The sequence below is a fragment of the Chelonia mydas genome, chromosome 11 (genome assembly GCF_015237465.2).
Source record: "Chelonia mydas isolate rCheMyd1 chromosome 11, rCheMyd1.pri.v2, whole genome shotgun sequence".
Taxonomy (NCBI): Eukaryota; Metazoa; Chordata; order Testudines; family Cheloniidae; genus Chelonia; species Chelonia mydas.
The window spans coordinates 72,013,290-72,157,468 of NC_051251.2; the positions used below are offsets into that span (position 1 = coordinate 72,013,290).

At 45.0% G+C, this 144,179-nt stretch overlaps 1 protein-coding gene across 4 annotated transcripts; it reads left to right on the forward strand.

Annotated features, from left to right (window-relative positions):
- The first annotated feature begins 5,297 nt into the window (after window positions 1-5,297).
- Window positions 5,298-91,871, forward strand: NDUFA10 (NADH:ubiquinone oxidoreductase subunit A10). 4 transcript variants are annotated; one of them, XM_037912422.2, is made up of 11 exons: window positions 5,435-5,785; window positions 7,005-7,067; window positions 9,043-9,211; window positions 9,863-10,078; window positions 11,422-11,508; window positions 20,533-20,654; window positions 25,745-25,824; window positions 39,197-39,251; window positions 49,228-49,313; window positions 67,696-67,804; window positions 91,425-91,871. In XM_037912422.2, exons 1-11 carry the CDS (start codon window positions 5,705-5,707, stop codon window positions 91,491-91,493), a joined length of 1,137 nt encoding a protein of 378 aa, XP_037768350.1. In that variant the 5' UTR covers window positions 5,435-5,704; the 3' UTR covers window positions 91,494-91,871. The 4 variants fall into 4 exon arrangements, with proteins under 4 accessions (XP_037768351.1, XP_037768350.1, XP_043381142.1 ...); XM_043525207.1 differs by having other exon boundaries at window positions 5,514-5,612; XM_037912423.2 differs by lacking the exon at window positions 7,005-7,067 and having other exon boundaries at window positions 5,298-5,785.
- Window positions 91,872-144,179: the final 52,308 nt, after the last annotated feature.

Below are 144,179 nucleotides of genomic sequence, written 5' to 3' on the forward strand. Positions count from 1 at the left end.
TGGGCAAGATTTTGCTCAATACATACAAAGAAATGAAAGAATTCTCACCACCTGGGTGGAAGTGACTTGGAATTGTTAGTGGACACAAATGAGTTTTACAACTCATCTGAAAAAAATACTCAAAAGGCACAAATAACAGTGCTTACAAAACTGGGACCACACGCTGCCCTTAGATCGTATAGGTAGGGGCATTGCCAGCAGATCGAGGGACGTGATCGTTCCCCTCTATTCGACATTGGTGAGGCCTCATCTGGAGTACTGTGTCCAGTTTTGGGCCCCACACTACAAGAAGGATGTGGAAAAATTGGAAAGAGTCCAGCGGAGGGCAACAAAAGTGATTAGGGGACTGGAACACATGACTTATGAGGAGAGGCTGAGGGAACTGGGATTATTTAGTCTGCAGAAGAGAAGAATGAGGGGGGATTTGATAGCTGCTTTCACCTACCTGAAAGGGGGTTCCAAAGAGGATGGATCTAGACTGTTCTCAGTGGTAGCTGATGACAGAACAAGGAGTAATGGTCTCAAGTTGTAGTGGGGGAGGTTTAGGTTGGATATTAGGAAAAACTTTTTCACTAGGAGGGTGGTGAAACACTGGAATGCGTTACCTAGGGAGGTGGTGGAATCTCCTTCCTTAGATATTTTTAAGGTCAGGCTTGACAAAGCCCTGGCTGGGATGATTTAGTTGGGGATTGGTCCTGCTTTGAGCAGGGGGTTGGACTAGATGACCTCCTGAGGTCCCTTCCAACCCTGATATTCTATGAGTCTATGATTCTATGATCTATTCATACAATTCCTACTGAAGACGGATGTTGCACCTGTTTAACAGTAAGCATGACTCAAAATGATGAAAACCAGAATGTGTGGCAAGAAAAGTTTATACCAGGAGAGGGAGCAAATTCCTGACTACAAGAGGTGCTTTTAACAGCTGGAAAACAGGCAGGGTTGAATTTAAGCCTTTCTTCCCTAGAAAAACTTGAGGAACGTACAGGTTTGGAGATCTTGACACCACCTGCACTGGCACAGTACACTGTCTAAACTGGATCCTAACTGTTTTGAAGGTCCCATGTTATTCTTAGCTAATCTTTTCATGGATAATAGCGATTTTCAGAGCCACTGAAATCTGACATTTCTTTGATCTTTCCAGACCATCCAGCTGATCCCTGGCGATGGGAGGCAGCAGCAGCACAGTGACTGCATCCTTCACATCTCATCACATGTGGGCTAATGTAAAGAGAGACGACAGACACAACATGCTCTGTGTTAGGGTACATCACATCACAGAAGATGAAACAGGAACAGACAGTTAATCTACAGTGAAAGATCCGAGTTTCCAGAAAACTAATGACTCTAAAGCATTTAGCAACTGCTGCAGAGCCCCTAGAAGTCAATTCTCCCATTGACTTCAATGGGCTGAAGAGCCAGTTCTTGGAAACTAAAGTGATGGGGAAATTAGAAGGGTTATACAGTTGCAACCATGCATCCTTTGGTGGGACACAACTGAGAGTATCAATTCAGGACAAATTGCTTAGAGCAGGGCAGTCACAGCCCCAGGTTGGTGGTTCTCCACCTCTAAGGCACACCAAACCAGCCAAACAGAGATGACTTTAGTTTTATCCCCCTGGCTAACCATAAGTCATACAAGCAATTCCCTTAGACGCTCCAGTTTGCCAGTATCACCACAAGTGCCACTCGTTACAGGGACGAATGGTTATGAAAACCAATACCCCAGTAAAAGAAAAAAGGATCTCTCGATCCCAAAGGACCAAGCCCCAGACCCAGGTCAATATACAAGTCAGATCTTACCCACAAATCACACTGTTGCCAATCCTTTAGAATCTAAAATCTAAAGGTTTATTCATAAAAGGAAAAAGATACAGATGAGAGCTAGAATTGGTTACGTGGAATCAATTACATACAGTAATGGCGAAGTTCTTGGTTCAGGCTTGTAGCAGTGGTGGAATAAACTGCAGGTTCAAATTAAGTCTCTGGAGTACATCCACAGCTGTGATGGGTCATTCAGTCCTTTGTTCAGCGCTTCAGTTTGTAGCAAGGTTCCTCCAAAAATAAGAAGCAGGATTGAAGACAAGATGGAGGGGTTTCCAGCACAGGTGCCAACTTTTCAGCTTGCGCCCTCTGCCCCTGCCCTGACTCCGCCTCCTCCCTGCCCCTATTGGACCCCTCCCCAAATCCCTGCCCCAGCCCCAAGCGTGCTGCATTCCTCCTCCTCCCCCCTCCCTCTCAGCGCTTGCCATATGAAACGGCTGTTTCCCGGCGCAAGTGCTGGGAGGGAGGGGGGAGAAGCAGGACGCAGCGGCACACTCAGGGGAGGTGGCGGAGGTGGAGCGGAGGCAGAGGTGAGCTGGGGCAGGTTGGGGAGCTGCTGGTGCATGCAGAGCACCCACCAATTTTTCCCCGTGGGTGCTCCAGCCCCAGAGCACCCAAGGAGTCGGCACCTATGGTTTCCAGGGCCTTTTATATTCTCTGCCCATGGAAGGACACCCCTTTGTTCTTCCTGTGGAAAATCACAGCGGCAAGATGGAGTCTGGAGTTACAGGGCCAAGTCACATGTCCATGCATGACTCAGTTTGCAGGCCGACAGCCTGACGCCATTGTTTACATGTTAGTTTGAATGTTCCCAGGAAAGCTCAGATGTGGATTGGGATTTCCCAAAGTTCATTGTCAGTTAAGTGTTTCTTGACTGGGCACTTACTTTGCAAATTCCTTTCTCAAGAAGCTGACCAAATGCTTCACTAATGCTATTTAGAATCAAACACATTGAGATACAAGTACATAGCCAATATTCATAACTTCAACTACAAAAATGGTACACACATACAGATAGCACAATTATAATCAACAAATCATAACCTCTTCATAGACACCTTACATGACAACCTTTGTACAATATTCTCTGAAAATATATAACAGTGGTTGCAACAATGATCTATACGGTCAGAGTTCATGTCAATAATGTCACAACAATACATAATATTACCAAGATTTACATTATCTCTGATAGAGACAAGGAAGGTGAGGCCCAACAGAAGTTGGTCCAGTAAAATATATTACCTCACCTACCTTGTCTCTCATATTCTGGGACCAACATGGCTATGTCAGCACTGCAAACATTAGCATTGATAGACCTGTTCATGCAAAGCCCAGTGTCCAGGGCATAGTACCATATACATAATAAGAAAAGCAGTACTTGTGGCACCTTATAAGCTTACGCTCAAATAAATTGGTTAGTCTCTAAGGTGCCACAAGTACTCCTTTTCTTTTTTGCGAATACAGACTAACACGGCTGTTACTCTGAAACCTGTCATATACATAATATTATATCATTATAATTTCTCTTCCTGAAGCTCCATTATACAGCAACACTTGCAAATATAGGTATTTCTAAGTTGGGGAGAAAGTCAAAATCCAACAAAAGTCATTGGAACACAATAGTTACAGCAGGCCCTTTTGCTTCTCACACTGCTCCACTGCTGAGCCCTGTCATCTGGCTCCAACTCCTCTTATTTATAAACTCCCCACTCCCCTTGAGTTCCCATTTAGTTCCATTTTCAGAGAGTGTGACAGGGTTTGGAGGGCAATCCAGAACAGCGAAGGGTTGTGTCACCACTTGCCCTGCAAACCTGAGTGCCTCACGATGCTTTGCTGCTATAGCTCCCAACCTGTGATGCTCCCAACCAGCCTACAAACATGCAAGTCACACCTTAAAGTGTCTGAGGGCTTAGATGGCCCTGGTTCAGCAGCTCTGACCAAAGCAACCTGTCTACAGCCCCACTCTGGCTTCCTCCCGCCTTGGTTACAACCAGCAAGGTGAGCCCAACACAGTCCCAATCTCAGATTTTCCCAAAACCATGTGCTCTGTAATGTCCAGCCCTTTCCTGGATAGTTCACAGCTGTTTGTGCCTCTAAAGACAAAAAAGGACTCTGGCAAGTGTGAATGCAGACAGGGGTGTGCGCAAGCAAGTCAAACAAGTGTACAGGCCTCGCCAATCAGTGGGGGCACAGAACTCTTCTGGGGCGAGCAAGAGCCTCAGGGGCCGGGCTGGGGGATGACAGTTCCTAGGCCTGGGGAGAACCATGTTCTCTAGTTGCGGGGGGGGGGGGGGGTGAGCCAGGTCTTCTGGGAAGGGGGGGGGAGACAGGAGAGAGGAGAACCAGCTCCTCCAGAAGTGGGGGGCCCAGAAAGTGCTCCTCCAAAAGTGGCCAAATTTTTATTCCTGTGCATGCCCCCGCATGCAGAGTCCCCCCAGAAAAGATAAGAACTATGTATCCTTTCCACTGTATCTTCCCTTATTTACAACACTAAATGCTACAATACAAGTATGTGGGTACACAACCAGTCCACACCTTGGTGGGAAAACCTGTGCCTAATCCTAGGAAACAGGAGATACATGGCAAAGATGGCATCACACTGTGCAGAAACTTGCCACTGGAACAGGAATGGACAGTAATGATAAAGAAATGGGCACGTAGCTCTGTCCTGTGTTGATTGTATCTACCTCTGACAGATAACCTGACATTTCTTTTTACTGTCTGGCAATCCTTGTGTAGCTTATCACACCAAAAAAAAAAACCCCAGTGAGTTGAATGTATTAAGTATGGTGTCAGACTTGAATATTTAACCTATGGTGATTGCCATAGCTTTATTTTTCTTTAATACTGTATGCAAGGTGTCTGCGTTGTTTGGGGTAGCCTGTCTGCACCTTAAGTGTTAAACAGTGAAGATAGTTTGCGAATTAACATTGGTTACAGCTGCCTAGAGCAATGGGCAGGCAGACACCTGTACTCATGCAGAGCACCACTTATTTCAAACGGTAACTGGGTGGGTCCGGGGGGGGGGCAGAGGGGCTCCCCTATGGAGCTGATTGCAGGACATTGGCGATAGCAAGTAAGCTCTCTGAAGACATGGCAGGGCCCTTGTCTGCCCTTTGTTATGTGCAGAGCCATGCATGTCCTCAGGGCTAACAAATAACGGGTGGCCCTACAGCTGAGCTACCCCTCGCTGGCAAGTGAAGTGGATTGCTCATCTCCCCTGGGGTGACCTAGGGAGTGCATGGCGATCATTACACCCCGTCCCACAGGTGCTTTATCCAGCCCCCATCAGCGTAGCAGCTGAGCCCTCCCTGCTCTGGAATCACTCCCTCCCCCGCATGAGGCAGGGCAGCAATGCCGCTGTCCCCACGGGGCACTTGGGGAAACTGAGACACAGAAAAAAGGAGTACTTATGGCACCTTAAAGACTAACCAATTTATTTGAGCATAGAGAGACTGGTGCTTTGGCCAAGGTCACAGGGGGAGTCTGTGGCAGAGCAGGGACTTGAACCTGGGCCTCCGGGGGCCTGGGTCACCCTTCCAGCCCGCAGAGAGGGGCCATGCTCGGGCACGGGCTCCCGGGTGACGCCGTGGGGCCCGGAGCTCCCCACGCCCGGCCGAACGGGGCACTCCCCGTGGCGGCGAGGGGCCGCTAAGGAGAGAGGAACCAAACAGAGGAGGGACTGGGAGCAGGCGCCTCGCATGCGACTCCCCCTCTCCACTCAGGCGCTCGCCGCAGTTACCTATGCACCGGGTCCTCTGACGTCATGTGCGCGCGGGCAGCCGGTTAGGCCCCCCCCCCTTGAGGGTCCTTCCGCTGGTGGCGTCGTGTCGGTCGCAGCGGAAGAGCGTCCTCCCGCTGCTGTGCTGGGTCCGCGATGTCCTTGCGGCTGGGGAAGCTCGCCCGCCCGGGGGCTGCGGCCGTTCGGGGCCGCCCGGGGCTCGGCGCCCTGCGAGTGGTGAGGCGGCCTCCCGCTGGCCGAACGGAGCGGGGGGCTTGTGGCCTTCCGCGCCCTAGGGCGGACCCTGGCCGGGGGGCTGGGCGCTGTGCAGCGCCTGGCAGGCCGGGGCCAGCTCCCGTGCTTAGGGTCTGACCGGTCCCCCTGCGGGGCGGGGGGAGTTTCCCCCAGGAGAGACTGGCAGAGGCCTTGGCGGGTTCCCACCTTCCGCTGCAGCGTGGGATGTGGGTCGCTTGCCAGGATCATCTGGGGAGAAATTCCTGCCATTGAGGGGGGCCTCGGGCACTGGTGCAGCTTGGTCCCTGCTGCGCTCCACCTGTGGCACGTAATAGTCTAAGTCTAGTGTAGTCTGTAATGCTTAGGTCTCATTTTGGTGGCTGGGTTTAATGTGCAGGGGCTGGGTCATGGTGGTGATCTGTGATCTACAGGAAGTGGGACTAGTCCGTTCGGCCTTAAATTCTATGACTTCTTGTAGCCTTCAAATGTTACCTCAAGCTGTGTTTAGTAATAATCCTGGGGAGAAGTACTGGATCGGTATTGCATCTTGCTGTCACAAGTGATGGGGTACCACAGAAGTGATGCAACTCGACCTTTTGCAAGGGTTCAGAGTGAAAAACGTGACATGAAGATCCTTTATAAAATTCATGTTTGGCAGCCACATTTTATTTATGTATATATATCTATGCACGCACACATCTAGGTGAACTTAATTCATATTCTAACCTGGAATTCATTACAAATCTGAAGACATTCCTTGTGTTTTCTAACAGTTTGGCTACATGTTACACGTAATCATTAGCAGATCACTTGGACAGGAAGAATGGTTTTGTTATTAAGGCACAGGGCTGGGAGTCAGAAAATCAGCATTCTGCTCTTTGCTCTGACACAGGTTTCCTTTCACAAGTTATTTCAGCACTCCAGCACATTTTTTTTTCTGTACAATGGAGTCCCTGATACACTACTACAGTACTCTTCCAAAGACTTGAGGCTTGATTCAGCTATATTTGGAAGGCACTTAGAAAGCTTTGGGTGGAGGGTACTATAGATTAGCAAAGCGCTGTTTATTTTCTTTATTGTTCGAGAGTAGCCTGAACTCTACATTTAAGAGCTCAGTCTTGCAAAAATGTTGTTCATTTTTACCAGTCTAAATACACAATCTTCTTGCCTATTCTTTTTGATGATGATGAAAAAACTAGTGATGTTTTACTTACCTCTATAGGGGGAAAAAGCTGTTCGGAATGGACGTTATGAGACTGTACAGGCTGATCCCTTCAGTTTAATTGTAAATCTCTAAAAGTGGACATGCTGTTGCATAGAATATGATCACTTACATAGCACTAGCATAGCAATGTAGCTCATGTTACGTGGATTGGAAATTGGTTAACTGACCAATCACAAAATAATTGTATGTGGGGAATCATCATCCAGTGGGGGTATTTTTAGCAGGTCCCGCTGAAGCTTTTGTTAGTGGCCTGGGAGAAATTTAAAATCATTGTTGGTAAAGTTTGCAGATGTTGTTCTTATTGGTCGAGTGGTAAATAATGATGGGGTCTGAGTCAGTTATACAGAGTAATCTAGATTCATTGGAAAAGGGACCAATTGAAGAACACATGTTTTTGACCACTAGAAACAAAAAGTATAAGTCACACTTACAAGATAAAGGGTACTGTATCCTGGAATGCATTGATTCTGAAAAGTACTTATGGGTCATGGTAGATAACCAATTGAACAAGAGCTCCCAGTGATGTTCTGTAGCTCGGTAAAGATGATCCTTTGATATATAAACAGGGGAATAGCAAGTGGGAATATAGAGTTGATATTACTAGAGCCCTGCGCGGATACACAAATGTGTATCCACATCCAATCTGCTGTCCGCAAAAATTATTTGCTGATATCTGCGGATTTGCAGGGCTCAACACTGGGGGCTGGGCTGAGGCTCCCAGGCATCCCCCAGCCGGAGCCCGGTCGGGGAGAGCTGCGGGCAGCTGTAGGGAGCCCACGCAGAGTAGCAGACCCTCCGCCACCCAATGTCCCTGCCCCCCATCTCCTCCACCCAGGGCAGGTGGAGGAACCCAGATTCCCCACAGCTGCTAGCACAGCTCTCCCTGCTCCGGCGGTGGGGAGGGGAGAGACTGAGTCGCAGCCCAGCCACAGTAATTGCCGGGCGGGGAGCTGTGGGGACCCACGGCGGACCGCTCCACCTGCCCTGGGCATGGGGCTCAAGCAGCCCCCCCGACTAGTGTCCCTTTGCCGCAGTTCCTCCTAACTGCCTGCCCGGCTCTTACCGTCAGAGCCCTGCGCGGATACAAAATTTGTATTCACATCCGTGCTGTTATCCACAGAAATGGTCCACAGATATAAAGTGGATACCCATAGATTTCCATGGCTCTGGGTATTACCTCTGTATGAAGTACCGATGAGAGCATTACTAGAATGCTGTGTCCAGTCTTGATGTCCACGCTTCAAAAGGGAATTGGAAAGATTGGAATGGGTTCAGACAAGAACTCCAAGAATCATTAGAGATCTGGAACCCTGCCTTAGATTGAATTTCCTTAGTCTCTCATTGTATTTAGTTTAGCCAAAGGAAGGTCAAGAGGTGACTTGATCATTTTCTGCTGGTATGAACACGGAGAAGCAATTTTTGTTAATAGATGGCCCTTTAATCTAGCAGAAAAAGGCACATAAGGTGATCCAATGGTTGGAAGTTGGAGCTTGACAATTTCGGAGTAGAAATTGTGAGCAAATTGACTATTAGAACAGCTTATCTAAGGATGTGGTGGTTTCTCTGTTCTCTGTGACAATTCTCTGTTGTATAAAATTATTAGTGAATTAATTGTCCCTTAAAATAAGTCATTAAAGATCTTTGGCACTTTTCAGACCAGTTATATCAATCCTTCTGGCCAAGTTCTATTTTGTGATAACATATTGAATCACTTTAAATCATTCGTGATTTCTATTAAATACTATTTTCTTCACTTCCTGGGTTACGCGACAGTTAAACAAATTTAATCATTTCATAGATCCTGATTCTACAATCAGGTCTGCAGGGCACATGGTTGTACTCTCATTGATCTGATTACAAGGTCAGGTCCTAAAACTGTAAACTCTCCAATGATGCCTTTAATTGTGTTAGGTGCTATACGCACTAATGTAGGCATTGATCCTGATTGGGGCCTCTGGGTCATTGTATTAATATAAATATTATGTTAAAATCAACAACTTGAATTCATTAGTTTGGTGGTTGTGTTTTCTTGCAGGCAAAAATTCACGTGAGCTCTCAGCAGAAGTTGCGGTATGGCTGGTTGGCTTATATGCTGGGAGAGAGATCTACTAAAAAGTTCAATAAATACAGCAAAATCTTTACTGTGGATGGCAACTTATCTTCTGGGAAGGGCAAACTTGCACAACAAATAGCAGAAAAGCTAGGTATGGCTGATTCTTTTTCTGTCCTCTACAATATTTTATGGAACATAACACATTATTGCAATCCTTGTACAAGCAAAGGCACTGATTCATCAAGTATCAGTGATTTGGGGTGGCTCAAATAGTTCTTTGCTGCTATAGTTAATATAGTGGTTTGACCAGCAACGAGAATACCAAATATATAGCAAACTGGGATTTCTGGATGTCACGTTTTCCAAATGTGTGGGCAGTTGTAGGGGTGTTGATGGAAGAAATCCTGGCCCTAAGGAAGTTAGTGGGAGTTTTCTCAGTAGGTTGTCTTAGGTTACACTGCAGTAAGAATGTTCTTGCAGCAACAGAGTGGGGTTATAAGAACTGTGGAGAGGGAAATGGCTGCTCAGAACAACAGTTTAGAGGCCATTTTGAAGAAGGAAGAAGAAATTGAAAGATATAGTTTTTAACTTGGTTGTGCATCTCTAATCATGATGGCATGGTGAAATTCATTGGAGAACATTGTGTAGTAATATTTTGCTCAGAACTTGTGGAGATGAGTTATGCATGCTTGTAAATAAAATAATTTCACTTTAAACTACAGTTTTAAGAATAACTAAAATGAATAGGAAATGTCCAGTTTAAACCAAACAATTTTATGATCTTGATTCCTCTTTGTCTCAGGTATGCAGTATTTCCCAGAAGCAGATGTCCATTATTTGGACAGGGTCACAGGAGATGGAACACTACTGGATGAGAAATTTAATGGCCATTGTAGTCTAGAGAAATTTTACAATGATCCTAAATGTCCTGATGGAAATTCATATCGCCTACAAGCCTGGTTGTACAGTAACCGTGTTTTACAGTATTCTGACGCACTGGAGCTCCTCCTGTCTACAGGTTAAGTTTGGTTTCAAAATTAATTGGTGAATTTGGGTTCTAGAGTTGTTAAAATGATTAAGCTGCCTTTAACAGTTTGGCTGCCCCCCATAGCTGTATTTTAAAATATAAAATCTCGTTATTCCATTAGTTTTTTGAATAGTCCTTTTTATAAAGTAGTGTTTAAAAATGAGAAACCTTCCGAATTATTAAAAAACAAAATAACAGTTCTATTGTTAATTTATATTCTGAATAATGTTTTTCTATGTTGTTTTTCATTATACCTGTCTAAAAGGCATCACACTGTGATGGTGAGCTTCATTAGTTCTTTCAGAGGGAGGGCAGAGTTACATTGGTAGTCTGTCAGGTCAGCTTGGCAGAATTTTCCAGAGGAAACTGCACTTAGAAATGTTAATGTGGCTTCTTCAATATAATAATTAAGGTGGCACAGTTAAAATCAAAGTCGAAAAATACATAACTCAAATTGTATAGTCATCTTGCAGGATAAAAATGCACATTGCCTTGTAAGGCCCCATACCTGTGGCCACTCTGTGACTAAGCAGAATTGATCTGGAAGCTTAGGGGGCAAAAAGTGATTTTTCTAACATCCAGTCCTGCAAGCTTGACCTGGAACCTGAAAGTTAAGCTGTGGTGTTTCTGGCTCACACATCACCAAGAATACAGATTCTGTGATGATGTGTAAGCCAGAAAAAAAATCTGTCTCCCTTTTCAGTAGCTGTATCAGATTTGCCTCATTAACATAGATAAAAATTAACAATCTTACTGTAATCAGTGTAAAGTAAGCAAATGAGAGGAACAGATTGGTTAGGTAAGAAGTTGCTATTTCTATAGCCACTTTTGTACCCTAACTATACTTTAAGGTTCCAGCAGCAGCATTAACTCAGCCATCTTTCACCTGCTAAATAGATATATCTAAGTGCCCTTTGCGTATTTGAGATACGAGAGCACTTTGCTATAAGGAGGAACAATAATATCCTTGCCTTCACTTTAACAAACTGCATTTCAGATGGGGGTCTCCTCATGATGTATTGCTTATTGCATCACTGGAAGGCATTTGGATATCATGGTGATAGGTGCGGTATAAAAACCTTAATAGAATCGATCAATACGTATGTTCAGTAGTGTTAGAGATGTATGTTCGTTTGAACTATGCCTGGTATTATGTTGAGGGGTGAAATCTTTACTCTTTTGGTATGTTAACTTGGTTAGAGAAGAGTGTGTTCCAAGATGATGTAATCACAAGAGCCTGACTATTGCTTATTATCTAATAGATATGACTTGACATGTTGTTGCAGCGTAGTTTTATTGAGCCTTTCATGATTAGAACCTGTTTGTAATCATAGGACAAGGTGTAGTGATGGAACGCTCCGTCTACAGCGACTTTGTGTTCATGGAGGCGATGTTTCAACAAGGCTATATCCACAAAAGGTGTAAGTCCCTATCTGCAAAAAGAAACTTAATTCGTAACACTGTCTGTGAGGAATGTGAACAGGTGGAAAGGCAGCAAGTCTGAATCCTTAATGTCTGAAGGTGTCATTTAGCCAGTGGGCCATGCTACTGACCTGTATGCCAAGGAACTCTCTAGCTGCAGGATTCCAGTCCCTTTTGTTCAGTGCTTCAATTTTATTTCTTTAACATTAAAATTGTTGAACACAAGTTCCTCCTATCAATTATGTTCTTTTCCCTGATTCGGGAACATCTGCAGAAGCTCTCCTGTTCCTTGCAACTCTCCCCCTAATTGTGCTTTTGCTGCCTCTTATGAGGACCAGGTGATCTTCAAGCTATTTACCTGATCTCTGGCCACATAACACCAGCTGGGAGACAGCTGATTCGGGCTATGCCCAATTCCACTTAAAGGGCAAGCCATCTTGTGAGAGTGTTTAAAGGTATTCTTAACAAATCAAATGAAGTTGCTTCTACAGTCTTTTAATGATTACCCAAGCCTCTTAATCTGTGGTGTGATGTTCTTCTACATTTCCTTTCACACTTCTTATCACAACATCTGAGTGCATATAGGGGACAGTTTTGCTATGGTTGTTCCCTTAGCCTTGCCTGGAATCAGTGATACCCTACTTTTTTTTTCTTTCTTTCATGAAATCATAACCTATTGCTATGGAAATAGTCCCTGAGTAAATCTGAAAGGGAAAGGGGTAGATTAGGAGAAAGAGCTAACTTGGTGATCAGCAGGCAGGAGAAAGATACAATGCAATATTATTAAATCCACACTGTCGCACAGCTGGGAATAAAACTCAGGAGTTCCTGGCTCCCAGCTCTCTGCTCAGTGCACTTGACCATGCTGCATTTGGTGTCTGCCTTCCCTGCTCCTGATGGAATTATTGAGATGCTTCAACTCAGAAATTGAACTAACAAGAAGAATTTTTGCTATAAAATGGGGATTTATCAGTTGGAAGTGACAGAAGAGGAGAGAGACCTGGATGTATTGGTTGATCACAGGGTGACTATGAGCCACCAATGTGATTCAGCTGTGAAAAAGGCTAATGCAGTGCTAGGATACATCAGGTGTGGTATTACCAGTAGAGACAGGGAACTATCAATAACGTTATACGAGACACTAGTGAGACTTCAGCTGGAATAGCGTGTGTAAGAAAGATGAATTCAGACTGGAACAGGTACAGAAAAGGCTACTAGGATGATCTGAGGACTGGAAAACCTGCCTTATTAGAGGAGACTTAAAGCTTGATTTGTTTAGCCTAACCAAACGAAGGCTGAGGGGAGATATGATTGCTCTCTGTAAATATATCAGAGAGATAAAAACTAGGGAGGGAGAGGAGTTATTTAAGTTAAGCACCAATGTGGACGCAAGAACAAATGGCTATAAACTGGCCATTAACAAGTTTAGTCTTGAAATTAGATGGTTTCTCAACATCAGAGGAGTGAAGTTCTGGAACAGTCTTTCAAGGGGAGCAGTGAGGGCAAAAAACCTAACTGGTGTCAAGACTGAGCTTGATCAGTGTATGGAGGGGATGGTATGATGAAACTGCATACATGCTCATTGTAGGCAATCTGTGACTGCTAACAGTAAATATCTCCAGCAGCTGGTGATGGGACACTAGATGGGGAGGGCTCTGAGTTACTACAGAGAATTCTTTCCCAGATGTGTGTGGTGGGTTTATCCCACATGCTCAGGGTCTAACTGATTGCCATGTTTTGGGTCGGGAAGGAATTTTCCCGTGGGTCAGATTGGCAGAGACCCTGAGGGGTTTTTGCCTTCCTATGGAGCATGGGTCACTTGGAGGTAATGTAAATGGTGAATTCTCTGTCACTTGAAGTCTTTAAATCATGATTTGAGGACTTCAGTAACTCAGCCAGAGGTTAGGGGTCTATTACAGGAGTGGGTGGGTGAGGTTCCGTGGCCTACAATGTGCAGGAGGTCAGACTAGATGATCATGATGGTCCCTTCTGGTTTTCAAGTTTGTTTGAGTCTATGAGAAGTGAGGCAGCTTCTTGAGCCATGTAGGAGTATTTCATACTAGCTGAGAATGGTCCTTAGAAGCTCCAAGGCGGAGCTCCTGGACTACTGAAAGATTCAGAAGTCTGTAAAAATGACTCTGAAATGAAGCATCAAACCTTCCCCCAAATCAGTTCTTATTGCATGGTTGTTTTTATCGAGTACAGTTTGGAATTTGTTTAAACCAGTGTGGAATTTGTTTCTGAAGTGATGTTTCAGAAAGTGAAAACCCCTTGTCTCTTACCCTGTATGTTTCAAATATCTTGTCTCATTCATGTCGGATTTAGTTAAAAACAAAATCACCTGTTGCAAGAGACCACTGTCATATTGTGGGGTGCAGTCCAGACCAGTGCAGAGTTGTCACCTCTTACCTATAATGTTGAGTGCCTCACAATATTTTGCTATCATAGTTCTCATGCGTGCAGGTCAGACCCCAAAGTGTCTGTGTGCTAGACCAGAGGCACTCAAATGGGGAGGCACGGAATGTATTCTGGCGTGTGTGTATGTGAGAAACTTTCGAGGGGGGGAAACTTACTGTGAATGTTTTACCCACAGCAATGAATAACTCTTCAAGTTTGAGGGGGACAGAGCATCCATCGTAGACCCTGGCAGCTGTTCAATATGCCGCCTTTACTTCTGCACTGCTGCTGGTGGCAGCACTGCCTTCAGAGTTGGGTGTCTGGCCAGCAGCAGCTACTCCCTGGCCGTCCAGCTCTGAAGGCAGAGTGGAGAGTGGTATTGATATGGTATTGCCACCCTTCTGCTCTGCTGCTGGCGGCGGCACTGCCTTCAGAGCTGGGTGCCCAGCCAGCAGCCACCGCTCTCTGGCCGCCCACCTCTGAAGGTAGCACAGAAGTAAGGGTGGCAACAAGTGACCCCCCACAATAGGCTGGCAATCCCCTTTTTGGTCAGGAACCCCTGTTTGAGAAACGCTGCTCTATATGCCTAAATAGCTCTCTTTGAATCAGTGCCTTACTGTTTTTAATATTTAGTGAGAGTTGAAAGACCCATCTTTCTCAGCTTGTAAGAAGTATATTTCCTTCTATCTGTCTAGTGATGGATGCCAAAGATGGCTTCAGTCGTTGCTTATATCACCAAACATTCAATGACTTTGTTTCAAGAGGCATGATAATACTCAGGGTTCTTTTCCCATCCGATGAAGTGAGCTGTAGCTCACGAAAGCTTATGCTCAAATAAATTTGTTAGTCTCTAAGGTGCCACAAGTCCTCCTTTTCTTTTTCCCATCCTATGAGTGTCCTATCTCCCTGCTGATCTCTATGTAAATGCAGCTTCCATTGTTTCTGGGCAGACTTGACTTAATTTAAATAGCTGTAACATTCCCTCCTGTCCGGGTGGGAACTGTTGCTTCCTTTGTTCAACAATGCTTTAAAACATAATATTAATGAGTGTCCATAATTCCTTCTGTAGTGTTAATATATAAATTTAACAGCCCTGGTCTACACTACGGGATTAGGTCAAATTTAGCCGCATTAGGTCGATTTTAAAAATGGCTGCATCCACACAACCAACCCCGTTCCGTCGACCTAAAGGGCTCTTAAAATCGACTCCTGTACTCCTCCCTGATGAGGGGAGTAGAAATAAAATCGACCTTGCTGGGTTGAATTTGGGGTAGTGCAGACACAAATCAACGGTATTGGCCTCCAGGAGCTATCCCAGAGTGCTCCATTGTGACTACCCTGGACAGCACTTTGAACTCCGATGCACTAACCAGGTACACAGGAAAAGCCCCGGGAACTTTTGAATTTAATTTCCTGTTTGGTCAGCGTGGCGAACTCAGTAGCACAGGTGACCATGCAGTCCCCCCAGAATTGTAGAGCGTAGAATGTTTCTATGCTCCCCCTATCATCTCCATCCCTGAGGTTATCGCAGATTAGAAGGTGAAAAAAAACGCATTCACGATGACATGTTTTCCGAGCTCATGCAGTCCTCCCGCACTGATAGGGCACAGCTTAATGCATGGAGGCATTCAGTGGCAGAGGCCAGGAAAGAATTAAGTGAGCGCGAAGAGAGGAGGCAGGATGCGATGCTGAGGCTAATGGGGAAGCAAACGGACATGATGAAGCGTCTGTTGAGGGAGCAAATGGACATGATGAAGTGTCTGTTGGAGCTGCAGGAAAGCCAACAAGAGCACAGACCCCCACTGCATCCACTGTATAACCGCCTACCCTCCTCCCCATGTTCCATAGTCTCCTCACTCAGACGCCCAAGAACATGGGGGGTGGAGGCTCTGGGTACCCAGCCACGCCACTCCACTCCAGAGGATGGCCCAAGCAACAGATGGCTTTCATTTAAACAGTTTGATTTTCAGTGTGGCTACAGTAAGCAATGTGGCCTTGTCCTTCCCTCCTTCCAAGCCCCACCCGGGCTACCTTGTCCGTTATCTCATTTTTTTTTAAGTAATAAAGAAAGAATGCATGGTTTCAAAACAATAGTTACTTTATTTCGAAGCCGGGAGCGTGGTTGGCTTACAGGGAATTAAAATCAACAAAGGGGGCAGGTTTGTATCAAGGAGAAACACACACAGCTGTCACACCGAAGCCTGGCCCGTCATGAAACTGGTTTTCAACGTCTCTCTGATGTGCAGTGCACCTTGCTGTGCTCTTCTAATCCCCCTGTGTCTGGCTGCACGTATTCAGCAGGCAGGCGAATTGCCTCAACCTCCCACCCCACCATAAATGTTTCCCCCTTACTCTCACAGATATTATGGAGCACACAGCAAGCAGCAATAACAATGGGAATGTTGATTGTGCTGAGGTCTGACCAACAGCACCAGCGAGCTTTTAAACGTCCAAAGGCACATTCTACCACCATTCTGCACTTGCTCAGCCTACAGTTGAACTGCTCCTTACTACTGTCCAGGCTTCATGAGCCATGGGAGCAAGGGGTAGGCTGGGGTAGGTGCGACTGCTCGGTGCTGCTAGCTGGGAGAGCAGCCTGAGGCAGAAGCCTCCAGCTCCCAGGAGAGTAGAGTTGCAGCGGAAGCGATGGAGCCATATGCCATGCCCTGGAGGTTGCTAGGAGCCGGGCAGGGAAGACGTTCCCAGAACCCCCGGCCAAGCTACATGTCCAACGAGGATGGCTACCAGTCCTACTGCACCATCTGCTGCAGAGTTGCAGGAGAGCGGAGTTCCAGCAGAAGCGGTGGAGCCGTACACCATGGACGAGGACGGCTAGCAGTCCTACTGCACCGTCTGCTGCAAAGGCACCCAGGAGCTGCTGCTATGTAGCAATGCCAGCTGCTGCAGGTGCTTCTGTGTCGAATGCTTGGAGGTCCTGGAAGGGCAAGGTACCTCGGACAAGGCAAAAGAGCAAGAGCCCTGGAGCTGTTACATGTGTCAACCACAGAAGTGCTATGTGGTATTACAGCCCTGACGGGACTGGAATGTATGGCTGCAAGACGTCTTCACCAGTGACAAAGGACAGGAATATGATGCACCTACAATCTAAAAAGGCCCACACATTTCCCAGAGTCATTACCCTTGATAACAGAACGTCAATGATTGCATTGGCTTCTCGGATCACAGCAGCCCCCACAGTAGACTTGCCCACAACAGCAGTGGTGACGGTGAGCTGAGTGAGCTCCATGCTTGCCGTGGAATGGCATCTGCATGGGTAAACCAGGAAAAAAGGCACGAAACGATTGTCTGCCGTTGCTTTCATGGAGGGAGGGGGCGACCGACGACATGTACCCAAAACCACCAGCAACAATGTTTTTGCCCCATCAGGTATTGGGAGCTTAACCCAGAATTCCAGTGGGTGACACAGACTGGGGGAACTGTGGGATAGCTACCAACAGTGCACCGCTCTGTAAGTCGATGCTAGCCACAGTAGTGAGGATGCACTCCGCCGACTTAATGCGCTTAGTGTGGACATATGCAATCGACTGTATAAAATGGAATTCTAAAAATCGACTGCTTTAAAATCGACCTAATTTCGTAGTGTAGACATACCCACAGTGATATTAATCACTAGTGTGGCATTTGCTTTGAGGGAAGACCTCACTTTGTACACTTACACTACAGTAATGTTGCATGCAATCAGTTGACTTAGTTGCTTACCACTTGAGATTCAGCCCCCCGTCTTTATAGACCAGTAAATCTTTGAAATGACTTCTTTGATACCAAGCTTCTCTCTCCTGCTGGGTGTAGATGCCATGTTGTCTTCTCCCCCACTTGCTAGTGTGAGGTTTGCTTCCATCCGTCATTAGTTTGATGTCTGTTTGCTGCTTATACGTAAAATTGAGGAGGAACACATGTTCCTTTGCTTAGGATTGACCCGTTTAACAATTCCCCTTACATACCTGTCTTAAAAATATTTTAGTTATCCTTCCTGCATGTGTCCATATCTCTTAATACCCCCCATGTACATACATGATACAAGGCATATTATGTACAAAGGGATATTACACAAGGTATATTATGTACAAAGGGATATTACACAAGGCATATTATGTACAAAGATTATTACAATAGCGTGTAGGGTGTGAATAAAGTAGTGCTTAGTGTCACAACCATAGAGGAGAAATTTCATGCTGAATGGATTTGTTTGGAGGAATTTTGTGAAGAAAGATGTGTGTCAAAATAAGGCTTATAATAGAAAGTTAGTTACAACCCACTGTGTTGTTCTAATGACTCATGTTGATCATGCTCAGGAACCTTAGAACAATAACATCTTGTTTAGGAACACACCCTTGTGCATAAATCTTCTTTTATAGGAAGCAACTAATCTGTTCTGAAACATCCAGCAATACTGATCTCCTCAAACAAGAAATACTGTACTAACCATAAATATGGACATCCCAGTAAAGACAGGTATCAATGGTGCTAAAGATCATCTTGCAAAACTGGAAATATCTCCAACTATTTGGTTTAGAACACAATAAAGTATATGTAGCCAAATTCACCCTTAATTTCCACTGACTTTAATGGAACGGCACTAAAGATGAATTTAACGGAGGCATTCTGGGCTACAGTTGAAAAATCTACAGAAGAAAAGATTGGCATAGAAATCTGTTCATGGATGGTTATTTCTGGTTGTGCCCAAAGACCTCGGTCATGGTTTGAGTGAAGGGAGAGGGTCCCAGAGCCCAGACTCCAGCCCGAGCCTGAACATCTGCAGTGCAGTTAAACTGCGCTGTAGCCTGAGCCCCATAAGCCCGAGTCAGCTGACCCAGGCCAGCCGCGGGCGTTTAACTGCAGAGTACACATACCCAGAGGGTCTTTCTTTACTGCAGGCTGAATCTGGGTTTTAACTAGTCATCCTCCACCCCACCATCCACGCAGGAAAAAAACCAGGTTTGGAGGTGCTTTAAGCCCAGGCTAATTTTCTTGACTGGGGCTGTGCGTTAGAGCCCAGGTTCCACTTTAACTCTGGCTGGAATCCACCAATTTTGCTGTGAGGATGCAGGCAAGATCATTCAAGTGTAGATAGTTCTCCCGTGCCTTCCCACAGTTCTTTGCAAAGTACAGATTCTCCCACAATGGCCTGGGGAAGAACCCTAAAGCTTCTCTGCACAAAGAACCCTGGGCTATGCCCCCAGACCTGCACGGGCAAGTGTAGAAAGTCTGAGGGCATAGTATGGCTTCATTGTGGGAATGCTTACACCTGGACTAAGCTAGATCAGGTGCTAAACCTGGGTAATCACCACCCGGTCTAACTTCTTTCCCAATGAGAGAGCACAGAGCTGTTGGGAAAGTAGCAGTAGAGCAGCAGTTCTCAACCCGCTGCCCGTGGACTGCATGCCGCCCAATTAGCTCAAAGTTGTGGCCCAGCTCAGGTGTGTGCTGAAGGCCGGCCCGCGTGCTGGGGTCTGCCAGGTTCCCGGCTGCCTGGCGCAGAGTGGGCCGGGCTGTCCCACTGCCCAGCACAGCTGGGTTGGGGTTGAGGCAGCTGCCCGGCCCTGCAAGCTCCAGGGTCCAGGGTAGCCAGCTGGCCCCTGCGGCCTGAGTAACAAATTGTGGGCTGCATCTGCAGCCAACAATGTGTAATAAGTTGAGAACCACTGCAGTAGAGAGTCTGGGGGCTCCACGGACTGTAGTGGGAGGGAACACTGAGCTCACAGTCAGTGCACTCAGATGTTGGGCACCCTGACAACATTTCCCTTCCTCCAAGACGTCCCTTTTGGGGTGTGTGTGGGGGGGGTGTTGTGGGAGGGCAGATGTGCCTCTCACGCTTCCCCTCAGATTTCTTTAAGATGGGATAGGATGGGGTTTTTGTGAAGTGACGTGACGTGGTTATTCCTCCGTTTCTTCCCTAGACTCCCTAGAACCCGCTTTGCCCCGCTGCCATGTTCTCAGTGGGTGCAGCTTTCGTCATACTGTGGCTATTGGAAGTAGCAGCCTGCAGCCTTCAGGCAGTCTCTACAGCTGCCTCTGCCAGTGCCCTCTGCTGTTTATATAAGAACCTACCTGTGCAGTTGGGGGAAGGGTCACCTTTCTGCAAGTTCATGAAAGGAGGGAGGGTTAGGGGGCAAAATGGCTAATGCAAAATAATTAAAGGGAACTGGGATTTGTGGCTTGTTGGGCTGAGACTCTTCCTGTTAATAACATTGACCTCAGTGAATCTGGCAACATTTAAGTCAGAAGTAAACTACCCTATAATGTTGTTTGTTGCTTATTTTCTATTTCTATAAGGCTATTTCAGCTTTAAATTTGCTAAATCCCCTTGCCTGGGATAAAAACCCAACCTGAACTGTGTATTCCAGCTGAAATCTTTGCAGAGAGGTAAGACTTCATAAACACTTCTGCTGGGCAGACAGACTTTTCTGAAAATGAAATGCAGTTACAAAGCTGACAGAATCCTTTCAAGAGGCTGTGTTGATCATTTACCTGGTGGATGGGATGATGATGATCAAAATCAAATTGTTTCTTTTCTGTATGTTCTTGAGCTTCATTACATACATGGAAAATACAGATGGTTATGTATTTCTATTTAAGGAATTCCCTGCTCTATTTTTGTTTTTTAGGTGTTGATCATTATAATGAAGTCAAGGGCATCAGTATCTGTGAATTTCTGCCACCTCATTTGGTGATCTATGTTGATGTACCAGTCTCAGAGGTACAGAAAAGGATCCAAGAGAAAGGAAAGGTAATTCTAGCTGTTAGCTTGCATTGTTAGCATTTATGTTAAAATGTCATGATCAGGGCCTTGTGCATGAATCATGCGGCTGAGGAACTTGCTACCTAGTCTGTCCCTCTGCTGCAGAATTGTGCTCCAGAATCTTAAGTTTTTTTTTTTTTAATTATGTTTCTTCCTCTTGTGAAGAAAACCTTCAGAAATGTTCAGAGTCCCATCAGTGAGGTTCTGTCTTCCTGGGCATACAATTAGAATAAAAGAATAGCAGGGTTGGAAGGGACCTCAGGAGGTCATCTAGTCCAACCCCCTGCTCAAAGCAGGACCAATCCCCAACTAAATCATCCCAGCCAAGGCTTTGTCAAGCCTGACCTTAAAAACTTCTAAGGAAGGAGATTCCACTATCTCCCTAGGTAACACATTCCAGTGTTTCACTACTCTCCTAGTGAAAAAGTTTTTCCTAATATCCAACCTAAACCTCCCCCACTACAACTTGAGACCATTACTCCTCGTTCTGTCCTCTGCTACCACTGAGAACAGTCTAGATCCATCCTCTTTGGAACCCCCTTTCAGGTAGTTGAAAGCAGCTATCAAATCCCTCCCTCATTCTTCTCTTCCGCAGACAAAACAATCCCAGTTCCCTCAGCCTCTCCTCATAAGTCATGTGTTCTAGTCCCCTAGTCATTTTTGTTGCCCTCCGTTGGATGTTTTCCAATTTTTCCGCATCCTTCTTGTGGTGTGGGGCCCAAAACTGGACACAGTACTCCAGATGAGGCCTCACCAATGTCAAATAGAGGGGAACGATCACGTCCCTTGATCTGCTGGCAATGTCCCGACTTATACATCCCAAAATGCCATTGGCCTTGGCAACAAAGGCGCACTGTTGACTCATATCCAGCTTCTCATCCACTGTAACCCCTCGGTCCTTTTCTGCAGAACTACTGCCGAGCCATTCGGTCCCTAGTCTGTAGCAATGCATGGGATTCTTCTGTCCTAAGTGCAGGACTCTGCACTTGTCCTTGTTGAACCTCATCAGATTTCTTTTGGCCCAATCCTCCAATTTGTCTAGGTCCCTCTGTATCCTATCCCTCCCTCCAGCCTGTCTAGCTCTCCTCCCAGTTTAGTGTCATCTGCAAACTTGCTGAGGGTGCAATCCACACCATCCTCCAGATCATTTATGAAGATACTGAACAAAACCGGCCCCAGGACCGACCCTTGGGGCACTCCACTTGATACCGGCTGCCAACTAGACATGGAGCCATTGATCACTACCCGTTGAGCCCGACAATCTAGCCAACTTTCTATCCATCTTATAGTCCATTCATCCAGCCCATACTTCTTTAAATTGCTGGCAAGAATACTGTGGGAGACCGTCTCAAAAGCTTTGCTAAAGTCAAGGAACAACACGTCCACCGCTTTCCCCTCACCCACAGAGCCAGTTATCTCGTCATAGAAGGCAATTAGATTAGTCAGGCTTGACTTGCCCTTGGTGAATCCATGCTGACTGTTCCTGATCGCTTTCCTCTCCTCTAAGTGTTTCAGAATTGATTCCTTGAGGACCTGCTGCATGATTTTTCCAGGGACGGAGGTGAGGCTGACTGGCCTGTAGTTCCCAGGATCCTCCTCCTTCCCTTTTTTAAAGCTGGGCACTACATTAGCCTTTTTCCAGTCGTCCAGGACTTCCCCGGATCGCCATGAGTTTTCAAAGATAATGGCCAATGGCTCTGCAATCACATCTGCCAACTCCTTTAGCACTCTCGGATGCAGCGCATCCTGCTCCATGGACTTGTGCTCGTCCAGCTTTACTAAATAGTGCCGAACCACTTCTTTCTCCACAGAGGGCTCGTCACCTACTCCCCATGCTGTGCTGCCCAGTGTAGTAGTCTGAGAGCTGACCTTGTTCGTGAAGACAGAGGGGAAAAAAAGCATTGAGTACATTAGCTTTTTCCACATCCTCTGTCACTAGATTGCCTCCCTCATTCAGTAAGGGGCCCATACTTTCCTTGACTTTCTTCTTGTTGCTAACATACCTGAAGAAACCCTTCTTGTTACTCTTAACATCTCTTGCTATCTGCAACTCCAGGTGTGATTTGGCTTTCCTGATTTCACTCCTGCATGCCCGAGCAATATTTTTATACTCTTCCCTGGTCATTTGTCCAGTCTTCCACTTCTTGTAAGCTTCTTTTTTGTATTTAAGATCAGCAAGGATTTCACTGTTAAGCCAAGCTGGTCGCCTGCCGTATTTACTATTCTTTCTACACATCGGGATGGTTTGTCCCTGTAACGTCAATAAGGATTCTTTAAAATACAACCAGTTCTCCTGGCATGTCAGCTCTGACAGGTGAATTGCCCTGACTGTCTCCGTGGGGCATTAGTGCTGCCACAGAAAGTTCAGTGACTGTTAAAAAGTGTGCATTGCAAACTCTTTTGGCTAGAATTAGAGCCTGGGAGAATTAGATGCCTAACTTCTATTGGAAATTGTGGCCTTCACTGCTAATCATTTTAGTACAGACACCCTACTCTGACTGGGCTTATCCCAAAAGCCTTAGCAACCTCCCCACTCAGCTGCAGCCTCCCCTTCTGACAACCTTTTGGGTACAGTTGTATATCGTCAGCATGTGGTCAGTGTAAAATGAATAAAACTTGGTATTCAGATAAATAACATGAGGGCTACTATTCTGATTGCTATTAACTTTCATCTTTGATTCAGTAAAAATCTTTTTTTATATTTAAATCAAATTGCCATAGAGGTTTCCACATGCTGCAGAAACCAGAGGGCCTTGCTGCTGGCTCTTAAGTCCAGCTCATTGCAGAGCACACAGAGACTTGGCTATTATTTCAGTTATTCATTGTAACATAGAAATGATTTCTCTTCCTAGTCTGAAATTCTGGTACTTGAACTCTCCTGAGACTGGGGTATTCTGTGAAACTCAAGGGTGTTCTCCCTTTTGTTTTCAAAGTCTTCTAAAAGCAGGATAGTTTCTGTGGGAGAACAGAGAGAACCTGCCTTTTGTTAACATATGGTACTGAAAGAAGAATAACAGTTTTGTTGAATGCTTTGACTTCTAGTATTCTGAAGCAACGTGTTTTAAAATTACCCCTCTAAGGGTTCCAGAAAATTTGGGTCAGTAACACAGTCTGAGAGCAGGAGAGCTGTGGAGTGTTTTCATTTAACAGATAATCTGAGCTAGTTCTCCCCCCCATGGTATTGAACCATGTATCAGTAACTGTTCCCAGATGTGCTACAAGAGCCAAATGATGTTTACCCTGCACCTTGTTCAAAGGTTACAGGAAATTGGATCTGAGTGAGGAATTTAACCATGAGAAGTCTAATTTTTTTTTTTTTAAAAGCCTTTTATTGAGATCTCTACAAACATTTGACCACATCTGTTTTCCAAAGCCCTTTGTGTATATGGTATATGGGAGGGCAGCTTTGGCGACAGGCTTGGAAATTGCTGTACTCGTGTCAAACAAAGTTGACCATTGTCAAGGAAAGGTGTATATGGTAGTGTTTGGTAACTTCACTATGATAACATTCTGCTAAGATAGGTTTGTCACTGGCCTGAGTGGCGTTGTCTATCAGTCTTGCACTTCTTTAATATAATAAAATGCCCGACAGATATTCAAACCATGACTGAACGTTACCCTTTTGTTTAAAGAACAGGATGTTACTTTATGCAACAGTAATAATGGGCCGTTTCTTTACTAGAGGAGAGCGTCTCTGTTTAAATTAAGCTGCTTTTTTGAGTGATACCTTATGAAGCGCCATGAGAGGTTTCTAATTTTTATCTCCCTCTGCTCATCTTGGGGAAAACAGAACTGGTCTCCTTGACCCTGCAGTCCTTTTTATTCTGGCACAAACTGCTCCTACAATAACATTTCTCAGGGGTAGAGGCTTTGAAGGGTGAATGTATTTATTAATATATCAGTTTGTTAGCAGCAGCCCCTGGATCTCTTCTGTCTGTTTACATTAATGGCTTGTAGTTGGCATTGACTGAACAGTAATTAGAGGCTTGGAATAGAAAATACTTCTGTATGCTCAACTAACGGAGGAGCCTAATTCTCCAAGGTGCTGCACACCATCTCTGACATACAGGTGTGGGCATTCTGTACCTCACAGGCAGGATCAGGCTGTAAATGGGTAGGGAAAGAGCAGAACAGATCTGCTCTTAAGGGAAGAAGGAAATCATGATGAACCGTGCACTCAGGAAATGTGATGAAAGCTGTATAGAGTAACTGATGCCTGCCATTGATGGGTAACCCCTTGACAGTAGAATTGCAGTCCACTTAATTTATAAGAAAAAGTTGTTAGGCTTTGTATTGAGTGCACTGTTGCTCATCTGTCTGCCTAAAAATTAGGGAGGATTATATTTGGGGTGCACGCTGTAATCATGCATGTCCTAATCAATCCTCAAGAGAAGAAATGATGGTTAGTTGGCCCATTTGGTTTAACTTGCTGAAAGGGTCGATGTGGGCAATCCTTTTTTCTTTTTTTTTAACCAGCTGACTATACGTAACTTCCTTAAATGTGCAGATGGGTAGGATTAGTCATTTGTTTAGAAATTAATCTGTCTGGAGCCTGTTCTTGGTTGGTAATTCTGTTTGTGTAAGCTTAGAAAAATTGAGATTCTTCCACCGTTCATCTCAGCCTGGTAGAGAAGTGTCTCTTTGTGCATTCTTCAGTAGTACTTGCCTTTTTCTGTCTTTCTAGACTCTTTTATACCAAGGGAATCCTATTAATCCGCATCATTATTAAAGGAATTGCAAAACAAATACGTTCAACTTTATGGAGAACATACAAAAAAGTACAGTGAACAGCTATGATTCTACAGCAGCTGCAGTTTATTCTGTTTGCCACATATGTAGTGTTCTATATGTTAATACAATATTCTGTAATCCCAAATACTCCATATGTTAGTCATAATTTTGAAGTCTTCATAAATGCATGTGGATGTAAATGACTGTTTGGCTGTTTAATGCAGGAGCTATGTTTCAACAGATGGTGTGGGAGTCGTGGCTTCTACTTGGGATCTCTGGAATCTGTACCAGTGTAAAAAGAAAACAAACACACACATTTCACAGTGTTTTGTTTTCTTTGTGTTTAGCCCCATGAGAAAAAGGTGTCTCCTGCATACCTCCAGAGCATTGAAGATGTCTACAAGAAATCTTTCCTGCCAGAGATCAGGTTAGCAGCTTAAGCCTTTTTGTGTGACAAATATTTATGCAAAACTATTTGTGCGTGTAGAGCTAGAATCGTCACACATACACTTGATTCAAACTGCTTGTATGTAAAAGTCCTCCTTGTGTTTTGTTACCATATTAAACTCTGGATGTAATAAGTTACGCACCTACACAGTTGGATCCCTACGCTAGTGCTGAAATTTACCCTTTGAAATTATTCATTGCAGTTACCCTTCATGTCAGGGAACATCATAGAATATTAGGACTGGAATGGACCTCGAGAGGTCATCTAGTCCAGTCCCCTGCACTCATGGCAGGCCTAAATATTAACTACATCACCCCTGACAGGTGTTTGTCTAACTTGCTCTTAAAAATCTCCAGTAACGGAGATTCCACAACCTCCCTGGGCTATTTATTCCAGCGCTTTACTACCCTGACAGTAAGGGCTTGTCTATACTGGTACTTTACAGCGCTGCAAATACCTTGCTCAGGGGTATGAACCCCCCCCCCTCCCCCCCCCCCCCGAGCACTGCAAGTTTCAGCGCTGTAAAGTGCCGCACTTCCAGTGCTGGTAGCTACTCCCCTCGTGGAGGTGGGGTTTTTTACAGAAGCCACGTTAAACTTTTTTCTGAGTTTCAGATCACTGAAGATCTCATGGTCTCTTGCCATATTTCCTATCTTTCCTACGCAGTGGGATAGTTCGCTCTTGTGCCCTTAATAATGTCTCTTTGAAAAACTGCCAACTCCGTTGAACTGTTTTTCCCCTTAGACTTGTTTCAATGGGCTTAAGAAAGATAAAAGATTTTATTTGAACTTTTAGGTTTCAATAGCTTTCTAAAAGCATAAATTTATTTTTGGGGGGCGGAGTAGTTGCTAATGGTCACTTGGATTGTATCTCAACTGGATTTCAAGACTGAACTCAAATTCCTATGTGGCAGAAGCATTGAATGTTTTACAAGGTTTATGGACCCAAATCCATAATTCAGTGCTTTTTGTCCTAGTATCTCTGAGCACATTATAAACAGCCTCACAACTCCACAGTCAGGTGGGGAAGTACTATTGCATTTTACAGAAGGGTGCACAATAGTGCAAAGAGTTTCTGGCTTGCTCACAACCACACAGTGAGTCAGGGATAAAGCAAGTAATAAATCCCAGGATCGGAGATTGCTGTCCCCTTTACACCAACTATGAGAGATTCATAGATATTAAGGTCAGAAGGGACCATTATGATCATCTAGTCTGACCTCCTGCACAATGCAGGCTACAGAATCTCACCGATCCACTCCTGCAATAAACCTCTCACCTATGTCTGAGCTATTGAAGTCTTTAAACCGTGATTTGAGGACTTCAAGGAGCAGAGAATCTTCTAGCAAGTGACTGTGCTCCATGCTTCAGAGGAAGGCGAAAAACCTCCAGGGCCTCTTCCAATCTGCCCTGGAGGAAGATTCCTTCCCGACCCCAAATATGGCGATCAGCTGAACCCTGAGCATATGGGCAAGATTCACCAGCCAGATACCCAGGAAAGAATTTTCTGTAGTAACTCAGATCCCACCCCATCTAACATCCCATCACAGGCTATTGGGCCTATTTATCATGAATAGTTAAAGATCAATTAATTGCAAAATCATGTTATCCCATCATACCATCTCCTCCATAAACTTATCGAGTTTAATCTTAAAGCCAGATAGGTCTTTTGCCCCCACTGCTTCCCTTGGAAGGCTATTCCAAAACTTCACTCCTCTGATGGTTAGAAACCTTTGTCTAATTTCAAGTCTAAACTTCCCGATGACCAGTTTATATCCATTTGTTCTTGTGTCCCCATTGGTACTGAGCTTAAATAATTCCTCTCCCTCTCCGATATTTATCCCTCTGATATATTTATAGAGAGCAATCATATCTCCCCTCAACCTTCTTTTGGTTAGGCTAAACAAGCCAAGCTCCTTGAGTCTCCTTTCATAAGACAGGTTTTCCATTCCTCGAATCATCCCAGTAGCCCTTCTCTGTACCTGTTCCAGTTTGAATTCATCCTTCTTAAACACGGGAGACCAGAACTGCACACAGTATTCCAGGTGAGGTCTCAGCAGTGCCTTGTATAACGGTACTAAAACCTCCTTATCTCTACTGGAAATACCTCGCCAAATGCATCCCAAGACTGCATTAGCTTTTTTCACAGCCATATCACATTGGCGGCTCATAGTCATCCTGTGATCAACCAATACTCCAAGGTCCTTCTCCTCCTCTGTTACTTCTAATTGATGCGTCCCCAGCTTATAACTAAAATTCTTGTTATTAATCCCTAAATGCATGAATTTACACTTCTCACTATTAAATTTCATCCTACTACTCCAGTTTACAAGGTCATCCAGATCTTCCTGTATGATATCCCTGTCCCTCTCTAAATTGGTAATACCTCCTAGCTTTGTATCATCTGCAAACTTTATTAGCACACTCCCACTTTTTGTGCCGAGGTCAGTAATAAAAAGATTGGTCCCAAAACCGATCCCTGAGGAATTCCACTGGTAACTTCCCTCCAGCCTGACAGTTCACCTTTCAGAATGACCTGCTGTAGTCTCCCTGTTAACCAATTCCTTATCCACCTTTCAATTTTCATATTTATCCCCATCTTTTCCAATTTAACTAATCATTCCCCATGTGGCACAGTATCAAACACCTTACTGAAATCTAGGTAAATTAGATCCACTGCTTTTCCTTTGTCTAAAAAAATCTGTTACTTTCTCAAAGAAGGAGATCAGGTTGGTTTGGCACGATCTACCTTTTGTAAAACCATGTTGTATTTTGTCCCATTTACCATTGACCTCAATGTCCTTAACTACTTTCTCCTTCAAAATTTTTTCCAAGACCTTGCATAATACAGATGTCAAACTAACAGGCCTGTAGTTACCCGGATCACTTTTTTTTCCTTTCTTAAAAATAGGAACTATGTTAGCAATTCTCCAATCATATGGTAGAACCCCTGAGTTTACAGATTTATTACAAATTTTTGCTAATGGGCTCTCAATTTCATGTGCCAATTTCTTTAATATTCTTGGATGAATTATCTGGACCCCCCCGATTTAGTCCCATTAAACTGTTCGAGTTTCGCTTCTACCTCAGATATGGTAATATCTACCTCCATATCCTCATTCCCATTTGTCATGCTACCATTATCCCTAAGATCCTCATTAGCCTTATAAAAGACTGAGACAAAGTATTTGTTTAGATATTGGGCCATGCCTAGATTATCCTTAACCTCCACTCCATCCTCAGTGTTTAGCGGTCCCACTTCTTCTTTCTTTGTTTTCTTCTTATTTATATGGCTATAGAACCTTTTACTATTGGTTTTAATTCCCTTTGCAAGGTTCAACTCTACTTGACTTTTAGCCTGTCTCACTTTATCCCTACATATTCTGACCTCAATAAGGTAGCTTTCCTTGCTGATCCCTCCCATCTTCCACTCCCTGTATGCTTTCTGCTTTTTCTTAATCACCTCTCTGAGATGCTTGCTCATCCAGCTTGGTCTACAACTCCTGCCTATGAATTTTTTCCCCTTTCTTGGGATGCAGGCTTCTGATAGCTTCTGCAGCTTTGACTTAAAGTAATCCCAGGCCTCCTCTGCCTTTAGATCCATAAATTCTTCAGTCCAATCCACTTCCCTAACTAATTTCTTTAATTTTTGAAAGTCAGCCCTTTTGAAATCAAAAACCCTTGTCGCAGATTTATTTTTGTTTATCCTTCCGTTCACTTTGAACTGAATTAGCTCATGATCACTTGAACCAAGATTATCCCCTACAACCATTTCTTCTATGAGGTCCTAACTACTCACCAAAACCAAATCTAAAATGGCATCCCCTCTAGTTGGTTCAGCAGCGACTTGATGAAGGAATCCATCAGCTATCGCATCTAGGAAAATCTGAGCCCTATTATTATTACTAGCACTGGTCCTCCAGTCTATATCTGGGAAGTTAGTCTCCCATGATCACGCAGTTTCCATTAGTATTTACTTCATTAAAAACATTAAAGAGGGCTTTATCCATATCCAAATTAGATCCCGGCGGTCTATAGCACACCCCAAGCACTATCACAGGGGAGGCTCTAGTAGTTTTCTTCCCCAAAGTGATTTTTGCCCAGACGGACTCTGTCTTATCCATTCCATCGCTTCTTATTTCTTTACATTCTACCTCATCCTTGATATACAATGCTACTCCACCACCTTTACCTTTATTCTGTCTTTCCTAAACAGCACATACCCTTCAATACTTGTACTCCAGTCATGACTACTATTCCACCATGTTTCTGTTATCCCTATAATATCTGGTTTCACTTCCTGCACCAGTAGCTCTAGTTCCTCCGTTTTGTTACCTAGGCTCCTCGCATTGGTGTACAAACATCTTAATTTTTGCTGTTTGGCCTTGCTCGCATTCTGTACCTGATTAGGCACAGTCATTCTACAGCCAGTATGACCTATTGGACTGGTATCCACACTGCCCTTCGTCCTGATGTCCGTTCTCCTACCCACGGCTGTATCCTTTCTTGCTTTGTTTTCTTCCCTCCCAATGCTAAAATCCGGCATGGAGATTACCTGGACATCTCCCAGCCATCTCCCCCAAATTCCTAGTTTAAAGCTCTCTTAATCAGTTGTGCCAGCCTCCATCCTAGAAGTCTATTTCCTTCCTTACTCACTCAGATGAAGTCCACCCCAAGAGAACTGTCCTCCGTCCATGAATGCCTTCCAGTGGCCATACATCCCAAAGCCCTCCTTATAGCACCACTGCCTAAGCCATCTGTTGATAGTCATAATCTTGTCACACCTTTGTTGCCCTTCTCTAGGAACAGGCAGAATCCCACTAAAGATCACCTGAGCCTCGATTTCCTTAAGCGTCTTCCCCAGCCTAGCATAGTCTCCCTTGATACGTTCCAGCGAGAATCTACCGGTATCATTTGTTCCCACATGAAGGATAATTAGGGGATTCTTTCCCGCTCCCTTTAGGATCCTTTTCAACCTCAGTTCTACATCCTGTATCTTAGCACCTGGAAGACAGCACACTGTTGCCAGCACCCAGTGCCTAGAGGCAAAACAACAGCAGGGGTTCATTACACGGTGTGTTTCACTCAATAATCACAACGGGGTGGAGAAGCAGAAAAGTTTATTTTGCAGCTGCAAATAAGGTACAGGGAGAATAGAATCTCAAATCCTGCACACCAGAGCAGATCATTACACACGCTTTTATATTCCTTAATGCTACTGCACTACATATCAGCCAATTAAAACTTTGCACAAATACTCTGCCTTCCTTATATGGGTTACAACAATGTTTATTTCCTGCAAACTCTAACAAGCATTCCTAGCAACTTAAACAACCAGCACATTCTGTCTGGCCTTGTAACTATCTCCTATTATCTTTAGCTTGGCGTCAGCAAACCTTACACTATGAGGCATTATCTGCGGCTGCAACATTGTTTTAAGAGCAAAAGAGCTTACTCAAACCAGCCAGGCCTGAATTCTATTAAGGGGGGTTGAGAAGAAGCCCTTAGGCCTTCAGCAGGGAGACTTCCTTGACCCTTATGGCCTTCCATCCCCTCAACTTAACTAGTGGCCATGCCCTGAGGTCTCCAACAACACCCTTCTATTCTCTGGATCAGCTCTGGTTACAGGCCTGTCTATTCTGTAAGGGAGCAGTATGACTGCTCAGAGCTCCGGTACGAAACTGTGGAAAAACCTGAGTGTCTCTGGATTAAGTTTAGAAGTGTGTGCAACAAGAGTGATGTAGTGGTGGGAGTCTGCTATAGACCACCGGACCAGGGGGATGAGGTGGATGAGGCTTTCTTCCGGCAACTCACGGAAGCTACTAGATCGCATGCCCTGATTCTCATGGGTGACTTTAATTTTCCTGATATCTGCTGGGAGAGCAATACAGCGGTGCATAGACAATCCAGGAAGTTTTTGGAAAGCGTAGGGGACAATTTCCTGGCGCAAGTGCTAGGGGAGCCAACTAGGGGGGGCGCTTTTCTTGACCTGCTGCTCACAAACCGGGTAGAATTAGTGGGGGAAGCAAAAGTGGATGGGAATCTGGGAGGCAGTGACCATGAGTTGGTTGAGTTCAGGATCCTGACGCAGGGAAGAAAGGTAAGCAGCAGGATACGGACCCTGGACTTCAGGAAAGCAGACTTCGACTCCCTCAGGGAACAGATGGCCAGGATCCCCTGGGGGACTAACATGAAGGGGAAGGGAGTCCAGGAGAGCTGGCTGTATTTCAAGGAATCTCTGTTGAGGTTACAGGGACAAACCATCCCGATGAGTCGAAAGAATAGTAAATATGGCAGGCGACCAGCTTGGCTTAATGGTGAAATCCTAGCGGATCTTAAACATAAAAAAGAAGCTTACAAGAAGTGGAAGGTTGGACATATGACCAGGGAAGAGTATAAAAATATTGCTCGGGCATGTAGGAAAGATATCAGGAGGGCCAAATCGCACCTGGAGCTGCAGCTAGCAAGAGATGTCAAGAGTAACAAGAAGGGTTTCTTCAGGTATGTTGGCAACAAGAAGAAAGCCAAGGAAAGTGTGGGCCCCTTACTGAATGAGGGAGGCAACCTAGTGACAGAGGATGTGGAAAAAGCTAATGTACTCAATGCTTTTTTTGCCTGTGTTTTCACTAACAAGGTCAGCTCCCAGACTGCTGCGCTGGGCATCACAAAATGGGGAAGACATGGCCAGCCCTCTGTGGAGATAGAGGTGGTTAGGGACTATTTAGAAAAGCTGGACGTGCACAAGTCCATGGGGCCGGACGAGTTGCATCCGAGAGTGCTGAAGGAATTGCCGGCTGTGATTGCAGAGCCCTTGGCCATTATCTTTGAAAACTCGTGGCGAACGGGGGAAGTCCCGGATGACTGGAAAAAGGCTAATGTAGTGCCAATCTTTAAAAAAGGGAAGAAGGAGGATCCTGGGAACTACAGGCCAGTCAGCCTCACCTCAGTCCCTGGAAAAATCATGGAGCAGGTCCTCAAAGAATCAATCCTGAAGCACTTACATGAGAGGAAAGTGATCAGGAACAGTCAGCATGGATTCACCAAGGGAAGGTCATGCCTGACTAATCTAATCGCCTTTTATGATGAGATTACTGGTTCTGTGGATGAAGGGAAAGCAGTGGATGTATTGTTTCTTGACTTTAGCAAAGCTTTTGACACGGTCTCCCACAGTATTCTTGTCAGCAAGTTAAGGAAGTATGGGCTGGATGAATGCACTATAAGGTGTGTAGAAAGCTGGCTAGATTGTCGGGCTCAACGGGTAGTGATCAATGGCTCCATGTCTAGTTGGCAGCCGGTGTCAAGTGGAGTGCCCCAGGGGTCGGTCCTGGGGCCAGTTTTGTTCAATATCTTCATAAATGATCTGGAGGATGGTGTGGATTGCACTCTCAGCAAATTTGCGGATGATACTAAACTGGGAGGAGTGGTAGATACGCTGGAGGGGAGGGATAGGATACAGAAGGACCTAGACAAATTGGAGGATTGGGCCAAAAGAAATCTGATGAGGTTCAATAAGGACAAGTGCAGGGTCCTGCACTTAGGACGGAAGAATCCAATGCACCGCTACAGACTAGGGACCGAATGGCTAGGCAGCAGTTCTGCGGAAAAGGACCTAGGGGTGACAGTGGACGAGAAGCTGGATATGAGTCAGCAGTGTGCCCTTGTTGCCAAGAAGGCCAATGGCATTTTGGGATGTATAAGTAGGGGCATAGCGAGCAGATCGAGGGACGTGATCGTTCCCCTCTATTCAACACTGGTGAGGCCTCATCTGGAGTACTGTGTCCAGTTTTGGGCCCCACACTATAAGAAGGATGTGGATAAATTGGAGAGAGTCCAGCGAAGGGCAACAAAAATGATTAGGGGTCTAGAGCACATGACTTATGAGGAGAGGCTGAGGGAGCTGGGATTGTTTAGTCTGCAGAAGAGAAGAATGAGGGGGGATTTGATAGCTGCTTTCAGCTACCTGAAAGGGGGTTCCAAAGAGGATGGCTCTAGACTGTTCTCAATGGTAACAGATGACAGAACGAGGAGTAATGGTCTCAAGTTGCAATGGGGGAGGTTTAGATTGGATATTAGGAAAAACTTTTTCACTAAGAGGGTGGTGAAACACTGGAATGCGTTACCTAGGGAGGTGGTAGAATCTCCTTCCTTAGAGGTTTTTAAGGTCAGGCTTGACAAAGCCCTGGCTGGGATGATTTAACTGGGAATTGGTCCTGCTTCGAGCAGGGGGTTGGACTAGATGACCTTCTGGGGTCCCTTCCAACCCTGATATTCTATGATTCTATGATTCTTCTCAGTAAAGAGTCCCCGATCACGTAGACCTGCCTTTTCCTGGTGACGGTGCTATTCTCCAGTCTATTCCCTGTTCCCTCTGGCTGCAAGTTCTTTCTATTCCTATTCTCCCTTGTACTCCTCTTCAACCCATCCTGTATCCTCCTGGGGCTCATATTTGGTGTAGTTTCCATTAAGTCTTCCCCTTTTCCTATAGGACTAGCCGCTCTTCTCTTTTTCCTTGCCCTTCCACCTTCAGTGACCACCTGCTGAGCCCCTTCTTCATTTTCCAACTCTGCAAACCTATTCTTGAGCTCTGTTTCTCCTTTCCTCTCTTCTGGTGATGTACCGTGGGCGTTTGGCATTAGCATCCTGGCTGCTTATCCAGTTGAAAGGTATTGTGGACAACCTATAGAGGTGAAGAGAGCACTTTCCTAGAGTGGGGTCTAGTGGCTTTAGCTCTTTATTGTTGTGTGTGTTTGTGGGGGAGAGGGCATTGCAAGGTGAGGAGGAGCGGAGGTGTCCTAATATGATCACCTGTCCGATTTTGTTTGGAGAGAATACTTGCGGCCCCCCCCCAAGAATCTTCTCATGTGGTAGCTCTGTAGTAGTCTTTTTTTAAATTTTTTTTTTTTTAATTTGGGCAACTGATGATAAAAAAAAAAAAATTGAGGGGGATTTTCACATCCTTTTCTTGCTTTAACTCTCTAGCCTCATATCCCATGTGGCAACCACTTTCTGAGCATACTTCTGTGGCCAGAAAGGACTCCTTAGTTGATTTTGTGGAGCTTCTGTTAAATGACACTTACTCCTCCCTAACCTGTTAGACTGGAGGTGCTCTTCTCCACAACACTCCTAGCTCTGTCCACGTAGGAAGGACGGACCTAGGAACTGAATTTGAGTATGGCAGCTCTGAGCAGTACCGTGGAGACAGTTTCAGTTTGTCCCCTATCCTAGTTCTTATGTGAGAGACTCATTAAAATCAGAACTATCTTGTGAGCTAAATTTGCATGAGAGTAAGTGTCTTTGGGGCAATTAACATAGGCCATTTCTACACTACAGTGTAGAAACCGTAGTGGCAGTTATGACTCTGTAGTGTTGACGCTTCCTACATTGAAGGGAGGGGTTTTTCCATCACTGTAGCTAATCTGTGTCTCTGAACAGCAGTAGCTAGTTTGACGGAAAAATTCTTCTGTTGACCTAGACACATCTACTTAAGTAAGCTTAACTGTGGTGATCTGGGGGATGAATTTTTCACACCCCTGAACACAGTACCTGTATTATCTAACTTTTAAGTGTAGACCAGGTCATTATCACGGCGTGTCGTGGTGTGATGACTCTGGTCAGGAAGGGTAACTTTCAAAGGTCACAAAGCTAATCCTACTTTGAATTAAAACAAGGTAAATATAATCAAGCTGGGGTTGGCTTCTAAGTTCCCGCTAAGCTGCGTGGCCGCCTATTAAGCCCCATGCAGGCTCTGAGGGCTGCGGGGGGAGAGATGCCTCTCCCCCAGCATGGACCTGCTGCGGCGGGGAGAGGCACCCCTCCCCCAACCCAGCCCTGGCATGGACCTGCTGCGGCGGGGAGAGGCGCCCCTCCCCCAACCCAGCCCTGGCACGGACCTGCCACGGCCAGGAGAGAGGCGCTTCCCTACCCAATCCAGGTGCTGCTGCGGGGAGAGAGAGCTGGGGGGAGTCCTCTCCCCACCGTAGGCCCTGAGAAACCTCCACCCCAAACCCCTCATCCCTGGTCATACCCCAGAGCCCGCACCCCTAGCCAGAGCCCTCACCCCAATCCTCTGCCCCAGCCCTGAGCCCCTCTCCCACATGCGTGGGAAAAATTAGAGGGAACACTGGTTGGCTTGTGTATGCATCTGGTTATCTAGTCTCATTGATGTAAGTCAGAACAAACCTTAAAGTGTGTCGTCCATCTCCTCTTGTTTTCTTGCTGCAACTCCCAAGATAAATCAGGGTAACTGTGCTGCCAGCTATTGAAATGAATAATTTCATGCCGTCATCCTAAAGCCTGTCTGTCATCTGGGGCATGAGATGTTGATGCAGCTAAGGTCAGCTGCCTCCCTTGGTGAGTTCACCCCCCATTGATTAGCAGCTAGTGCACAGCTGTAAGAACAAAGCTGGAACTAAAGGCTGAAGAGAGAGGGTGGGAAACCTTAGAACTCCCATCCCTGAGGGCAGAATTGTTTTAATTGACCAGTGAGGAGAAAAATGTTGTTGTTTATTCTTTGGATCAAATCGAGCCCCTGAAACATACCATTGTTACTTCATTCAGGTTACATCCTGATCTAGCTGGTCCTCCTGTGATTTCAACTCTTCATCTGTATGTGGCTTAATACACTTTTTAAGCAGTCACTCTGCTTGGCATCTCCAGTGTATGGGTTTATAACAACCTGTCAAATGAAGTTTGTACTCAGTTTCGAAGGAGGACACATCTGCCCCTATGATGTTAAAAGTTTTAACATGTATGACACTTAAGTTTCACACAACGATGGAATTCATCAGTAGTTTATGTATTAGACGAAAACAGGAGGTTGATGTCATACTGGAGATACCAGAACCTTTCCGTGCGTCATCTGATAGTCTCATAAATGACTAATGCTGGGATAGGTGCTCCTCTTCATCATATTGAACAGATCACTTCAGTCTTTTTGGTGGTCTTTTCCTGGCCAGAAGCCTAAAATTGCAAATCTGTTCTTTTAGAGTAACAGTCGTGTTAGTCTGTATTCGCAAAAAGAAAAGGAGTACTTGTGGCACCTTAGAGACTAACCAATTTATTTGAGCATAAGCTTTCGTGAGCTACAGCTCACTTCATCGGATGCATACTGTGGAAAGTATAGAAGATCTTTTTATACACACAAAGCATGAAAAAATGTGTGTTTACCACTACAAAAGGTTTTCTCTCCCCCCACCCCGCTCTCCTGCTGGTAATAGCTTATCAAAAGTGATCATTTTGTGCTGGAAATGGCCCAACTTGATTATCATACACATTGTAAGGAGAGTGATCACTTTAGATAAGCTATTACCAGCAGGAGAGTGGGGTGGGGGGAGAGAAAACCTTTTGTAGTGGTAAACACCCATTTTTTTTCATGCTTTGTGTGTATAAAAAGATCTTCTATACTTTCCACAGTGTGCATCAGATGAAGTGAGCTGTAGCTCACGAAAGCTTATGCTCAAATAAATTGGTTAGTCTCTAAGGTGCCACAAGTACTCCTTTTCTTTTTGCAAATCTGTTCTTAATCTTCATATCCAATTCTGCTACCACTGAGCAGCTGCTGCTTCTTTGTGAAAGCCTGCAAAGTATCAAGAGGCTTGATCCACTCTATAATGTAATTGCCAGTTTAGAACTCTGTATTTGATCAAAACCCACTATCCTTTGTTTAGTGAAACTTGAAACTGAAAATGCAAAAGTCTGTGCTGCATTGTGATGACAGTCCCCTTTGGGGGAAAAAAGTAAGACAGTTTTGTTCCTCTGCCAGTTGACTGTAGGGCGATGAATGTTGGAGTTGAGAATTTCAAGAATCCTGCAGCTTCTTTGAGTAGCGTCCCTATGGGTGCTCCATTGTAGGTGTGCTTGTGTCCTTGCGCTGCTGATCAGAGAACTTTGGTAGCAGTGTCCGTTCGGCCTGCATGTGCTCTGTCTCCCCTCGTGCCCCGCCATGAGATTAACCAGCACATGTGAGCGAACTCCTTTAGTTCCTTCTTAACCACAGAATCCTTGATAACATCTCTGAAGTAGAGGGGGTAGAGGGTGGGTTGTGGAGCACCCATAAGGACACACTTCTCAAAGAGCCATAATTATTGCGCAAGATGAGTAAAAAGAACAAAATAATGAAATCTCCTCTTGTAACCAGGAAACTTTTTAAACATTAAAGTGCCATGTGCAGTGGCTTGCTAGCCAGAAACTGACCGTGTATCAGTAGTGCAGTGAAGTGCTTTGGGATCCTTTGGAATAAAGGGCATATGTTTTTTATTAACAAAGCTGTCCTGATGGACCACTAATAACTCAGGCTTCAGACTGGTTTTGGCCTCCATGCTGCTGCTGTCCTGAATTGTCACTTGCTGGTAACGTGACTGCTGCCAGCGGTAGGCTTCAGATTGCCAGGTTTTACTTCTGCTTTGGACTTGCAGGTTGTTCTGCTAAGCAAAAGGTGATTTTTCTCAGAACTTTTTTTCAGCTGCAAATTAAATAAAATGCTGTACTTAAAATTGCTGGGGCTGTGAACTTCCATCTTTAAAAAACCTAGAAGGAACATAAAAGGGTCCAAGATTGCTATTTGCTCCTGTAAAAAGTAAATGGATGTCTCTTGAATTCATAGTGGTTTACTTGGCAGGAACTGTGGGGGGACAAGCATGCAGTTACAGCACTGCAAAAAGTGTTTGTGAATCACAGGAGTGAATGCAATGAAGTTTGTTACTCATATTGCGGTAGTGCCTAGAAGCTCCAGTTAGGCCCCAGACCCGATTGTGCTAGGTTCTGTACAAACACAAAGATGGTCCTTGTGCCAGGGTGTTTACAGTCTGTTTTGTGGGCGTTTTTCCATCCATAACTATGGACCCCGGTTTAATGTCATATTGTTTGTTACCTTCTAGCCTGGTAAATAAAGATAAACAATTTAATCCTCTCCCGAAATAATCCACAAATGTAATGGTTATAGTAAAATGCAAGACTCTCACTGAATTTTTGGGTCAAACAACTGCTAATAGTTTGGAGAGTGGTTGTCTGAATTGAATAGGAGCAGAAGTGCATAATTAGGACAAGTCTCATACTAGCAAACTCTTAGATTCAGCTGTACTTAGATAGTTTTCAGTTAATTCTGACATTGGGAATTTTAAACACTTTCATTGCAGGGAAGAAACATTGAGCAATACAGGGAGTGTTCTACTGCAACAACTTCTCCAAATAACTCCTCCACAAAAAAAAAAAAAATCTTAATTTGAAATTATTCCATTTATCTTGGTGTATTACATCTTAATTTCATTTCAGCATGAATAATTGGGGTCTTTTTTTTTTCTGGGAGGCAAGGTAGCTATATCCAGTAACTTTAATATTATTTATTTTCTTTGCAGTGAGACCTCTGAGGTTTTGCAGTACACAGCGAGTGCGGCACAGGATGTAGAGAAGGTAAAAGAGCTTGCTGCATGGAGTTGATATCGTTAAGCTTTAATTAGGGAAATCTGTTTTTTGAAATGCATTGTTCTGGCCATCTTTTGTACTTAATCTTGGATTTGCAATTTAGTCATGTCTTTTAGAGTAACAGCAACATAAAATAATCCACTCTTAAAAGAAACTAGTTCCAAGACTAGTTAAAGGGAATATCAAGTTATTTTATTACTTTGCTAGACAACTACTAGTGGATCTGAAGTTTGACTCCTTTTACAATCCCACGGATTCTTTGATCTGAGAAAAATGTCTGTGATAACTGTAAGGGCCAACTTGCTGGAAGGTAGTCATGCAACCACAAATGTTGAGACTGCTAAAAGGCCAGTCACTTGATCTGTATTGACAGTTGCATATGGTATCTGTGAATTGCAGTTCTTCTCTCCAAATGGATTGGTGCAGACCAGTGTGGACGTGGGGAAAATCAACCAAACTGCAGGGTAATAGGCCAGTTTATAGTATCCAGTTCGATTAGCCTGGGATTGATTCTGTATGTGTCTTTATTCTGGAAAAATGCAATCCACTTGGTCACAGTGTGGGGAGAATTCAGAGAAGATTGTAGAGGATTGATAATGGGATAATTAAGGCCTTTCACCTCTTGTTTGTTGTTTTGTTTCTACAGTTGCGGCTAATTTCTAATGCCTGCTTACTGTCTTATATAGCTTTGGACCAGTTTGTAGTAGATTTGATCCCTCATCAAATGATGATCTTTCATTTTCAGTACACAGCCTGTTAAAGTACTATCAAATTTTATACAAGTGATAAGGTTCTGCACAGCTCCTAAGAGCTACATCACCCATATTTTTTTTTTTCCAATTTATTGAACCCCATTCTCCCCACGCGTCTTGCTTTGAAGGCCTGATATTATGGGGACCTTCCTTGTTACTTCATCAGGAGCTTGTCTAACTTAACTCTTTTCATCTGCTAGAGAAAGAGAGAGGTGCAAAGAATCGTTCCCAGGGCTGATTGCATAGCCCAAGAGATGAGACCCAGACCCCTGCATGGTAGCATGTTGCTTATTGCTGAAGGAGGAGGTGTGACGGGTTGGATCACAGAAACCCCCTTGGGGTTGCTAGCTGTTGTGCCAAGACTACTTCTGCCCCTGTTTTCCCTGCCAGCATGGGACGCCAGCACCCTGTCTTGCTGGGCCAGACACGCCAGTCTGCTCCAACACAGACCCAGGGTCTGAACCGCGTGCCCCAAAGCTGCAGACTTAACTGAAAGCAACTTACGTAGTGTTCCGGTCTTAAACACTCAGATGCTCAACTCCCAAAGGGGTCTAAACCCCAAATAAATCTGTTTTACCCTGTATAAAGCTTATACAGGGTAAACTCATAAATTGTTCGCCCTCTGTAACACTGATAGAGAGATATGCATAGCTGTTTGCCCCCCCTGCCCAGGTATTTATATATACCCTGGGTTAATTAATAAGTAAAAAGTGATTTTATTAAATACAGAAAGTAGTATTTTAAGTGGTTCCAAGTAGTAACAGACAGAACAAAGTGAATTACCAAGCAAAATAAAAAACACACAAGTCTGTCTAAGAAAACTGAATACAGATAAAAACCTCACCCAGTAAGCTTCCTTTTACAGACTAGTCTCCTTCTAGTCTGGGTCCAGCAATCACTCACACCCCCCGTAGTTACTGTCCTTTGCTCCAGTTTCTTTCAGGTATCATTGGGGGTGGAGAGGCTATCTCTTGAGCAAGCTGAAGACAAAATGGAGGGGTTTTCCACAGGCTTAAATAGACTTTCTCTTGTGGGTGGAGACCCCCTTCTCTTTCCTATGCAAAGTCCAGCTCCAAGATGGAATTTTGGAGTCACATGGACAAGTCACATGTCCATGCATGACTCAGTTTTTTCAGGCAGCAGCCATTGCTTACCTTGAATGTCCTCAGGTAGACTTCTTATGTGGATTGGAGCATTACAAGTTTCATTGTCATTTAAGTGTTTCTTGATTGGGCACTTAATTTGCACATTCCTTTCTCAAGAAGCTGACCAAATGCTCTACTAAGGCTACTTAGAAATCAAGCAAGTATACAGCCAATATTCATGACTTCAAGTACAAAAATGATATGTGCATACAAATGGGATTAACAGATTCAGTAGATCATAACCTTTACAGAGATATGTTACATGGCATATGTAGCATAAAACATATTCTAGTTATGTCATATATACATTCATAAGCATATTTCCATAAAGCCTTATGGGGTGCACTATCAGAGGAGGGTTGGGAAGAGAGGATTTACAGAGGGAGATGGGGACCTAATTGGTTCAGGGATCTACTAGCAAAGTAGTAAACCCAGACTTTGCTATGGATGAAACTTTCTCAGGAACAGCTCAGTTGATGCATGGGCATGGAGAATGTTCTATCCAGATTTCCATGGCAAGTGTGGAGTGGGAGGTTTTTATTAACATTTGATAAATTAGACACAGGGATGTATATTGGTCTTAGAAAATGTGCTTAAATTTCTGTTGGCAACAGCTGTGCATAAACATACACGTTAATAATACAGTTTCTGCCATCATGTGAAAAGGATCTTGCTCCTTCACCCTTAGGGTATGTCTGTGCAGCACCTGAGGTTGTGTTTCCCAACATGGGTAGACAGACACTCACCAGCTCCGCTTGAGCTAGTTCGCTAAGAATAGCTGTGTGGCCACAGTGGATTGTGCCAACTACCTGAGTACAAACCCGCCTGACTCCCTACATGTGTATTTGGGTGGTGAACCCGAGCTGCTGTGGCCACATTCCTATTTTTAGCACTCTAGCTCAAATAGAGCTCGCATATTTCTGTCTACCCATGCTGGGAAGTGCCATCCCAGGTGCAATATAGACACACCCCTAAAAGTCGAAGAATTCAGACATCTCATAACTATCATGAATTTCCTGCTGCTGTGGAAAGCCCACTTTCCATTTGATGATCAATGTGTAAATAAACACATTTGAGGACCAGTCCAGAAATGCTTAAACAAAAGGGTTAAGTAGTTAACATGGGCAGGTTCAGCCATAATATTCCATTATGCTAGGTCTTGTTCTGATCAGAAACGAAGCCTCATAAGAGATTGGAGACTTTCTAATGGTGACAGCGTACTTCAAAGATGTGCGGGAGATGTGAATTTCAGCTTTACGTGGTTGCTGAGCAATCAGACAGCAGAGCAAAGTTGTAGCTTTGTAATTTTCAGAGTTCTGCCTCTTGATAAGGCTGAAAACATGAACAGAAATTTAACACTGTGAATTCATGTTGGAGCAGTTCATTACTCTGATTTTATTTTTAATGAGAAGTGATGCATTTTTGTAGGGAGTGGGCTATAAGAGCCTGGATATAATGGGATGTACATTTGAATTCAGTGCAGCACTCAGATCCAAGTATACCTCTATTTTCCACCTCTATACAACTGGGGGGATGCCAAACTGATTTTGTTTTAGCTATGAAAATAGCTTATCCACAAGTCTTTTACATAACTTTGCAGACTGTGTAATCTTAACTGTAATAAAAACATTGTTTTTCAGTGCTGTGTGGTAATTTCAGAGTGCTTTTCTATGAAGGGCAGCACACCTAAATTTGCCTTGGGAGTGATTTTTATAGCATTCAGGTTGGTATACTAATACCATGCTGCTGGTTCTTTCTTCCGCATACAATGATCTTGAGTTCCTCTTCTCCACCTGGTCTGCAACGAGATGCTTAACTGAAGATATTTAAATGTAGATCGGCAGTTAATAGTAAAAGAGGCTCCTGACCTTGCTACCTTACTGCTACCTTTGTGAAGTTGTTATACTAGGATTTTTGCTTTTCAGCGTTAAACAGCTTTAAAATCTCTGTTGAAGATCACCTGCTGTCACTGTGCCTTGCTCATTGATAATGACATAATGCCGCATCAGGGTACAAATGAACCATGGAAATCCTGAAATCAATTGCTTTTGGAGTCTCTAGAGAAAACAAATTGTGAACTGGAGCCAAATAGCCTCTGTCAGGCAGCAGGAAAGTCTTTGTGCCACCCAATTTCTGTTGGAATCATCTCTGTAATTCCTATTAAATCAAGTTAGTTAATAATTTTATAAATTCCACTTTCTGAATTGCAGAATGAGATGGGTCTGTGTTTTGACCAGGGGCAGTACAAGGCAGAGAATGGGAGGAATGTGATGTAACACCTACTTCCAATTGGTAGATCTCTCTAATTTGCAGGTATTGCAGCCTATGTTTAAGCTGCATCTCATGAAAAAAGTGTAAAATGAAACCTCATCCCAGGTGATGTGTGTTTAACTGTTTAATCCAGATGGTAAAGTCTAATAATTTGGTCCAATCTCCCCTTTCTTATTGATTAGTTTTGATGGGATGAGCAAACTGGCATTATTTATGTCCTGTCAACTCTATTAAAATCTTGGGTTGGGGAACCTAGTTACCTCTGTGGTCATGCTCAACACAGTTGGGTGTAGAGCAGTGGTTCTCAACCTATTTATCATTGTGGGCCACAGGTTGAGAACCACAGCGTCCCCCTCAAAACTCCACACACTCCCCTATGCCCAGCATCCCCCGCCCAGAGACCCCTCCACAGAGAGACCAAGAGCAGAGCCGTGGGGCTGAGCAGCCTAAAACCTGGGAGTGCTGCAGCACCACCACAAACCCCTGGTTCTCAGTACCTCCCACCCCCTCCCCCAGATCTTCCCAGAGACCCACACTCCTGCACCCTACCCCCCTGATGCACTCACCAACCCCCTGGTGGCAGGTGTGCTCCAGCAGGCTGCCAGATGCTGTCTTCCCCTCAACCGGCCCTGCCCTCTTTCAGATCAAAGTGGCAAATTTTGAATTTTTTTTAGCATACAGCTATGTGCTAATTGAGAACCGCTGGTGTAGAGGAGTTCGGACTGTTCAACTGGATTACTGAGTTGTGTGAAAACCTTGGGCTTAATTATCCCTGTTACTACACTTCGCTGCACATTTTAATCCATTTTGTGTTGGATACTACTGTATTGTAACCAGATTCCCTATCACTGTAGGTTTTGGTACCATAAATGAGGTCTTAGTGTCTCCTTGAATCCCTTTTGAATAAGCAAAGACTAATTAAGAAAATCTCATTTAAGTGGTTGGTTGAGGGACTTGTCAGGCAGCTTGATTTCAAAATTACAAACAGGGCTGGTTGTTCCAGTGTGCATATGATAATGGAGCGTGTTAACCATTTCCCCAGAACACACATTTATAAGCAATGATTTGCGTCTCATGTCGGTGGTTATTAAATGATTGTCAAAATAATTATTGTAGAGATAAAGATGTGTAATAGCTGTCATTGAAAGCTTGTTGAACTTGTGCATAAATTGTTTTTTTTAAAAAAAAGAAAATTCTTTGCATACCTTCTAAGATCCAATCTTATTTATGTATCTGATTACTGAGAGTCTTTACAATTGGCAGTCTGACATTGTGGTGTAAGAAATAGTTCTTAAGAGTTAACATTATCCTCTACCTAATTTAAGAAAATAAATACTCAAATTTTGGTTTTTTAACTTTTGAATGATATATCCAAACTGCAGGCCTCAATCCTGCAGACACTCACAAGTGAGCAGTCTCTGGTCTCCATTTGACTCCTTCGGTGCATAAAAAAAGTTACGCACCTGTTTAAGTGTTTGCAGGATTGGGGTCCTTAATTTGTGCATTTCTAGATGGATACATAATCTGTGCAGCACCTCTGATCTGTATTCCACTGTATTATGTTCAGATACTACAGCTGCCACACTCATTGTGGCGGTATTGGTGTGAAACATCCAGTTTAAGTACTGCCTGCGGATTTAGGACTTGTAGTCCCTTCTTTTCTATTCTAGTCTTGATGCTATTCCTAGATTTGCTACTGTCTTGCTGTTTGTTGAGTTACAAGTCTGTATAGTGCCCAAATTAGATGTTTCATGAGCTCTCCTGCCGACAAAGCGCTGTTCACACTGCTGCTTTTCGTCGACAAAACTTTTGTCGTTCGGGGTATTAAACCACCCCCAAATGACAAAAGTTTTACTGACGAATTGCCAGTGTAGACAAACCCTTAGTGAGCCACGATGGGGAGAGCACCCATCGAGCAGTATAAAAAAGGTAGCATTGAGATTAATAGGGTAACAAGGTAGATGTCATTGATGGAGGTGGGGCTGGAGAATATGAAAGGAGGTCAGATGCAGGAGCAGATTTGTGTATGACCTTTAAAGGCAAAAGAAAAAGGTCTTAAATCTGAATTGTTGGACAATGTGGTGCAAGTGAAGTGATTCAAGAAGTCTTGTGATGCAGTCAGATCAACAGGCAAGGAATAACATGTTCAGTACTTCATTTTGGGTGCACTAAGGAGAGATGTTATGGGTGTCAGATATGCAAGGGAGGATGAGGCTTCAAGAAACAAGAGGAAATAAATAATCATGGTGTTGATGAAAGGAACAGTTGGATTTTCAGTATGTTGCAGAGGAAGATACCGCAAGATTTGGCAGGACCTGCATGTGTGGGAATGGGTGGGAGGAATCAAAAGATGATCCCAGGTTGTACGGCTACGGATGGGGATAGTCACAGGCTCAATAGGGAAATGGAGAGGCTTTAGGAGAAAAAAATTACATCCCTTCTACTCCTTCCTGGTAACAGTTAGCAAATCCCATTGCTGACAATTTTATTTTAATCCTGTAAATTAGGGTTTAAAGTAGTCTAAAGCTCTTATTGCTCAAGCAGATATTCCTCCGGGCCAGCAATATTACATCATCACAGTACATGGCCCTGGAGTGTATTGATGACCCATGTCAAATTTGGGTTTGAGCAGATTTGGAGTAGAGTAGGAATTTATTATTTGCAGTCATTATTTGCAAGAATAGCATACAATTTTGCAAGTTAGATGCCAAGTGGGAACCATAAACATGGGTATTAATTCTGCTTAGAAGGAACTTGTACTATATTTTCTCTTTTGAGGTTGTTTCCCATTAAAGTGAAATTTTCCTTAAAAGCTGTTGGAAGACTGACAAAATCATTTGCAGTCTATAGATTCTGTAGACAAAAATACATGCACATGCACACTGTCACCCACCCACAGTAATACAATGATGTGATCTGGATAAGAAGCTGCTGAAAAGATGCTCTTTCCTACAGTCACTTGAATAAAAGCAACTGATTAGAATACTGATTGATTTCACACATGCTGATTCATGATGTTTTTAGAAGTTAATGCGCGGGCTCTTTCTCCAGCCATTAAATGGCAGTGATTAAAGGGTTACCTCAGCATGAAAAATAACTGCTTTCTCATTTGTCAAGTGGAACATATGGTATCTAATTTGAGTATTTGGAATCTAAAATTAAGAATAAGGAAGGGGCATTTAAGATAATTTAGCCCCTTATCTTGCCAATGTTGCACTTAGTCACAGATCAACAGTGGGCATAGAGAATTCAGGGTTTTCTTTAGATTCTGTCAGGTTTTGAGACTATCACACATCAACCATCTGTTTATAAGTTTACATCAGCTAAATGGTCTTAAGAGAAATGTACACTGCAATGCTCAAAGTAAAATGATGATCAAAGGTTAGTAATACCTGTGTAAATCAACTCTTGTTCCTACTTAACATGAGGAACAAAGCAGAATTATTTAGGTAATATAGAGCCTTTTGTAACGTAAACAATGGATACCTTTGCCACCCCTTTCTGCCAAGAAGCATTTATTGCTCTGTGAGGTACAGGGAAGTGATTGCTATACTATGTAGCATAGAATAGAAATGTGTGTGTGTCAGTGTCAGTAAATAGATAAATAAGAGTGGGCTGGAACCTCTGCTGCTGTAGATTATTGCTCCCTTGAAGTCAATGGAGCTATAACAATTACACCTGCTCAGGTTCTGGCCTTGTAGATATATTACTAACTGTTTCATCTAAAGCAGTGGTTCTCAGTCAGGGGTGCATGTGCCCTTGGGGGTACACAGAGGTCTTCCAGGGGGGTACATCAGCTCATCTAGATATTTGCCTTGTTTTATAACAGGCTACATAAAAAGCACTAGCAAAGTCAGTACAAACTAAAATTTCATACAGACAATGACTTGTTTATACTGCTCTATATACTACACACTGAAATTGAAGTCCAATATTTACATTCCAAGTGATTTATTTAATAATTATATGGTAAAAATGAGAAAGCAAGCCATTTTTCAGTAATAGTGTACTGTGACACTTTTGTATTTTTGTGTCTGATTTTATAAGCAAGTAGTTTTTAATTGAGGTGAAACTTGGGGGTACGCAAGACAAATCAGATTCCTAAAAGGGGTACATTAATCTAGAAAGTTGAGAGCCACTGATCTAAAGGGTCTTCCTGGAAGACCTGTTAGGAACTACCCTCTTCACTACATCCTCCCAAATTTTCCCCAGCTGTTAATCCCTACCTCATAAGAATATAAGAATGGCCATACTGTGTCAGACTAAAGGTCCATCTAGCCCAGTATCCTGTCTTCCGACACTGGCCAATGTCAGGTGCACCAGAGGGATTAAACAGAACAGGTAATCATCATGTGATCCATCCCTGGTCGCCCATTCCCAGCTTCTGGCAAACACAGGCTAGGGACGCCAACCCTGCCCATCCTGGCTAATTGCCATTGATGGACCTATCCTCAATGAATGTATCTAGTTCTTTTTTGAATCCTATTATAGTTTTGTCCTTCACAACATCCTCTGTTTAACTAACTTCCTCATTTTTGTGTAGTCCCCCTTTTTGAAATTAAGTGCTACAGTGTTGGGCTGCTGTGGTGTTTTCCCTGCCACAGGGATGTTACATTTGATTATATTATGGTCACTATTACCAAGTGGTACAGCAATATTCACTTCTTGGACCAGATCCTGTGCTCCCCTTAACACTAGATCAAGAATTGCCTTTCCTCTTGTGGGTTCCAGGACTAGCTGCTCCATTTAAGGTGTCAAGAAACTTTATCTCTGCATCCCATCCTGAGGGGACATGTACCCACTCTGTGTGGGGATAGTTGAAATCCCCCATTATTACTGAGTTCTTTATTTTTATAGCCTCTCTAATCTCCCTGAGCATTTCACCATCACTATCACCATCCTGGTCAGGTGGTCAGTAATATATCCCTACTGCTATGCTCTTCTTATTCGAGCATGGAATTACTATCCATAGAGATTCTATGGTACAGTTTGGTTCAGCTAAGATTTTTACTTCATTTGATTCTATACTTTTTTCCACATATAGTGCCACTCCCCCATCAGCACAACCTGTTTTGTCCTTCTGATACAGTAATACCAGGGTACAAAATATATCCCATTGATTATTCTCATTCCGCCAAGTTTCTGTGATGCCTATGATATCAATATCTCATTTAATATGAGGCACACTATTTCCCCATCTTATTATTCAGACTTCCGGCATTGGTATATAAGCACTTTAAAAACTTGTCACTTTTTAGCTGTCTGCCATTACATAATGTAATTGAATGGGCCTCTTTTTCATTTGGCTGTTTCTCATCAGATCCTACCTGTATTTTATAATCTTCCATCTTCTCCTTCTTACTGGGATGTAGAGAATCTCCATTAATAGATCCTCCCCTAAGGGATGCCTCTGTATAAGAGCTGCAGTCTGGACTATGTGTGCATCTAGTCAACATCATAGCCAGTCACTTTGGAGTGTTTTGAGAGTAGCACAAACAAAGTCCCTACCAGCACCTTAAGTATTCCCCACCTATCCCTCCATGGGGATGTAAAGCATCAGTAAGTGAACTCAGCAAGAGTTCCTCAAGGACTCTAGTCACTGCCTGTGGGGTGTTCTGAACATGTAATTGTTACTAATGTTTTGCATTACTGTTGGAAGGTAATAGCAAATCACCTATTGGGATGGCTTTGTTGTTTAATTGCATGTATTGTTTGCTTGACTGACTTTTATTTTTCTTGACTGAGGATATACATTTTGATAAACTCTTGTAATTATAACGTATGCCTCTCTTTCAGGTAGTTGAAGATATTGAGTATCTGAAGTTTGATAAGGGACCTTGGCTGGAACAAGATGATGTTAGTTTCCATCACTTGAGGCTTTAGTAAGTAAACCTAATCCTATTCAATGTTGCCAGTAAGGAGAAACTTTTATTGTCTTTTACTTTAAAAAAGAAATTGCATATTTGCACCAAGACTTAGTTTTATACATCCTCTGTCAGAGGTAAACAATGAGAGGATGGTTGCCACTAATCTGGTCTGGGACCACCAACTTTTAGTAAGCCAGATATCAGATGGTGGTGGCTTTTTGGTTACTACCAACTTGAGCTAGATTCAGCCAGAGACCCACAGATAAAGGCTCCATATCCAATTAATCAATCCCCAAACCACAGAATTCTATGCTTATTTCATAATATAAGAGTTTTGCCATGAACTGTGGCTTTTTGAGCTGTAGGAAATTGTGTTTGATGTGCAAGTTATATCAGTGGAATTACTCTTGTCCCCAAACAATTACTGTACCAAGATGAGAGCGTAAAGACTTAAAAAAACAAATGCTGCAATGTGCCAGGAGCACATCAAATTTGGAGCAATCAAATTTTTGAATTGCTCTACTCCAGCACCAATAGTGACTGCTCCAGCTCCGTTCCAACTCAAATTAATTTTTAACTAAATAAAAAAGTGCAAACTGAAATTTTGAAAAAAACATTTTTATCCAGACTTTTAAAACAATTTAAATGTCATCAACAATGATACAAACTAGAATCATTCATAATTCATTCTGTAAAAAATTATTGCAGCAATCAAGTCGTCTTTCATAGCCTGCCGCAAATCATTTAAAATGAACTTTAAAGCCAAAAACAGTCGCTCTATACTAGCTTGAGTTGTTGGCATGCTCGAAGCAATTCTACAGGCAGCCTGAATGCAGTGTGGGTAGCTGTGAATGGCTTCAAAAACAGACTTAACTTTTAGCCTACCAATAGACTCCATCGCCTCACAATCTTCCCGAAAGTTTCTCTCGAATAATGCTTCATTACAATTATGAATGACAGAAACTTGCTGGCTTCTTTCTTGTTTATCCAATTCCTTTTTGAAGGCATCATCTTCTGAAGAATTGGTGCATGAATTATCTCCATTTCCCTGTGATGGTTGAATCAGGGATGGCTGCTCGAACAAGTTCAGAGTGGAGACAGAAGTTTGAGAACAGCCTGTTATTTCTGAAGGATGTGAACTTTCCGAAACCGCAGATTCGATTGTTGATGACTCCTTTTGTTGTGTTTCATTTTCTTCAACTTCTTTCGCTGAGTTCAAATGTAGCAATAGATTTTGTTTTTTGAGTTGTCGAGCAATATCAAGGAGCCCTTCCTTTGCCTTTGGTATTTTCCTTGAGGTAAGAAGAATCCGATACCGTGGGTCAACATAAACTCCAGCAAGGAAATGAATATTGTCAAAAAGCTTCTCATCGCGCTTCTGCATGGAGGATAGAATTCCTTCTGCAATTTGTCCACCATTTTCTTGCAAGAATTTTGACAGTTTTCGCCATTCCTTCATTAAAACTCCCAGGGTTTCATCAACAGCTTGAAGATTCACGATTGTTTTGGTTTGGCTTTGCCAAGAGGTCTCACAGATTCTTTACTTTGGCCCATTCAGCTTTTTTTAACTTGAGTTCTCTTGTTCCAGCAGCAGCCACTTGTTCAAGTAAGACTGAAAAATGAGAAGCTGATCAATCATCACAAATGTTGAACCCCAGTGAGTCACAGTATCCAATGATTGTTACCCCATGTAGATCAAGCAGAACACTTCGAATACTTGGGGTTCGTATTTTGACAACGACTTGTCGAATTTTTGCCAGGAATTTCTTCGCATGTTCAGTCTGGATTGCCAACTGAAGAGTGTGAATACCACTCTTCAGTTGGACTTTTGAGTTGTCCTCATGAAGCCATGTTGGAAGTATGAGGCTAGGTTCATTAACCCATTGCGCAGCAGCATCCATGTTGAGTTCGATTTCATCCATTCCTTTAGTTCCTTCATCAGGTAAAATAGCTTCAGTTCTGTCCACATCCTTGTTCTCAGAGGTAGAAATGATTTCATTGTCCTCGCTGAAATTTTTGATGGCACATGTCATGTTTGCTGCATTGTCATGCAGATGCTCAGCACTTGCATTTCACTGATCCCAAATTTTGTAAAACAGCTTTTACTTGACTTTTCACGTACAAAGAATTGTGATGCCCTTCAGTGTCGATTATGTCCAAGGTTTTTACCACTGCTTTATCTTTTCCTTCTTCGTAGTACTGAGAATTGATTGCAAGGAAATTTCTGTTTTCACGGGTTGCTGAATCCATTTTCAGGTAGCACAATTTTTGCTCCAAAGCTTTCTTGAGCTCTTCGCGACCAAACTCAGCTGTGCTGACAACTAAATGACGAACCACATCGTGCTCCATTGAAACGCCAAGCTGCTGACCCATTAGACGCGCAATTTTTTGGAATTCTTTGTTCTTTAGCCTGAAGGTAGTGATCAGTGTTGAACTCAAGCAAACCATTTCCATCAGCCCTTCATGGAAAGTATTGGCATCCATGGTGACTGTAACCTTTGAGGACTTCAAATATTTTTTTCAAAGTTTTGTTTGCGCAATTTTGGGTTTCTTTTCAGATGAAGCTCCGCAAAAAATCTTTTCTCCAAGAGTTTTCAAAGAGCCAGATGAACATTGTTTAGCCACGTCAGCTTTCTGTTTTGCCTCATCTTCCTGGTCCTTTTTTGTAACCAGAGCCACATAGTTTTCAGGATGGTTATGTTTTACATGCCACCAAAGGTTGAAACTTTTCACGGCACTTGCCTCACTTGTCTTGGAGCTACATGGTTTGAGCTCACCATTCACTTCCTTTTCCACCTTGCACGTTGCCAATTTCTTCTTTGCTTTTCCCAAAAGCCCAAATTGGGGTTTTTCAAATTCAGAAGTAAAGACGTCATTGAGATCTTTTTCCATAAATCGGCTATCAATCCTGGGGGGCAGATTTGATTTTTTTGTTGAAGCCATGGCCAAATCTTCTTGTGCTGCTACCGCATCCAAATGTTTCTTGTTATGATCTTCGAAAAGCAATGAGTAAAAGCATTACATTTTTTTATAATGTACCTGCTTGTGATATCTTAACCTCTTAAGGTACTTGGAATTTATTTTGGATTTTCTGGACAAAAATGATCGCATTTTCTTTTTACACAGAATTATTATTAAAGTATATTTTAATATTTTAACATGTTTCTTGCAGTTTTAATGAAGTAAGTATTTTTAATATACATAATATAAATTTGTATTTATAAATTGCAAGTTCATTTTTCTTATGAAATTTTGTGGTAAAAATATTAGAAATATTTTCCAAGTTTTTGATTAATATCTCAAAAACGCTTTAATATAGATATCTCAATGAAATTTGGTATGTGCCGAAGCGTTAATACGTGCTATTGCTGTTCTACAACGTTGTTGGGAAGTAACGAGGCTACACGTTACAAGGTTAAAAATAAACTTTAACGGGAAAGCGGATTCAAATTGCAAGCACAGTCCTTTTAGTAAAGAGTGCAAATTTTTGGAAATATGTTTTTGCTTCATCAGCCTGAATAGATTATACAAGATAGAACCTGTTAATTGCTCTATCTTGTATAATGTTTCCAGCCTGATGAAAGAAAAACATATTTCCAAAAATTTGCTCTCTTTACTAAAAGGACTGTGCTTTCAATTTGAATCCGCTTTCCCGTTAAACTTTTATTTCCAACGTTCTATCGTATAACATCATTCAAATAAAATTATTTAAACTGCAGGCGTCGTGAACTGGGGGGACTGGGCCAATTTTATTTAATATTTTTTAACTCTTCGACTATTTAACAGATGCGACCCTGGAATATGATTTAATGCTAAAACTTGCATCTTAATTCATTTTGTATAATTAACCGTTTCCGAGAAAACTGTTCAAAAATTTTAATCTGCTTAGATGCTTATGATGATGATGATACTTATTACTTATTTTTCAACTTTAGAACCATAAATTTTAAACGTAATAATAAATAACCAAAAATTAACAACTTATTATGGAACATAATAAGTCGACGACAAGCCTTTCTTGAAATATGAAATAAAAATGACCAACCGCCAGTTCGGGATGCTTATGGTTTAAATAATTTTGGATAATGTAATATGGTAGCACATACTAACGCTAAGACACGGACATACTTTCATTACTTTATCTTAAAACGTTTTTGAGATATTAATCAGAAATTAACTTTTCATCACCTCCTTGAAGGGACTGTAGCTCCCTTAGGAAGAATTTTAGGACACGTGTTCACAGAAACGTTTTTTCTTAAAATGACCTAAGGATTCACCCTCAAAGTTGTGTTGGACATTTTCCAATCACTCTGGATATATCACAGAAATCACTCCTAATTTATGCAAAAATGTTTACTGTGTATTTATATGCCTGCTGCACGCGACTTTTTCAGTAAATTTAAAATTACAAACAAAGCTACCAAAAGACTGTTGAACAGACGACATATAAAATAAGTCCGTCAGAGTGATACGGCAGCATGTACAAATGAACAAATGTATCAGTAACTGGAGCTTGAGTGAGAAATGAGCTTAAGTGGTTGATATCTTTTGCGATATCTTAATACATCAATAAACAAAAACATTATTTTTTTTTGCAATATACCTGTTTGTGATATATTAAATGTTGCGTCTTGCTTCACACTTTTCCGTAATCGCAGTACTCAGCGCGTCTCGTTGATCAACCCTTACAAAAGAAGTATCAACACATACTAATTTAACTATCTAACTAATCTACGCGAGTACGTACTCGTCTAACCTTGGCACAAGGGTGGGAGCAGTCTGCAGTGTTGCCTGATGTCTGATAATTATCTGATTCTTTAATAAAACATATCTCCAAAAACTTCGTAATTTTGTATCTGTACATTAAATCTTGACGGACGAAGTGAGAAGAACTGTGACATATTACGTAAAGTGGTAAAGTAGACGTTAATATCAATTGTTATGCAATCTGAAACTTTTTGGCACCTTTAGGACTTTCTTGCTAAATATCATTCATTTTGGATTGAAAATGGAAAAAAAACAAAATTGGAGCAGTGGAGCAGTCAAGATTTTCTGTGCACCGGCTCCGCTCCAGCTCCTGGCAAAAACCTGCAGCTCCACTGCTCTGTGCTCCAGCTCTGGGTTTTACTCCAAAGCCCTGCAATGTGCAGTTAGCTACCCTGTGTCTTTCACTGTCCCCTTTGTGGGGAGGTGATGGCAAACTAAAACTTGCTGAAATGTGTTGCTGTTAAATTATAATGCAGCCAATCTTAAAGATTTGGGGGGAGGAGGCCCTTGCGTGCTGCACTTCCATTTCTGTTTTCAGATCTCTGCTGTTCAGGGAGAGCAACCAACAAGGAGGCTAAAGGGAATGTAGGGGAAGAAATGCAATTTATGCCAACTTGGATGGATGACAGGAACACAGTCACTCAATCAATACTGTTTTTCCAATAAATAATCCTAGATAAAGAGCCTTAATTAATCCTAATCTAGGTTTTAGAGTATTGCCAGTTTTGTGTCTTTCACACTCAATTATTCAAAGATTTTAGAAGATTGCTGTTTCAGGACATTTTTAAAAAGGTTTCTGTTTAATTGGATCAATAGAGATAGAATCAGAAGAGAGAAGACCTTACTGAAATAATCTGTCAATGTGATCCTTCTTTCTTAGGCTAGATTGTCAGTGAATATCTACATTAAGCTCTTCAGTAGTGTGGTAGGTATTGATACTAGTGGAAAGAGTACCTGACATCCAATTAACTGCCTGGACGTTCCATTTGTTCAAAGAGAGATCCAGTGCGCACATGCTGAGATAGGAGCAGGGGATTGGCTGCTTTGCTGACTAACTTTGATCCTCTTGGTGCCCTTGCTACTCTGGCAGTGCTCTCACTGACTTCAGTGGGAGTTCTGCCTGAGTGTGGAGGGCCGGTTCCAAGCTCTGTCAGTTGTCGGAAAGGGAGATACAGCACTACTTACTCCAAGCGTGGTGGGATCATATCTTTTGGTGCAAGAGAGTTGAGGGAAGAGAACAGCATTGGAACACTTGCATGATAAAGAGCAGGGGCTGCAGTGTTGTGACTCTCTGAATGCACATGCTGGCAAACACAACCCACGCCAGGGAACTTGCCCCTAATTCAGTTAAGCGTGGGCAGAAATTTCGTTTAATACCTCAGTTTATTTTTGAAATTACATTGGCCATTTGCACTGATTTTGCTACCTGTGAACCAACTCTAGAGCTGGAAACACTCTAACAGATCAGCTAGTCCCTCTCCTTTCATGTGCAGGATTGCCCTTGGGTAAATTTACTAGTGTTTTCTGCAAGTCTAGATTTAAATGGTGAATTGGTCCAGTTCCCTTGGGAGACTATTCCATAGGCAAGTAGATCCATGGGCAAATTTTTCTTGATATTTTTCCTTTCTGAATTTCATCCTCTTATTCATAGTGTCATAGATTCCAAGATCAGGCGGGACCATTGTGATCATCCAGTCTGACTTCCTATATAACACAGGCCAGAGAACTGCCCTAAAATAATCTGTAGAGCAGATCTTTGCATTTTTTTCTAAATATTGATTTAAAATGGTCAGTGATCAATAATACCCTCTCAAGGGATTATATCCTTTAAGCGTTGTAGATTGTCTGCCCTTAATCTTGTGCCCTTAGTTCAAATGCTTACCGATGTTGGAGAATACTATTTCATTATGAGGAGCATGACTTTTTGCCTTTTCATGTAGTTATATGATGAAAGTCCTTTGTTCTCAATGTTTAGATTATCCTTTTAAAAACAAAAATTTGCTGTTTCATCACTAAAAATTCTCCTCCCTCAAGTTACTGGTTTTGTAGCTCTTACATAAGCACACAGCATAGTGTTCTCCCTATGCTGGCTGCAGCAGTTAACGAATTACCACTGTAGATTCACAAAGGCACATGTTCGGGTGGATGAAGGTGCTCTTTAAAGAAAATTGCTGCTTCAGTGTCATCTGCCTGTAAATTGAAAGAGACAATCATTTTAAAGGGAAAAATGTTCAAACTTCATTGTTTATAAACCTATTGTAGAAGAGTAAAAGACCAAATCTAAAAACTAAAAATGATTTGAGTAGCCTTTATACTTCTAATAAGGATTTTCACTCAGTATTTCAAGACAAAATCAGCTGGCCACTTGCACCCAGGGCAGCTTTCAAAAGCAAGTTTTGTTTTGTTTTGAAAGTCAAAAAATACCATAATGTTAGTTTTTGTTAATGGAAAGCACTAAATCTATTCCTTCATACTAAAAGTGATAACAAAGGGTAATTGTTATTGCACAAAGTATAGGAGGAAATTAAAGGTAAGCATTCAAATGAAACGGGTAATGTTTAAGTTTTATTGTGAGGACCACCATGAGTAAGCCATACTTCACAATATGAAAGGCAGCAAATTACATTGCTAAATAGTTCTTTATTGAAGGTAGGAAAGAACGAGTTTCCTTTTATATGTCAGTGCTTTCATTCAGGGTACTTGATTTGTTCTTAATTGTTCATGGCAAACAACTTTGGCTGTACACTTATGATATCACAACCAGTTACTAACAGAAATATTCTGTATATGGGTTTTACTGTCGTTTGTGGCTTACTAAAAATCAAACTGTCTACCTTCATGAAGACAGTTTTGTGTTTTTAAATTCCATTTACAAGAGTGTTCAGTGTTTGTACAACATGTTGCCTCTCAAGATTGTCTACTCTTACAATGCTACAGTGGCACAGTTGCAGTGCTGATGCTGACGAGAGAGGTTCTCCCGTCGGCATAGTTAATCTAGCTCCCGGAGAGGTGGTAGCTCAGTCAATTGAAGAATTCTTCCATTGACCTAGTGCTGTCTATGCAGGGGATTTGGTCAGTATAGCTACATCTCTTAGCAATGTGAAAAATCCACACTCCTGAGAGACCTAGCTATACTAAAGTAGATTCCTAGCGTAGACCAGGCCTAAGTAAAAAGTCAAAGGTAATGTGCTAATTTACGAATGATCAAGCTGACACTTTCCCGGGAGCTTCCCCTTTGTCTTTTTAAACTGCTTTTCCTTTAAGTCACCCACATAAAGATTGTTTGTGGTAGAATCTAGGCTGATGGACTGTTTGAAACTGTGGCTGTGTCTACACTAGAAATGCTACAGTGGTACAGCTACAGCTGTGCCACTGTAGTATTGTAAAAGACACTACAGTGACGGACCAGGTTCTTCTATTGCTGTAGTAAATCCACTTCTCCAAGAGGCAGTAGCTAGGAAGATTTCTTCTAGTCTATGGTAGAGCTATGGTTGGCTTAAGTATGTCTTTCAGGGAGTGAATTTTTCACACCGCTGAGCAATGTGGTTTATTCCTGTGGAAATTCTGTGCCAAAAAAATTAAAAATTCTGTACACAATATTATAAAATTCTGCATTTTTTTTGTCAAAATAACAATGTAATCACACCAGTTTCAATTATTTTGGTAATTTAGTTCAAAATATCTGTCAGCAAGTATGTCTGGAACAATACAGACAACAAAAAAGATTCAGGAAATACTTTTTGACAAATAGATTCCTTACTAGGCATATTAATACACATCTCTGAGTAGTAATTCATTTAAACTACAATACAGAAACATATTTCCTGCACCCCTCTGAAGCAGTGCAAAGGCTTGGGGGAGTCCATTACCCCCAATGGAGGACCTGAGAGAGAAGGAAGTAATTGCTGGGCAGGAGCCTGGGTGTGAACTTGGAGGGTTGTTGTCTGTGGGTGGGAGAACTATAGAACAGGTTTTTTTGGTGGCAGGGAGGGATTGTTAGGGAGCTGACCCTGGCTGACCTCTAGCCTCTCTCATTCAGTCAAGCACATCTGCCCCTGTCCCCACGTGTCCCTGCACCCACCACTCAGCCACCTCTTCCTCCCCGTCCTCATGTGACCCTGCGCCCCCACTCAGCCACCCCCTCCCCTCATCCCCATGTGACCATGCATACTCTAAGCATTTAAAATTGGCAATAACTAAAGTGTGATCAATATTTAAAATATAATATATAATAAACCAATTAATAATACAGCTGTTTATATAGCTCTAGCCACCAATGATATTAATAAATCCTTTACATCCTGTTATCTATAGCAAGCTCCTTTCCTGAATGCCCAGAGTTAAAAAACTATGGAGAATTTTCCTCAGCAGAACTCAAGGAGCCTGCCCTGGGCGCACAAGCCCTATTTATGTGTGACTTATCAAGTGTTAAACGCTTTTATTTGTTATGGAAGGATCTATTTTTTTTTTTTTTTACTTATATATTTCTCGTGTGCTGGGTGAGCTGCTGTCAATGTTTGTGCACATGCTGCCCCCGTGTGGACATTAAAAGGGATAAGCTGTTAACTTAAAGCCTCATTCTGTGGTGGAGTTACATAGGTTAAAGGACTCTAAGGGACCTCTTGGATCACCAAGTCCAGTCCCCTTCTATTGCAGACAACACCATAGAATCATAGAATATCAGGGTTGGAAGGGACCTCAGGAGGCCGTCTAGTCCAACCCCCTTCTCAAAGCAGGACCAGTCCCCAACTAAATCATCCCAGCCAGGGCTTTGTCAAGCCTGACCTTAAAAACTTCTAAGGAAGGAGATTCCACCACCTCCCTAGGTAACGCATTCCAGTGCTTCACCACCCTCCTAGTAAAAAAGTTTTTCCTAATATCCAACCTAAACCTCCCCCACTGCAGCTTGAAACCATTACTCCTTGTTCTGTCATCAGCTACCACTGAGAACAGTCTAGATCCATCCTCTTTGGAACCCCCTTTCAGGTAGTTGAAAGCAGCTATCAAATCCCTCCCTCATTCTTCTCTTCCGCAGACAAAACAATCCCAGTTCCCTCAGCCTCTCCTCATAAGTCATGTGTTCCAGTCCCCTAATCATTTTGTTGCCCTCCGCTGGACTCTTTTTCCAATTTTTCCACAACCTTCTTGTAGTGTGGGGCCCAAAACTGCACACAATACTCCAGATGAGGCCTCACCAATGTCGAATAGAGGGGAACGATCACGTCCCTCGATCTGCTGGCAATGCCCCTACATATACATCCCCAAATGCCATTGGCCTCCTTGGCAACAAGGGCACACTGTTGACTCATATCCAGCTTCTCGTCCACTGTAACCCGTAGGTCCTTTTCTGCAGAAGTGCTGCTTAGCCATTCGGTCCCTAGTCTGTAGCAGTGCATGGGATTCCTCCATCCTAAGTGCAGGACTCTGCACTTGTCCTTGTTGAACCTCATCAGATTTCTTTTGGCCCAATCTTCTAATTTGTCTAGGTCCCTCTGTATCCTATCCCTACCCTCCAGCGTATCTACCACTCCTCCCAGTTTAGTGTCATCTGCAAACTTGCTGAGAGTGCAATCCACACCATCCTCCAGATCATTTATGAAGATATTGAACAAAACCAGCCCAAGGACCGACCCCTGGGGCACTCCACTTGATACCGGCTGCCAACAAGACGTGGAGCCATTGATCACTACCAGACGATCTAGCCATCTTTCTGTCTACCTTATAGTCCATTCATCCATTCCATACTTCTTTAACTTGCGGGCAAGAATACTGTGGGAGACAGTGCCAAAAGCTTTGCTAAAGTCAAGGAACAACACGTCCACTGCTTTCCCCTCATCCACAGAGCCAGTTATCTCATCATAGAAGGCAATTAGATTAGTCAGGCTTGACTTGCCCTTGGTGAATCCATGCTGACTGTTCCTGATCACTTTCCTCTCCTCTAAGTGCTTCAGCATGGATTCCTTGAGGACCTGCTCCTTGATTTTTCCAGGGACTGAGGTGAGGCTGACTGGCCTGTAGTTCCCAGGATCCTCCTCCTTCCCTTGTTTAAAGATGGGCACTACATTAGCCTTTTTCCAGTCATCCGGGACCTCCCCCAGTTGCCGTGAGTTTTCAAAGATAATGGCCAATGGCTCTGCAATCACATCCGCCAACTCCTTTAGCACCCTTGGATGCAGCGCATCCTGCCCCATGGACTTGTGCTCGTCCAGCTTTTCTCAATAGTCCCGAACCACTTCTTTCTCCAGAGAGGGCTGGTGGTCTCCTCCCCATGCTGTGCTACCCAGTGCAGTAGTCTGGGAGCTGACCTTGTTCGTGAAGACAGAGGCAAAGAAAGCACTGAGTACATTAGCTTTTTCCACATCCTCTGTCACTTGGTTGCCTCCCTCATTCAGTAAAGGGCCCGCACTTTCCTTGACTTTCTTCTTGTTGCTAACATACCTGAAGAAACCCTTCTTGTTACTCTTGACATGTCTTGCTAGCTGCAACTCCAGGTGTGATTTGGCCTTCCTGACTTCACTCCTGCATGCCTGAGCAATATTTTTATACTCTTCCCTGGTCATTTGTCCAATCTTCCACTTCTTGTAAGCTTCTTTTTTGTGTTTGAGATCAGCAAGGATTTCACTGTTAAGCCAAGCTGGTCGCCTGCCATATTTACTATTCTTTCTACACATCGGGATGGTTTGTCCCTGTAACCTCAATAAGGATTCTTTAAAATACAGCCAGCTCTCCTGGACTCCTTTCCCCCTCATATTATTCTCCCAGGGGATCTTGCCCATCAGTTCCCTGAGGTTGTCAAAGTCTGCTTTTCTGAAGTCCAGGGTCCGTATTCTGCTGCTCTCCTTTCTTCCTTGTGTCAGGATCCTGAACTCGACCATCTCATGCCTCCCAGGTTCCCATCCACTTTTGCTTCCCCTATCATAGAGTCCTGTCCATAAAGTTAATTCTCAAATACAGCATGATGCATTTTATAATTTTACATCACGATCATTCACAACAAATTCCTTCCAGTTTGTGTAGAGCAACACTAGCCCCTTAAGTTTGATTTAACGTGAAAGAAGCCTGTTCTAGGTTCCCTGCCATTAACTAAAATACAGATCTGGTGGCTAGGGCACAGGTCTGGGAAACGAGACCTGGGTTCTATTCCCAGCTCTGGTGGTGGCCTGCAGGGACACCTTGAGCAAGTCACTTCCCACCTCTGTGCTTCTATTTCCCCTCTCACCTTTGTCTGACTTGACTTCTTAGATCGTAAGCTCTTTGGGACAGGGACTGTCTTTAACTGAGTTTGTGCAAAGGCCAGCACAACAGGGCTGTTATGCATAAGAATGGCCATACTGGGTCAGATCAAAGGTCCTTTTAGCCCAGTATCCTGTCTTCTGATAGTGGCCAATGGCAGATGCCCCAGAAGGAATGAACAGAATAGGTAATCATCAAGTGATCCATCCCCTGTTGCCCATTCCCACCTTCTGGCAAACAGAGGCTAGGGACACCATCCCTGCCCATCCTGGCTAATAGCCATTGATGGACCTATCCTCCATTAATTTATCTAGTTCTTTTTTTAACTCTGTTATAGTCAACCTGTGGAAATCCTTCCCAGAGGATGTTGTGAAGGCCAAGACTATGTTGTGTGAAAAGATACTTCCTTTTATTTGTTTTAAACCTGCTGCCTATTCATTTTATTTGGTTCCCCCTAATTGTGTTATGAGAAGGAAGAAATAACACTTCCTTATTTACTTTCTCCACACTAGTCATGATTTGATAGACCTCTATCATATCCCCCCTTAGTCGTGTCTTTTCCAAGCTGGAAAAGTCCCAGTCTTATTAATCTCTCCTCATATGGCAGCCGTTCCATACCCCTAATAATTTTTGTTGCCCTTTTCTGAACCTTTTCCAATTCCAATATCTTTTTTTGAGATGGGGTCACCACATCTGCATGCAGTATTCAAGATGTCAGCGTATCATGTATTTATATAAAGGCACTATGATATTTTCTGTTTTATTATCTATCCCTTTCTTAATGATTCCCAACAAATAATATGCAAATAATAAATAAGTTAAACAAAAGGGCAGACCCCCTCCCACACATAACAAACCCTGTGTAATAAAATCTCTTACTTCCCTGTCCTCTTTTCCTTCCCAAAACACTTGTGAGGGGAGGCGGGGGAACGGCCTCTGCACCATAGCCTGAAGGTAAAAGATCATGTTCAATGTGGGGGGGGGAAGAGGGGGTCAGAAGTCCAAGGGCCCTCTCAGAGAATGCTTTACCAGTATCTCCCATACCTATGTTTCAAGACTCCCATTGACTTCAACGGGCTTTGGATCACACCCAAAGGGAAGCCCCAGTGTGATTGCTATCTGAAACAGAGAGATCCCAGGCCATTTAAGGCAGCATTAACACCTTTAAACTCCAAAAACCAATGGGCATGAAGTGCACCTCATGAGTACTGGTGTCATAGGCTCTCAGTGACATACTCACTTAACATGAAAAGAAAAGGAGTACTAGTGGCACCTTAGAGACTAACCAATTTATTTGAGCATAAGCTTTCGTGAGCTACAGCTCACTTCATCGGATGCATTCAGCTCACGAAAGCTTATGCTCAAATAAATTGGTTAGTCTCTAAGGTGCCACTAGTACTCCTTTTCTTTTTGCGAATACAGACTAAAATGGCTGCTACTCTGAAACCTGTCACTTAACATGTGGGCTGCTGGATTCCACTCTAGCTTCAGCTTCTGACTGGAGTTAATTCCTAGTAGCTTATGGAGCATGCGATAACCCAGTCTAGAGCGGACAAAGGAATATCTTCTGTTCCAGGACTCGTGTGTGTGTGTGTAAATAAGTTACAGTTGGAATATTCCCAGACGGAGTGTTGCTTCCCCTGGGAAGCTAATCTGCCAAGCCCAGGATATCTGCTACGGTTTGGCAGAGGGTCAGTGCTGCTGTTAGAATGAGACATGGCTATTGATAAATTGGAGGATGATATAAAGCCAGTGCCTTTAGGCCTCAGGGCAGAAAGATGCTTAAGCACCATGCCTAATGCTAACCATGTGTAAAGTCCTATTGAAGTCGAGCCATAGTTTGATATCTTGAAAACAGCTAGTTTAAGAGGAAATTGCTGTATGAATGGATGGAAGTGCTGGCTGCACAATGAAAATGCAGATTATAACTCATTATTATTTTATTATATGTATTACCATGTATTGCCATAATGCCTCAGAGACCTAATCATGGGTCTCCGAGACCTAATTGTGGTAAGTTCTGTATAAATACAGACCAAAAAGACGGTCCCTGCCACAGAGAGTTTACACTCTATAGTGCTGGCAGACTTTCCTTAAAAGGGGCTGGGTGTAGATGTGAAAAAAATCACTACTTGGAGAGATCCCTTCTGCATGGGAGGAGGCTAAGTTAATTCCACTTGAATGGCACTGTGTGTTCCAGCTTGTCCCTGTTCTACAGAACCTGTATGGACCAGATTTAACATGTGGCAAGGACAGAAATGCTCTTTGCTGAGCCAGTGGAATTCACAATGGGAATTGATGTGATTTTTATAATATTCTTTCAAGCAAAACTTACTCTGCCTTCAGTTCCTGCTTCTCTTGGGGTGGGAGATGAAGGTATGGGAGAGTCATTGGCAGCGTGGCTCCTAAGAGACCCATATTTGTCTTGGCTAGAGGGCCCATCTTCCTGTCCTGTAACTTGTGGATGGTGCTGGCTTTGGAAACCTGGCTTCCTTGTTACACCCAGAACTCCTCTGGTTTTCCTGGTAAACACAATTTTGCAGATAGGGTTATAAATCCCCAAACCTGTTCTTAAAAAAAAAAATTCCCAAAAAACAATACCAGTCCTCTCCTGCCCCGGTATACTAAATTGGAAGGGAAAAAGTTATCTTTGATTAAGGGAAAATCACAGTTTTGTGATAAGTAGTATGAACAATGTTTTTTCAGTTGTAGGAGAATTTCTTTGACATTAGTTCATCCTAACTTTGCCAAATGAGCATTTATTTTTATTCATTTTCTGACCTTGGAATAATATTCAGGTTGTTAGTTCAGTGTTGTTTTTATGTTATCTGTCTGTAATAGAGTGGCACGTAGGTTTATATCTTAACACACAAACCATTTGGGTTTGTATTCAGTTGTGAATTAGCTAGCTAACTACTCATGGGGCAGGGACTGTGTTCTTCTATGTTCTAGACAGCATTGAGCACAGCGAGGTCCTGATTTGAACTCTTGGAGCACTACTGTAATACAAATGATTAACAGTAGTAATTGTAATTGAGTAACCGTTTTCTGCACCATATTACTCCTTTGCATTCTTGTGTAAATGTTTCTAGAGAAATGACAGTCCCTGAAAACCAAAAGCACAGCTGTGTTTGTGTACCTCTGTTTTTGAATTCATTGTCAATTGCAATGCCATGATTGGTGTGATGTCCTCAGACTTTATATAGATGGCACTGTTCCTCTGTATATAATTTCTTCATCTAAATAGTTGTGTGTTTCTAGCAGTTTCTTAAGCTCTTCAAATAAATGTTAGGTTTTTGAATGTGCTTAATGTTGCCACAGAGTATCCCTTTTATGGTGGATTGCTGCTTATATCTGTACTGATCAGAGCTGAACTGCAGCAAAATCCTCATAGCACAGCAAGGTATCTCTAAATGTTTCCATTCTGGTAAAGGGACACTGTTGACTTCAAAATCATGTTTCCAGCTGAAATTCTGTTACTGTTTTGTTACATTAACCCTCAATGTTACAGGCAAATAAAACATTTGGGATAGGAATTTTGGGGAGACAAGCATGAATCTAATATTTTTGTTCTGTTTGGGTCTACTTGGCAATATTTTTTATATAAATCTTATGATGAAATGTCACAAAGTGATGAATTTGGTATAGGAATAAAGCAAGAGAGTACTGTACAATGTGAATTTTCTTTATATGAAATTAATGCAATATATATTTTAAAACTGTTTCAACTTCAAAACTTTTGAAACACTTGGAGCAGATATTGAAAAGTATGGAAATGCAGGGTTATGGTACTCAGTGTTATCTATATCCCCAGGATGCATTGTTTCTGGGCATAGCAATTTTTTTGTGATACTAAGTTCCAAAAGCAGGACCACTTCTACACAAGTCAATAACTTCTCTTGCTTCTGTCTTCTCCTGAGTGTCTTGTCCAGCTAGCACCTCATCTTTCCCCAGTCCTATCCTTCTCCTCAGATGGAAAAGAGGGCTTGTTAGGAGCTCATTAGTATGATATTCCGGGGTGCAATCCTGACGATTGAGGGGCTGTATCACCACCTGCCCTGCAACTTGGGTGCCTCACAATGCTTTGCTGCTGTAGGTCCCACCTGGGCCACTCGCGGACAGTATGCTGGTAACACCCTGAGTGTCTGTAGAGCCACAGTCCCGGTCCAGCAGTTCTGCCCCCTGCAGCCTGTCAGCAACTAACCAACCGCACTCTGGCTTCTAGCAGCCTTGGTTACTGCCTGCAGGGTGACCCCAACACACTGCCAGCCCTGGGTTTTCCCCAAAAAACATGTGTTCTGCACTGTCCAGCCCTCTCCTGGACAGTCCAGATGGTCCCATTGCCCTCTGAGTAGATCCATATACAACAGTTTGCTACTCTAAATGGAGTTACTTACACAATTTTGTTTAAAGACAACACTGGATTTGTTTTAATTAAAGAATAAAACAAGTTTATTTAATTATAAAGAGTTTGTGAGTACCAGTATAAGGCATTTAAGTGAGCAATGGTTACAAGAGAAATAAAGATAAAATGCTTTCTAAACGTAAACTAGATTTGGGTCAAGTTGAAGTCCATTCCCACTAACATTGTTGATCAAATTCTCAGGTTGGCATCTAGTTCCAAAGTCCAACACCTGTTTCTTTTGTCGTCTGAGGTGAAAAGAGAGAGATGGATAGGGAGAGAGAACTTGGGGCATTTTGCCCATCACTTTCATAGTTCAGTCATCCTTTGAAATACATTGTACTGAGGACTACCCTATTAAAGTTCATTCAGACAGTAAAGAAGGCAACATGGTGTCCGGTGGTGAAAGAGGTTGCACACAATTTCTTCTCACCTCCGCTGAAATGCAGATTTTTCTTATCTCCTGTCTTCTCCCTCTCACTATCTGAGGACCCTGTTTACAACTTGCATGTAAATTGAGATAAACACATATTTCTGTAAGATCTGCTTGACCAGTCCTGCCTAACTGGGGCTACATGGGTTTGAATATGTGCTACCAACATCATTCAAGGAGAATTCATAACTTTATATATAATGTTGCTACACACATTTCATCATTGTTATTGAACAGTGAGTGATTAGTTTTCAAATGATACCTCACAAGGCATATTTTTCACAAAGATTATTACAATGGTGTGTAGGTTGTGAATACTGGGTACAAGCCATCACAATTGGGCACTTGTGGAGAGCGCGGAAACATACTGCTGTCATTGGCACTTGTCTTTCTAGTTTCCCCTCTTGTTGTTTTCTTTCCCATGACCCCCTGCCATGACATCTTGTTGAGAAAGACTAGAGAACGATTGGCTAACGTAATCTGAGCTAACCTAAGGAACACTGTAGCTTCACACAGCAGTAACAGAGTTTTGCTGTGAAGAATGGTAGCACACCCTCTACGCATTGAGCATATTTCCTCTACTCTAGCCTCAGATCCCACCAGCTGAGAGATTGCCAGTAATTGAAGATGGTGTTGTATGTGACCATGTCAAGAGCTACTATTGGGCCAGTTCTTGTTCTGTTGAATATTTGTGCACATGGATCACCTGGTATGTTGCCAGGTACATTTAAAAACACTTTCATACAAACTCTTTACTGAAAAAGTAATAGAATTTAGATGCTGCATATTGATAGCCTCGTAATGGAAGAGGAGATCATGAGTGTATTAAATTATTTTGAATGCATTTAGAATAAAATGCAAGTAAGATCTCTATTTCATTAGTTGGGCTAAACTTAATCTACACAATTTAAGCAAACTCAATTAAAAAAAAAACCAATGTGAAGCTATTGTATTAAGCTCAAATTTTATCTGGGACAGAGCCATACGTGTGCGATTTGTTCATTTCACTAGAGATGGAAATATAGATTAATATTGATGAGAAAAGCATCCTTCCACTGCAAATGAAATGCCAGCGCATGGACGCTATTTGCAAAACATTAACGGAGTACAAAAAATCCATCTGTTTTATTTATATCTGTTACTGAGTTACAAAACCGAAATGTTCATAGAAGGAAGTAGTTGCAGCTCTCTGACACACCAGGCTTCCAGCAACTGCAGAGCTACCATTAGAAGAGTTAGCCTTTCTTTCAAATAAAGGCCAAATGGGAAAAGGGCTATACTGAAATGGGATAGGGAAGGGTGCAAGGGGCAGTCTGTTCATGCATACAATAGAACCAAAAGAGGACCCTACATCTGCAGAAATATAGTTTAAGTAGGGGAAAAAAAATCATTTTTTTGTATTTGGTTTGCCTGAAGTAATGACTTCTTTATTGTCCTTTGCATCCAGATTACTAATGCATTTCAGTTTTCCAATATCTCTCTGAATTTCAAAGTTGATTGAATTATTTCCAAGAAGGATGGACATAACTGTGTTTTTTTTTTTGTTTTTTTCCCTTTTTTAGTATGGAGGACAAACATAAAGTGGTGAACCCTACAACTATCCCTCGCTACATCCCAGAAATCACAATTGGAGGCAATGAATTTGATAAAATATATTACCAATACAGATCGGTAAGAAATGTCTGGAGGGGATGAAAATGTTGTGGACAGGAAGGGTGTGGGAATGGAGAAGATATTCCAGACTATGGCCCCAACCCTGCAAAGGCTTGAGCCCATGCATAAAGTGCTCTGTGTAGCTCAAAAGCTTCTTTCTCACTAACAGAAGTTGATTCAATAAAAGTTATTACCTCGCCCACTTTGTCTCCCTAATATGCCAGGGCAAGTACAGCTAGAACCACACTGCATAACTCAGTTATGTCAGTTTTATGCATAATATGCTGATGTCTTTCCAGGAGTGGGGCCTCTTATCATATGTACTAGCTTTGTATAGAACCCAACTTTTCTTAAAATCTAGCTCCTATTTAGGGGAAATAATGAAGCAATTATTAGGTTGATAAGCTGATTCTTTTTTTCTCTCTCTAAATTTGGACGAAAAGATAAATCCTTTTTTAATTCATCTTTCTGCCCTCTGATAAATCTAAAATATTCCTTAAAGTCCAAAGAGAAAATTGAATCCCCATTGAAACACCTTTTTTGATACAACTATAAAATACTTGTTGCTTTCGAAAAGTAGGTGCTGAGGATGTGAACGTTTCATTGGTTCAGTGAAATGTTATTGCTTTAAATAAACATGTTCCTATGAGCCTGCAACCTGCTGCACCCCTTCCTGCAGCCCACAGACGATATGTCTACACTGCAGTTAAAAACCCATGGCTGGCCTGTGGCAGCTGACTCAGGCTCAGATCTAAGGGACTGTTTAATTGAGGTGTAAACGTTTGAGCTCAGGCTGGAGCCTGGACTCTAGGATCCTGCAAGGGTCCCCTTAGCCAGAACCCCGCAAGCCCGAGTCAGCCAGCTTGCCTCTAATTTCAGTGTAAATGTACCCAGAGATTCCCAAACAAAGTAGCTGCTTACCTTGCTAGTTTTGGAGATAATGGCTTGAAATTGGCTTCCTACCTTTATGCAGTCAGTCCTGTGGTATGATCTGCATGGGGTCTTCTGGGACTTAGTGAAAATTAACATCACCTGCTCTTCAAGGTACTCTGCAGAATTTCTGTAGGACTTACTACTATAAGTTCTTAGTTTGTACAAATTGAACAGCCAGCTGATCGTGGTGTCTATATATTTTTAAACTGTGTGGAAACTTTTTCTCTGCTGGCTGCTTGGGGAAACTAGGGCAGGTAAAAGTCCAAGGAAACTGTATTTGGAAGTTGTAGTGAACTATAATCTGCAGAGTCAAAACAGTTTAATTAGTGCACTAGCAAGGTTAGAAAAATCACTTGTGGTAAGTATAATTAAAGTGTAAAATTCTGGTATTTGAGAGACTGTGAACTTTTGAAAAAAAAAATGTCTATTATGCATCAGGTTTAGAATTTCCAATAAATATTACCCCTTCTCTGCTCCTACTCAGTCTGTGCAGACTTGGCTATAGAGAAAGATGCTCTGGGTTCATACAATTCCACATCTTTTGAGATCTGTATTAGAAAGCATTCTCTCCGGCTTGTAAATGGGATTAGAATAGCAGAAGGCTTCTCGCTGTTGCATAAGTTCAAATCAGTTGATGGCTTTGAATACTCCCTAATAAGTTCAAGGAAAAAATATTTTCAGAATTAAACACCTTTATGGTAGCTTTTGGCATCATTTGCAGCATGAATCTGAAACTTTGGACTCGATGACTAAGTATATTTGTTCCAAGAATTAGGATTCTTATGTTTCAAAATTAAACAGAAATCTTTGTGTGCATTATTGCGTATTTAAGGGTGTTCTTCTGGTATGTGCATTGTCATAGTGCATCATCTAATCTATACCTACTGTGCCTGTTTTGCGTAAGACAACGGACTTTCCCTGCTAAAGGATCACGTGGTGGTGGTGGTCAGAATTGTAGGTGTGTGTTGAGCTCCCTCAGTAGGTGACCTCAGTGCATCATATTGGGAACTAGGGATGCGAGTTCTAAATACACTTTTTTCCTAACTTGTGTAACTGACAATCTTGTGTTCGGCAACAAGGCAAGGGTGCCCTGACTCAGTTGGAAATTGGCTTTCAAATAGTGAGATCCACTTCCCAGATATGATGGAAGGATATTTGGCAGGAAGAACTGTGTAAGCCATCTCTAGAAAGGAAGACAGGAAGCTCAAGTCACACAGTTTCTCCCTGATGCCAATCGAGAAAGGCATGATAGTCTTAGGGACCAAAACCATCCCATGAGACTGTGCTTAAGTACTTTCCTGTATTGGGGCTGTACTTCCTACTGTTGTTTCTCTTTGTCTTTTCTTTTTACTTGGCCATTATGTTTAAATGATAGTCATAACCCTTCTGTACTCTCACATGGCCGCTCTAGAGAAGGATTCCTACCCAAATGATGTATCTGCCCTCAATCTGGCCTTCAACTTCTGGGCTCTTTTTCTCCTCCTTCCCCACTTCCCTCCTGCAAATGTGACCCAGGAGCTCCCTCTTTCCTCCTCCCACTCATATCTGAAACCTGTCTGCTCCTAGGTAGCGTCCCTCCTTTCCTCACAGGCCTGTCCCTGCATAGGTGCGGCATAAGAAGCATCTCCTCCTCCAGCCAACCAGCTGCCCCTATACTAGGAAACACCCCTAGAGTTAGGGGGCCACACGAGCCACAAGTGGCTAGGGAAGCCCAGGGCCAGTGTCATGGAGGGGGCGTAACAGAGCACAATGCTACAGAAAGTCTGAGCTTGTAGGCCTAGTCAGCTAGTAACTCCAGGCTTAATGATCCTGTAATTAAAACATCACAAGAATAGTAAACTTTTCATTTTGGACAATGTGTGCGTGTTTAAAGTTAGCGGAAGTAATACTGTGCAATTCCCTTTGTAAGTGTGTCCTCCGTTTCATAAACCTTTCACATGTGGCTGGTTCCCCCCCCCCGTCCCCTCCCAGTGCGCTTTGTGTGTCCGTCCGTCCGTCCCAGGTTGGGGAAAAATCACAACCCTGGAACTAATCATCAGTCCCAAGGCTTACAAATAGATTACTAACTTCTAGGCTTTCCAGACCAGTGCTGTTTTGCTGTTTAATAATGGCAGCTTCAAGGTTTCTTAAATTATAGGCAGAAATTGTTTTTCTTTCAAATTCTCATTCGGTATGAGGACCTGTGCAAATACCTTCCTAAGAACAAGGTTTAAGGCATACCCAACTTTTTTTTTTTTTTTTTTTTTTTTTTTAAACAGTAGTGAGGCAGCTGCAGAAAATTTTTGTGTTTACCTTTTTCAAACTCAATCATAGAAATATTGGACTGGAAGGGAGCTTGAGAGGTCATCAGGACCTGCACTGAGGCAGGACCAAATCAACCTAGACAATCCCTGACTCGTGTTTGTCCAACCTGTTCTTAAAAACCTTCAATGATTAGGATTCTAGAATTTAACTACCCTTATATATAACTACCCTTAACTACCCTTCCTTCCATTTTTTTCTTTTTTGTTGTTGTTAAATGATCTCTCCATTTCTGAGACAAGACTTGCTGCATCTTTCTTTTACTATTAAGTAAGTTGTCTGGCTCGGTTCAGCAGCTTTTCGTAAAATTTAAAGATGTGTGTTGGGAGGTAAAAGGAAACTCAGTAAAAAAAAATAATTTTGTGTCAAGTCATGTAGATCACTGGAAGATAAGCATGTTAATTCTGACAGGAAGCAGCAAAGACTTGCGAATTCTTTAACAAGTGCCCCTTCTGTCTTTCCAATGATAGACTTCTGACAGAGAATACTCCAAAGTCCTCAGGCTTCCTGGGATACTGGGAGTACTTAGAGGTGTCCGCAGAGGGGAAGGAATCAAATAACACTACACTTCACACTCCCAAACTCAATCCATGAGTCCTGCTGGAACCTTCTAGGGATTTCTTTTCTCACCCCTCCAAACATGTCCTCTCTCTTCTCCCAAAATTAGGCAGATGGTTATTTGAAGGGAAACATTAACATAAGCAGCATTTGTATCTCAGAAATCAGAGCTGGATAATTCCTCTCTTCTCACTGCAGATCACAGGAAGACTAGTTGGTGTTTCCTGTGTACATGTGTGTATACACACACACACACACACACACACACACACACACACACACACACACACACACACACAAAACCTTTGATATTGCTGTTAATTGAGAACTAAATAAAATTAGTGGGGGCTAATTATCACTAGTCATCCTCAAGTCTGAGGCTGGTACTGAAGTCCACTGCTCCCTGTACATTCGTTCAGGGCTGCAAACAGCATGCAAATCATTCTCAATGTGTCAGGTTCACTTGGGATTTCTCTGGAAGTGCAGTTCTGAATTAATAACCATGCAGCCCAGCAACTTGTCTCTTTTCTGGAATGTGTATTGTAATTACAGTAGATGGAAGACCCTTCTCATTTGTCTATGAACAGGAAGAAAACATAGTTATTGCATTACTGGATCAGACATGTGGTTTGTCTAGTCCAGTGTTCTGTCTCCTACAGTACCTAAACCAGCTGCTTTAGAGGAGGGTCTAAGAAACCCTTCAGCAGACGAATGTAGGATAACTTGTCTCCCTGTAACTCTTGTGTTGATCCCTATTAGAGATCTAGCTTAAGCCCTGAAACGTGAAGTTTAATATCTCTTCCCATTTATTTAGGCATTAACTGACATAATTGTGGATATTCTTGTCATCCTTACAAATGTCCATTCCCTCTTAGAATCTTGTTCAATGACATCTTGTGGCAATTAGTTTCACAATCTAATTACATGTTGTGTGAAAAAGTATTTCCTTTGATTAGTTTTGAATTTACCACCATTCAGTTTCACTGAATGCCTACTCCTCCTTCCCCAGCAAAAAAAACCCAAACCCTAAAGATAAGACTTCTATAAAGAGAGATACTTTTACTGTATAGTGATACTAGCCCAAGAAGATACAGCCTGGGCCCTCACTTTGTGTGAAGTGCTACTCAGACACATTCTAGCAGCTCTGGTTGGGGTGGGGATGATGCCTGGAATGGGAATAAACACTCAGGCAGGCCTCCAGTCTTCCCATCCTTCTTCATTAGTACAGAGCACTCTCAGGGCTTCCATACTAATCCTCCCTTTACAATAAATACAAGGTCACCACAGAGAAAATACTTTTAGATGCTGGGGATTCCAGAGTCCGGGTGAGCAACAGGGAGGTTGTGTCAGAATAATACATGTAGGGTTAACTCCAAAATAATTGTACTGTGGAATAATAAACATTTTGGCCATTGATCTCAGATTTTAGATATGGTGATTGAAACAAACACCATGTTACCTACACAGAAAATGTCCTCAATAAGTTGAAAAGAAAAAATTATTTCCAAGCCAGACATTGTCAATGTTTTTAGAACACTGCAGCTCTTTTTCTTTAATGTAACTAATTACATTGTAAATTGTTTCAGTTTAGCCTCTCTCTGTTTTTCCAAAATTAAGGAGGCTAATTATTGTTAGGGTAACTCCCTCCCTTCTTACGTATGACTTTATCAAAGACAGCTGCTATGGCAACACCATCTTCTGTTTTCTCCCCCCTGCTATTTTTTCCTTTGCCATCTTTAGTTGTTTTCATTTTTCTGGATCAAGGTCTCCCTTTCCATTTTTTATTTTAATGGAGATATTTGACAGCTTTAATACAGAGCGCGGTCTGTTCTCAGAGCTAGGAAGAAAAAGTTTAATAAAGACAGACGTGCGATAAGCAAGAAAAGGCTCTAATTTCTAAGTGTTCTGCTTTGTGAAATATTTGTCTCTTCAAAATTACTTGTTTAGTAGATTCCAAACTAGAGTAAATAAAATTGTTCTTGCCATCAAATTTAATGTTTGTACATATTATATGAAAGTACTGTTGTCTGGTAAAAATATCCTTATGAGTCTAACAAACAAAACCCAGTAGATTTTAAATGAACTACCAAACTATCTTTAAAGCTGACCTGCACAGGGGGAAAATGGGTGTTCTGTGCTTTTCTTTTCTTCACTTATAAAATGGAGCATAAAATTTTTGTTTGTTTGTTCTGCTTTGCTTTTTGCTTGAGAATCTGTAGACAGCTAGAGAAATGGTAGGATTATAAAGTAGAGTACAAAGGAAGTGAAACCAGTGTAAGTGATGAGTTTGAAGGCTTGGTAGACTGCTTCAAAACTTTTTGGGGACTTTTTGGTAGCACCAGTTGGTTTATTTAAATTTAAATGATAAAATTATCTATCCAAGGATTTGGATTCCATGATGCATCATTACTAATACAATAAAATAAAATGCCAGCACCATTAAAATATTCATTTCAAACAGGAACTCGGTCAGCAAGAAACCTAAAAAAACCCCCAAACCTCTCTCCATCATTGTGAGAAGCGTGCCGTCAGCCCCCTCCAACGACCCTGTTGAGTGGATGTCTTTTGCAGCATGCCTGTAAAGTCACCATATTCAGGCTGTATTGGACCAAGCAAGTTCCAGAGTTCTGTAGCCCTCACAGAGAGTGCCTCCTTTATAACAAGGGAGATCCAGCTTGAGTGTTTCTACTGACCACTATGGCAGCATGATGTGGGGAGAGGTGATTCCTCAGATATGCCTATTTAACTCAAACAAATAGCTGTGAAGAAAGTTTTGTTAAAGATTAAAATCCCAGCTATTTCACTTCTGGGATGAGAGAGCTCAACTCCCCTCCTCTGGGCCACCCAGGAGGCTAGCAAAATCAGGGAGGACAAAATTTGATGATGATCCTAGTATCTCTTAGACTAGAAACTATTTCTTAGAATGGGGAAAGACTTCAGGCTGCCTTTTTTTAGATCTTTTACTGTGCAAAGGACACTGGCCCCATTATTTTCCCTTTGGTTATTCCTGACTTGCTCTGTAAGGCTGGATTCTGCAGGGCTTTCAAATAATTGAAAATATTGCATTGTTTATATGCTGGATTTTGCATAGGCTAAAACTGAAGGGTCAGTTTTAATTTCTGAATTTCTTGATTTGTGAAGTACATTGTTTTGAAAGCTCTCACTGATGAGAAGCACTTCCGACAACACACAAACTGAATTATGTGTAGAGCTAACTTTCTGGCATTAAAACTGGCATTTCTAAAGCCTGCTGTTACCTTGCTAAAATATGTTAATGTGGCACTAACCATAAGTGAGCCTAGAGGTAAGAGGCTTCAGATGCATTTTAGTACTGACTAATCAGAAAAATAAATACCCAGTTACAATAATCACTTTATTCAGCATGGCACTAGTCAGTTGGTTCTACAGCTTCTCCCTGTGGTGTCATGTGGTGGTCTGGGTCTGCTCCCCACTCTGCCACTGGCCTGATGGGTGACCTGCAACAAGACACTTCATCTCCCGGTGCCTCAGTTTCCCCATCTGTAAACTGGGGATAATGATACTGTATTGTATCATTGTAAAGTGCTTTGAGATCTACTGATGACAAGTGCTAGATAAGAGCTAGGTATTACCTTACTGACTAAAGTCAATGTTTACTATTAGCACTGTTCTGCTAAGAAAGAGCAAGGTGGATTCTGTTCCGCTGTGCATATCAGCGCCTAGAATAGATGTTGTAGTGATTTGCCATTATAGAAGTATATAATTTTGTTACTAATCTCTTTTAATCAGCTAAATTCTGCTGCCTGAATCTTTATTACTGGCAGTGTTGTAAAACCAGAACACAGCTGTACTCTAGGTTGTCTATAATGCTGATAGTTGGAGAAATCAACTATTAATTTGAGCAAGTTTGGTAAGTTAATCGGTGAAAGAATACAAACAAGGAGTCCCAGAGATGTCATTGTTAATGACTCTTCTCAGCACTCGAATATCTTAAGTAGTTTTCTGACTGTTGACCCAATATGAGTATTGGATGGAAAATATTTCACCTGGCATTGTACTCTTATGCTGCTGGAACTACAGATGTTGTTTTTCAGCATTCTGTATATGCCAGCAGAGAAGACTCATAATTTCTAATTGATGACCAAAATCTTTACAATACAGCTCAGTTTATATGCAGCAACATACATCTATGTAAAATGTTAGAACATATCAGCAAGAAAAAGTGTTGTGAACGTCCATGTTACTTTAAAAAAAAATTGTATGATTTCATTTTCTTTATTTTTTAGCAATAATATAGAAAATATTTGGATTGCCCTGACATTACTCTTGCTTATATCGGCATCATAACTGCAGCTTAGATCACCCTTTTCATGCTTGTCTATACATGTATTAGGCCAAGACCCACCCTTTGAAAATCAGGGCCCTTTAAGGTGTTGTCAAGTTGGGCGCCCAAAATGAAATCACTGATGAGAATCTTGACACATTTTATGCATTAAGAACCTAGAGGAAACCACAGATAATTAATAACTGTTCTACTAACGAGCCTGTCAGCGTAGCAGGACAGTTGCTCGTCTGTTCATATTGTAACTTTTTTTTACTTCCATGAAGAATAGGTTACTTTAATATTAGGTCAGTACTCCTTATTCAGGCTAAAAAACCCATTGACTTCATTGGGAGTTCTGCCAAAATCAGGAACTGTAGCAGTGCCTTAAAAATTAGCATCCTAATTAGTATGCTATTCTTCTGAAGCATGTGTATCTGGCTTACAGGTTTTTTATTTTCTACTAATTTTCTATAATTTTGCACTGGAGCAAGTAATACCAAGCCTACCCCAATAAGTCCAGCACAACCAATATTTAAAGAGTTCTAAGAAGAAATGGTATCTGAAGTGAAAACCATGCACTTTAATTTACAGCCAGCTAAAATAAACCACCTTAGCTATAAACCTCTGAAAACCAGGGCTTCTAATGGAAAAAGCAATAGACCTTAACTAATAGCAGCAATGACAGGTGCTGCTATGGTACTTACTATAAATGGTCAGCAAATGAAAAGGCTTGGAGATTGGTACAAGCCTTTGTGCTTTCCAGAGTGATGCCTTGTGTTTTTAAATACTCTTTGATCAACAGTGTTCAAACCCTGTTATTTATGGACCTATTTTAGCTGTTAAGCATAGCGGTGTAATGAAAGCAGCCAAGGAGTTGGGGGAAGGAGAGTAGTTCTTCTCTTTGGTCCAGAAATTCTGGAAAATAAGACAGGCTCCAAACTCCATGATGGATTTAGACATTTCCAGATTGTTTAAACTCTCAGGCAGCTCTGGCTCTGCATGTCTGATTTTCACTTTTTTTGAGGATCTGTGAAATGCAACTGTAGTGTACCGTAAACACCTCGTTGAAGCTGTTCATTATTCTACAACATATACCATTTTTAAAGGGGCATTTCATCATATTCATGGTCTTGACACACACTTCTGTGGTATAGTTTTTAATTTAATTATTAAAGTGATCTTTTATTTTTTATGTAATTTGCTTTTTAAAAATCTGAACAAATTAATTCCTTTGTATGAGTCAGTTCTGTCTTCAGAGCAGCAATTCAGTTTGAGGAGTTGATGTGTAACATACTTTTGTTAAGGTGGACCCTTTGGTCAAGTTTGTTTAATTCAGTGCAGTGTTACGTGGGAGATCCAGGCTTGATTCCTGGTCTCATACTTCTCTCTGCTAGGATAGTAGAAAAGGCTTTGCTGGGAATGGGCGACGCGATGGATCAATTAGTGATGACCTGTTCATTCCCTCGGGGCACCTGGCATTGGCCACTGTTGGAAGACAGGATACTGAGCTAGATGGACCTTTGGTCTGACCCAGTATGGCCATTCTTATATTTTGCATTACTCAGCAGTGACTATGCTGGAAGGAACATTTCTGTTTTGCAAGGGACATGTACTAGAATGATATTTCCATTGCTCATTTGCGTCTGTCATCCCATCTTGTGTTTGACTGGAAGCTCTTTAGGGCAGACACTTTTTTACTATGTTTGCACAGCATCTGGCCAAGGCCTCTAGATGTAGTTGCAGTAGTACAGATAACTTGGCTTTGTTTACTTTATCACAAGGTGGTTTCTGGGATTTGTATATGAAGATAAACTGCACTCCACAATCCTCTTCTACTTGGGAACCTTAGGGCATGGCTACACTTGCAGATGTAGAGCGCTGTGAGTTGAAGCTGCCCTCAGAGACCACAGCAGGGAAAGCGCTGCAGTGTGTTCCCACTGTCAGCTGCAGGCGCACTGGCGTGGCCACATTTGCGGCACTTGCAGCAGCATTGGGAGCGGTGCATTATCACCTCTTCCCATTCTGGCGCTGTGGCTTGTGGGAAGGGTGTGGGCGAGGGTGTGGGGCATTCTGGGTCCTGTTCCAATGCCCCGTGATGCATCACTTCACATCCCAGCAATCCCTGTGCTTCCGTCCACATTTGGTGCCACCGTTCAACTTTTTTTGTACTGCGCGCTCTGTCTTCCCTTTCGATCTGCGGGAATGGACCCCGAATTGCTGAGGAATATGCTGATGGGTCTCGCCAGCACGTCACAAATTGCAGTAGAGTTACTCCTTAAGCTACAAAGTTACAGTGAGGAGTCCGACGATGATGTCAGCTCACATAACACATATGACACTAGATTGCTTGTGGCATTCACGGACATGCCGACCACAGTGGAACGCTGCTTTTGGGCTTGGGAAACAAGCACTGAGTGGTGGGATCACATCATCATGCAAGTCTGGTATGACGAGCAGTGGCTACAGAACTTTCAGATGAGAAAAGCCACTTTCATGGGACTATGTGATGAGCTCGCCCCCACCCGGCGGCGCAAGGATATGAGATTGAGAGCTGCCCTGCCAGTGGAGAAGCGGGTGGCTGTTGCAATCTGGAAGCTGGCAACTCCAGACAGCTACCTATTGGTCGCTAACCAGTTTGGAGTGGAAAAGTCGACCGCTGGAATCATGTTGATGCAAGTTTGCAGGGCCATTAATCGCATCCTGTTCAGAAGAACTATGACTCTGGGTAACGTGCGTGACGTGGCTGGCTTTTGCAGAAATGGGTTTCTCTAACTGTGGAGGGGCAATAGATGGGACATATATTCCAGTTCTGGCACCAGCCCACCTAGCCTCAGAGTACATAAATCGGAAGGGGTATTTCTCTGCGGTTCTCCAGGTGCTTGTGGATCACCGTTGGTGTTTCATTGACATTGTTTCATTGACCCAGGCTGGTCTGGAAAGGTGCATGACACACATCTTTCGGAACACAGGCCTGCTCAGGAAGCTGCAAGCCAGGGCTTTTCTTCCCAGACCAGAAGATCACCTTAGGGGAAGTTGAAATGCCCATTGTGATCCTTCGAGATCCCGCTTACTCTTTAATGCCGTGGCTCATGAAACCCTACACAGGGAGCCTCCTTGACAGCAGCAAGGAGTGGTTCAACAACAGGCTGAGTTGGTGCAGAATGACTGTGGATTGTGCTTTTGGCCGTTTAAATGGCCGCTAGCGCTGTCTGTATGGGAAGCTGGACCTGGCCAAAGACAACATCCCCGTGGTTATATCTGCGTACTGTACCCTCCATAACATTTGTGAAGAGAAGGGTGGAAGATTCACTCAGGCATGGACCTCAGAGGTTCAACACCTGAAGGCTGAATTTGAACAGCCAGAGAGTAGGGCTATTAGAGGGGCCCAGTGCGGGGCTGCAAGGATTAGGGATGCCTTGAGGGAGCAATTTGAGGCTGAAAGCCACCAGTAATGTCTGGTGTCCTGCACAGGAGTGAAGTGCAGTGGTTCCAATGTTAATAGGAATCTGTTTTTGCTACTATGATGCACTGACTTGCAGTGCCTGTTGCTTTCCTGGGCTACGGTATCTTTTACTTAATGCAATCATAAAGAATGTTTTCAAAGCCAAAAAATTCATTTATTGAAAAGAAAATTAATTTCTTGAAAAGAAACACAACTGCTTGGGAAACAAAGGGCATGACATATCTGTGCTGTGTGGGACGAGGGAAGGGGGTGGAGTGGGGAACGGTGCAATCACAGATTTGTGTATGTCCTGTTATCATACTCAGCCTTCCTCTCTGGAGTGCCGTGTAATGAGTGCTGCACTTCAGGTTGGCTAAAATGCATGGTGATGGAGGTTGAGTGCTGTGGGTAAGGGTCGTAGTTTTCAAGGCTGGGTGATGAAGCTATAGGTGTTGGAGGCAGCTGGTGGTGATAAGAACATAGATGTTGGGGAAAGTGGGTTGGCGGTGACGTGGGGGAACAAGAGAGAGAATTTTGGGACAAGGGCTGCGGGGGAGGGAGGAGGAGGCATGGAATTGCCTGTATTGCTACGAGCGCCTGTATCAAGTCCGCTTGGTGCTCCATGATGCTTAGCAGCCGCTCTGTGCTTTAATGCCAGTGATCCGCATTCTGCTGGCGGACCCACCTTTCACTCTCCCACCACTCCTGCACTTTTTGATTTTCATTAAGGGACTGCTGCATTACTTCACGCAGCAGGTCCTCTTTGCTTCTTTGTGGACGCTTCCTGATTCTTTGGAGTCTTTCGGCCGTTGATAACAAGGATGGCTGGGATCTCAAGGTTGCATCTGTAAAGCCAAAATGCAACACTTAACAGAGGCAGCATTGTTCACACCAGACAGAGCAATGATTCGCCTGTACTTAAAGACAAGCACAGTGTAAACAGTAGCAGAAATTGCCCATCCCAAAGCGAGCGCACGTAACCTACAGGAGCCCCAAAATGATGAGTAAGCACAGGGGCAAGGGGGACTGATTTGTTTCACGGCCGTACTGTCCTCTGGGGTTCTGTGCCTTGGGGAGCGCCAACAGCTGCAGGGGGCCCCTATACTGAACACTGTCCCCACATTTTCCACAGGATGAGTTCGTTCTGGAAGATATCTCGCTGCTGAGGGTGACCTGGGAAGCAAGGGAGGGTCTTCTACTACAATGCGGCTTCCGCCCTGGCCCATATGCAGCTTTCCTGTGTGCAGCAGTGGTCCCCCTGCCCCTCACGGCACAGTGGCGCAGACATGTTAGCCTTACTGGGACAAGGAGCACAGTAGCTCTGCCAAGGAACCTGCACAAGTGGATTGCCCAGCTTCTGCATGAGACCTTTGAAGAGATTACTGAGGCCGATTACTGCGATGTGAGAGAGCACATCAGTGCCCTGTTCCGCATCGAGACATGCATGCAGCCCTAACGCTCTTTGCCCCAAGAGCCCTCACCAAACAACTTCCTTCCCAAAATAAAAGCTGCTTACCGGGCACCTCCTCTGCTGTGTGTTCTTCCACAAGCACTGTCTGTTGTGACTGGCTACCTTTCTCCTGGCTTGAAAATAGCTCTTGGATGCATGTATCTAGGGATGCTGGGCTGTCCCCCTCCTCCTCAGCACCTTTGCTCCCGCTTTCCACCTCCTCCTGCCTTGTTGCACTGGGCTCTGAAGTGTCTGTGGTGGCCTTCAGAGTGGAGGTGGGGTCCCCCCAAGTATTGCGTCCAGCTCTTTGTAGAAATGGCAGGTTGCAGGGGCAGCACCAGAGCGGTGGTTTGCCTTGCGGGCTTTGCAGTAGGCATTCCCCAGCTCCTTCACTTTAGCCCTGCACTGCAGTGCGTCCCGATCATGGCCCCTTTCCATCATGTCCCTTGGTATCTGCCCGAAGGTGTCCTAATTCCTATGGCTGGAGCACAGCTGGGACTGGACAGCTTCCTCCCCACAAACACTGATGAGGTCCAGCACCTCACCATTGGTCCATCGTGGGGATTGCCTGGCGCATGGAGGCATGGTCACCTGGACAGATTCACTGAGAGCACTCCACGCCTGGATGAGCAAACAGGAAGGGGATTTTCAAAATTCCCAGAGAATTTAAAGGGTGGGTCTGATGGTTGGTCACTTGAGGGCAGGGCAGTAGAGTTCAAAGTGATGACCAGAGTGGCTAGAACAGGCATTGTGGGATACTTCTGGAGGCCGATCAGAGCGCATTAATAGACCAGGGCGTCCACACTGGCGCCGTGGCACTCCTGCTGGGGCGCAGAAAGCGTTATGCTTCTTGTGGAGGTGGATTACCAGGAGCACTCCAGCCGCGGAGTCTGCGCGCTCTACTTGCCTTGCCTGTGTGGATGTGTCATGAGTTAGGGTGCCCGGGGCTGCTTTAATGCGCTCTAACTCACAAGTGAAGCCAAGCCCTGTGTAATGACAGAGTCCACAGATCTGGCCATGCTGTGTGCAGTGCAAGGCCCAGGAGGACTTAAAAGGACAAAGGTGGCTTTGTCTGTGTTTCATACCTCTCCCTCCCTCCCTAATCATGGCACTTCAGGTTGCCTTTGTTCCCAGGGGCAATTCAAACAGTTGGGGATAGGCAGAGATAGCAGTGTTCCAGCTACACCCCTTTCCCTGGCCGCACACCCTATGCCAAAGGCTACAAGAGAGGGTGGCATAGGTTCAACTATGCTGCTTCTGCCCCACCGGAGAAATCCTCTAAACCGGGGATTCTTTGGCTGGCCATTCATGTCATCACAAAACAGATGTAATTGGGACAAGATCCTGGCCCTAAATGCTTCCCTGTTAATTGTATGAGGAGACGCTTGTTCTGATTTTTACCTTGCCAGTCAGCTGCATCTTTCCTTTAGTCTAATTCAAGCCTTAGTGAAATCGACTAGTTTTCTCAGGCACAGAGCAGTACTGCAAACGGGCCAGCCACTCTCATTAATTATGTGGATTAACTGATTTTCATTACTGCTCTCTGAGAAATTGTTTATTATCCATTGCATAATGACAGGTTTCAGAGTAGCAGCCGTGTTAGTCTGTATCCGCAAAAAGAAAAGGAGTACTTGTGGCACCTTAGAGACTAACAAATTTATCTGAGCATAAGCTTTCGTGAGCTGCTCGCGAAAGCTTATGCTCAAATAAATTTGTTAGTCTCTAAGGTGCCAGAAGTACTCCTTTTCTTTTTATTATCCATGAGACTTAGAACTTTTCTAACTCCTGTTAGAATAAAAGGGAATGTAGAGGGTAATCAGGACGATCTTTCTGCACCTGTGACCAAAAAGGTGTGGGTGTAGGTAGGTAAGGTGGAACCCCTTCCTAGGAGCCCAGGTTGTTGGGGTTTTTTTTGTTTGTTTTTTTGTTTTTTCGGGGGGGGAGGACAGGGAATGGGACTGAGATGCAGTGCATTTCAAGTACTACTTCTGCCTATTACATAAAGAAAAAAAGTTGACTTGTGACTAAACTGTACTTACCCACAAGTTATTTTTAAATGCATGTTTAAATGATATAAAAGGACTTCACTAGAATCACTGGAAAATATTTTCTCAGTCATTCTACATTCACAGGAAGGTGGCATTCTCTGTGAAGTGTGCTCAGAACAAACCGTATCTGTATTCCTGTAATAATTTTGGAGTTACATCACTTTTTCAGTTAAGTCCTCTTGTATCCACTTCATTGCTGCAGGTTTGTTTTCTGAGTTGTTGCTACATGGCATGGCTTACTAGATATGTGACTTCATTTAACTGTATTATTTTCCCTTTGAATTTTTAGCAATTTAAGAGCCTGTCTAGTAATACGTCCTCAAATTCATATAATCTTGGCTCTGTATTTTAACAAATGTCTTTGCCAAGGCCCAATGTGAAAGCCTGACTGAACAACTCAGTCCCTCCTTCAATGAATACATATTATAACAATGTCTTTGATGTACTTTATATCTCTAACAAAAAACACATGGCATCTTTGTACTGGATAATTTGAACTGTGGTGGGGGTACAATATGGGGTTTTTTAGAGTGGATATTTACTCAGAAATGAAATAATAAAATTCATGTTTTTTTCCCCAGAGACCCCCTTTGCTTTAATAATCTGGGAATTTCTTTAAATCTGCCTTAACAAGGCTGGGGAGAGCAATTTTTGTGCTAGAATTAATAGATGCAGGCTGAACACACCAGCCCTGATGTCCTGAGAGATTTTTTTTTTTCTCCAGCTTTCCACTGTAAATTTGTGTTGCAGAGATGGAAACAAATGACTTGCTATCACAAATCTACTCTTGAATCAGCAGGAGTTGCTGTTAACAGGACTGCATGATTGCATCTGATATTTAGACAAGACATTAAGAGACAACTTTTAAATTAAAAACCTTAGAGAATCTGATCAAGGGTGACTTGTAATACTTTCTACTAGGTGGGGTGTGTGTGTGTTTGTGTTCAAGACATGGAAACTATTTGTGACTCATTTGATCTCTGTCGTAACAGACGTTGCTTTCTTACCTTAATTCAGGATGAGGCCATTTTTGTTAAATACATAAATACTCTGTGGCATAGCAAACTGCTATCCACCACATCAATACCTAATTGGACCCCTCTTCCCATGCTGTGAACAGGTGCGCTTACTCTAAATAGTTCTTTGTTCAGACTTCATTTGTTCTTTAAAAAAAGAAAAATGATAAGCCTGTGGTTCTTGCTATATCACCGCTATCTGTGTGGGGAAACGAGGCAGGAAAGTGTTTTGTACATCAGAGATCAATGTTTGGCATTTAAAAAGAAATCGTTGAGATCACAGTAGATTTTTACAGTTATGTTTTCTTCACATGCTGAGCATCATCTTACAGAACGGTGATGTACTTTGTATATTTGATGATAGTTATGTACCAACTCATTAGAGGGGTAGACGGCTTTTGTTATCTAATGGGGCCTGCAAATAGGAACCTGAGAACTTCTGTCATTCTTAGGTCATTGTCCGTGCCTCCTTCAAAGGCATTGTTAACAGCTCGGAGTTTAAAAAGGCTGAGACGTATTTACCTCTGTTTGGCCTCTCACTGGATTTGGGGGATTTGTTGCCAAAGTAGGTATTTGATGTCTGGTTTCACCCATATGGATCAGACTGTAGACTCAGGCCTCAGTATGTGTCTACTGAGTACGTTCAGTATTATAGATATGTTGATCCCAAGACCTGAAAAAGAGCTCCTTTGTAAGTTCGAAAGCTTGTCTCTCTCACCAGCAGAAGCTGGTCCAATCAGGTATTACCTCACCCACGTTGTCTCTCTACTGGGTGTGTTAGTTTGCACTGGGTCTGTGTTAAAACTTTCACTAGTTTATTAATATTGGCTAGGGGTGTAACTTTTCTTATGTTTCTATACCGACCATAGGCCTTATAAAGCCGCAGTTTTAGTGGCATAAAAGTGCATTTGCTGATGTACCTTCTTTCACTTGGGGAACTGAAATAAGCTTTGACAGCCAGAGCACTTTTTTGCCAATATCTGTTCTGTCAGGATAGCTATCTCAGCAAACCTTTCCTAGTTTAGGCCTGGTCTTAGACACTAAAAATGCTGATACTCGAAACACCCCACGGCCCCCACCCCAAAATCTTAGCAGCTTGAAATTTAATTCTGTATTGCAGATGGATTTTTCACTGTGTACTCTGGGGTGGCTTTGTGCTGTTCCTGGATACTGAAAATGTAGGCTGTGTAATGCTTTGGTTCTACTTCCTGTTCACGTGCACAGGCAGGGGACTGTGCTGTCCTGGCATTGCTCCGCAAGTCTGCCTGCGCTTCTTTCCTTCCACCTCCTTGCAGGAAGTAGTTCTTGAAGTAGAAGAGTTGTGTGTGTACTGAGAAACTGCATGAGACTGTCCATTTTAGATTTTAGTAAGGCGTTTGATACGGTGCCACATGGGGAATTATTAGTTAAATTGGATAAGATGGGCATCAATAGGAAAATTGAAAGGTGGATAGGGAATTGGTTAAAGGGGAGACTACAACGGGTCCTACTGAAAGGTGAACTGTCAAGTTGGAGGGAGGTTACCAGTGGAGTTCCTCAGGGATCGGTTTTGGGACCAATCTTATTTAATCTTTTTATTACTGACCTGGGCACAAAAAGTGGGAGTGTGCTAATAAAGTTTGCAGATGATACAAAGCTGGGAGGTATTGCTAATTTAGAGAAGGATAGGGATACCCTACAGGAGGATCTGGATGACCTTGTAAACTGGAGTAATAGGAATAGGATGAAATTTAATAGTGAGAAGTGTAAGGTCATGCATTTAGGGATTAATAACAAGAATTTTAGTTATAAGCTAGGGACGCATCAACTAGAAGTAACGGAGGAGGAAAAGGACCTTGGAGTATTGGTTGATCATAGGATGACTATGAGCTGCCAATGTGATATGGCTGTGAAAAAAGCTAATGTCGTCTTGGGATGCATCAGGAGAGGTATTTCCAGTAGGGATAAGGAGGTCTTAGTACCGTTATATAAGGCACTGGTGAGACCTCACCTGGAGTACTGTGTGCAGTTCTGGTCTCCCATGTTTAAGAAGGATGAATTCAAACTGGAACAGGTACAGAGAAGGGCTACTAGGATGATCCGAGGAATGGAAAACTTGTCTTATGCAAGGAGACTCAGGGAGCTTGGCTTGTTTAGCGTAACTAAAAGAAGGTTGAGGGGAGATATGATTGCTCTCTATAAATATATCAGAGGGATAAATACCAGAGAGGGAGAGGAATTATTTAAACTCAGTACCAATGTGGACACAAGAACAAATGGATATAAACTGGCCACTAGGAAATTTAGATTAGAAATTAGACGAAGGTTTCTAACCATCAGAGGAGTGAAGTTTTGGAATAGCCTACCGAGGGAAGTAGTGGGGGCAAAAGATCTATCTTGCTTTAAGATTAAACTAGATAAGTTTATGGAGGAGATGGTATGATGGGATAACATGGCTTTGGTAATTAAATATTCATGGTAAATAGGCCCAATGGCCTGTGATGGGTTTTAGATGGGGTAAGATCCAAGTTACCTGGGAAAGAATTTTCTGTAGTATCTGGCTGATGAATCTTGCCCATATGCTCAGGGTTTAGCTGATCGCCATATTTGGGGTCGGGAAGGAATTTTCCTCCAGGGCAGATTGGAAGGCCCTGGAGGTTTTTCGCCTTCCTCTGTAGCATGGGGCACGGATCACTTGCTGGAGGATTCTCTGCTCCTTGAGGTCTTTAAACTACAATTTGAGGACTTCAATAGCACAGATATAGGTGTGAGGTTTTTTTGCAAGAGTGGTGGGTGAAATTCTGTGGCCTGCATTGTGCAGGAGGTCAGACTAGATGATCATAATGGTCCCTTCTGACCTAAATATCTATGAATCTATAAAGGGATTGTCTTTTTTAATGTTACACTTGAATTTTCCACGCTCTTGCTCATGCTCAGAAGGTCTGCTGATCCCCTGCCCAGCTCAGACATGGATCCCAGAGTTGCTTCCCATTAAAGCTTCCTATCCTACCAAGCAATAGGATTCTTGTTCAGCTCTTCCCATGCACCTTTGCTTTACTTCCATCTATAACCCCCTTTCCTGTCCTCTCTCAAGTTAGGATTTATCCTGCTGCGCTATCTCCTTTCCTAGCAAGCCTGGCCACTCCCCTTTTCTCTGCACTCCCCACCTGTTCCTTGGTTTTCACACTTGCACACTTCTCTCCGCTCCTTCCTCTTACCCGTCAGCTTCAAGTCCTGATCAGCTTCCCTTTCCCTTATGGTCTTAGGCCGACACATCCTAGAGGGTTGGGCCTGGGCTATACCACAGAAATGGTCAACCAGAACTGTTTTTAGATAAGTAACTGTCTAAAAAGTTGGATCATGCCAGCTGGAGGGTCCATTGGGATCCCACTTGAAGGGGACGTGAGATGCTTGGGCAGAACTGAGCTTTCTAGAATGTTAAGGGGAGAGTTGTCTCAAATCTATCCAGAAGGCTGGTTTCCATTTAAAAGGGAAGCTAAAGTGGATGGGAACCTGGGAGGCAGTGACCATGAGATGCTCGAGTTCAGGATCCTGACACAAGGAAGAAAGGAGAGCAGCAGAATACGGACTCTGGACTTCAGAAAAGCAGACTTTGACTCCCTCAGGGATCTGATGGGCAGGATCTCCTGGGAGAATAACTTGAGGGGGAAAGGAGTCCAGGAGAGCTGGCTGTATTTTAAAGAATCCTTATTGAGGTTACAGGGACAAACCATCCCGATGTGTAGAAAGATTAGTAAATATGACAGCTGACCAGCTTGGCTTAACAGTGAAATCCTTGCTGATCTTGAACACTAAAAAGAAGCTTAGAAGACAAATGACCAGGGAAGCGTATAAAAATATTGCTCGGGCATGCAGGAGTGAAATCAGGAAGGCCAAATCACACGTGGAGTGGAAGCTAGCAAGAGATGTTAAGAGTAACAAGAAGGGTTTCTTCAGGTATGTTAGCAACAAGAAGAAAGTCAAGGAAAGTGTGGGCCCCTTACTGAATGGGGGAGGCAACCTAGTGACAGAGGATGTGGAAAAAGCTAATGTACTCAATGCTTTCTTTGCCTCTGTCTTCACGAACAAGGTCAGCTCCCAGACTACTGCACTGGGCAGCACAGCATGGGGAGGAGGTGACCAGCCCTCTCTGCAGAAAGAAGTGGTTCGGAACTATTTAGAAAAGCTGGACAAGCACAAGTCCATGGGGCCGGATGCAGTGCATTCGAGATTGCTAAAGGAGTTGGCAGATGTGATTGCAGAGCCATTGGCCATTATCTTTGAAAACTCATGGTGATCGGGGGAAGTCCCGGATGACTGGAAAAAGGCTAATGTAGTGCCCATCTTTAAAAAAGGGAAGAAGGAGGATCCTGGGAACTACAGGCCAGTCAGCCTCACCTCAGTCCCTGGAAAAATCATGGAGCAGGTCCTCAAGGAATCCATGCTGAAGCACCTAGAGGAGAGGAAAGTGATCAGGAACAGTCAGCATGGATTCACCAAGGGCAAGTCATGCCTGACTAATCTAATTGCCTTCTATGACGAGATAACTGGCTCTGTGGATGAGGGGAAAGCAGTGGACGTGTTGTTCCTTGACTTTAGCAAAGCTTTTGACACGGTCTCCCACAGTATTCTTGCCAGCAAGTTAAAGAAGTATGGGCTGGATGAATGGACTATAAGGTGGGTAGAAAGTTGGCTAGATTGTCGGGCACAACGGGTAATGATCAATGGCTCCATGTCTAGTTGGCAGCCGGTATCAAGTGGAGTGCCCCAAGGGTCGGTCCTCGGGCCGGTTTTGTTAAATATCTTCATAAATGATCTGGAGGATGGTGTGGATTGCACCCTCAGCAAGTTTGCAGATGACACTAAACTGGGAGGAGAGGTAGATACACTGGAGGGTAGGGATAGGATACAGAGGGACCTAGACAAATGAGAGGATTGGGCCAATAGAAATCTGATGAGGTTCAACAAGGACAAGTGCAGAGTCCTGCATTTAGGATGGAAGAATCCCATGCACCGCTACAGACTAGGAACCGAATGGCTCGGCAGCAGTTCTGCAGAAAAGGATCTAGGAGTTACAGTGGACAAGAAGCTGGATATGAGTCAACAGTGTGCCCTTTTTGCCAAGAAGGCCAATGGCATTTTGGGATCTATATGGTGGGGCATAGCGAGCAGATCAAGGGACGTGATCGTTCCCCTCTATTTGACATTGGTGAGGCCTCATCTGGAGTACTGTGTCCAGTTTTGGGCCCCACACCACAAGAAGGATGTGGAAAAATTGGAAAACATCCAACGGAGGGCAACAAAAATGACTATGGGACTAGAACTCATGACTTATGAGGAGAGGCTGAGGGAACTGGGATTGTTTAGTCTGTGGAAGAGAAGAATGAGGGGGGATTTGATAGCTGCTTTCAACTACCTGAAAGGGGGTTCCAAAGAGGATGGATCTAGACTGTTCTCAGTGGTAGCGGATGACAGAACAAGGAGTAATGGTCTCAAGTTGCAGTGGGGGAGGTTTAGGTTGGATATTAGGAAAAACTTTTTCACTAGGAGGGTGATGAAACACTGGAATGTGTTACCTAGGGAGGTGGTGGAATCTCCTTCCTTAGATATTTTTAAGGTCAGGCTTGACAAAGCCCTGGCTGGGATGATTTAGTTGGGGATTGGTCCTGCTTTGAGCAGGGGGTTGGACTAGATGACCTCCTGAGGTCCCTTCCAACCCTGATATTCTATGATTCTAAGACAGTGTGTCAAGTAATATATTATTCTATTTGGAAATGCATTACACTGTGTGTATAGGTAGCATGTAGTAATAAAATTGTGATGTGTCCCAATCAAAGATTGTCATCACATTGTTTTCAGATGAAGTTGTTGAGACCTGAATAAATGGTATGAGGAACTTTAGCTGCCATGTTTCAGAGTAGCAACCATGTTAGTCTGTATTCGCAAAAAGAAAAGTAGTACTTTTGGCACCTTAGAGACTAACAAATTTATTTGAGCATAAGCTTTTGTGAGCTACAGCTCACTTCATCGGATGCATTCAGTGGAAAATACAGTGGGGAGATTGATATACACAGAGAACATGAAACAATGGGTGTTACCATACACACTGTAACCAGAGTGATCATTTAAGGTGAGCTATTACCAGCAGGAGAGCGGGGTGGGGGCGGGGGGAACCTTTTGTAGTGATAATCAAGGTGGGCCATTTCCAGCAGTTGGCAAGAACGTCTGAGGAACAGTGAGGAGTGGCAGCGGCGGGGATTAACATGGGGAAATAGTTTTACTTTCTGTAATGACCCATCCACTCCCAGTCTCTATTCAAGCGTAAGTTAATTGTATCCAGTTTGCAAATTAATTCCAATTCAGCAGTCTCTCATTGGAGTCTGTTTTTGAAGTTTTTTTTGTTGAAGAATTGCCACTTTTAGTCTGAAATCGAGTGACCAGAGAGATTGAAGTGTTCTCCAACTGGTTTTTGAATGTTATAATTCTTGACGTCTGATTTGTGTCCATTTATTCTTTTACATAGAGACTGTCCAGTTTGACCAATGTACATGGCAGAGGGGCATTGCTGGCACATGATGGCATGTATCATATTGGTAGATGTGCAGGTGAACAAGCCTCTGATATTGTGGCTGATGTGATGAGGCCCTATGATGGTGTCCCCTGAATAGATATGTGGACACAGTTGGCAATAGGCTTTGTTGCAAGGATAGGTTCCTGGGTTAGTGGTTCTGTTGTGTGGTATGTGGTTGCTGGTGAGTATTTGCTTCCGGTTGCGGGGCTGTCTGTAAGCAAGGACTGGCCTGTCTCCCAAGATCTGTGAGAGTGATGGGTCGTCCTTCAGGATAGGTTGTAGATCCTTGATGATATGTTGGAGAGGTTTTCGTTGGGGGCTGAAGGTGATGGCTAGTGGCGTTCTGTTATTTTCTTTGTTGGGCCTGTCCTGTAGTAGGTGACTTCTGGGTACTCTTCTGGCTCTGTCAATCTGTTCCATGCAAATTAGGAAACAGTTGTCTGTTAAATGCAAATTGACAATGCAATGAAAACACTGACCCCTGGAAAAAGTTTTCTGTTTTAATAAATTCAAGTTAGATCTGCATATAAAGGCTGAATATTAATGTGTTTTAAATGGATTAGTTTTACTGTAATAATTAACTGGATTTTTCATGCATGCCATCTTTTGTATTTTTAATTTGCATTTATTTTGGGATTAGTTTCTACACTCTTACTCCATTTCTGTGGGACAAACTACAATGAACCCTTTAAACGTTTAGGATCCCTTCTCATTAAGATTACTTGTTAGGATATCCTAGGAAGGTGTCCAGGTTTCTGAAGCTGTCAACCAAGAGAAATATTGGCCAATCTTTTTTTTAAAGCAACTTCTCATTGTGGATGCCCATCTGAAGTTACTTTAAAGAGGCCTGATGTTCAGGAAGTAATGAGCGGTCTCCCCCTGAAAATTGGGCACCCAAAAATCACTTGTCTTTTTTTAAATTGAAAACCTGGCCAAAGGTGTTGGGGGTGGGGAGGTGAAGTGTGGAAGAAGAAGAAGAAATGATTTATCGTCATAAATGGCCTAGCCCTGACCGGACTTGTTTTGTTTTTCTCTAGCTTCCTGGTCGCAATTTTGACAAAGGTTACAACTCCGAGGTGGGAGACAAGTGGATCTGGCTGAAATGAAACCCGCCGTGCTTTGAAGCCCTAACACTGAATGACCACAGAACTTGAATGATATAGAAGCTGCTTTCAGTCTCTCTGCTCGCCATTGACTGTATATGCAGCACAAAGAACACACATGTAAATGGTCGGGAAATTAGAGTGTAAGAGAATGGTCTCAAAGTAAACCAAATCACCGTAATATTTAAGGAAACGTCTTGCCTCTTCATGGAATTCAGCTCATTTTTATTTTAGAATGATCCACGATAATTGTAATAATATGACATTGCAGTGGTAGCCTTTCTAAGATCAACAGGGAATCGTCATCAAAACGGGGGCTTAATATTATACAGGATTGTGATTGTTTGACTGAACTGAAAAGAAATAAAACCTGTATCCTTATGATTTTTTCATTTTATATTTCCATCCCCGTGTCATTCACAGTTCTGTTAGGCACACCATTCTGATGCAGCTGTATTTCTATAAATAGGTCTTCCATAGGTATTGACATCAAAGCAAACAAATATATATATTTTTAAAAACACCACCAAGAGAAGGAAAATGGGTAGTGCTCACTTTTAAACAACAAAGTATTTTTTGCACTTAAAACTGTAAAGATTTCATAATAATTGCCAGCTGTTGAGCACTAATTTCTTCCTCTAATATAAAACCATAAATCAAAATGTTGGAGTATAAAAGGCAAAGTAAAAGTCATTATTATTTTATATGTCTCTAAAAATCTAAGTTACAGAGTTCTTTTAAATAAATGATTCATTTGGCTTTAGTTACCAGTCATAAAAATTAGGCTTCCTGGCATTACTTCTAGCAGCGCTGTCCAGATTCAGTCTGTCATAATTCGGCATTTTCTGCTATGGGCTAAGTACTTTAATCATTGAATGAAAGTGCTGCCAGGCATTCCAACATTTAGGGCAATGCTCTTGTCTAAGCAACCACGTCTGGCCAGCTCCCTTTTCTTGCACTAAGCCTATTGTGAAAAGACTTCTTTAAAAACTGCCTTGGGGGCCCAGTTAGATGTTGAGATAGGCAGGAAGGGGGCTTGCCTATTTCCTTGGTCTGATCAAAAATCAGCCTTTTTGCTCCATTTGGTAGTGTATTGCTAACTCCCCGATCACAACCATGGCTTTCAGATCAGCTTATGCAGTTCCAGCGTAATGTCATATGTGCAAGTAAAGCAGGAAAGTCCTTAGAGACAAATGTATGTGCCCAACCACCTGGGCTACAGTTCCCCATTCCAGACCGGCCTGGAGCACTGCAGAGCTCTCAGGCTGTGGGCCTCAACAGATCCTCCAGCCTCAAAGCTGGAGCTTGGCATTTCCCCCTGTGGAAATGCGCATATGCGGGTACCACTCAGAAACTTATCTGCCACGGGAGAGAGGCAGGTCTAGGGGCCAGAGAGTGCAGCAGTAGTTGGCAACACAGTCACACAGTTCATTAGTCCTCACACCTATCCAGATGGCTCTGTGCCAGCTCTTCCTTCAGCATAAGCCAGTTTTGAGGCTCCTCTTGCCACCTGGACCTTTGTATTAGCCTTGCAGATGAGATTCGAGCTGAACGGTAAGTGTGCTAGGATATATTTTACTAGCTTTTCCTTCTGGGCTTTGAGTGCCACCCTACAGCAATCATTAAGGAGGGGTGGAGGAGAGATGACATCTGCTGGGTTTGCTGTGAACCTTAAAAGTCCTTTTTTGAGAGGTCCAACACTGTTTTCATAAGCTAGTCCTCAGGATTTTGCAGACATGGTAACTCACTTGGCATTGCGTGTGCAAGTGTGATATAAACCCCTCTGCTGGAATGTGAAGTTCTGGTATTTGGAATGCTGGAAAAGGTGCTCTGTTTAATTTTCCAGTGTGGGTGCTCTGTCTTTGTGTGGTGTGGAGTGGTCGGAAGCAAAGAAACAAATCTTCCCCTAAAATTCCAAGAGTCCTGTTTGACGAAGTGCATGTCCCCAAGCCCTGCTTTAGATGGAACATAATTCCAATCAGAAAATTCCACACAGCTCACATTATGACACAAAACATACAGCATAAACCTTCTCTCCAGATTTAACTGGAGCTTCAAGAACTGTAAACTAAATATATAAGAAAAGCAATGTTCCTCCTTTTGATTCTAACTTCTTTACATTTGCTGTTACTGTTTCCTTTCTAGGAAAAGAGTTCCCTCTGAACCAACACTGAAAAAGGTATTTAGATTCTAATTCCATTAATTAGCATTCGGTGTCATGCCAACATCAACTTACAGATCCCTGGTCAACTCTCTCCTGCCTTTTAGTAGATTTGAAAAGGTTAAGAATCTACAGTCATCAAGACACCATCGGTTAAAGTTTGTTCTGTAGTATCCAGCGTCTCTGCAATATAGGCTTTAGTCTGCGCTGTCACCAAGATCTCTTGCCATTCGCAGAGTGCGAATCCGATTGGAGTTTAAAGTCTCCAAAATGCTACAGCTATGAACCGAACCAATCGCTGGGTGAAGTTCCCTAGCCTGTGCTATCCAGGAGTTCAGACTAGATGATTGCAATGGGCCTTTTTGGCTGTTGAAATCTGAGTTGATGGAAACCCTTTTCCAATTTTAAAACTAAGGGTATGGCTACACTAGAGAGCTTACAGCAGTGCAGCCCCATCAGAGGGCTCTCCCATCAGAGGGCTCTCCCATCACTCATTGGGGGTGGATTAATTATGTCGTCAGGAGAAGCTATCCTGCCGACATAGCACTGTCCACACTGGTGCTTAGGTCAGTGTAACTTATCTTGCTCGGGGGGGTGGCTTATTCACACCCCCAAGCAACATATGTTATACCGACGTAGTGGTAGTGTAGACAGAGCCTTAGTTCACATGGGTTTACGGAGTTCTGGGTTCCCAGTAAACCCTCCCACTCCAACCAGCGCTGCAGTTGACGACTGGCTTGTGTTTTTGCGCTTGAATTGTCCATTAGTAGTTTCCGTGTCAGTTGATGGAGAGTTGAAATATTGCGGTGTTTAACAGGGTCAGTCTGTCTGCATTCGTTATCTCCATGCACTGTGAACCACAGAGCAAACGCTGTATTTAAACTTGACATGTTTAAATTCCACACCTTCCCTCCCTCCTAAAAAAAAAAAAAAAAAAGTGCTTCCCTTTTAGAGAATGAGCAATGACACTTGGCTCAGGGGCTATGGCTATGGGATCCAATGAGTTTTTCTGCTCCCTGTCTTAAGGTGCCTCATGTTTTCAAACAAGACGATTTTTATAGAATCATAGAAGATTAGGGTTGGAAGGGACCTCAGGAGGTCATCTAGTTCAACCCCCTTCTCAAAGCAGGACCAACCCCAACTAAATGATCCCAGCCAGGGCTTTTTCAAGCCTGACCTTAAAAACTTCTAAGGAAGGAGATTCCACCACCTCCCTAGGTAACTCATTCCAGTGCTTCACCACCCTCCTAGTGAAAAAGTTTTTCTTAATATCCAACCTAAACCTCCCGCACTGCAACTTGAGACCATTACTCCTCGTTCAGTCATCTGCTACCACTGAGAACAGTCGAGATGTTAACCACACGGCTTTTTTGTTGAGAGTGAATGCAGTGATAAACTATACTCTGCTGAAATCGAACAGAAGACAAACTTGCTGTACCCCCACCCCAGACAAAATTAAAACCATTCCTCTCTGTGGAAAAGCTTGCTTGGTGTCAGGTCTACACGAGAAGTGCTACGTTGACACTGCTGTAGTGCATCTGGTGAAGACGCTCTGTGTGAATAGGAGAGCGTCTCCTGTAGACAGAGCGGCGGTGTGGACAGCGCTTCAGTCAGTGTAACATGCGTCGGTCATGGGCGTGTCTTTTTCATCCCCGAGCGACATAAGTTACCTCAATTTCAGCAGCAGCATAGACCTGTCCTAAGTGAATGTAATTTAGATCCACAACACATTCTGGCAGGCTAGGGATGTTATTTACAAAGGATTGGGCAAAACACCATTTGTGTAAAGGTTAATAGAAACAAGTGTAGCAGAGGCTAAGTAGGGGAGTGGTAACTAGGGAGCTCTCAGTTCAAGCCTTGGGGGTAAAACCACAAGTGTACTGAGGTCAGAGGTCTCAACTCCTCCTCCTGCTGGGAGAACTACACCCATTATTTGGCCATCTGTCATTACAAGAACTTATGCCCAGGATTAATGTGCTCTGACTACACTTCATGGGGAACGATTGCATACAGCCTAGCTACATGACACCTGATTTTAGGACATAGAAGTTACTTAACAAAACCATGTGGAAGTCAGGGCTTCCTTCTTTTCCTGGCCTTTTCATTGGGTTATATGGGATCCTGGGCAGGTAATTTTGGACCTGATTTTCAGAGCTGTTAAGCACCTGCAGCTCTCATTGATCTCAACTGGAGATATGGGTGCTCTACATGTCTGAAAATCAGGCATTTATCCTCTGTCTGTTTGATTTCCTCAAGGGTTGGTTGTAAAACTACTGTGTCTAAAGCAATGATCCCCAAACAGTGGGATGCTCCCCCCTGGGGGGCAAGGAAGAATGCTTGGGTGGTGATGGGGTATACTCACCCTGCACTAGACTGAGAAGGGTTAATGTGGGCTGAGGAAGCCATGCCCACCAAGCCCTGCTGGGCATGCTCCAAGTGTGGCAGTAGTATAAAGAGGAGCAGCTCAGCTCAGTCTGGGCAGACAGCTAAAGGGGAAGGATCGGCTCCAATCCAGGAAGCACCAGAGGCTCCGACAGCAGGAGACAGACACGCCGAGACCCAGGCAGAGATGCAGACATCCAGGAGAACCCAGGATCGCTGGGAGCCATCTGTGCCGACAAGCCTGGAGGTGTCTGGACCATGACTACAAGGGACAGAGTAGGAAGTAGCCCGGGGGGGGGGGGGGGGGGGGGACACCAGCTGCAGGGCTGAGAATTGTCCCCGTGTTGCGGTTAGATCCCCATAAACTCTGTGATGGAGACCCTTGCCACTGACAGGGCCTTGGGCTGGGACCTGATGAAGTAGGGGGGACTCTTAGGCCTTATAACTCAGAGAGCTAGAACAGTGTGGTGAACCTATTTGTGGATTGGGAACACCCCTTTGCACGCAAGGAGGATGGGGAGCACCCACTTTGCACTAGATGTGCCCCCACCCCATCACAAGGGGGTGGAGCAAGGCCTGGGCTAGACCCCACAGGGGGCGAGGAGGGAGCACCACCCAGCCATGGCTTGGCCCACAATCACAGCCATGGCCCCAGTTCAGCCCGTGTCTCCCAGCCCAATCACCAACCATGGCCCTGCTCTCGACCGCGGCCCCACTCCTGGCCCAGGCTCCCAACCACTGCTCCTAGGACTTGTGGACAGATCACATTACAGGTAAGGGGATAAAAAGTTTGGGGACATTTGGTCTAAAGCATTGGGATAATATGTGCTATGGGAATACAGAGGAGTTTACCAATATCCTTCAGTGATACCAATCTGTTGCATTAACACATCTCTCCAAAGGAGCAGTACAAGGTCTTTTAGTGTAACAAGATGCTATGCAATAAAATACTTAGATCTAAAAGAAGTAAACAAGTGTCTTTGTAAGGGTCTGTAGAGTTCCAGGTGGTGGTGGGGTCTCCCAGTCACACACATCCTCACCCTGTTTAACATGAACAAATCTTTTGGGGGCTAAGACTTGTCTGGTCTGTAGAGTAGATTCCCTCCTGGTCGGAGCACTGCAAGGAAGATTGCCCAGCACTCTTCTTGGCCTGCAGATAAAGGGAGCGCATCAACCTTCAGGGAGCTCTGGTGCGTGGTGCATACGACACCAAGGGCATGTCTACATGGTGCCACGGTGTGAATCAAAAGGGGAGTGCTCTAATGGGGTGCACTCTAAATGCCTTGTGTAGACCCTGCTGGTATGCTCTAAAAGTGCACATTAAAAATAACCACGTTTGAAATGGGACGACAGCAATGCGATCTAGGTACCTTTTAGTGTGTGCCAGCAGGGTTTACACGGGGGAGCGGTTCTGCAGTTCACCCCCCCTCTAGTTTGCACTGCAGAAGTGGTAATTGTGCTTGCATCCACACTTGAGCTGAAGCACATCATTGGAGCATCACTGCCCTCTGGGGATCTATTCCACAGTCCGTCAGGGCAGTGACTTGTGGGACACTTCAAAAGGCCTTCTGGGATCTCAGCGAATGGTAAGAAAAGAGGTCAAACTCCCATAACTTCTTGGGGACTGACACCAATTCGAGCTAGGCTGGGCTGACTGCTCTGGAGGAGGTGCTGGGGGGGTGGAGGGTATCCTGGCGGAGAGCTGAGATTGGTGTTAGTATTGCACAGATGTATGGCTGCCATGGCTGTGCACAGCCCCGCACTGCAATAGCCAGTACTTGAAGCTGCTGCTCACTGGGTGAGGCATGTCTTTGGGGTCCGGCCCATGACCACAGCCAGGTGGGAGTGGCGTTGCTCATGACTGGAGTTGAGCAGCAACGGCTGCAACACTTGCACGTGTGAGAAGCTTTTTCTGCCCGTGTGGCGAGCTAGCCCTGATGTTACAGCACCAGGCCATGGGGGTGGACGGTCCCCTCACCAAGGAAATGGGAGTGGCAATCGATCACCCTGTGGAAACTGGCTAGCTGGTGGTGTTACTGATCAGTTGAGCACCAGTTTGGGCTTGGGACATCAGCGCTGTTGTGGTGGGGAATGCATGGCAACGCACACTGTGTGCAAGGCCAGTGTGCCGGAGATGGATCCCTGAGACATTTGAACAACTGGGTTTTCTAAATAGCACAGGAGCTACCAATAGAGCCCTGTGCCTGTTCCCCCTCGCCCGCTAGAAAGGTGCCTTAAACATGAGGCTTAAATGATCAACAGAGCAGGTTCTCGGGTGGGTTTGTAGCACGGCCAGAGGTCATGTGGCAATGCATGATGACCCTGCACACCAGCGCTCATGAAAACCATTCCCAGACTGTGCGCACCTGGAGAAACACTATCTCTGCTACCATTCCTAGATCAAGGGATGTGGGTGTCTCCTGAGCCAGCCCATGTCCATCTGGTTTCCCTGGTCCTAGTGTTCTTCCCCTGCCCGCTCTTTCCTCTCCATGGCATTGTCTGGAGTCTGCCTGCTACACAGAAGCACACTAGACTGGGGTGAGAGCTGAAAACTGAGGGAATCAGTCAAGCTCCTCCCAGACCAGACATGTTTTCCACCCTGCACTGGAGCTAGGAGTACCATGCCCACTCTGGTTGTACTGAGCCACAAGGCTCTTGATCTTTCCACGGTACTGCGTGCAGCTCTGAGTGAAGCCAACACACCGTGTGGTCACTCTGACACGTGGCCATGGACCAAAGTATTCCTTATGAATGCCTCCAGCTGGGCTTGGATTTCACCCCCAGGGGCCGCATGTCTGCTGCAGAGTAGCTGCTGGGCAGCGTGCTCAGAGCAAGGCCACCAAGGAGCAAGGCTCTACCAAATTCACAGTCCATTTCAGTCAATTTCATGGTCATAAGATTTTAAAAATTGTAAAGTTCATGATTTCAGCTATCTAAATCTGAAATTTCATGGTGCTGTAACTAGCGGTCCTGACCCGAAAAGGAGTTGTGTGTGTGTGTGGGGGGGGGGGTTGCGGTACTGCTACCATTACTTCTGCACTGCTGTTGGCAGCGGTGCTGCCTTCAGAGCTGCGCCGCTGGAGAGCGGAGGCTGCAGGCCAGGAGCCCAGCTCTGAAGACAGCCGCTGCCAGCAGCAGTAGCGGAGACGTAAGGATGGCCTGATGTGGGATTGCCACCCTTGGTTCTCTGCTGCTACCTGCAGAGCTGGGCCCTCAGTCAGCATCTGCCACTAACCGGCCGCCCAGCTCTGAAGGCAGCAGCACAGAAGTAAGGGTGGCATGGTAGGTATTGCCAGCCTTACTTCTGGGCTGCTGCTGTCAGGGTGCTGGCTTCAGGGCTGGGTGCCTGGCCAACAGCTGCCGCTCTCCAGCTGCCCAGCTCTGAAGCCAGCGCAGAAGGGTGGCAATATCATGACCACCCTAAAGTAACCTGGTGACCCCCCCCCTGCAACTCCCTTTTTGGGTCAGGACACCCAATTTGAGAAACACTGGTCTCCCCCATAAAATCTGTATAGTATAGGGAAAAATCACACAAAAGACCAGACTTCACAGGGGAAGACCAGATTTCACTGTCCGTGATGTGTTTTTCACAACCATGAATTTGGTAGGGTTCTACCAATGAGACAGGATGGTGGCAGAAGCAGGACGAATCCAGTCGCTGCTGAGGAATCTGATTTGCTTGGGAAACTAGCATCTAGCAGAGTCCTGTGATATCTGCTGTGAGTGTGGGAAGCAGAGTAGAGTGGACCCAGGGAGCAGTGCACTGGGGACCAGGAGTGGGGGGGATTACTTGTGCCGTTTGGGCTATTAGGCCAGCAGATCCTGGCATGGCACTGCTGGTGACTGGCCCAGGGAAGGACCACACCCTGGGTAGCCTTGCCTGAAGTCAACATGACCACCTGAGTCCTGCTGGGCGCGTCTGTATGTGTGTGTGGACGTACGGCAGCTGGGCCAGCCCTTGGGTGCCAGTAGCAGATGCTCAGTGAGCACAGTCACTGGCATAGTTAACTGAGAGCTGAAAACTGGCATTTTCAACAGAGTTTAAGGGCATTCGGTGAACAACTCCCATAGAAATTCAGTAGCAGCTGGGTACCCAGCTCCTAGGCTGTTCTGAAAACCTAGCTTTAAGTATTGCGTGTAGGATCCCACCCTGCCCCTCCAGAAGCTGCTGGGCATGGTGCAGAGCTGCAGCTATTGCTTCATAGGCTGGAGATGGCTATCGCGCTAGCAAAATGAGCCCAGACACCACGCTAGGGAGCTCTTCTGAGAAAAGGGAAACCATTTCCCCCTCGCAAGCAGTCAGCAAGAACCACTTAGCTTGATCTGACCCTTTTAACCCCGATAAGACGGCAGCGTTCCGCCCAGAGTTATTAGGCAGATAGCATCGTGGTGTTTGCTCGAGAGGCACCTGGGGAGCACAACGTGGGCAGGTTCTGCTTCGCTGAGCTGCCAGCTGAAATGTTTTGTTTTCCAAACGCATAGTCACAGCAAGATCACAACAGGATGTCGTCTGTGCTTAACCTCCCAGTACCTAAATCTCCAGCTGGTTGTGTCGCTGGTGGGCTTCTTTGTGCGTTTCTGCCATTCTAACCCCAACCCTTAACATGATGTCAGGCTTCAGCCAATACCCACGCTCTGCGGGTGCACAAGAAGACGCCATCTCTATTAGCTTAGAGCATACTGAGCATGGCCAGAGATATTAAGGCTCCCTAACCAGCCCCATGCAGGCTGTTTCCCCAAAGGAAAGACACAGAACCACCACCCCCACACCGCGAATGCTGGTGCATTTAGTGCACAGCACTGCCATGGAGAGAATCCCAGACAGCAGTGCTGGGAAGGAGCTAAGGCCTGTGTCCTTTGTTCAATGTGCCTGTTGCTGTACCGAAGGAGAGCACATTCTCAATGCTGAATTCTCTCCTTCACACCCATTCCTGCTCCTGCTGGGGCATTGGCAGTGGATTTAGTGGCACAGCACCCAGCAGTGTTCCTGCTTTTAGTGCTCTCTCACTGTTGTAAAGTATCCACCCTTCCCCCCCCCCCGACTCGGCTACCTTGATCTGGCAGATGAGAGAGCCAGGCCTTTGTCCTGATCAGTATTCATTGACTGAAAGCAAACCTGCCTCAGGGCACCTGAGAAATCCAGCTCTTCCCATTGCCTTCCACGAGTAAGTGTGGATCTTCCCCAGCACCCACTAGGTGTCACTGTAGTCCTGTTTTCCAGAGGAGGGTGGTGCTGGGATGGGATTGCCAGGCTGGCCCGTGTTTCTCTGCCTTTGGATTTTCCAGTGAATTCAGTGCTTGCGCTGGACAGCTGAAGTCCTCAAAACAGATCCACGCTGGGCAGTGATGAGCTGCCAGAAGCTCAAGAACCGGTTCCTTCACTCGCTCCGGGTCTTCGGCAGCACTGAAGGACCCGCCGCCGAAATGCCACCGAAGGCTCGGAGTGCCGCCAGGTCAGTAAAAATTCACATGGGAGCCTCCCCAGCCAAGATCTCGGACGGGACAGTCCCGCGGGCCACATCCTGTCTGTCCCGCCTGAGCTTCCTCACCCCTTTAACAACCAGCTCTAAATCGGCTTCAAAATTTAACAACTGGTTTGCGTGAACCGGTGCAAACCGGCTCCAGCTTACCACTGATGCTGGGCACTAGCAGTGTAGGCTCCCTAGTGCTGCCTCTCTCATTTGTAAGAACCCTGTGTAATTTGGTGCCTCGGTGATTCTTAGTGCTGAGATGCCCTGTTTTTAAGTCCATTAGGAACATGGCCAAGGCCTCCAACATGCTTTCCATAGGCCGTTGACCAGCTGTCAGCTACTAACGGCTTCCAACACCTCCTGCTGGTGCTGGGATTTGAACCAGCAACCAACAGCAAGTGGTGCCATAGCCCAATCCCAGTGCTAATTCCCTTCCCTGTTCTGTAACCACACATGAGGCTTTTGCAGCTCTTGGAGCATGGATTTTCAGTTGTCTTTGCTTGGTATGACACAGGGCTCATCCAAGGAATTTGCTTCTCCTCTGGCTGTAGTGTCCGAGGCGCAGACTCCATGGGTGTTCCAGGGCTGGAGCAACCATGGAAAAAAATGAGCATGTGCTTTAGCACCCACTGGCAGCCAAGTTTCCCCCTCCCCCCCCAGCACCTCTTGCCCGCTGGCAGCCCCTTGTCCGTAGGCAACTCCCCCCCCCCCCCGCCCCAGCATCTTCCACCACCACAATCAGCTGTTCCAGGAGGTGTGGGGAGGGTGGGGGAGGAGCAGGGGACAGGGCACGCTCGGGGTAGGGAGCAGAGAGGGAAGAGTCAGAGCAGGGGTGGGGGCAGGGCCTGGGGTGGGGTGGGGGTCAAGCACCCCCCTGCCACTGGGGGGTGCTTGACCCTGCCTCCTATTCAAGAACGTCAAAGACTTTCCTCTTCAGCTGCCATCTTGACTGACACTGGGGATTGAACCGGGGCTGGCCAGCAGTAAAAGATTAAGTTAAAGAGCCAGACTCTGTCGCTGAGGGCTGTAACAGGCTCACAACCTCTGAGGATCAGCCCCTGAGGGTGACAAGTGACACACACTGACCTGTGGGTTACACCTGTTCACTGAGGTGCTGGTGAACAAGTAAATAAGGCCCCGATCAAGCCAAGCATTTAACAGGTGCTTCACTTTGAGCAGGTGCCATTAATGAAATGACTCCGGCTTGGCTAAGTGCATAATGAAGAGTTAATGTTTTCCACTAAAAATATTTCTTGTTTTCAGGGCGAGGAAGTATCTGAATTTTCAGCACCAGGGATCGTAGCCTGTCTTTGTTAAGGAAGGAAAATGCCTGTCTTCAGACTTTTAAGCTAACTAGTGGAATGGCATTATTATTATTTATTATTTCTTTGTATAACTGTGGCGCCCAGGAGCCCCAGCCATGGAATAGGACCCTATTGTGCTAGGTGCTGTACAAAGAATACAACAAGAAACAACAGATGGAGACAGACAGACAGATGGGAGAGAACAAGGAAACAATGAGACCATGCTGGTCAGCATGACAGGCAGTGATCAGAGCACACCAGCTGTCTAACCATTGTGAAGGTTTAATGGTCCGTGGGTTTTTTTGGGTGTGGTTTTTGTTCTGTCAAACAATCAGCGAGCTGAGCCATCTCTGTGATGTCACTCCCTTTCACTGTTGTGCATGCCGTGACATCGCCTCTTCCTTGTTTAAGTAGGATTTTATCTGGAGATCAGAAAACATTTGGGGCTGGATCTTTCGAATGGAATAGCATTTCATGGCAACCTGGCCAAAGGAAGTTGAGTAATGTTAATGCATAATATTTCCTAGCAGCATAATTAGCAGCAGCTGCTTTGGAACTGAAACAAATTACCCTTAAAGAAAGAGTTTAAACTGGAGAGAACTTTGAACTGAATGACGGCATAATCTACTGCATTATAAATCCTTTTGTTTTATGAGGAGGGAGTGGAGTTTGGTGCTTAGAACAGGGCTGGGGGAATCGGGCTGCCTATGTGCTTTATGCAGCTCTGGCAACGTGTGAGTCATTAAGGCCCGAAGTACCCACTAAATTTTGGGCACCCTGGGTGCCCAGCCTGGAATGCAAATAAAGACACCTCCGAGTGTTAACGGCGAGGGTAATTAACCACTGGCACAGAGTAGCAGAGTAAGTGGGTGATGCCCCATTGCTTTCCCTCTCTAATTCAAGTTTGGATGGCTCTGTGAAGCCAAGCTGTTGTCGTGCAATTCCAGGTTATTGGCTTGAGAGTGGGAAGAACAATTCTTTCCACTGCAGGCATCGCTTGGTGGAATTCTCTGGCCTGTGTTATACAGGAAGTCAGGCTAGATGATCATGATGGTCCCTTCTGGCCTTGGGATCTATGAAATACCCAGGGTTTAACGCTCCAGTAATTCGGTTGTTGGGTCACAACTCTGACATAAACTCAGGTTGGGCACCCAGAAATAATAGATACTCAGAAATGCTGGCCTACACTTCTGGTGGTCTGCACAGCGATAAGAGACTCGAGGCAGGCCCGGCTCGGCTAACTTTGGCGCACAGGGCTCAGACTGTGGAGCTGTAAAATTTCAGTGTGGATGTTTGCACTCAGGCTGGGACCCTGGCTCTGGGAGTAGAGGTGGTCTCAGAGCCCAGGCTCCAGCCCAAACCCAAACCCAAACCCAAATATCTACACTGCAATTTTAGCCCTGCAGCCTGAGCTCGAGTCAGCTGGACTCAGAGACTCGGTGCTGTGGGTTTTTTGTCACTGTGCAGATGTGCCAAGGTCTGTTTCCCCATCTCTAGGCAGTTGACCTACAAGATGGTGGTATGGAAAGGCTTAATTAATTACTCTTTGCACGTACGATGCTGACACCTTCCTCCTGAGGATTTCAAAGTGTTTTGCAAAATATTCATAGTAACTGCCCTTTTTCAAATAATTTACTGCCAGGCTGTGAATCATCAAACATATTGTGCTCCAGCTGCTTCCCTCTACTCCATGGATTTTCAAGCCAGAAGGAACAACTGTGATCATATTGTCTGCTCTTCTCCGTAACACAGGCCAGAGAATGTCACCAAGTGGCTCCTCCAATCACAAGCCCTAGTAGTTGGGGATGACCTACTCCAGCCTCTCTTTTAGAAAGGAGCCCAGTCTGGATTTCAAGTCTCCAAGTGATGGAGAACTTACCACATTGCTACATAAGTGGCTCTGGTGGTTAATTACTGGCATTGTTAAAATTGTGCCTTATTTCTAATCTGAATTTGTTCCAGCCATTGGACCATAGTATGCCTTTGTGCAATAGATTAGAGAGCTCTACTACCAGCAATTTTCTCCCGAGGTAGGTATTTAAAGATTGTGACCAAGTCACCTCTTAACTCTCCCTCCAGTAGCTGTGATGGCTCAGCCCTGACCAAAGGCCCAAAATGTGCAAAAATGGGGAGGCAGGTGGGTGCCTGTCCCTGCCCAGCAAAGTCTCGCTGTGTTGCCACGGTGCAGTAGATACCCTGCAGGTTTGGGGGTAGGAGAGTAGCAGTGGTGGAGAGGAACACACTTCCCTCAGGTGGTTGTGACCTTACAAGCACAAATCCAATCGGGCATTACCGTTGGCTGAGCTACAAAGGTTTCTTCTCTGTGTTGGCCCACCCCCCAATCCAAGTGAAAGCCAGAGGGGGTGGGGACAGCTGTTCCTCCCAGGTGGTGAGGACTCTGTGTAGATGCCATTTGATCCTTCCCCTCCAGTGTTTAAAGACAGTCCTCGTCTCTTCTCACTGACCACTGGAGCTGAAGTCGCGGATGAACAGATCTGGAGGGACGGAGCCTTAGACCTGGTGTGGGGGCGGAGCTGCAGTGAGAGAATGTAGAGGAGGCAGCAGGAGTGAAGATCTGCACTACCTGTTGAAGTCACTGTGGACAGGGGTAGGTGGTGGAGGCTCAGGACACAGCCTCACAACTAAAGGCAGTGTATTGGCAGCAGGGCACCCTCTACCCAGCAGCCCCAGCACTGTGATAACTTATCGCTGGGCTAGTGCTGTGGGTCAGGACAGTGGGCAGCAGCAAGAGGCATTACTCCCGCCCCATGGGGCAGAAGGTGAACCACTTGAACGCAGTCCCAGTGAGTGCTGGGACTTTGGTGACCCCAAATAACAAACCCTGAGTGGGATGCAGCAGAGGAAAGGGGGAGCGGTGTGTGAAAGGGACAGTCTGGACTCTCACATCACAAGGTGGGAAACTGAAGCAAAACTGCCCCAGGTACGGTGGGGTGGGTGTTCTACTTCAGGCTGCATACTTTCTAAGTCATTGCTGCAGTATTTTCCCAGCCTAATGTTGCGTTCCCTCTCCCCTTAATAAAAGTTTGTTGTTGTTTTTTAAACGTAGATTCAGAGCTTGCGAGTCAGAAGCATTGCTTCTTAGAGGCGTCCAGCGGGTGGCTGTTTAGTTTCCCCAGTTTTCTGCATGAGATCGTGAGCCGGTTCTGTTCTGTAATGCTAAGAGGGAACCCCTAGATATTGGATCCTGTCTTTGTTGCTGCTAACACCTCCTGGCAGAAGGATTACATCATTAAAAATTGGGTTTTCTTTTGCAAGAGAAAAGACTCTCTCTCTCTTCCTCTTTTTTGAAACTTTTCCTCCCTCTAAAACAGGAGTAATAAAGCAAGAGAGTGATTTTCCCCGCGCTGAAACAAAACAATTTTTAAAAAAATCACAAAATTTGGAATTTTTTCATTGAAAAACAAAAACTTTTCATTAAAAAGGAGTTTTTTTGGTCAAAAAGGCACTTTTCTTTTTTAAAAAAATTGATGGATTTTTTTGACCATGTATAATACTGAAGCTTTTAAAAACTATAAAATGCCTAAGTTCTTCTTGTGGCCCATTGTCTCCCAGGGGAAATATGATAGAGTAATTTGCCAAATGCTATTTTATAACATGTACACAAGAATGGCCTATCGACACTGAAGAGCAGGAGAATCCAAGTCACTGTCTTTTGATGTCGCAACAAAAGTCTGTTTAAGTATATTTGTTAAATGCATGAGATCTTTAAAGAGAAAAAATATTGGAAGAAATTGTACTGAAAATCCAGGCCCTGTGCAGCTGTCCCAGTGCTACACAAAGTAAACCTACTTTGAGTTAAGCTAAACAGGTTTAGATTAACATCAGCAGGACCAAGTCCACTGGTTGATAAATACAATAGAAAGGTGCTGAGAATGCAACATCCCCTTTTGCTGGGTCATTGTTGGGCTTTTTTCCAACACCCCAAGTGCCTGAGACTGCAGATAGAATCTGTGATTGAAGCAAAGGGCTGGAAATCATGTGATCTGGGTTCTAAGCTTGGCTGTACGGTCAATTTGCTGTGTGACATTGGCAAGGTCATTTAACTGGTTAGTGTCTGTTTTCCCATCTGTACAATGGGAGTGAGACTATTCCTTTATGTCAGAGGGGGTTGGGAGAACCCAGCAAGTTAAAGAAGTATGGGCTGGACTATAAAGTGGACTATAAGGTGGATAGAAACCTGGCTAGATCATCGGGCTCAACAGGTAGTGATCAATGGCTCCATGTCTAGCTGGCAGCCGGTATCAAGTGGAGTGCCCCAAGGGTCAGTCCTCAGGATTTGTTCAATATCTTCATTAACAATCTGGAGGATGGCGTGGATTGCACCCTCAGCAAGTTTGCGGATGACACTAAACTGGGAGGAGTGGTAGATACGCTGGAGGATAGGGATAGGATACAGAGGGACCTAGACAAATTAGAGTATTGGGCCAAAAGAAATCTGATGAGGTTCAACAAGGAAAGTGCAGAGTCCTGCACTTAGGACGGAAGAATCCCATGCTCCGCTACAGACTAGGGACCGAATGGCTAGGCAGCAGTTCTGCAGCAAATGACTTAGGGGTTACAGTGGACGAGAAGCTGGATATGAGTCAACAGTGTGCCCTTGTTGCCAAGAAGCCTCACGGCATTTCATAGAATCATAGAATATCAGGGTTGGAAGGGACCTCAGGAGGTCATCTAGTCCAACCCCCTGCTCAAAGCAGGACCAATCCCCAATCAAATCATCCCAGCCAAGGCTTTGTTAAGCCTGACCTTAAAAACTTCCAAGGAAGGAGATTCTACCACCTCCCTAGGTAACGCATTCCAGTGTTTCACCACCCTCCTAGTGAAAAAGTTTTTCCTAATATCCAACCTAAACCTCCCCCACTGCAACTTGAGACCATTACTCCTTGTCCTGTCCTCTTCTACCACTGAGAATAGTCTAGAACCTTCCTCTCTGGAACCACCTCTCAGGTAGTTGAAAGCAGCTATCAAATCCCCCCTCATTCTTCTCTTCCGCAGACTAAACAATCCCAGTTCCCTCAGCCTCTCCTCATAAGTCATGTGTTCCAGACCCCTAATCATTTTTGTTGCCCTTCGCTGGACTCTCTCCAATTTATCCACGTCCTTCTTGTAGTGTGGGGCCCAAAACTGGACACAGTACTCCAGATGAGGCCTCACCAGTGTCAAATAGAGGGGAACGATCACGTCCCTCGATCTGCTCGCTATGCCCCTACTTATACATCCCAAAATGCCATTGGCCTTCTTGGCAACAAGGGCACACTGCTGACTCATATCCAGCTTCTCGTCCACTGTCACCCCTAGGTCCTTTTCCGCAGAACTGCTGCCTAGCCATTCGGTCCCTAGTCTGTAGCTGTGCTTTGGGTTCTTCCGTCCTAAGTGCAAGACCCTGCACTTATCCTTATTGAACCGCATCGGGTTTCTTTTGGCCCAATCCTCCAATTTGTCTAGGTCCCTCTGTATCCTATCCCTGCCCTCCGCGTATCTACCACTCCTCCCAGTTTAGTATCATCCGCAAATTTGCTGAGAGTGCAATCCACACCATCCTCCAGATCATTTATGAAGATATTAAACAAAACGGGCCCCAGGACCGACCCCTGGGGCACTCCACTTGACACCGGCTGCCAACTAGACATGGAGCCATTGATCACTACCCGTTGAGCCCGACAATCTAGCCAACTTTCTACCCACCTTATAGTCCATTCATCCAGCCCATACTTCTTTAACTTGCTGACAAGAATACTGTGGGAGACTGTGTCAAAAGCTTTGCTAAAGTCAAGAAACAATACATCCACTGCTTTCCCTTCATCCACAGAATCAGTAATCTCATCATAGAAGGCTATTAGATTAGTCAGGCATGACCTACCCTTGGTGAATCCATGCTGACTGTTCCTGATCACTTTCCTCTCGTGTAAGTGCTTCAGGATTGATTCCTTGAGGACCTGCTCCATGATTTTTCCAGGGACTGAGGTGAGGCTGACTGGCCTGTAGTTCCCAGGATCCTCCTTCTTCCCTTTTTTAAAGATTGGCACTACATTAGCCTTTTTCCAATCATCTGGGACTTCCCCCGTTCGCCACGAGTTTTCAAAGATAATGGCCAAGGGCTCTGCAATCACATTTGCCAATTCCTTTAGCACTCTCGGATGCAACTCGTCCGGCCCCATAGACTTGTGCACGTCCAGCTTTTCTAAATAGTCCCTAACCACCTCTTTCTCCACAGAGGGCTGGCCATCTACTCCCCATGTTGTGATGCCCAGTGCAGCAGTCTGCGAGCTGTCTTTGTTAGTGAAGACAGAGGCAAAAAAAGCATTGAGCACATTAGCTTTTTCCACATCCTCTGTCACTAGGTTGCCTCCCTCATTCAGTAAGGGGCCCACACTTTCCTTGGCTTTCTTCTTGTTGCCAACATACCTGAAGAAACCCTTCTTGTTACTCTTGACATCTCTTGCTAGCTGCAGCTCCAGGTGCGATTTGGCCCTCCTGATTTCATTCCTACATGCCCGAGCAATATTTTTATACTCTTCCCTGGTCATATGTCCAACCTTCCACTTCTTGTAAGCTTCTTTTTTATGTTTAAGATCCGCTAGGATTTCACCGTTAAGCCAAGCTGGTCGCCTGCCATATTTACTATTCTTTCGACTCATCGGGATGGTTTGTCCCTGTAACCTCAACAGGGATTCCTTGAAATACAGCCAGCTCTCCTGGACTCCTTTCCCCTTCATGTTAGTCCCCCAGGGGATCCTACCCATCCGCTCCCTGAGGGAGTCGAAGTCTGCTTTCCTGAAGTCCAGGGTCCGTATCCTGCTGCTTACCTTTCTTCCCTGCGTCAGGATCCTGAACTCAACCAACTCATGGTCACTGCCTCCCAGATTCCCGTCCACTTTTGCTTCCCCCACTAATTCTTCCCTGTTTGTGAGCAGCAGGTCAAGAAAAGCTCCCCCCCCTAGTTGGCTTGTCTAGCACTTGCACCAGGAAATTGTCCCCTACGCTTTCCAAAAACTTCCTGGATTTTGGGCTGTATAAGTAGGGGCACTGCCAGCAGATCGAAGGACGTGATCACTCCCCTCTATTCAGCATTGGTGAGGCCTCATCTGGAGTACTGTGTCCAGTTTTGGGCCCTACACTACAAGAAGGATGTGGAAAAATTGGAAAGAGTCTAGCGAAGGGCAACAAAAATGATTAGGGGGCGGGAGCATATGACTTATGAGGAGAGGCTGAAGGAACTGGGATTGTTTAGTCTGCGGAAGAGAAGAATGAGAGGGGGGGATTTGATAGCTGTCTTCAACTACCTAAAAGGGGGTTCCAAAGAGGATGGATCTAGACTGTTCTCAGTGGTAGCAGATGACAGAACAAGGAGTAATAGTCTCAAATTGCAGTTTAGGTTGGATATTAGGAAAAACTTTTTGACTCGGATGTGGTGAAGCACTGGAATGGGTTACCTAGGGAGGTGGTGGATTTTCCTTCCTTTGAGGTTTTTAAGGTCAGGCTTTACAAAACCCTGGCTGGGATGATTTAGTTGGGGATTGGTCCTGCTTTGAGCAGGGGGTTGGCCTAGATGGCCTCCTAAGATCCCTTCCAACCTTGATATTCTATGACTCTTTGTAAAGTGCTCAAAGCTCCTCCGAGGAAAAATGCAATTTCTACATCCCAGGCTAGTGTAAATTGCCATTCTTCCACTGGAGTCAATGGGCCAGATCCCCAGCTGGTATACATCACTGTATCTCCATTGATGCCAATACCAATTTACACCATCTAAGAATCTGGCCCACTGTTTTTAAACATGTATCTGCTGCTAGAGGAGGAGAAGAGGAGGCGCAGAAGAAGGTGGTGGCAGCAGCAGGGGCTTACTCATAAACTAGATAAATTAAAACACATAAGAAAGAACTTCTTGAGGCTGCAACAGGCCGTATTTCATCATGGGCTGACTGCACAGTTTGTGTTTGAGACTTTTATCAGAGGCTCTGTACACTTGACAAAGCTCAATTGTTAGTCTTGCATCATCTGTTGCAGGTAAAGATATTATGTCCATCTAATGAAGGAGGAGACCAGTGGTAACATCACACAAGAGATGTGTGACAGAGCTGGGAATAAACTTCAGATGTCTTGAACACTAGTTCTTTGATTTAAAAGCTAGAGACCAGGGGCCAGACCCTCAGCTGGCATAAAATCACATAGCAAATTTATACTGGCTGAGGATCAGGCCCTAAGCTTCGTAATTAATCAGACACTGATGGATGCAGAAGAGCAGAGCCAAACCTGGGACTAGTTCAGGAAGTGGTATGTGAAAGTAGGGCACAAAATACAGCCCTCGGCTTTCACCATCAAGCCCCCTGCTCAGAGCAGCTCACCTGGCTCTGTCAGAGCCGCTTCACAAGGGAGCATGTGGGTTGGTTTTCAGTAAATATCATCAAGGAAAAACCCGAGTGTGAAATTTCATTTCCAAGTGCCATGGTGGCAATCTGTGACAGTGACCGTGAAGTATGTACTCTGCTTCCCCTTCTGCCTGGGAGTTAGTGGATGCGTGTGAGGCTCTGCCCTTCCCTTCCCAAGTTCTGTAGGGAGCCTATGGGCTTGTCTACTCTCAGAAGTTGCACTGGTGTCAATGATATTGTTTTGAAAACCCATCCAGTAAAACTGATGCACACCCCCGTTTGGACACTGATTTTGCTTTAAAAGTTGCTTATTTTGGTTTAGCTTAAACCAATTCCTAAAGTCTGGTCTATAAAGAGAGAGGCACTGGTTTAACTTAAGGTGTGATTTTTAAACTGGTTTAGTGAAAGCGGGGCAAAAGGCGGCGTGGCTACTCTGATTTCAGCTTAAAACTGAAATAAGCCTGGTTATTTTAAACTGATTAGGAATCCGCTTAAGCTAAACCAAAATAAGCCACCCTGAAACGGAACTAGAAGTGTGTTGGGATCTGCAGCCTGCTGGCCATCAGGGTAAGCAGTGGGTCAAACAGTTTCCTGAGCTGCTCTTGGTCCGTCTCCTACCACTCCTTCTCCCATGCCAGCTGGTGCTTCTGGAATTCATCTGGTGGTCCAGCCTGTGGCTTAAATTCTGCATTTCTTAGAGCAGGTCATCCTTGATCCTTTCCCTTTCCTCCAGTTATTCAAGGTCCTCACCCCAGGAGGTTGGGTGGCTGCCTCGGGCCAGCAGAGGTGAAAGGCTCTGCCACGGCCAAGTGTGAGGTTTTTATGTCCATGGAAAGACAGAAAAGTTCCTCCTTTTTAAAGTTCTGTGTCACAGCAAGACCACAAGTTGACATTTTTATCTTCTCGCTAGACTTTTATTAGAATGCATTATATTAGTATGCATTAAACACACAATATTAATAACAATTATATAGCCCAAATTAGCCTATATCTTTTATAATTCTGCATCCCATAACACCCTGCATTAGCTGAAGTAAGTTTTGCCTGCAGTGAATAGGAAAACTGTCAGAATCAGGATATATGAGTTTTTTTTACCATAGCAACAAGTAGGTGTCACTCTAATAGGTCAGTACTGGATTGTCCCCCCAAAAGGACAGGACATACCCTAGTACAAACCTCGGAGGTGACTTCACAGATCAGTACCTGCAATGCTTATATCCAAGACAAAGATAAGGACAGGAACAGACCAACAAGTAAAGAACTGGGAAAAATTGATGGGTTGGATTTTAGTGACATGTAAAGAGATATGTAATCTTACTCCTGGGGCAATTCTGCGCCAAAAAAAATTAAAATTCTGCGCACAATATTTTATAATTCTGCAAAACTCTGCATATTTTATTTGTCAAAATAACACTATATAGTCACACCAGTTTCAGTTATTTTGGTAATTTATTGCAAAATACCCATCAGTAAGTATGTCTGTAATAATACAGACACACACAAAAATCACCCCAGGAGTTGAGAGTTAAAGAAACCCCTATGACAACCCAGTTCCTGTTTCTCTGCCCCCAGAGCCCAGCCATGGGACACCCCCTAGCCCAGGTACCTGCACCCTTCCCCCCCATTTTGCGTACTGCTGCTTCAAACAGGAGTAAGTCAAAACACACTGGGGAACTTTCAGTGCACAGCAGCAGGGTCCACATGGACACATAGAGTGCAGCACGCTGGAGCGCTGTAGATTTACACCCCACTGGGCCATGCATTAATTCCTTGTACATAAATGTCTTCATTTAGCAGTCAGCAGGTAAACCCCAGCTAGAGTAAATCACTGGGTCCATGTAATTTTCTCCCCACTTGGAATCCATCTTGGATCACACATTATAGGGGGGAGGAAGGGTGTGGCTTCCATGCTCAACTGAAGCAAAGTCCACTCCATCACACTTACTATGCTCTATGACAATAATTCCATTGGTCATAAACAGTTAAAATGCTCCGACTTCTGCTGCACCTGCCGCCCAGGCTATAACAGAAATGGTGGGGGTTTCTTACCCAGCTGTGACTCTGCCTCTGAAGCTGCTTCTTCTCTGTTCTGATCCCCAGGCCCTTCCCCAGACAGGTCTATGGACTGGAGGACATCCTCCAGTCGGCCTGGCTGCATGCTCTGGTCTGGGGGCTGTTCCTGCTTCCTCAGCTGCCCGGGTCTCCTCTGGCTAGGCTGGTCCCTCTCTCCTAGTCTAAAAATCAGACTGATTCACTTTAATAGCCCATCAAGCCAGGTACTGGGCACCGGGCTTAGGGCAGGGCTGAGCACCTGGCCCTACTCTTAGTAGGGGCAAGTGAATGAGGGAATCCAGATTTGCCACTGGTGTCCTTTGCCTTGCAATATATGCCCTTAGCAGTATTTTATTTCTTTGCTGGCACTGAGGTGCAGTCATCTTAGTCTTCTCCTCCAGCCTCTCAGCAACGCGGTTGTAGAGCAGCTGATTTTGGGTGCACCTCCTGCAATCGTGGCAATGACTGGACCCACAGCAGAGGTCCACCAGACCCTGGGTGTGCACCTCTGGCCAACTGGCAGCCTGCTGGGATGAGGCACTCCTGGGCAGCATTGTGGTACCAGCGAGCTGTGAGGAAACGGGACAGGCTGTGCAGAGTGAGGGGGCGTGACCACCAACCAGGTGTATTTAAACTGGGAGGGACACCAGAAGTGAGGAGGTAGAAAGGCAGGAACTACAGCCCTGGGGGAATGGTGGGAAGGCCTTGGAGAACTATCACAACCCGACCTCTGTGACCCAAGGCTTCTGCTGTATCCTGAGCCCCAAACTTATACCCCCAGCTGGGCAAGCAAGCTCAGGTTCAATGCCATATTGAGCTGGGTAAAAGTGCTTGTGTATGGATATTAGGGGAGGTTGGGCTAAACCACGGGTAAGAGCCTGTGTTAAGTGTGCAGTGAAGGCCAAAAGAAATCTGAGGTTCAACAAGGACAAGTGCAGAGTCCTGCACTTAGGAAGGAAGAATCCCATGCACTGCTACAGGCTGGGGACCGGCTGGGGACTGGCTAAGCAGCAGTTCTGCAGAAAGAGAGCTGGGGATTACAGTGGATGAGAAGTTGGATATGAGTCAGCAGTGTGCCCTTGTTGCCAAGAAGGCTAACGGCATACTGGGCTGTATTAGTAGGAGCATTGCCAGCAGATTGAGGGCAGTGATTATTCCCCTCTATTCGGCACTGGTGAGGCCACACCTGGAGTAGAGCGTCCAGTTTTGGTCCCGCCCACTACAGAAGGGATGTGGACAAATTGGAGAGAGTCCAGGGGAGGGCAATGAAAATGGTTAGGGGGATGGGGCACATGGCTTATGAGGAGAGGCTGAGGGAACTGGGCTTGTTTAGTCTCCAGAAGAGAAGAGGGAGGGGGGATTTGATAGCAGAGTTCAACTACCTGAAGGGGGGTTCCAAAGAGGATGGAGCTCGGCTGTTCTCAGTGGTAGCTGATGACAGAACAAGGAGTAATGGTCTCAAGTTGCAGTGGGGGAGGTCTAGGTTGGATATTAGGAAACACTGTTTCACTAGGAGGGTGGTGAAACACGGGAATGCAGTATCTAGGGAGGTGGTGGAATCTCCATCCTTAGATGTTTTTAAGGCCTGGCTTGACAACGCCTAGGCTGGGATGATTTAGTTGGTGTTGGTCCTGCTTTGAGCAGGGGATTGGACTAGATGACCTCCTGAGGTCTCTATGATTCTATGATACTGAGATGGACCCCACTAGCTCCTGCAGTGACAAACCACGGCACCTCCTTTGCAAGTTTGCTCTTGTCAGATGTCAGCTTGTTTGCCATTACAGAGAAATACAGGTAATGTTCCTGTAAAGCTGTCATTCCTAATGGGAACTCGGTGTGGTTACAGCCCCGCTGGGGCAGCAAGAGAGCTAGATTTCTAACCTTAAAATCAGCCAAGTGTAGTAAGTTAATGATTAGATTTATTCTACAGCAATCTAATGAGAAGCAATACAGCCAAGCACTTTCCATGCAGTGACGCAAATCTGAATCTTAATAGAAGCTGACAGCCTGACCCTGCTACCACGCTCTGGCCAAGGAAAATTATCTTGATCGCTCCCTGGAGAAACCAGCCAGGGCTTTAATATGCTTTTTCAAAACATTTATTTGACCAGCTTTAAAAAAAATAATCCTGTAGTGATTCAGGGCTGGCTTACATGACCTCCCCTAGCTTTTCCCTTTCTAGAGTCATTGCTGTGTAGGATGCTCAAGATAATAAGGTGGACCACAAAAATTCTTCGGCAATACCAGTGACCTAGTGGAAGGAGTCACAACAAAATTTTGGTAAAGAATTGTGGGTGAGCATTAAAGTAATCCAGCTCATGTAAATTATAGACGCATGGAAAAGTGTGGGTGCCTGTTATATATATGTGATTATGAATATTAGTTCCTGTGAAGATTATCTTCATGGGCTGGGATTTTCAAAGAAGGAGCCAAGTCACTTAGATGCTGTTGAAATTCTGACCCCAATTCCCCCTGCTGTTCAGTGGGGTTGGGCACCTTAGAGTAAATCACAACCCACTAATGTTTCAACAATTTCCATGTCAACGTCCCCTTCCTGCCTCTTCCCTGCTTTCTTCTCAGGTGATGGGAAATACAGCCAGCTCCCTTGAGCCAGCCTGGTCTGAGCTCACCATTAGTAGAAAGGCAAGGAGCAGTGGAAGCATGGCTAAGAAGTCATTAAGCTTTGGTTTGAGATTGCAAAAGCAGAAGAGGAAAATTAAAACCATGGCGATGAGCTTTATTATGGGACAGTAAATCGTTCTTAGCAAGTCACTGACTCCATTTTTCTGCTCAGATTTAAGCTTTCTTTGTCAGGAATTGTGTCTTTCCTTCAGGTTTGCACAGTGCCTAGTTTGATGGGGCCCTGCCTGGGGCTGATCTAATTTAAATACTAACTCCTCCATAGCTATTCACCAAATAAAGTCTATGAATCCTTTTTGCTTTCTGGACTGGGGTGAGCTATTTTTTGGTGAGTAGTCATTAATTTAAGTTTGAGCTGTGTTGGTTTGATTTGTTGCAGGTCACGTGGTCTGGCTTCTGTTCACATGTTGTATTCATGCACAAAAGCTATGCCCAGTTGGTGTGGCATTCTTCCCCCCTCTGCTGGTAGCTAGGCCACCTAGAGATTGATGTGTCTGCTACCAGCTTGGCTAACCCACACAAGTGTTTTTAGCTCAGACAGGAGACACTCAGGCATTGAGAACTGATGTCCTACCAAGGCACTGGTATGACATATGTAAGGTCCTGTAGCCTGAAGCCTTCAAGAGCAGAGAGCTCACTATTGACACCTGTTGACATACTGGGAGAAGAATGGCTCAGAGCTGCTTGGGAACTCCAGATGAACTGAGGCTACACAGGGGAGGGAGCTTTTTGCTGCCATCTGTTGGGGAACAAGGGTAAATGACTGAGTGGGCCACATCTCATTTGCATTTCAGCTCTGTGACAGTTTGGGGCATTTTTGGTTAACATATAGTTAAGTTTTGAGCCTGAGGGAAATAAAATGCTGTTGCCCCTGTTGGGAAATGAAAGGATGAGAGAACTGCACCAAATGTGCCTGGGGTGAGGGGTCACCCTGACTGCAACTGTAATCGGGCATGATTGGGTAAGGGAGCTCGGCGAGGGTAGGCTCTGGTTCTACTTCCATGGGACTCTTTGGGGATGAAGTACTCTGTTAAGGATCCTCTTTGCTATTTATTTCTCTCTAAAAAGTTAAATAGCAAATGCCGTACAACAGTGAATAGCAAAGAGCTTACTTGACAGATGAATCTATCAATAGGATTCTGGTTTAAGCTTCCCTTCCTAGTAATTAAAGCTGAAAGCACCTCAGCTGGGTCACATAGTAGAGCCCTTGTAGCAGCTCAGACACCACTGACCTCGTAGAAACCTTGGACTCTATCACTCTAGGACAACAAACAATGAGTGGGGAGCAGGGATATGGTAGAATGCATCAGCCACTTACAACTACCAGAGGAGGAGTGAGGTTGTTGGGACTATTGCTGAGACACCTGAGGTGGCTGGGGGAATTTTACATAAAACTGTTCATTTATTAATTGCTGGTTTTCCCAAATTCATTCTGTTGTCCATGTGCTTTTCTCTCTCCCTCCCCACCCAGTAAAGTTCTCTTGGTTTTAAACCCCTACACTCAATGCTTGTGAGTGAGGAAGTATTGCCTATCAAGGGCACACAAGGCGGTATATATATTTTCCCAGGTTTCTGGGGGGGGGGGCTTGAGCTGGTGTTGCTTGGCTTTAGAAAGAACCCCTACAGAATTGAACCTAGCCCTTTTTGCTGCTGACAAGACCTGGTAGAAATGGTTGCACGTGTAAGTCTTATACCAGAAGCCTGACTGTGAATATTCCTATTTCTAAACTTCAGATTTGCTTTCTGTGACTACTCTTTAGCATTCATGTCGATTTCCCTGTTTGGTGAATATCTCTGCCAGCCAACCTCTTCCCTAGAATATTTTCAGGAATGCGTCATGAGAAGGGGCCCGCAGAGCCAAAGTGAATTGGATGATTTTATTCCAGGGAATCTTTTTGGAAACTTGTTGCAGTGACAACCTAAAACCCAGCCAAAATTAACCACTTCCCTCTCTGGGATGCCTTTGACCAGGAAGGAATGAAACCTATAATCCTGATGTCCTCTAGGAGGGCAAGGCGGGGATCAACTTGCGCTACAGCTAGCCTTACCATTTGGTCTATGAAATGATGTACACAAACCCCCAACGTTACTGATGCCTGTCGGCCGCGACCACACCACTATGCACAGCACCCAAGAGGCTGGGTCTGGAACTGTTGATGCTTAGTTGAGCAATATAAAAATGGAACTTTCCTTCTTTACCCAACCTGTGTAAGGGGCCGTTCCCACAGCCCAGGGGTGACTAAAATAGTGAGAATAGTCTCCCTGCCTTTGTGGCCGGTGCCCCAAGAGGACTCACTGAGGGGTAAACTGCTCAATGACGTCAGCCTCATGGAGTGCATGAGATTCCATCAGGGCTGTGGGCAGGCGTGATGTGGATATGGGAGCAAATTCCTGCTACATGGCATTTGGCAGCCCTCCTCTCCTGAGGGCATGGGGTGTGTGGAATATACTGGTAGATTCTGGCTCTCCAACTTATCCAGGCTAGTGAATGGGATGGGAAGCCCCGCAGTCACCAGGTTTTTGTCACAGAAAATGGAACGAATTGATCGTGCCCAATGTGGTCTGTCTAGACATGCTCTTCAAGTGTCCGAGTGCAGCGGGGTGTATCAGAACAGCCCATGCCAGCTACCCAGCCCAGCGATCCAGTGCCCAGTTTCCTTGAAGCCCCGTTCGGGTCTGTCCACGGTGAGGGACTCTGCTGCATATTGGGAACTAAATCAGCACATGAAATTTCCACTGACTTAAATGGTCGTTTCCCCCTCGGAACCAGTACAAATTATTCCCCAGCGCTGTGCCCTGAGGGTTACGCTTCTGAAGGGCTCATTAGAGAGCGAAATTCTGGCCTGGATGAATACCTCGTAAAGGCATCATTAAATATTAATAGGCCATATCTCCTCCACCTTTGGAGCTGGAGCCAACTCGGCAGAGAATGGTTACTTGCTTCTCAGAGACTGTCTTTTTTCCTATAAAAAGACACTGGCCTTTGAAATAAAAACCAGAATAAAGCATCACTGGGGCGGGGGGCTCTGAGTCTAAACATTCAAGAGCCAGGGAATTCAGTGCTGAGGGTGGTAACTCTGACCAGTCCTCCAGCCATATATAAATGCACCCTGATTCTGGAAGAATCCAAACCCAGCTCTGGTTTCACATTCTATAAGGGTTCCTGAACCAAAACTTCACTTAGCAACTTCCCAAAACGTTGGAGCATTTGAAGAGTGATGGTCATTAAGGAACAACTTAGCTGGGAGACATGGTGGATTCTCCATCACTTAGTCTTTAAATCAAGACTGGATCAGTCTTTCTAAAATATATGCTCTAGCTCAACCACCAGATATGGGCTGGATTCAGGAATGTGGGGTGAAATCCTCTGGCCTGTGCTATGCAGGTCAGACTAGATGATCCCTTCTGGCCTTAAACTGGATAAATCTGTGAACTCTTCCTCCCTGGCTTGAGCCATCTCTAACATTAAGCTAGGCCGAGCTTGAGGCACTTGGCAAGGTTTATAACTGTAAGACTGGACTGTGCCTTAGAAGCACTCTATGTGGAGGATTGATACCGTTATCCCCCCTCACCTGCAGGGAAGCCAGTATCCTTCAAGGAAATATACCAGTCTCCAGAGCTCCCTGGCATGCAAAGTGTGATGCAGCATCTGCTTTTCCCCGAAGCTGAAGCAGCGTGTCCTCTGCAGCTCAGCCGCGCCACTGGGAGCCCTGGCCCGTTTCTGCAGGACTGCAATTGTGCCAGAGAGATGACTCTAGGAATGGAAGATGTTGGCACCCCAGCATGCCCATATCACCATCTTGTACCTCCACACAGGGGCAGAGCATGGGGCGGGGGGGGGGGGAGGGTGGGGGGGGGGAGACAGCTTCTCTTTCCCTGAAAAGGGGACCATGTGCTAATTAGATCCTGAAGCCTCTGGAGTTTGCTGGGATACAGCTTGGATGTGGCTCTGCTCTGACGATGTTAATGGGAGATGTTCTGTTGGGACGGTGCAGCTCACGCTGGACTGTTTCCCAGTAATGCACATTTTGACTGGAAAATGATGCTACACCTGCTGGAGTGTCACTAGGGGCTGCAGCAGCACACAGGCTGGATTCAGCAATAAGTATAATGTCACTTAAAAAATTGCCCCTGCTTGAAAATCCTCTATTCTTAAGGCCACCGCAGAACTGTATCTTTCCCCCTCTGTAGACGTTTGCGGGAATGGCCATTTCACAGCCATTCTGGCCACACACAAAATTCCTTGTTCGACTAGCACACGGCCCCATTGCCTCTGCTGCACCTGCGTCTCCTGCCTAGGACAGGCGTGCACCATCTTCTGCAGGGTGCCGGTGGCGTGCATAGAAGGCGGGAGTGGCTGGGGTCTCAGGAGCACTGGGGGCACTAGCCTGCAAGTTAGGAGCCCAGAATTCAATTCCTTCATCCGCAACAGGCTTTTGGAGTGACCTGGGGGTGAGCCACTCGGGATTGGCTCCTCAAAGGAATTGCCTCTGTAACTCAGTTCTCCATCTGACATGGGGACCATTATGCTGCCCTCCCTCACAGGGGTGTTGGGAGGATAAATTCATTGAAGACTGGGAGGTGCTCAGATACTATGGTACCGGGGACCTTGAAAATATATTAGAGAGAGATTTTCCCCATGTTTGGGGGAGTATTTGGGCCTAATTGGGAACAAGATCCGAAAGGCTTTGGTTTACTTTACATTTAAAAGAGTGAATAAAAGCCACAGGCAAAACACCAATCAGCTGGGAATATGGTGGAGCTGTGTGAAATATTTGCAGAGAAATCCAAGCAAAAGGCAACTCTGTGGAAAGATGGAGGGTCTTCCTTGGGCTGCAGGCAGCAAGTCTGAAGCCTTACAGCCTACAATATTCTTGGCTAGGCTGCAGACCACTTGTGTGATGGTAGCCAAGACAGTTGGGCCAGATCCTCAGAGGTGTTTATTTTATACTTTAATTCTTCTGGGCCTTCATGTCTTTTAGTCTCTCTGTGCCTTGGTTTTTCTATCTGTAAACTAGGGATTAAAGCAAATATACTGATTTACCTCATCTCGTTTGGTTACAAACTTGAAACCCGCCCTAGGTTTGCCTAAACATTCATGGAAGGTCTGTGAAGCTCAAATGAACCTGAGCCTTCTTGGAAAAATGTACACAGACCTCACAGGTTTGCCTGCTTTCCCCTCAAACCAGGGACTGGGTCCTGCAAGCCTTTCCCCAGGCAAGTTGTCCTTACTCATGCCTGTAATCCATTGATGCTGATATTGGCTCACCTCTGACAAGAAGGTCACTTCTGTAGGCGCCTACATATGGATTTTGATGCCTCATTGTGGGCTTTCACTTTGAAGATTTTGGACATAATATTTAGCACTGAAGTTGTCCACATGTGGTACAGACATTAGCTAGTCCTCACACCTGTCAGACAGGTTTTATAGTTGGGGAAACTGAGGTAGAAGATGAAGTCTTGGCCACTAAGGGTACTAGCCTTAAAAAAAAAAAAAAAAAAGCTTCCTGTAGCAGTGATTCTGCGAGCCGAGAGGGACACCTGCACTGCTATTTTTAGCCTCCGAGCACGAACCGTGAGAGCCTGAGTCAGTTGTCCTGGATTCTGAGACTCACTGCCATGTTTTCTGCAGTGTAAATGTACCCTCAGTGAACTAGTGATGGAGTCCAAATGAAAGCAAAGGATTTGCTGCCTGCCTGTCCTGCTTGCTTTCATTCCTCTGGACAGGAACAGGCCCCTTCCTAACTGGCTAAGACTTGTTGCAGCTCAGTGCATGGAGCATCAGGACAGGCAGTTCTGAGGGTCCTAGAGGAGCCGAGATCAGTTGCACAAGAGCTGCAACTCACAGAACTCCTCCTGGATGCAACTTTCTGGTCATACCCTATCCCAAAGGCCTTGGTGATATGAGATAACATGCAGCCAGATACTCAGCTCGTGTAAATGAGCGTAGCTCCAAGGGTTTCAGGGTAGCTGCTGTTTTACAGCAGCTGGAGAGCTCACCCTTTGACTTCAATGGAACAGTGCCAATGTATACTATTGGCTCTACTAGAGCTACATGGATTTACACCAGTTGGGGGTCTGGCCCATAATGGGACACTTGCAATCTCTAAAAATGCTGTTTTGGTTTGTACCCCTTCCAATCGCTGTTAAATAAGTTACAGTGGCTTGCTGGGTTCTTGGAATTTTGCTATCCCATCCAAATCAGAACTCTTGGAGTTATGTATGAATGGCATATTTCAGGAATTAAGCGTTTTTTCTCTTTTAAGCCAAAAATCTGAGTAAAGTGCTGAACATTTTGCCTGTGTATAAAGCCAAGCATGGAATTCAACAATTGCCCGGGTGCGAGTCAAGTCTGTAGCTATAGTCATAACATCGGTTGCAGATACCACTGATTGCATCAGCACTCAGAGATCTGAAGGCCAGAACGGGTTGTGATGATCATCTCCTCCAAACACAGGCCTACAGAAATTCCACCATATGTAGCCTTGGTGGGTTCTCCCGCATGGCTTTCAGAAGGGTTGAACCTGAGACCTTCCACTTACAGCACCAACCAGCTGAGCTAAAAGCATAGGCTGCCTTACGGATGTTCTCTCAGCATATCCGAAGATATGTGTATTGTTTCTTTACATCCGCAGAAAGCCATGCAAATTGCGGGTTGGGAAAGATCTATGCAGCAGCTCTACAGTGAAGCAGAGAGAAAGCAACAGCTTGGAAATGATATTGTTTTCCTTCCTGCAGTCAAGTGCCTTGCTCAGTGGTTGAAGAAAGCATGCTGTAATCTGTGACACCTTCCCATTGTCAGATGGCAGCACATGTTCTTATTTATGCTTAAGGAGGCCTCTGGGATGCTGGAGCTCCTTAAGAAAAGCTCAGTACAGGTTCCTTCTTTATGAATAAACCCTTGTGTTGAAAACCGCTCCTAAGAACATATTAAGTGTATTCTCATGTAGCCAATGCACTCTGGGATATTTGTCTTGTGTAGGAATATATTTGCTTGTGGGTATATTTTTTCTCAGAAGCATCCAGGTAAAAACCTTATGTTTAATTCAGTACATTTAGCCTTCAGGGATTGAGAGTTGTGGGGGTTTTTTTTGTTTGTTTTTTGTTACACCTGTAGCTCCCCAAAGCGCTAGAAAATTCATAGACATAATGGAATTCATATATTTCTCGCTATTGCAGTTCTACTTCTAAAGGAAAATGGATAATGGCTCGATCTCATCAACAGATAAGTCAAACAGACCTGTTGCCAAAATGGTTGTGGACAATGCTGTTCATAGCACTAGAGGCAAAGCTGGATTCCAGTGTGTTTGGGTCCATCGACGCTGGAGTTGGAGGTGTAATTTGCAGCTGACTGAGCTAGCCAGCTAAAAACAAAAGCATAGCCATGCCTGCACGGGAGGCAGGATAGGGCAGCCACCCTGACTACGATCCTCTCTGAAACCCTAGAGGTACACTAGGGTTTACCACTCATGCCACCATGGTTACTCTTCTATTTTTAGCATGCTTGCTCCCCCGGAACTAGTGCAGGTATTCATAGATTCCAAGGCCAGAAGGGACCACTGTGATCATCTAGTCCGACCTCCTGTATAACACAAGCCAAAGAACTGCCCCAAAATAATTCCTAGGGCAGATCTTTCAGAGAAACGTCCACTCTTGATTTACAAATTGTCAGCGACGGAGAGTCCACCACAGACTTTGGTATGTCTAATAACACCTCCAGCTCCAATGCCCAGGTGCCCTTTGACTCTCTCGGCCCTCTGACAAAGATTTAAAATCTACTTCCAAAGTGAGGCCCAAAAAGGAAGTGCTGAGATTGGGATCCAAACATGGCAACTCTGGCCTAGCTGCATTTCTCTAGAGGCTGGTGAGGGGGGATATCCAAGGGTTTGGTTTGGGCCTAGGCCTGGTTCCCATGTATAAATTTGTCCGCTGTGGGATATTGCTTTCTTATTCTTCTAACGGTTCCCCAGCTCAGGATGGCCAACCCCAGGCATTCAAGAAATATGAGTCGGACTCCACCCCCACCATTATGAGAAAGAGAGACACACACACTTTGGATTCTTTTTTATTTGCCTTCTGGTATTTGAAGTGAGTCCATGTCCCCCTGATTGAAATGCTTAAGGCTTTAACTGCCTGAATGACAGAACCAGACACCTTATCTCAAATCTAGTAGCAGGCTCATCAGCTGCTCCATATGGAGTACCCACGGGGGGCACAGGGAGCTACTGGGTTAGGCCTGGGTACTCAGGCATATACCGCCCATTTAGTGTATGTTTGATGACAAAAACAGTAAACTAAGTACACGTTTAACCAGGAAAATAAAAGGAAAAGAGACCCCCACATATGTGATGTGCTGAGCTTAATATTGGAGGTGAAACCTTAGCTTCTGCAATTCCTAACTTAAAAATTAATGAACAAATAAATAACAATAAAAAAGCCCAACAATGAAGCAAAATAAGGCAAACAAATACGAAAATCCAAAACTACTGTAAGCTTTGGGATATTTAGATCAGTGAACCAAGTTTTATTAGCAGGGCAGAGTGAAAGAGGAATTAAGCGGGGCTAGTTTATTCCTAAATTAATGTAGGTTAGGCAGTGAAAAATTCTGGTCAAAATTATCAACCCCAGGTGCCTACATTTCAGCTCCTAACTCTGTGTTAAATTCCGCGCCCCCCCCCCCCACTTCCTCCCTGGGTTACTCGGCCCTTGACAGGCAACACTCCCCTTGACAGTAAAGAAAATCCTGAGTATCCCAGTGGTGATGCTGGATGGGTGGGAATCCTCTGTCCATCCCTCTGCTGCAGTCCTTTTACTTGTAAAGGAAACTGATCCTAAACAAGCCTCCAGGAGTAAACCTGAGCTTATCTATGCATTGGATCTAGCTCAGAAGTAGCAATTATAACCAACAGACAAACAATATCCTCTTAGACTATCTTAGACACACCTTTACTTATCCTTTTAGAAAACCATAAGGTAATAGACTGAGGTTAATTAAAATGTCACAAATCCTTTAAATCAGCAGGGGCACTTCAGTAAATCAATTAATAAACGGCAGTTTACATCAGTAAATAAAATGTAACCAACTGCCCATTCACACCAGTTATCCCACCCCGGAGTGTGCACCCCTTTGACTGTCAGAGGTCTAAACACTTGCGTGGGCGATTGTGAAGATCTTGAAGCCCAGGACAGCCCTCTGTGGGTCTGGTAAAGCAGTCCAGCGAACACAACAAGGGGCAGAGTGATTTTCCCATAGGATCATTCCATGCTGTTATCACCAGAGGTCAGTAACCCTGGATCCTGGTTAGATCTCAGGCTCAGGGAAACCTCTTGCTGTCCCCCTTCCCCTGCAAGCACTTTGCCAAACAACAAGGTGGTGGTTACTCCCACTGCCTTCATGCAAGATCACCTCAGTCAGTTCTGGGCACCGCAACAGTCTTGGCCCTGGCTCCTGTGAGGCCCAGCAATAGCCTCCAGGGCTCTCTGCTTGGTTAAAGCCCAGCAGTTTCCCGACCCAGCTGCTGTCTTGGACAGAGCTCCACAAAGCAATCTCCACTCCTTTGGCCAGGATCTCCGCTCCCCGCCAAGAGGGAGCCCACCGCATGCTTCCCCACAGAAGTCTCTCTCTTCCCCAAGGCACCATGGGAACTGTAGGTTGGGTGCAGCACTGAGGATCTTCCTGGCTGGCATGGTCCCAATGATGTGCAGAGGCCCCTCTAGCAGAGGGTGCCTATATCCATGTTTAGGTTCCTAAATAAAAGTGGTCTGATTTTCAGAGGTGCTTAACTCCTGCGCTGACTGCACTGGCCTTGCAGGTGCTCAGCAGTAGGGTTACCAGGTGTCCGGTTTTCAACTGGAACGCCCGGTCAAAAAGGGACCCTGGCGGCTCTGGTCAGCACCACTGACTGGGCTGTTAAAGTCCGGTTGGCAGTGCTGCAGGGCTGAGGCAGGCTAGTCCCTGCCTCTCTTGGTTCCGCGCTGCACCCCCGGAAGCAGCCAGCAGGTCTGGTTCCTAAGTGGGGGGCCCACAGGTCTCAGCGCGCTGCCCCAACCCTGAGCACTGGCTCCGCACTCCCATTGGCCAGGAACCGCAGCCAATGGGAGCTGGGGGGGCGTTGCCTGAGGGTGAGAGCAGCACGTGGAGCCTCCTCTTCCCACTGCCTAGGTGCCGGACCTGCTGGCCGCCTCTGGGGTGCAGTGTGGAACCAGGAGACGCAGACAGCCTGCCTTAGCCCCCCTGTGCCACTGACCAGAGCCGCCCGAGGTAAGCCCGTGCCCCAACCCTGAGCCCCAACCCCCTGCCCTAGCTCTGAGCCCCCCCAAACCTGGAGCTCCCTCCTGCACCCCAAACCCCACATCCCTGGCCCCACCCCAGAGGCTGTACCCACAGCCAGAGCCCTCACTCCCCCGTGTACCCCAACCCCCAGCCCCAGCCCAGAGCCCCCTCTGACACCCTGAAGCCCTCATCCCGGGCCCCAGCTCAGAGCCCGGACCCCCAGCCCACAGCCCCTACCCCCTCCTGCACCCCAATCCCCCGTCTCAACCCCTAGCTCTCTCCCACACTCAGAATCCCTCGGCCCCACCCCGCAGCCTGGAGACCCCTCCTGCATTCCAAACCCCTCATCCCCGGCCCCATCCCAGAGCCCACACCCCCAGGCCAGAGCCCTCACCCCCTCCCATACCCCAACCCCCTGCCTCAACCTTTATCCCACACCCCAACTCCTTGCCCCAGCCCAGAGCCCCCTCCCACACCCTGAACTCCTCATTTCTGGCCCCACCCTGGAGCCCGCACCCCCAGTTAGAGCCCTCACCCCAGCCTTCTGCCCCAGCCCAGTGAGTGAGGGTGGGGGAGATTGAGCCACCGAGGGAGGGGGAATGTAGTGAGCGGGGACGGGGCCTCAGGGAAGGGGCCAGGCTCTGGTGTTCAGTTTTGTGCAATTAGAAAGTTGGCAACCCTACTCAGCAGCCAGGCCTCTTCTATTTAGATGCCTAAATCTGGATTTTGGAGTCAAACTATAGGCACCCCCATTTGACAATTTGCAAGGCAGATTTTCTTCTAATAAGAAGATATGCAGCTGGACTCGGAGTACTATATTCTCAGACGGACCTGAGAAATACAAACCACGGGTGCTAACCCATTTAGAAAATCCTGCTCCTCCTAAACGCAGGAGCTGCCCCATTTCTTCTTTTCCAACACGCCCTTCCCCTCTGAATTCACATATTGTTCCACCCACCCAAGGCTGCAGTGTCAGTTTTCAGGTGGATACAATATGTCATGTAAGTACCGTTCTACAGTGCAGCTTCCCAAACCTACACAGCTTGTGGGAACTAGTTTGTGTGCAACCAGATAATGAGGCAATTAGGTGTTTCTTATTCTCCAATTCTGAGATTCTTTTTAAAAAATGTGGCTTCTCCCCCACTACACTGCAGACAATATCTGATCTCAAGCAGGCGAGCCCTACACAAGACCCTTACTTTAGGGTTGGTGACTTGTTGGCATAGTGCATGTGGTGTTCTGTATTTTCCATGTTGCTTCTAGTTACTAAATAAAGTCATTTTTTAAATGGACCAAATGAAATAAAGGCATGTAGCTTAAAATGGTCACAAACATTTGTGTAGCGTGCATGTGTGTTTGTAATAAATATTTTTAATTCACATGTTAAGATAGCAACAAAAGAGTGGTAATTTACTGTACAACTATGGCAGTAACTAGCTGTACAAATACAGTGGTAATCAAGTGCGAAAATGCACAGAGTGCTATATTCACTCTTGGCAACATGCAGCTAGGTGCAAAATGTCTTCACAGGGTCGAATGTACCACTTACCCCAGCAGTAGAACTGCACAGAGGAGGTGCTGTCGGGGGAACAATCACCCAGAACAGTAGCTGCACCCCCTGTGCACTATAAAGGAAGGTCTCCAGGCCACTCCATGGAAGTGGTTGGAGGTGGGCTGGGGAATGGTGCACAATGATGTCTTCTCTTACCCGGATCCATTGAGCCAAACCTCCGTATAAGGGATGCTGAATAGCCATAGAAGGGCTGTGTTGCAACCTTGCACTCTTTCCAGGGGCTGGAGGCTGAATTCCATCTTCCATAATTCCCTGCACCAAGTTTGACTGCTTACGAAAAGTACAGACTGCAATGGAACTGTATGGGGGAGTGGGAGACTAGCTCTGCTAGGCCCTGCATGTCATAGGGCTGGGCACTGCAACAATTCTCACTGTAGTACTGCTCGCTAGTGGCCAGCCCCACTGAAAATATGTTGAAGAACTCTTCAGCAGATCCATTCTGGACATGAACCGACACAATGAAGTGTAGAACACACTTGAGCTCTGGCATTTGTGTCTGGAAGCTCACTGCTGGTGGGCTGATCCAGACATTCTGCTTTTTCACTGTACATCTGCAGGTGAATGGTGGCCTATTGAGACACAGTAGTGACTAAAGATGAGCTGGAACCAGAGCCCAATTTGGGGGCTGGTCCTTATCTCACTAATGAGCCAAACCTTCTGAACTTTGAGAAGGTTCTGCTCTTAAACTGCCCCTTGCTCCTTGGACCTCTCTCTTGCAGCTTCCCTCCCAATCAGAAAAGCTGTCTTCAAAACCATCTTCATTTTAAGGAAGGCATTTAAGGAATGTCTTTATGTCTGGGCATCCCCAGTGCTTCTTTAACCTGTGCAAGAATGTCACTGCCTGTAACTGAGGTGGGGAAGGGATAGTACGCAGTGTATAATGTATTAAATCTGTTTATACTCATTATACAGAGATCATAGAATCATAGAATACCAGGGTTGGAAGGGACCCCAGAAGGTCATCTAGTCCAACCCCCTGCTCAAAGCAGGACCAAGTCCCAGTTAAATCATCCCAGCCAGGGCTTTGTGAAGCCTGACCTTAAAAACCTGTAAGGAAGGAGATTCTACCACCTCCCTAGGTAACGCATTCCAGTGTTTCACCACCCTCTTAGTGAAAAAGCTTTTCCTAATATCCAATCTAAACCTCCCCCATTGCAACTTGAGACCATTACTCCTCGTTTTGTCATCTGCTACCATTGAGAACAGTCTAGAGCCATCCTCTTTGGAACCCCCTTTCAGGTAGTTGAAAGCAGCTATCAAATCCCCCCTCATTCTTCTCTTCTGCAGACTAAACAATCCCAGCTCCCACAGCCTCTCCTCATAAGTCATGTGCTCTAGACCCCTAATCATTTTTGTTGCCCTTCGCTGGACTCTTTCCAATTTATCCACATCCTTCTTGTAGTGTGGGGCCCAAAACTGGACACAGTACTCCAGATGAGGCCTCACCAGTGTCGAATAGAGGGGAACGATCACGTCCCTCGATCTGCTCGCTATGCCCCTACTTATACATCCCAAAATGCCATTGGCCTTCTTGGCAACAAGGGCACACTGCTGACTCATATCCAGCTTCTCGTCCACTGTCACCCCTAGGTCCTTTTCCGCAGAACTGCTGCCTAGCCATTCGGTCCCTAGTCTGAAGCGGTGCATTGGATTCTTCCATCCTAAGTGCAGGACCCTGCACTTATCCTTATTGAACCTCATCAGATTTCTTTTGGCCCAATCCTCCAATTTGTCTAGGTCCTTCTGTATCCTATCCCTCCCCTCCAGCGTATCTACCACTCCTCCCAGTTTAGTATCATCCGCAAATTTGCTGAGAGTGCAATCCACACCATCCTCCAGATCATTTATGAAGATATTGAACAAAACGGGCCCCAGGACCGACCCCTGGGGCACTCCACTTGACACCGGCTGCCAACTAGACATGGAGCCATTGATCACTACCCGTTGAGCCCGACAATCTAGCCAGCTTTCTACCCACCTTATAGTGCATTCATCCAGCCCATACTTCCTTAACTTGCTGACAAGAATGATGTGTTTAACAACTATGCAACTGTGTCCCCTACCCTCTATTTCATAGAATCATAGAATATCAGGGTTGGAAGGGACCTCAGGAGGTCATCTAGTCCACCCCCTGCTCAAAGCAGGACCGATCCCCGACTAAATCATCCCAGCCAGGGCTTTGTCAAGCCTGACCTTAAAAACTTCTAGGGAAGGAGATTCCACCACCTCCCTAGGTAACGCATTCCAGTGTTTCACCACCCTCCTAGTGAAAAAGTTTTTCCTAATATCCAACCTAAATCTCCCCCACTGCAACTAGAGATCATTACTCCTTGTTCTGTCATCTGCTACCACTGAGAACAGTCTAGCGCCATCCTCTTTGGAACCCCCTTTCAGGTAGTTGAAAGCAGCTATCAAATCCCCCCTCATTCTTCTCTTCCGCAGACTAAACAATCCCAGTTCCCTCAGCCTCTCCTCATAAGTCATGTGTTCCAGTCCCCTAATCATTTTTGTTGCCCTCCGCTGGACTCTTTCCAATTTTTCCACATCCTTCTTGTAGTGTGGGGCCCAAAACTGGACACAGTACTCCAGATGAGGCTTCACCAATGTCGAGTAGAGGGGAACGATCACGTCCCTTGATCTGCTGGCAATGCCCCTACTTATACATCCCAAAATGCCATTGGCCTTCTTGGCAACAAGGGCACACTGTTGACTCATATCCAACTTCTCGTCCACTGTAACCCCTAGGTCCTTTTCTGCAGAACTGCTGCCGAGCCATTCGGTCCCTAGTCTGTAGCGGTGCATTGGGTTCTTCCGTCCTAAGTGCAGGATTCTGCACTTGTCCTTGTTGAACCTCCTCAGATTTCTTTTGGCCCAATCCTCCAATTTGTCTAGGTCCCTTTGTATCCTATCCCTACCCTCCAGCGTATTTACCACTCCTCCCAGTTTAGTATCATCTGCAAACTTGCTGAGGGTGCAATCCACACCATCCTCCAGATCATTTATGAAGATATTGAACAAAACCGGCCCCAGGACCCACCCCTGGGGCACTCCACTTGATATCGGCTGCCAACTAGACATGGAGCCATTAATCACTACCCGTTGAGCCCGACAATCTAGCCAGCCTTCTATCCACCTTATAGTCCATTCATCCAGCCCATACTTCTTTAACTTGCTGGCAAGAATACTGTGGGACCCATCTCTGCTTTATGTGAATGAGACAATTATCTTAGGAGAGGGTTTCGGTTATACATGGAATAAGCTGGAGGACTGATAGGTTTGGAGGTGTTTGTTCTCCATATGAATGCAAACAGCACTGACTGTTTCTTTATTGGTTGTCTGTAGGGGATATTGGCCTTTCTATGGATGTTTTTGTGGGCATTGAGAGCTATAGTTGAGTGTGTCATCTGTTGCCTGATCTTCAAAGATGTTTTTAGTGTCCCGCTCCCTTTTTATTTCCCATCTTTTGAAGTTGCATTTCTGCGTCCCAGCACAAACCCTGGAGAACCAACAGGCTGAGATGCAATTATCTTCCAGTGCATTTCAATAGACAACCAGGTGGGTTCTTTGTGTCAGCACTAATTTTGCAACAGGACTATATTTATGCTGCACAAACATGAAAATTGCATGGAACTTTTAACCAATGTCCATGTAAGCATGTGACTCCTGGCCAGAGCATCCCCTGGTGGCCAGGTAAGGTGCAACAGGCTCTCCTCCTTTAGTGCCCCCTGCAGTGGTCTGCTTCTTGCAACTCAGCAACTCAGCACTCAGTCCCCTACAGTCCCACCCCTTCCGATAGTCCAACAAAACAGGCAAACTTAGAGTTTCATGGACTCTATGCCAGTCGCTCAGCCCCCATCTGGGACCCACTGTTCTTGGCCTCTTTCAGCCTTGAAGCCTGTACTTCCCCTCTGGGACTGAAGGAGATAATTGAACCCAGGCCCACGCTCTCCTCTGTGTCCAGCCCAGGGACCCTGGTTAGATGGCTGTAGACTCTTCCTTCACTCCCCCAGCACTTCCCTGGGCTGCTCCTACCTTTTCCTGCTTGTCAGCGCCTCCCACAGACCAGTGAATGCCACTGTGGATTGGTGGCTCCTTGGGGCTTCTTCCTAGCTAGTGACTGAAGCGCTCCCTCTGAGTTGCTCCCAGTAGCGGCAGCAGGGCTGTATTCCAAACAGTCCTTCTGGCTTCCTTCTCACAACAGGAGTCACCCAGCTCCTTTCCTTGGAGCTGGATGTGTAGCATAGGCCAGTTGTAGGGAATAGCCAGCTTCTCCTTCAGCTGGCCCCTTCTCCCCAATTCGTCACAAGGTTCCGAGGATTCAGCAGGCAGGCCAGCCCTCTCCGGCTGCATGACAGCCAGCCATCTGCTGTCCTTTCTAGTCAGCCCCAACCTGGACACTGATTGAGGTGTAGCAGAGCAGGGCTGATTGCAGCCACAGGCTCTCCTTAACTCCTTCAGGCCTATTGTGACGAATGGGCATGGGACCTGAACTATAAACTATCAAACTGCTCACTCCTATACCTTATCCCTCCAAGATCTGGTTGGAGATGTTTATGCTGCTGTTTCCTTTGCTATGCTTATTCTCTGGGTAGAAAGAAAATGTCTATTGTCAGAGCTGTCAGTACTGCCATCAAAACAGCAAATACAAATGTGCATGCAAGATTTTTTGTTTGGTTTTTGCTTTATATTTTTTTAAGTAAAAATTAGTTTGAGACGAAGAATATCTGCAGGTAGGGCATGGAATGCCAGAGGGTGTTACAAGGAATGGCACCAGGGAGCTTTTCCATCTCTGTGTTTTTGCTCCACGTTAGCATTAAGCTCTATGCGCAGACTGGGGAACAAAATCTCTGATAGGTATATTCTGATAGGAACATATACGCAAGTAGAAATACAGGCAGCTCTGAAATAACATTCTGGAGGGCAAAGTCATAAGTGTTTATCACAGATTAAATTTTAAAACTTGAACAAAACAACTGTGAGAAGTGCAAATGTTCTGGAGAATTTGTGACATCAGGAGAAATATTGCCTAGAAAAAATATTCTGAAATTGGATCACAGTTTGAAATTTGCAAGGTTTCAATTTTGCCATGTAAATAACAAAGGTTCCATCTGGTAATCTGAGCTGTTCAGGGTTTTCTGGGGAGATCTGAGTGCTCACTACCAGCACCTAAAGCTGCTTCTGAAGAAGTATGAGCTGGCACAAGCCAAAGATCTGCACTAATTTTTTAAAAGCCTTTTATTTATTAAACTTCTCTGGATTAAGGTTCACTTTCTTTGCTCTCAATATTTATTATTACTTCACCTGCCTTGAACCAGGAGCTGCAAGCACTTTGATAAATGGATTGTGCTTCCTGGAACAATGTCCCATTGTCTTCCAATTCTTCAGCATAATTGCCAAAGTACCACTCTTGAAATCAGAAAGAGCAAACAACAATGTGTAGGGCCTGCCAGCTTCAGACTGGGTACCAAAATCTAGCTATCCAACTCCCTGCTATCTTGGATCATCCCAGCTGTCTGGCTTCTTCCTGAGGTCATTGCTATGCCAGCTATAGTTAACTAACTAGTAATTTCAAATAGTACCAGATTGTCCCAAATTACCAAGGGCTAGATTCTATTACCTGTGCTGATGCTGAGTAGTACTGTCATCTCTTTGCCAAGCAGGAGCAGATGTTGGGAACTTGCAGGTCAGGTTCCCACTGGAGGAGAAATATGGGTATATCAAAGAATCATAGAAAATTAGGGTTGGAAGAGACCTCAGGAGGTCATCTAGTCCAACCCCCTGCTCAAAGCAGGACCAAACCCCAACTAAATCATCCCAGCCAGGGCTTTAACAAGCTGGGCCTTAAAAACCTCTAAGGATGGAGATTCCACCACCTCCCTGCTTCACCACCCTCCTAGTGAAACAGTGTTTCCTAATATCCAACCTAGACCCCCACCACTGCAACTTGAGACCACTGCTCCTTGTTCTGTCATCTGCCACCACTGAGAACAGCCTAGCTCCAGCCTCTTTGGAAACCCCCTTCTGGTAGTTGCAGGCTGCTATGAAATCCCTCCTCACTCTTCTCTTCTGCAGACTAAATAAGCCCAGTTCCCTCAGCCTCTCCTCATAAGTCATGTGCCCTAGCCCCCTAACCATTTTCATTGCCCTCCCCTGGACTCTCTCCAATTCGTCCACAGCCTTTCTGTAGTGGGGATCCCAAAACTGGACGCAATACTCCAGATATGGCCTCACCAATGCTGAATAGAGGGGAATAATCACTTCCCTCAATCTGCTGGCAATGCTCCTACGAATGTAGCCCAATATGCCATTACCCTTCTTTGCAAGAAGGGCACACTGCTGACTTATATCCAGCTTCTCGTCCACAGTAATCCCCAGGTCCTTTTCTGCAGATCATTAATGAAGATATTGAACAAAACCGGCCCCAGGACCAACCCCTGGGGCACTCTGTTTGATACCAGCTGCCAACTAGATATCGAGCCGTTGATCACTACCCATTGAGTCTGACAATCTAGCCAGCTTTCTATTCACCTTATAGTCCATTCTTCCAATCCATACTTCTTTAACTTTAATAGAGGGACCTAGACAAATTGGAGGATTGGGCCAAAAGAAATCTGATGAGGTTCAACAAGGACAAGTGCAGAGTCCTGCACTTAGGACGGAAGAATCCAATGCAACGCTACAGACTAGGGACCGAATGGCTCGGCAGCAGTTCTGCAGAAAAGGACCTAGGGGTTACAGTGGACGAGAAGCTGGATATGAGTCAACAGTGTGCCCTTGTTGCCAAGAAGGCCAATGGCATTTTGGGATGTATAAGTAGGGCCATTGCCAGCAGATCGAGGGACGTGATTGTTCCCCTCTATTCGACATTTGTGAGGCCTCATCTGGAGTACTGTGTCCAGTTTTGGGCCCCACACTACAAGAAGGATGTGGAAAAATTGGAAAGAGTCCAGCGGAGGGCAACAAAAATGATTAGGGGACTGGAACACATGACTTATGAGGAGAGGCTGAGGGAACTGGGATTGTTTAGTCTATAGAAGAGAAGAATGAGGGGGGATTTGATAGCTGCTTTCAACTACCTGAGAGATGGTTCCAAAGAGGATGGATCTAGACTATTCTCAGTGGTAGCGGATGACAGAACGAGGAGTAATGGTCTCAAGTTGCAGTGGGGGAGATTTAGGTTGGATATTAGGAAAAACTTTTTCACTAGGAGGGTGGTGAAACACTGGAATGCGTTACCTAGGGAGGTGGTGGAATCTCTTTCCTTAGAAGTTTTTAAGGTCAGGCTTGACAAAGCCCTGGCTGGGATGATTTAATTGGGAATCGGTCCTGCTTTGAGCAGGGGGTTGGACTAGATGACCTCCTGAGGTCCCTTCCAACCCTGATATTCTATGATTCTATGAACTTGCTGGCAAGAATACTGTGGGACACTCTATGAAAATCTTTGCTAAAGTCAAGGTGTATCACGTCCATCGCTTTCCCCATATCCACAGAGCCAGTTATTTCATCATAGAAGGCAATCAGATTGGTCAGGCATGACTTGCCCTTGGTGAATCCATGTTGACTTTTCCTGATTACTTTCCTCTCCTCCAAGTTCTTCAAAATGGATTCCTTGAGGACCTGCTCCATGATTTTTCAGGGGGCAGAGGTGAGGTTGACTGGTCTGTAGTTCCCCGGATTCTCCTTCTTCCCTTTTTTAGAGATGAGCACTATATTTGCCTTTTTCCAATCATCCAGGACCTCCCCCGATCACCACGAGTTTTCAAAGATAATGGCTTTGCAGTCACAACAGCCAATTCCCTCAGCACCCTTGGATGCATTGCATCCAGCCCCATGGACTTGTGCATGTCCAGCTTTTCTAAATAGTCCTTAACCTGTTCTTTCACCACTGAGGGCTGCTCATCTCCTCCCCATACTGTGCTGCCCAGTGCAGCAGTCTGGGAGTTGCCCTTGTCTGTGAAGACCAAGGCAAAAAAACCATTGAGTATTTCAGCTTTTTCCACATCATCTGTCACTAGATTGCCTCCCCCATTCAGTAAGGGTCCCACACTTTCCCTGACCTTCTTCTTGTTGCTAACATACCTGTAGAAACCCTTCTCGTTACCCTTCACATCCCTTGCTAACTGCAACTCCAATTGTGCTTTGGTTTGATTACATCCCTGCATGCTTGAGCAATATTTTTATACTCCTCCCTAGTCATCTGTCCAAGTTTCCACTTCTTGTAAGCATGCTTTTTCTGTTTAAGCTCACTGAAGATTTCACTGTTAAGCCAATCTGGTCGCCTGCCATATTTGCTATTCTTTCTGCATCTCGGGATGGTTTGTTCCTGTGCTTCTTTAAAATACAGCCAGCTCTCCTGGACTCCTTTCCCCCTCATATTAGCTTCCCAGGGGATCCTGCCCGTCAGTTCCCTGAGGAAATCAAAGTCTGCTTTTCTGAAGTCCAGGGTCCATATTCTGCTCCTCTCCTTTCTTCCTTTTGTCAGGATCCTGACATTTCATGGTCACTGCTGCCCAGGTTGCCACCGACTTCTACTTCCCCTACCAATTCTTCCCTGTTTGTGAGCAGCAGGTCAAGAGGAGCTCTGCCCCTAGTTGGTTCCTCCAGCACTTGCACCAGGAAGTTGTCCCAAGCACTCTCCAAAAACTTCCTTGTTTATCTGTGCCCTGTTATATTGCTCTCCCAGCATATGTCAGGGTGATTGAAGTCCATCATCCGAACCAGAGTCTGTGATCTGGAAATTTGTTAGTTGTCCGAAGAAAACATCGTCTACCTCATCCTCCTGGTCCGGTGGTCGATAGGAGACACCCACCACAACACCAGCCTTGTTGCTCTCGCTGCTAAACTTAACCCAAAGACTCTCAACAGGCTTTTCTCCAGTTTCATACTGGAGCTCTGAGCAATCATACTGCTCCCTTACATACAGTGCAACTCCTCCAGCTTTTCTCCCCTGCCTCTCCTTCTTGAACAGTTTATACCCATCCAGTGGTCCAGTCATGTGAGTTACACCATCAAGTCTCTGTTCTTCTAATTACATCATAGTTCCTTGACTGTGTCAGGACTTCCAATTCTTCCTGCTTGTTTCCCAGGCTTCTTGCATTCGTGTACAGGCACCTAAGATAACTTAGGTTATATCCTTAGTATCTCTAGTTTATTTGTAGTATGTACACCAGTCCTGGAACAGAGCTGGTCACCAATGGCATGCAGGGAAACTCCTCATTCAGGAATCTCAGTCAAACACCAGAGTCCCATCCCCAGAGAGCATCTCTGTGCTAAGAATCAACTCTAGTTAGAGAGATTAAGGCAGAAATTCTTGCTGTTTGCAACCACTTTCCCCAAAGAATCTACATCACAAAACTAAAAACAATATAGCATTTCTTCCAAGAGGGCCCACTGTTCTCATATGAAGGAAAAGAACTTGTAAGACTGTGTGTAACAGTGTCATCTTGTGGCTTCTGCCCTAATAATACAGTTCTCCACATGCAGGCCAAGATTGCTTGAAGAGTGAAGTACTACTCATCTTATGAGTGATCAGTACCTAAATTAATGATGCATATGGGTGTGACTTAATTAGGATAAGTTTGGTTTTGGACTGATGTTCTGGTTTGGACCACAATGTCTGGCTAACTGGAACCCAAACCCTGACACCTCCACCAGCCTATACTCCAGAGATGCAGATCTGGAGATGGGCCCTGTCACAGGCAAATCAGCTAGCGGGCCCTTGCTCATGTATCTATGATGGTTCTCAGGGTACCCAGGAATGTGAGTCGGCTTGTTGCCCCCTACCTCCAGCATAAGGGAGTCTTGCTTGAGCCTGGCTCGGTGTTAGCTTGCTAACACCACCAGCCTGTTAGCCACTCAAGCACTCTTCCCTGGGCTATGCCAGCCCTGTAAACAACTTGCAAGTTAATAATAAGTGTAACCCAGTCCCTGAGCCCCTTTGAAGCATTCCCCTGGGATATCCAGCCCCTGACACTGGCTACTCACAGAATTGCCGTGTCTGCTGTTCCCAAAGGAACTGCATATATACCAGCTTTTGTGATTCAGGATCAGCACTTTGCTTAATGTATCAGCACTTAAATGTATTTATAGTGAAAACAAGAATAGGTTTATTATCAAAGATTCAAGTGATAGTGAGTAAGGATACTGGAAACAAAGGGTTACAGATGACAAAATCATCTAGTCCTTTTTTAGAGACTAAACTTAACTAACAGGTGAACCAAGAAGTTCATGTCACCCAAAGCCCTCTGCTGCATTTTCAGCCCAGGTTGGCTGAGATTCTGTTTTCATGAATGTTAACACACTGTTTACTTCCTAGGTGCAGGATGGTGGGGTGTTTCCTTTGCTTCCTAGATAGACCCCCCTAATGATCATTGTCTTCGCAAACAGCCAGGGCAACCACCTGTGGCTTGTTCTTTCCTATGTGTTATGTTCCTGTTGACTTCATATCTTTTCATGGATTTCATATGGAAATGGGTATCCATTGTGTAAGTTTACAATACTTAATTTACATCTCAGCAGAGAGTTAAGTGAATGAACCTACCCGACAGAGACAGGTGAACGAACATCTCTTGTCTGGCCAAAAACCTGTTTTTCACCTCTGCTGATGATAACTAAGGCTGCGAGTTTGTCATGGAGGTTATGGAAGTCACAGACTCCGTGACTTTCTGTGACCTCCATGACTTCTGAAGAGGCTGGTGCACCTGGCCTGGGGACCACCTGAGCAGCTCAGGCAGCCCCTGGGCCAGTGGCACTGGCCATTGCTGGGGCAGGCTTGGGCCACTGCGCCCCCTGCCCTCCCCAGCAGCAGCAGGAGTTTGGGTGTGGGAGGGGGCAGGGTGTTGGGGCACGTGATGGGGTGAGGCAGGTTCCGGGCAGCACTTACCTCGGGGGGCTCCCCAGAAGTGGTGATATCCCCCTCGCTCAGCTCCTAAGGGGAGGCATGGCCAGGGAGCTCTGCGCACTGCCTTCACCTGCAGTCACCATGACCAGTGGGAGCTGCGGAGCCGGCGTGTGGGGTGGAGGCAGCACGCAGAGCTGTCTGGCCACACCTCCACCTGGGAACAGAGTGAGGGGGATGTCACCACTTCCTGGGAAGTGTGGGAGCCAGGTAGGGAACCTGCCAGCCTCGCCAACTTCCCCTCTGCCCCCCGAGCACCCGCAGGGGTCCTGGGCCGTCCCACCTCCAGCACCCACGGCACCCTTTGGGTTGCCTCCCCCAGCACCAATTAATTAATTGCCCCAACAATTAATTGCCCCAACAATTAATTGCCCCAACTCCCCAACAATTAGTTAATTGCCCTCCTGCCCCAAGATTTAGTCAGGGGTATATAGTAGAAGTCATGGACAGGTCATGGGCTGTGAATTTTTGTTTACTTCCCGTGACCTGTCCATGACTTTTATTAAAAATAGCTGTGACTAAAATGTAGCCTTAGTGATCACAGAATTACAGAATACCAGGGTTGGAAGGGACCTCAGGAGGTCATCTAGTCCAACCCCCTGCTCAGGGCAGGACCAATCCCCAATTTTTGCCCTGATCCCAAATGGCCCCCTCAAGGATTGAACTCACAATCCTGGGTTTAGCAGGCCAATGCTCAAACCACTGAGCTATCCCTCCTCCATTAGTTATTAGGTATGATAACTAATACCTTGCACAGACTATAAGAACATAGTTTCAGTGTATATACATAATTCCTTACATAGTATCTGCACATACATTTCACAAAGATAGTAATAGCCAGTGTGAGGTCAGCTTTAATCTGAGACCTCACATGACGTTCCTTGGGGGAACAGAATGTACACGCTGACTTCTGAGACTTCTGTAGCCCCTTGCCAGTTGGCATGGAGAGTCCTGGGTCACCGTCGTGCAATGCAATGGGGCCTTATTTTCAGAGGAGCTGACTCCTGCCCCTCTGAGTGCTGTCAGGTGGAGTTTTGGGTGCTCACCCTCTGAAAAGCAGGCACAGGAGACGTGCCCTGCAGTGGCACAGGTCGGAGTCTGATGCAGAGGGGCCCAAGAAGCGGTGGCTCTGTTGGGCGGGCAGAACTGACAGTGTTCAGGCCGGGCTTGAAGAGATCAAACCCAGCAGTTTGTTCAGGCTTAGCTTTTTGCCCACTCCCATACGTATAAATGCACAGAGCCAGCCAGTGCAGCTGGCTAACCGAACTCAGTGCTGAATTATAGTCAGGTGTGCCGCTTATTTGCGAGTGATTGCAGCATCGAGTTCAGTGAGTGCTGGTGCTGAAGGAATTGCATGCTCGGAGATGCCCAACTTGAATGGGGTGAATGTGGGTTGAAGGTCAGAGGTGGATTACCAGCTGCTGATGGATATTTTTGAAGAGGTTTCTATTGTTTCCCTTTCTGAGAGAGGGCACAGTGCAGAGCCAGCAAGTTATTGCTCTGCCCAGGAGTCTGCCACCAAAATGCCTACCCTTTGGTGCCTCTACACGGCCCTTAGGCGTGGTCTTTTGTTCCCAGTGGACCTCTACATGACTTATTTTCCTGTCTGTTGGTTTGTTTTGTGAAGGATAAATCTTGCAATGGGGGATGTTGTGGCATTAGGCATAAGGTGAGGCTGAGTCAGCAGCTCCTGATGAGATCAAAATGCCAAAGGAATCACAAGTGTTTCCTGACTTAGAATCATAGAATCATAGAATATCAGGATTGGAAGGGACCTCAGGAGGTCATCTAGTCCAACCCCCTGCTCAAAGCAGGACCGATCCCCAATTAAATCATCCCAGCCAGGGCTTTGTCAAGCCTGACCTTAAAAACTTCTAAGGAAAGAGATTCTACCACCTCCCTAGGTAACGCATTCCAGTGTTTCACCACCCTCCTAGTGAAAAAGTTTTTCCTAATATCCAACCTAAATCTCCCCCACTGCAACTTGAGACCATTACTACTTGTCCTGTCATCTTCTACCCCTGAGAATAGTCTAGAACCATCCTCTTTGGAACCACCTCTCAGGTAGTTGAAAGCAGCTATCAAATCACCCGTCATTCTTCTCTTCTGAAGACTAAACAATCCTAGTTCCCTCAGCCTCTCCTCATAAGTCATGTGTTCCAGACCCCTAATCATTTTTGTTGCCCTTCGCTGGACTCTTTCCAATTTTTCCACATCCTTCTTGTAGTGTGGGGCCCAAAACTGGACACAGTATTCCAGATGAGGCCTCACCAATGTTGAATAGAGGGGAACGATCACGTCCCTCGATCTGCTGGCTATGCCCCTACTTATACATCCCAAAATGCCATTGGCCTTCTTGGCAACAAGGGCACACTGTTGACTCATATCCAGCTTCTCGTCCACTGTCACCCCTAGGTCCTTTTCCGCAAAACTGCTGCCTAGTCATTCGGTCCCTAGTCTGTAGCGGTGCATTGGATTCTTCCGTCCTAAGTGCAGGATTCTGCACTTATCCTTGTTGAACCTCATCAGATTTCTTTTGGCCCAATCCTCCAATTTGTCTAGGTCCCTCTGTATCCTATCCCTACCTGCCACCGTATCTACCACTCCTCCTAGTTTAGTATCATCCGCAAATTTGCTGAGAGTGCAATCCACACCATCCTCCAGATCATTTATGAAGATACTGAACAAAACCGGCCCCAGGACCGACCCTTCGGGCACTCCACTTGATACTGGCTGCCATCTAGACATGGAGCCATTGATCACTACCCGTTGAGCCTGACAATCTAGCCAACTTTCTACCCACCTTATAGTGCATTCATCCAGCCCATACTTCTTTAACTTGCTGACAAGAATACTGTGGGAGACCGTGTCAAAAGCTTTGCTAAAGTCAAGAAAAAACACGTCCACTGCTTTCCCCTCATCCACAGAGCCAGTTATCTCATCATAGAAGGCGATTAGATTAGTCAGGCATGACCTTCCCTTGGTGAATCCATGCTGACTGTTTCTGATCACTTTCCTCTCGTGTAAGTGCTTCAGGATTGATTCTTTGAGGACCTGCTCCATGATTTTTCCGTGGACTGAGGTGAGGCTGACTGGCCTGTAGTTCCCAGGATCCTCCTTCTTCCCTTTTTTAAAGATGGGCACTACATTAGCCTTTTTCCAGTCGTCCGGGACTTCCCCTGATCGCCACGAGTTTTCAAAGATAATGGCCAATGGCTCTGCAATCACACCCGCCAACTCCTTTAGCGCTCTCGGATGCAACGCATCCGGTCCCATGGACTTGTGCACGTCCAGCTTTTCTAAATAGTCCCTAACCACTTCTTTCTCCACAGAGGGCTGGCCACCTACTCCCCATGCTGTGTTGCCCAGCGCAGCAGTCTGGGAGCTGACCTTGTTCATGAAGACAGAGGCAAAAAAAGCATTGAGTACATTACCTTTTTCCACATCCTCTGTCACTAGGTTGCCTCCCTCATTCAGTAAGGGGCCCACACTTTCCTTGGCTTTCTTCTTGTTGCCAACATACCTGAAGAAACCCTTCTTGTTACTCTTAACGTCTCTTGCTAGCTGCAGCTCCAGGTGCGATTTGGCCCTCCTGATTTCATTCCTACATGCCCGTGCAACATTTTTGTACTCTTCCCTGGTCATTTGTCCAATCTTCCACTTCTTGTAAGCTTCTTTTTTATGTTTAAGATCCGCAAGGATTTCACGGTTAAGCCAAGCTGGTCGTCTGCCATATTTACTATTCTTTCGACACATCGGGATGGTTTGTCCCTGTAACCTCAATAGGGATTCTTTGAAATACAGCCAGCTCTCCTGGACTCCTTTCCCCCTCATGTTATTCCCCCAGGGGATCCTACCCATCAGTTCCCTGAGCGAGTCGAAATCTGCTTTTCTGAAGTCCAGGGTTTGTATTCTGCTGCTTACCTTTCTTCCCTGTGTCAGGATCCTGAACTCGGCCAACTCATGGTCACTGCCTCCCAGATTCCCATCCACTTTTGCTTCCCCTACTAATTCTTCCCGGTTTGTGAGCAGCAGGTCAAGAAAAGCTCTCCCCCTAGTTGGCTCCTCCAGCACCTGCACCAGGAAATTGTCCCCTACATTTTCCAAAAACTTCCTGGATTGTCTGTGCACCGCTGTAGTGCTCTCCCAGCAGATATCAGGATGATTAAAGTCGCCCATGAGAACCAGGGCGTGTGATCTAGTAGCTTATGCGACTTGCCGGAAGAAAGCCTCATCCACCTCATCCCCCTGGTCCGGTGGTCTATAGCAGACTCCCACCACTACATCACTCTTGTTGCTCACACTTCTAAACTTAATTCAGAGACACTCAGGTTTTTCTGCAGTTTCATACCGGAGCTCTGAGCAGTCGTACTGCTCCCTTACATACAGTGCTACTCCCCCACCTTTTCTGCCCTGCCTGTCCTTCCTGAACAGTTTATAACCATCCATGACAGTACTCCAGTCATGTGAGTTATCCCACCAAGTCTCTGTTATTCCAATCACGTCATAATTCCTTGCCTTCACCAGGACCTCCAGTTCTCCCTGCTTGTTTCCAAGGCTTTGTGCCTTTGTATATAGGCACTTGAGATAACCTGCTGATCGCCCCTCATTCTCAGTATGAGGTAGGAGCCCTCCCCTCACAGACGTTCCTGCCTGTGCTTCCTCCCGGTATCCTGCTTGCCCATTTACCTCAGGGCTTTGGTCTCCTTCCCCCAGTGAACCTAGTTTAAAGCCATCCTCACTAGGTTAGCCAGCCTGCTCGCAAAGATGCTCTTCTCTCTCTTCGTTAGGTGGAGACCGTCTCTGCCCAGCACTCCTCCTTCATGGAACACCATCCCATGGTCAAAGAATCCAAAGCCTTCTCTCCGACACCACCTGCGTAGCCATTCGTTGACTTCCACGATTCGACGGTCCCTACCCCGGCCTTTTCCTTCCACGGGGAGGATGGACGAGAACACCACTTGCGCCTCAAACTCCTTTATCCTTCTTCCCAGAGCCATGTAGTCCACAGTGATCCACTCAAGGTCATTCTTGGCAGTATCATTGGTGCCCACGTGGAGAAGCAGGAAGGGGTAGCGATCCGAGGGCTTGATGAGTCTTGGCAGTCTCTCCGTCACATTGCGAATCTTAGCCCCTGGCAAGCAGCAGACTTCTCTGTTTTGCCGGTCAGGGCGGCAGATAGATGACTCAGTCCCCCTGAGGAGAGAGTCCTCGACCATCACCACCCGCCTCCTTCTCTTGGGAGTGGTGGTCATGGAACCCCCAACCTCAGGACATCGCATCTCATGCCTTCCAACCAGCGGAGTCTCCTTCTGCTTTCTCCCCCCAGATGTATCATCTGGTCCACTCTCCGCAATGGTACCTGTGGAGAGAACATCAAAACAGTTACTTACCTGTGTCTGCATTGCTGGTACCCGGACATTCCCCCTTCTTCTTCTGGAGGTCACATGTTGCCAAGCTTCTTCACTGGCCTCTTGGCTCCGCTGTGCAACCTGATCTAAATCTTTAGAGCTTTGTGCCCGTAGAAGCATATCCTGACTTTTGTCCAG

Excerpts from the sequence above, each read along its gene's own strand:
- NDUFA10 (XM_043525207.1), top strand. The coding sequence starts at position 5,529 with ATGCGACTCCCCCTCTCCACTCAGGCGCTCGCCGCAGTTACCTATGCA. Across the intron at positions 49,314-67,695 it reads TTCCATCACTTGAGGCTTTA|TATGGAGGACAAACATAAAG; the intron begins GTAAGTAAACCT and ends TCCCTTTTTTAG. Across the intron at positions 67,805-91,424 it reads TATATTACCAATACAGATCG|CTTCCTGGTCGCAATTTTGA; the intron begins GTAAGAAATGTC and ends GTTTTTCTCTAG.